The sequence below is a fragment of the Globicephala melas genome, chromosome 6 (assembly GCF_963455315.2).
Source record: "Globicephala melas chromosome 6, mGloMel1.2, whole genome shotgun sequence".
In the NCBI taxonomy this organism is placed as follows: Eukaryota; Metazoa; Chordata; class Mammalia; order Artiodactyla; family Delphinidae; genus Globicephala; species Globicephala melas.
The window spans coordinates 107396097-107511752 of record NC_083319.1 but is presented as its reverse complement, the minus strand read 5'-3'; the positions used below and the strand labels follow the sequence as shown (position 1 = coordinate 107511752).

Sequence of the window (115656 nt, the reverse complement as noted above, 5' to 3'; positions counted from 1 at the left end):
GTTATAAATTACATTAATTAATTTTCAAGTGTTCAGCCAACCTTGCATACCCAGTAGATAAGTTTTTTAATATTTTTCTTTAAAATTTTAGGATTAAAAAAGTTCTTTGTTCTGCTGTTACCTGCCATTTATTAGAAAATTTAATCTACTTATATTTAATGTAATTACTGATAAGACAGGACTTCTGCCATTTTGCAGTTTGTTTTCTGTATGTCTTACAGCTTTTTTTATCCTCATTTCCTCCATTACTACTTTCTCTAGGTTTAGCTCTTTATTTGGAGTGACAACTTTTGATTTCCTTCTTATTTACTCATTTCCATTTCTATAGCTCTTTTCTTTATGGTTACTATGACCATTACATATAGCAACCCAAGGTTATAACATTATAATTTGAATTGATAGTAACTGAAATAGTGTACAAAAACTCTATTCCTATGCAGCTCTCTCCCCTACCCTTTATGTTATTGATGTCACAAATTATCTTTATACACTGTATGCCCAATAATATAGATTTATAATTTTTTATGCCTTTGTTTTTAAAACCCTTTAGAAAATAAAAAGTTGGAGATATAAACCAAACACAATAATATTGATTTTTGTATCTACTCATTTTTTACACTTAACAAAGACATTTATTTCTGCATATGAGTTTAAGTTATTTTCCAGTGTTGTTTCATTTCACCATAAATGAATTCTTTCACTATTTCTTGTAGACCAGTCCTAGTGGTAACAAGCTCCCTGAGTTTATTATTTTTTTAATCTGATTATATCTTAATTTCTCCCTGATTCTTGGAGGACAGTTTTTCTGAATATAGAAGTCTTAGTTGATGACTTTTTTGTTTCAACATTACAAATATATCATCCCACTGCCTTCTGGCCTCCCTCAATTCTGATGAGAGATCAGTTGATAATCTTATTGAGGATGATCCCTTGTATGTGTTAATTCTTTCACTGCTTTTAAGATTCTCTCATTGTGACTTTCAGTAGTTTGATTATGGTGTGTTTCAGTGTAGATCTCTTTGACTTTAAAGTACTTGGATGTTTTTGGATTTGAAGATTCATGTCTTTCTTCAAATTTGGGAAGTTTTCAGCCCTTAGTTCTTCTAATAATCTTCCTGCTCCTTTCTCTCTTTTCTCTTTTTGTTTGATTCCTATAATCCATATGTTGGTTCACTTGATGGTGTCTTATAGGTCTCTTAGGCCTGTTCCTTTTCTTCATGCTTTTTTTTTTTTTTTCTGTTCCCCATACTGGATTTTGAGGGCATTGTACACCACATTTGACTATACTGCTTAGACCCATTTACTGTATGGTATCCCATCAATCTGCTAGTTCTGAGTGGATAGAAGAGTAAGAGAAGGCTCTGCAACAAGTCCAGGACGCAGTGCAGGCTGCATTGCCATTTACAGATATAGTGATATTTGAGGTGCATATAGCAAATAGGAATGCTACATGGAGCCTCTGTCAAGTTCCAATAGGAGAGCACAATCCAGAACCCTAGTATTTTGGAGCAAAGCAAGGCTCTCTTCTCCAGACTACCATTCTCCCTTTGAGAAACAGCTTCGGGCTTGCTATTAAACCCTGGTTGAGATGGACCATAGATATCAAGAATTCATGCAAGCTGAGGCACCCGTAATGAACTGGGAGTTATCTGACTTACCAAGCTGTCAGGTTGGGCGTGTCCAGCACAATTCATCTTCAAGTGGAATGGTGTTGAGATGGGGCTTGAGCACTAGAAAGGTTCAAAAGGCTCTACAAAGATGCAGGAGCAGGTGTTTCAGATCCCTTTGACACCCATTTCTGCTGCATTGCCTTAGCTGTCCTTTAGCCTACTAAGGAATTCCTTATGACAGGTTAACAGAGGAGGAAAAATATTGGCCTATGAGGAGAAATATTCCCAAGTATCAAGAGATATTTGCCCACTTTTCTGATATAGAGGTGGCAAGAAGTACTGATGTACATGGATTCATGGTCAGTGTCTAATGGTTTTGCTGGTTGGCCAGGGGGATTGTAGAGAACAAGATTGAAAAAGCAGTGTCAAGGAAATCTGGGGAAGAAATATTTAACTAGACCTCTGAGAACAGGCACAGAATAGGAGGATATTATTGTCCCATGTGAATGTTCACCAAAGGGAATCCACTGCAGAGGATGTTTCAGTAATCAGGTGGACAAATTGACACATTCTATGGATCATAGAACTAATGGATTGGTTGGCCTTTTTCTTCAGGCATCCTTGTTCTCACTTAATGGAAATAGATATAAAGTGGCCATGGTGTTGGAGGGAGGCTCTGCATAGACTCAGCAACATGGACTCCCTCTGATCAATTGGGCACCACCAGTCTGACTTTCTAACATATCAAGGACAAAATCTTATGCAGACCTCTTGATTTGACACCCTTCTCTGGGCAGCCCAGCCTGCCAGCTAGTAACAGGTTGATTACATTGTACATCTTTTATAAGGAAGGGGAAGCAATTTGTCATCACTCAAATAGACATATATTCTGTATATAGATTTGCCTTCCTTGCCTGTAAATATTTCTGGCTATCTCTGGATAGAATGTGTTATTTACTCTCATGGTATTGGTTATGTGTTGAACTGTGTTCCCCTCAAAATTCTCTTGAAGTCCTAACCCCCAAAATGAGATCTTATTTGGTAATAGGGTTATTGCAGATGTAATTAGGTAGGTTAAGATGAGGTCATTAGGGTGGGACCTGACCCAATATGACTGGTGTCCTTATAAAAGGGGAAATTTGGACTCAGACGTGCATACACATGCTCCTCATCCCCCAAACTTTGAGATCTGCTCGTTAGCAATCTTATTTACCAAAGGAGGAGTATGCTCCCAAAGGACATAGCAATAGTTTCACTGATTTGGAAATTAAGGCTTCCACCTGCCCATTCTGGGCTTCTCATGCCACTAAATAGGCAGAGTGTTTCACTCTTTGGTTGAAATGACTGATCTTGATTACCAAGGTAAAATTGAATTGTTATTATACAATGAGAGCAGAAAGGATTATGCCTGCAGACTAGTGAATTCTCTGGGCTATCTCTTATTCTGACAACATCCACTATTAAAACTTATTGAAATTTTGGGACTTCCCTGGCGCCCCAGTGGTTAAGATTCTGTGCTTCCAATGCAGGGGGCGCAGGTTCTACCCCTGGTCGGGGAATGAAGATCCCACATTCCGCACATGGCCAAAAAAAAAATTAAAAATTAACAAAAATAACAGAAAGACAACAGATCTAATAATCAGATATTCAGCTAAAGAGCCCAATAGGTTGATGTTTGGATTGAAGGTTGGGGTAACATGAAATTGGTTGTGGAAGAAGGAATTATAAATACCAACTGCAAACTCATGATCAGTTACAAAAGTGACAACTATAGCAAGTATGCATATTTTCTGCATTGATGTCTGTGTGTTCTTTTCTTTCTCTCTTCTCCTTTCACCTTACTAGTCTAAACTGTTTATAGTAGTTAAAGTTTCAATTTCAGGTTTCAGGTCAGACTGTACTTAATTTTAAGGATAATTAATATTTCCTAGTAATGAATACCATGAGTGTTGCCCAGAGAGTGATACAATGAATATACAGTGATTTTCTGTCTCACCATTTTAGGTAGAAGCTAACAGCATCTTTTCTTGTTTGAAGAATAGCTATATATTGGTAGATGAAAGGATAAATTTGTTACTGCTGAATGGAAGGTCGACTACGTCTAGAAGGATGGACACAGATGCAGAATAGCCAAGGGCGGACTGTGCTAGTTTATAAGATATTTCAGCTTCTAACCCCCTTGTGTTAGTCAGGTTTATCTGGAGAAACAAAAACAATATTTGTAAAGTGATCTATCATAAGAACTTGGTTCACATGATTATAGAAGCTGAGAAGTCCTATGCTCTGTTGTCTGTAAGCTGGAGGCCCAAGAAGGCTGGGGGTAGTTCCAGTCTCAGTCTGACTGCCTGAGAATGAAGAGAGCTGATGGTGTAAGTCTCAGCCTGAGGCCAGGAGAAGACACATGTCTAAGCTCAAGAGGTCAGGCAGAGAGAGTGAATTCTCCCTTTCTTCACCTTTTTGTTCCAGTTAGGCCCTCAACAGATTGGATGATGTCCACTCATATTAGGGAGGGCCATCTGCTTTACTCAGTCTGTCGACTCAAATACAGTCTCATCTGGAAACACCTTCACAGGCACACCCAGAAATAATGTTTAACCAAGCATCTGAGCACCCCGTGGCCTTGTCAAGGTGACTTTTGAAAGTAACTGTCAGTCACACACACCCTTATATATTCTGCTTTGTAATGTTGGAGATGAAACTCTTCAAGCCATGTTTCTGTCGATGGACAGTTGAGTTGTTTCCATCTTTTGGCTATTGTGAATGATACTGCAGTGAACATTGGTGTGGAAGTATGAGTCCTGGCTTTCAGTTCTCTTGGATATATACCTAGGAGTTATCAGCCAGGTCATGTGATACTCTTTATTAAACTTTTGAGCAATCCCCAAACCATTTTCCACAGCACCATCTTACGTTCCAACTACAAGTGCACTGGGGTTTCAGTTTCTCCACACCTGTGCTAACACTTATCTTCCTTTTCTGTTTGTTTGTTTCTGTTTTTTACTATAGCCATCCTAACTGGATGTGAAGTGGTATGTCGTTGTGGTAATAATTTGCATTTCTCTAATGACTTTGGAAATCTTTTCATGTACTTATTGACCATCTGTATATCTTCTTTGCAAAATTGTCTATTCAAGCCCTTTGTCCATATTTGAATTGGGTTGTTTGTTTTCTGTTGTTGAGTTGTAGGACTTCTGTATATATTCTGAATATTGAACTCTTATCAGATATATGATTTCAAACATTTTTCCCATTCTGTGGATTGTCTTTTCATTCTCTTTATAGTGTCTTTTGATACACAAAGGTTTTTAATTTTGATGGTCAGCTTTATCGATTTTTTCTTTTGTTGCCTGGTCTTTTGGTGTGATATCCAAGAAATTATTGCCAAGTTAAATGTCATTAAGATTTTGTACAGTTATCTTCTATGAGTTTTAAAGTTTTAGCTCTTAACTCCGGATTTGATTTATCAAAGATTGAACTTTTGTGTGTTGTGTAAGAGACGGGTCAGATTTATTCTTTTGCATGTGGATATTCAGTTTTTGTTCCACCACTTTTTGAAAAGAATATCCTTTCCTCCCACTGTCTTGGTATCATTGTAAAAAATCATTTGCCCATACATACAAGAATTTATTTCTGGGCTCTGTATTTGATTCAGTTTGTCTGTATTTTTTTCTTTAAGCCACAAAAATACTCTGGCGATTACTATAGCTTTGGGATAATTTTTAAAATGTGGAAATGTGCATCCTCCAGCTTTGTTCTTCTTTTTCAAGATTGTTTTGACTATTTCGGGTCCCTTGACATTCCATATGATTTTTAGGATGGATTTTTCTATTTCTGCAAAGAGTTGCCATTTGGATTTTGATAGGATTATCTTGAATCTGTTGATAGATTTTCATCTTAACAGTATTAAGTCTTCCAGCAAATGGGATATCTTTCTATTTATTTATATCTTCTTTAATTTATTTCATCAGTGTTGTATAGTTATCCGTGTAAAAATCTTTAGCCTCCTTGGTTAAATTTATTTCTAAGTATTTTTTCATTTTTATGCCATTGTAAATGGAATTGTTTTATTAAATTCATTTCAGATTGTTCATTGCCAATGTATAGAAATGCAACTAATTTTTGTGTGTTGAATTTGTATCCTGTAACTTTGCTGAATTCTTTTATTAGCTCTAACAGTCTTTTTGTTTAATCTTTAGAATTTCTACATATAAATTCATGTCATCTTCAAACACAGATCATTTTACTTCTTCCTTTCCAATCTGGATGCCTCTTATTTATTTGCTTACCTAATTGCAATGCTAGAACTTCCAGTAAAATGTTGAATAGCAGTGGTTAAAGTGAGCATCCTTGTCTTGTTCCTGATATTAGAGAGAAATCTTTCAGTCTTTCAACCTTAAGTATGATATTAGGTATAGATTTTTCATTAAAAGGGCATTGAGGAACTGCTGTCTCTTCCTAATTTGTTGAATGTTTTTATCATGAAACTGTGTTGGATTTTGTCAGATGTCTTTGCTGTGTCAATTGAGATGATCGTGTGGTGTTTTCCCTTTTTCCTATTGATGTGATGTATTACACTGATTTTTTTATCCTGAGACACCCTTGCATTCCTGGGATAAATCCCACTTAGTAATGATGTATAATCCTTTTACTATGCCGTTGGATTCAGTTTTTTAGTATTTTTGCATCTATATACATAGGGAATCTGTAACTTTACTTTCTCATTGTAACTTTATCTGGCTTGGTTTTCAGTAATGCTGACTTCATAAAATGTGTTAGGAAGTATCCCTTTCTCTTCTATTTTTTGGAAGAGTTTGGAAGGGATTGGTATTAATTCTTTAAATGTTTGGAAGAATCCAACAGTGAAGCCATCTGCTTTAATGTGCAAATCCCTATTGACATATGATTTTGTGCATCTTTTCATATTCTTATTTTGCATCCGTATATTATCTTTAGTGTGGTGTCTGTACATATGTTTTCCTCATTTTTATTTGAGTTATTTTCTCATTTCTGAGTTTTAAGGGTTCTTTGTATATTTTGGATAAATTCCTTTATCAGATATATCTTTTAAAATTTTTTTATTGGATTATAGTTGATTTACAATGTTGTGTTTCAGGTGTACAGCAAAGTGAATCAGTTGTACATATATCCACCTTTTTTTTAGATTCTTTTCCTGTATAGGCCATAATAGACTACTGAGTAGAGTTCCCTGGGCTATACAGCAGGTTCTTATTAGTTATCTATTTTATATATAGTAGTGTGTATATGTCGATCCCAATATCCCAATTTTATCCCTCTCTTCCTTTATCCCCTGGTAACCATAAGTTTGTTTTCTACATCTATGACTCTGCCTCTATTTTGTAAATAAGTTCATTTGTACTATCAGATATATCTTTTGAAAATAATTCCTCCCCATCTGTAGCTTGTATTCTCATTTTCCTGACAATGTATTTTGCACAGCAGAAGTTTTTGATTTTAATGAGTTCCAGCTTATCAATCGTTTCTCTCATAGATCATGCCTTTGGTGTTGTAACTAAATTGTCACCCCCATATTCAAGTTTATCTAGGGTTTCTCCAGTGTATAGGTCTTTTACATCCTTGGTTAAGTTTATTCCTTGTATTTTATTTCTTTTTTTCTGATGTGATTCTACTTTATTTAAAAAAATTTTTAAATAAATCTTTATTGGAGTATAAGTTCCTCATAGTACTGTGTTAGTTTCTGTTGTACAACAAAGTGAATCAGCCATATGCATACATATATCCCCATATCCCCTCCCTCTTGTGGGATTGGTTTTTACTTTCTCTTTCTGATGTGTTATTGTTAGTGTAAGGAAATGCAACAGATTACTGTATATTAATCTTGTATCTTGCTACGTTTCTGAATTCATTTACTGGTTCTAACATTTTTTGTGAGGAGATGTTAGGGTTCTCCATATAGAGTATCATGTCATCTGCAGATAGTTACAGTTTTACCTCTTCCCTTCGAATTTGGATATGTTTTATTTCTTTTTCTTGACTGATTTCTGTGATTAGTACTTCCAGTACTATGTTGAATAAACATGGTGAGAGTGGGCATCCTTGTCCTGTTCCTGATTTAGTGGGAAGGCTTTCAGATTTTCACCACTGAGTATTCGTTTGGCTGGAGGTTTGCAGTAAATGACTTGTATTATGTTGAGGTAGTAAATGACTTGTATTATGTTGAGATATTTCCTCCCTATACCCACTTTGGTGAGAGTTTTTTATCATGAATGGATGTTAAATTTTGTCAAATGCTTTTTGTGCATTTGTTGAGAGCATCATGTGTTTTTTATCTTTCATTTTGTTAATGTGGTGTATCACATTGATTGATTTGCATATGTTTAATCATCCTTGTGCCCCTGGAATGAATCCACCTTGATCATGTTGTATGATCCTTTTTATGTATTGTTAGATTAGGTTTGCTAATAGTTTGTTGAGGATTTTGCATCTATATTCATCAGAGATATTGGCCTGTAATTTTCTTTTTTGGTAGTGTCTTTGTCTGATTTTGGTATCAGGGTGATGGTGGCTTCACAGAATGAATTTGGGAGTGTTCCCTCCTCTTCAATTTTTGTAATAATTTGAGAAGAATAGGTTTAAGTTCTGCTTTCTATGTTTGGTAGAATTCCCTAGTGAAACCTTCCAGTCCTGGACTTTGGTTTGGAGAGAGTTTTTTAAAATTACAGATTGTATTTCACTTCTAGTGATCAGTCTATTCATTTTATATATTTCATCTTGACTCAGTTTTGGCAGGCTGTATATTTCTAGAAACTTCTCCATTTCTTCCAAGTTGTCCAATTTGTTGGCATGTAACTGTTCATAGTATTCTCTTTTGATTTTATGTATTTCTGTGGTATTCATTGTTGTTTCTCCTCTTTCATTTCTTATTTTATTTGAGTCCTCCCTCTTTTCTTCTGGGTGAGCCTGGCTAGAGATTTGTCAATTTTGTTGGCCTTTTCAAAAAGCCAGCTCTTTGTTTTACTGATCTTTTCTATTGTTTTTCTGGAACTGTATTTAATTTAATTCCTCTCTGATCTTTATTATTTCCTCCCTTCTGCTGACTTTGGGTTTTGTTTTTCTTTTTCTATTCTTTCAGGTGGTAAATTAGGTTGCTTATTTTGGGTTTTTCTTGTTTAGTGAGGAAGGCTGATATTGCTGTGAACTTCCCTCATTGAACTTCTTCTGCTGCATCCCATAGATTTTGTAAGGTTATATTTCCATTTTTTTTGTCTTGAGGTATTTTCTGATTTATTCTTTGATTTCATCATTGACCCATAGGTTTTTTAGTAGCATGTTTTTTGCTCTCCATGTTCCTTCTTTTCTCATTTTTCTTTCTGTGATCTATTTCTAGTTTCATACTGTTGTAGTCAAAAAAGATAATAATCTTGAAATAATCTTGAAATAATTTCTATCCTCTTAAATTTGTTGAGGTTTGTTTTGTGGCCTAGTATGTCGTCTATGTTAAAGAACATTCCATGCAGACTTGAAAAATGCATATTCTGTTTTTTCTTTTTGTTTTTTTTTAAATTGGATGTAATGTCCTATAGATATCAATTAAGTCCAATTGTATTGTATCATTTAGGACCTCTGTTGCCTTTTGGATTTTCTATCTAGATGATCTATACATTGATGTCAGTGGAGTGCTAATGTCTCCTAATATTATTATATTCCTGACAATATCTCCCTTTCTCTGATAATATTTGTTTTATATATTTAAGTCCTCCCATGTTGGGTGCATGTATGTTAACAAGTATAATATCCTCTTCTTGTATTTATCCCATATCATTACATAATATGCTTCTTTTTTCTTGTTTTTTAATTGATTTTTATTGGAGTGTAGTTCTTTTTTTTTATGACCTTTTCTTAAAGTCTATCTTGTCTAATATGAGTATTGCTACCACTGCTTTCTTGTTGTTTCCATTTGCATGAAATATGTTTTTCCATTCCTCTCTTTCCATCTATGTGTGTCTTTTGCCCTGAAGTTAGTTTCTTGTAGGCAGCCTATTGTAGGCTCTTGTTTTGTTATCCAACCTGCCACTTTAAGTCTTTTGATCAGAGCATTTAATCTTTTGACATTTAAAGTAATTATTGGTAGGTATGTATTTATTGTCATTTTAATCTTTGTTTTCCGGTTGTTTCTGTAGTTCTTTTTTGTTCATTCCTTCTTCTTTTTGTTTTTCCTTTTGTGGTTTAATGATTTTCTTTTGTACTATGCTTGAGTTCTTTTCTTTTTGGTTTTATGAATCTTTTGTATCTTTTTGATTTGAGGTTACGATGGAGTTCAAGTATGTTGACCCATAGTTATATCTACTTGCTTTAAACTGATAGTCATATATGTTCAAACACATTCTAAAAGATCTACATTATTATACTTCCCTCCCCCATATTTTGTGATTTTGATGTCCTATTTTATATCTTCACACTTATCCTTTTGCGTTAATTGTGGTTATAATCACATTTACAAAAATTTTTTGATCTTCAGTCCTTTTATATATTTACGTTTCCTTTTGTGTTTTTCCCTTTCTTCTTTTCTTTTTTCCCTTTTCTTCTTTTCAATTTAGAGAAGACCCTTCAATACTTCTTTTAGGGTAGATATAATATTGCTGAATTATTTTAGTTTTTGCTTGTCTGAGAAATTCTTTATCTCTCCTTCTGTTCTAAATGATAAATCTTGCTGGATAGAGTATCCTAGGCTTCAGATTTTTTCCCTTTCAGGACTTTGAATATATCATGCCACTCCCTTCTGGCCTGCAGACTTTCTGCAGAGAAACAGGTGATAGACATATGAAGGTTCCCTTGTAATTGACTCTTTATCTCTTGCTGACTTAGAATTCTCTCTTTATCTTAAACTTTTGCCATTTTAATTATGACATGTCTTGATGTGCGTGTGTTTAGGTTCATCTTTTGGGACCCTCTCTGCTTCCTGTATTTGGACATGTTTCCTTCTTTTGGTTTGGGAAGTTTTAAGCCATAATTTCTTCAAATATATTTTCAATCCCCTTCTCTCTCTCCTACTTCTGGAACTCCTATTATGCTTTGTATTATTCCATAGACCTTACACGTTGCTTTCTTTTTTTTTAATTGGTCTTTCTGTCTGCTCTTCTGATGGGGTGTTTTCCATTATTCTATCTTCCAGGTTACTTATATGCTCTTCTGTGTCATTTAGTTTGCTTTTTATTGCTTCTAGATTGGTTTTTATCTCAGAAATTGAACTAATTTTGCTTGGTTCATCTTTGTAGTTTTTAGTTTCTTGTTACTGTGATCTGCATTTCTATCAATAATCTTTCTTAAATCCTTTAGCATTTTTATTACCTCCTTTTAAATTTGGGATCTAGTAGACTGATGAGGTCTTTTTCATTATTCTTTCAGGGGATTTCTCTTGTTCTTTCAATTGCAAGTAGTTCCTCTGCTTTTTCATTTAACTTTAATTTCCCTTTCTCTATGAATTTAGGAGAAATAGTTATGTCCTGTGGACTCAAAGGGATGTTTTTATGTTGGAGCATTCACGTGTAGAATGTGTGTGTCCAGTATTATTGGTGCGAGGGCTGGTTTTGATTTGGATGCGAGCTGCGTCTTTCCTCAGGGTGTGCTAACCATTATACTCTTGATGGGGGTGTGATTGGTGTCGTGGTGTGTAGAGCCTGTGTTGCATGAGATACAGGGATTCCTCTTTGCTCTTTCATTGTCACTGCTCTGCCCTGGTTCCGCCTGGATCACACCTCAGGTGCCCCAGACTGCCTCTGCATAGCTAGATCGAATCTTTGCACTGATCTCGTTTGAAGCTGTGGTGTGGATTGAATGGAGATGGGGTGTTCACCCCTTCAGATTGGGAAGTGTGGTGAGGCAGCAGCTGCCAAAGCAGGGCTCTCTCTGCCCTGATTGTTAGCAAACCAGTATGTGTGCACTCCTTGTGAGTAGAGCCTAGGCTTCTCCCAACCCTTCTATCTGTCTTAGCAGATTTCCCAGAAGGCTAGGGGGCTTTTCTCTTCTGTGCGGGACTCTAGGTCTGGGATGCCCAGGTTTTGAGTCCAACTGCTCCCTCCCCATGGCAAGTGTCCACCATGTGGACCTTCTCTTCCTTACAGATTTCTCCCAGGGGCACCAGTCCCAAACTGATGCCCGTTTTTTTCCCCTTCCAACTAGGTTATGTGGAGATCTTTCTTGTAGCTTTAGTTGTATAGGAGACCTTCTGCCAGTTTCCAGTTACTTTTTTGTGAGAATTGTTCCACATGTAGGTGTTTTTTTGATGTGTTTGTGGGGGGAGGTGAGCTTCATGTTCTCTTTCTCTGCCATTGTGATCCCCCTCGTAATGGTATTATGATATTCTTTTCTTATAGGAAATGTATTTAGTAGAGGTTTTGTTTCTGTATAATATAAAAAGATTTTGATTAACTTAAATAATATTAGAATGCATTTTGAAATTTTTATCTCTGAAAGGCCATAACAGATACAACTTTATGGAATTCATGTATAATTTTTAATATTGATGATAACACTGTATATTCTGGTTGCAACTAGTAGCACTATTCCTTCCTTTTTTTTTCCACACACACACACTGTATTTTATTTTTACAAGAGGTAAACTGACACCAAGCATTGTAAATGGGTGACCACAACAAAAGCAACAATGATTGCAATTACCAAACATGAAACACACTCATACTATATCATAATATTGACATTCAGTCCAGTAATCCTCCACTGTAACATCTCCTTTACTTTGCAGTGAAAATTGATTTGTATATTTTTTGCCTCTGAGTCCTTCTGGGATTTTTTTTTATTCAAGCAGAAAGTCACAAAAATTATAATCAGCCTCATCAGTTCACTCAGCCCCATGTAATTAATTTTTTTCATATTGATCTTCGTTAGCACTTTTATGAATTCATCAGTTTTTCATTAGAGTTCTGAAAATGCTTATTCATTCAGTTCAGCAGTATAGTCAGTTACCAGAAACCTGTACTTGCCAGAGTCTTTTCCATGAATTCCTTGAAGATGAAACCCTTTTATAGGAACATTTTTGCAAAAGCATCAGAGTACACCCAGAACTGTCTGTAAATGACAAAAGACTTAAAAATGACCACGGTTAAAGATTTGATGAAAGTTCATAATAATGCAATGGACAAGGAAATTAAGTTATTTCTGAGATATACGTTTTAAAGTAATAACTAGAATTATGACTTATAACATTATATCAGAACATATAAGATTTTTAGAAATTTCATGTAATGTCTGAAACATTTATATTAACATATTTCCATACAAATAACCCAAACAAACTTTAGTATTAGTTGTCTTTTTGTTTGTTTGTTTGTTTGTTTTATTATACTGCAGGTTCTTATTAGTCATCAATTTTATACACATCAGTGTATACATGTAAATCCAAATCTCCCAATTCAGCACACCACCATCCCCACCCCACCGCGGTTTTGCCCCCTTGGTGTCCATATGTTTGTTCTCTACATCTGTGTCTCAACTTCTGCCCTGCAAACTGGTTCATCTGTACCATTTTTCTAGGTTCCACATACATGCATTAATATACGATATTTGTTTTTCTCTTACTTCACTCTGTATGACAGTCTCTAGATCCATCCACGTCTCAACAAATGACTCAATTTCATTCCTTTTTATGGCTGAGTAATATTCCATTGTATATATGTACCACAACTTCTTTATCCATTCGTCTGTCAATGGGCATTTAGGTTGCTTCCATGACCTGGCTATTGTAAATAGTGCTGCAATGAATATTGGGGTGCATGTGTCTTTTTGAATTATGGTTTTCTCTGTGTATATGCCCAGTAGTGGGATTGCTGGATCATATGGTAATTCTATTTTTAGTTTTTAAAGGAACCTCCATACTGTTCTCCATAGTGGCTGTATCAATTTACATTCCCACCAACAGTGCAAGAGGGTTCCCTTTTCTCCACACCCTTTCCAGCATTTGTTGTTTGTAGATTTTCTGATGATGCCCATTCTAACTGGTGTGAGGGGATACCTCACTGTAGTTTTGATTTGCATTTCTCTAATAATTAGTGACGTTGAGCAGCTTTTCATGTGCTTCTTGGCCATCTGTATGTCTTCTTTGGAGAAATGTCTATTTAGGTCGCCTGCCCAGTTTTGGATTGAGTTGTTTGTTTCTTTAATATTGAGCTGCATGAGCTATTTATATATTTTGGAGATTAATCCTTTGTCCCTTAATTCGTTTGCGAATATTTTCTCCCATTCTGAGGGTTGTCTTTTCGTCTTGTTTATGCTTTCCTTTGCTGTGCAAAAGATTTGAAGTTTCATTAGGTCCCATTTGTTTACTTTTGTTTTTATTTCCATTTCTCTAGGAGGTGGGTCAAAAAGGATCTTGCTGTGATTTATGTCAAAGAGTGTTCTTCCTGTGTTTCCACTAAGAGTTTTATAGTGTCCGGTCTGACATTTAGGGCTCGAATCCATTTTGAGTTTATTTTTGTGTATGGTGTTAGGGAGTGCTCTAATTTCATTCTTTTACATGTAGCTGTCCAGTTTTCCCAGCACCACTTATTGAAGAGACTGTCTTTTCTCCATTGTATATCTTTGCCTCCTTTGTCATAGATTAGTTGACCATAGGTGCGTGGGTTTATCTCTGGGATTTCTATCTTGTTCCATTGATCTATGTTTCTGTTTTTGTGCCAGTATCATATTTTCTTGATTACTGTAGCTTTGTAGTATAGTCTGAAGTCAGGGAGTCTGATTCCTCCAGCTCTGTATTTTTCCCTTAAGACTGCTTTGGCTATTCGGGGTCTTTTGTGTCTCCATAGAAATTTTAAGATGGTTTGTTCTAGTTTCGTAAAAAATGCCGTTGGTAATTTGATAGAGATTGCATTGAATCTGTAGATTGCTTTGGGTAGTATAGTCATTTTCACAATATTGATTCTTCCAATCCAAGAAAATGGTATATCTCTCCATCTGTTGGTATCATCATTAATTTCTTTCATCAGTGTCTTATAGTTTTCTGCATACAGGTCTTTCATCTCCTCAGGTAGGTTTATTCCTAAATATTTTATTCTTTGTGTTGCAATGGTAAATGGGAGTATTTCCATAATTTCTCTTTCAGATTTTTCATCATTAGTGTATAGGAGTGCCAGAGATTTCTGTGCGTTAATTTTGTATCCTGCAACTTTACCAAATTCATTGATTAGCTCTAGTAGTTTTCTGGTGGCCTTTTTACGATTCTCTATGTATAGTATCATGTCATCTGCAAACAGTGACAGTTTTATTTCTTTTCCGATTTGTATTTCTTTTTCTTCTCTGATTGCTGTGGCTAGGACTTCCAAAACTATGTTGAATTATAATGGTGACAGTGGACATCCTTGTCTCGATCCTGATCTTAGAGGAAATGCTTTCAGTTTTTCACCCTTGAGAATGATGTTTGCTCTGGGTTTGTCGTATATGGCCTTTATTGTTGAGGTAGGTTCCCTCTATGCCCACTTTCTGGAGAGTTTTTATCATAAATGGGTGTTGAATTTTGTCAAAAGCTTTCTCTGCATCTATTGAGATGATCATAGGGTTTTTCTCCTTCAGTTTGTTAATATGGTGTATCACTTTGATTGATTTGCATATATTGAAGAATCCTGGCATCCCTGGGATAAATCCTACTTGATCATGGTGTGTGATCCTTTTAATGTGTTGCTGGATTCTGTTTGCCAGTATTTTTTTGAGGATTTTTGCATCTATTTTCATCAGTGATATTGGTCTGTAATTTTCTTTTTTTGTAGTATCTTTGTCTGGTTTTGGTATCAGGGTGATGGTGGCCTCATAGAATGAGTTTGGGAGTGTTCCTTCCTCTGCAATTTTTTGGAAGAGTTTGAGAGGGATGGGTGTTAGCTCTTCTCTAAATGTTTTATAGAATTCACCTGTGAAGCCATCTGGTCCTGGACTTTTGTTTGTTGGAAGATTTTTTGTGTGTGTGTGGTACGCGGGCCTCTCACCGCTGCGGCCCCTCCGCCATGCAGCACAGGCCCCAGATGTGCAGGCCCAGCAGCCACAGCCCACGGGCCCAGCCACTCCGTGGCACGTGGTACCCTCCCAGACCAGGGCTTGAACCCGCGTCCCCTGCATCGGCAGGCGGACCCCCAACCACTGCGCCACCAGGGAAGCCCTGTTGGAAGATTTTTAATCACAGTTCATTACTTGTGATTGGTTTGTTCATGTTTTCTGTTTCTTCCTGGTTCAGTCTTGGAAGGTTATACCTTTCTAAGAATTTGTCCATTTCTTCCAGGTTGTCCATTTTATTGGCATAGTGTTCCTTATAGTAGTCTCTTAGGATGCTTTGTATTTCTGTGATGTCTGTTGTAACTTTTCCTTTTTCATTTCTAATTTTATTGATTTGAGTCTGCTCCCTCTTTTACTTGAGTCTGGCTAATGGTTTATCAATTTTGTTTATCTTGTAAAAGAACCAGCTTTTAGTTTTATTGATCTTTGCTATTGTTTTCTTTGTTTCTATTTCATTTATTTCTGTTCTGATCTTTATGATTTCTTTCTTTCTGCTAACTTTGGGTTTTGTTTGTTCTTCTTTCTCTAGTTCCTTTAGGTGTAAGGTTAGATTGTTTACTTGAGATTTTTCTTGTTTTTGAGTAGCCTTGTATAGCTATAAACTTCCCTCTTAGAACTGCTTTGCTGCATCCCATAGGTTTTGTATCATCGTCTTTTCATTGTCATTTGTCTCTAGGTATTTTTTGATTTCCTCTTTGATTTCTTCAGTGATCTCTTGGTTATTTAGTAATGTATTGTTTAGCCTCCATGTGTTTGTGTTTTTTACAGTTTTTTCCCTGTAATTCATTTCTAATCTCATAGCGTTGCGGTCAGAAAAGATGCTTGATATGATTTCAATTTCCTTAAATTTACTGAGGCTTGATTTGTGACCCAAGATGTGATCTATCCTGGAGAACGTTCCATGCACACTTGAGAAGAAAGTGTAATCTGCTGTTTTGGATGGAATGTCCTATAAATATAAATTAAGTCTATCTGGTTTATTGTGTCATTTAAAGCTTCTGTTTCCTTATATATTTTCATTTTGTATGATCTGTCCATTGGTGTAAGTGAGAAGTCCCCCACTATTATTATGTTACTGTCGATTTCCTCTTTTATAGCTGTTAGCAGTTGCCTTATGTATTGAGGTGATCCTATGTTGGGTGCATATTGATTTATAATTGTTATATCTTCTTGGATTGATCCCTTGATCATTATGTCGTGTCCTTCCTTTTGTCTTGTAACATTCTTTACTTTACAGTCTATTTTATCTGATATGAGTATAGCTACTCCAGCTTTCTTTTGATTTCCATTTGCATGGAATATCTTTTTCCATCCCCTCACTTTCAGTCTGTATGTGTCCCTAGGTCTGAAGTGGGTCTCTTGTAGACAGCATATATATGGGTCTTGTTTTTGTATCCATTCAGCAAGCCTGTGCCTTTTGGTTGGAGCATTTAATCCATTCACGTTTAAGGTAATTATCAATATGTATGTTCCTATGACCATTTTCTTAATTGTTTTGGGTTCCTTTTTCGTAGATCCTTTTCTTCTCTTGTGTTTCCCACTTAGAGAAGTTCCTTTAGCATTTGTTGTAGAGGTGGTTTGGTGGTGCTGAATTCTCTTAGCTTTTGCTTGTCTGTAAAGCTTTTGATTTCTCCATTGAATCTGAATGAGATCCTTGCTGGGTAATCTTGGTTGTAGTTTCTTCCCTTTCATCACTTGAAGTATGTCATGCCACTCCCTTCTGGCTTGTAGAGTTTGTGCTGAGAAATCAGCTGTTAATCTTATGGGAGTTCCTTTGTATGTTATTTGTCAGTTTTCCCTTGCTGCTTTTAATAATTTGTCTTTAATTTTTGCAATTTGATTACTATGTGTCTCAGCGTGTTTCTCCTTGGGTTTATCCCGTATGGGACTCGCCGCACTTCCTGGACTTGGGTGGCTATTTCTTTTCCCATGTTAGGGAAGTTTTCAACTATAATCTCTTCAGATATTTTCTCGGGTCCTTTCTCTCTCTCTTCTCCTTCTGGGTCCCCTATAATGAGAATGTTGTTGCATTTAATGTTGTCCCAGAGGTCTCTTAGGCTGTCTTCATTTCTTTTCAGTCTTTTTCCTTTATTCTGTTCCGCAGCAGTGAATTTCACCATTCTGTCTTTTGGGTCACTTATCTGTTCTTCTGCCTCAGTTATTCTGCTATTGATTCCTTCTAGTGTAGTTTTTATTTTAGTTATTGTATTGTTCATCTCTTTGTTTGTTCTTTAATTCTTCTAGGTTTTTGTTAAACATTTCTTGCATCTTCTCGATCTTTGCCTCCATTGTTTTTCTGAGATCCTGGATCATCTTCACTATCATTATTCTGAATTCTTTTTCTGGAAGGCTGCCTATCTCCACTTCATTTAGTTGATTTTCTGGGGTTTTATCTTGTTCCTTCATCTGGTACCTAGCCCTCTGCCTTTTCATCTTGTCTGTCTTTCTGTGAATGTGGTTTTTGTTCCACAGGCTGCAGGATTTTAGTTCTTCTTGCTTCTGCTCTCTGCCCTCTGAAGCACTATTCCTTCTTTAACAATGTTTCTTAAACTATGTTGACGTATATATTTATTTATTTGTGTGTGTGCACACATATTTCAAAGGCTCTGAAATATCATAATTGAGCTCTCCAGGATGAGCAGAGCTGTCTCGAGCAAGTCCAAAATGGCATGAGAGAACTGGTTTTATGATTTTTAATTTCAAATTCCACTTGTACATTGGTGGTATGTAGGAAAATGATTGACTTTTGTATATCAACCTTGTCTCTTGCAACCTTCCTATAATAATCACTTATAAGTTCCAGATTTTTTGTTGCTGTCAGTTCTTATGTTCTGCATGGATTATCATGTCAGCTGCAAACTAAGACAGTTTCATATCTTTCTTCTTAGTCTGTATGCCTCTTATTTCATTTTCTTACCTTACTGCATTAGCTAGGACTCCTAATATGATGTTGAAAAATAGTGGTTTGTGGGGACATCCTTGTCTTGTTCCTGATCTTAGTGGGAAACCTTCCAGTGTTTCACCAACAAGTGTGATGTTAGCTGCAGGGTTTTAGTAGACGTTTGTTCTTCTCTAAGTTTGTTGAGAGTTTTTATCATGAATCAGAGTTCATTTCTGTCAAATACTTTGTCTGAATCTACTGATATAATTATGTGATTTTTCTTCTTCAGCCTGTTGATGTGATGAATTACATTAACTTTCAAATGTTGAACCAACCTTGTGTACCCAAGGCATCATGGGTTTTTTAATTTCTTTTCTTTAAAATTTTAGAATTAAAAATGTTTCTTTGTTCTGCCATTACCTGCCTTTCATTGGAAATTTTAATATTTTTGTATATAAAGTAATTACTGATAGGACTTCTGCCATTTTCCAATTTGTTTTCTGTATGTCTTGTAGCTTTTTGTCCCTCATTTCCTCCATTACTGCTTTCTATTGTGTTTAGTTCATAATTTGGAGTGACAACTTTTGATTTCCTTTTCATTTCCTCATTTCCTTTTCTACAGATATTTTCTTTGTGGTTACTATGTGCATTACATAGGGCAACCCAAAGTTATAACATTCTAATTTGAATTGATATTAACTTAAATAGCATACAAAAATTCTACTCCTATGCAGTTCTATCCCCCATCCTTTATTGATGTCACAAATTATATCTTTATACACTGTATTCCCAATAATATAGCTGTATAATTATTTTTATACCTTTGTTTTTTAAATCCTGTAGAAAATAAAAAGTGGAGATACAAACCAAAATTACAATAATATTGACTTTTGTATTTGCCCATTTTTTACACTTAACAAAGATATTTATTTCTTCCTATGGGTTTAAGTTATTGTCCAACTTTCTTTCATTTCACCATGAATGTCTTCCTTCACTATTTCTTGTAGACCAGGTCTAGTGGTAACAAACTCCCTGAGTTTTTTTTTTTTAATCTGGGTATATCATAATTTTTGGAGCACAGTTTTTCTGAATATACAAATCTCAGTTGACAAGTTTTTTTATTTCAGCATTACAAGCGTATCATCCCACTGCCTTCTGGCCTGCCTGGATTCTGATGAGAGATCAGTTGATAATCTCATTGAGGGTCCCTTGCATGTGTTGATTTTCTCACTGCTTTTAAGATTCACTCATTGTGAATTTCAGTAGTTTGATTATAGTGTCTTTCAGTGATGATCTCTCTGAATTTAAAGTACTTGGATATTTTTGAGTTTTTTGGATTTGTAGATATATTGTCTTTCTTCAAATTTGGGAAGTTTTCAGCCCTTAATTTTTCCAATAATCTTTCTTCTCCTTTCTGTTTGACTCCCATAATCTATATGTTGGTCCACTTGATGGTGTCTCAGGTCTCTTGGGCCTATTCAGTTTTCTTCATTTTTTTTCTTTCTGTACCTCAGACTGGATAATTTAAAATTTCCTGTCTTCATCTTTGCGGATTCTTTCCTCTGCCTGATCAGATAATTTGTTGAACCCTTCTAGTTAATTTTTTGTTTCAGTTGTTGTACTTTTCAGCTCCAAAATTTCTGTTTGGTTCCTTTCTATAATTTCTTTTTGTTGGTATTTGCATTTTGATCATACATTTTCCTGTTTTCCATTATTTCTTTGTCCATGTTTGTCTTCAGCTCTTTAAGCCTATTAAAAACAGTTATTTTAGTCTTTTTCTAGTATATCCAATGTCTTTAATTTCTCAGGGATAGTTAGTTTCAATTAATTTTGTTCCTTTCAATGCACCATACTTCCTGTTTCTTTGTATGCCCTGTGATTTTTTTGTGGTTGTTATCAAAAACTTGATGTTTGAATATTATAGTGTGGTATCACTGGAGATTAGATTCTTGCCTTTCTCCAGGGTTTGCTAGGGGCTTTATGTTTATTATAATTATTGAAGGCTGTAGTAGCCCATTTGTTTAGTTTCTTTTCCAATCTGTTTTTGAGAAGATGCATTCCTTGTCATGTGTTGTCACTGAGGTCTATGTTCCTTTAGCTCACGTTCACCTAATGTTTTCTGTTTGTTTTGTTTTTATTTTTTTTGTTTGTTTGATTTTTGCGGTATGCCGGCCTCTCACTGTTGTGGCCCCTCCTGTTGCGGAGCACAGGCTCCGGACACGCAGGCTCAGCAGCCATGGTTCACGGGCCTAGCCGCTCCACAGCATGTGGGCTCTTCCTGGACCGGGGCACGAACCCGTGTCCCCTGCATTGGCAGGCGGACTCTCAACCACTGCGCCACCAGGGAAGCCCCTCACCTAATGTTTTGATAGAGATTTCTTTGAATGCCAGAAGCTTAAAAAAATAACTAAAAACAAGCAAACCAAAAAGAAAAAAAAGTCTTCCAATCTTTGCAGATTGAGTTCTGTGTTGGGCCCTCCTTCAATACCATGCTTGCGCTGAACTTAGGGATAACTGCGAAGTGAATATTTGGGGTCTCCTCAACACTTTTCTAAATATTTGTCATAATCTAGGCATGCACATAGCCTAGATTACCTAAATTACCCCATATACATGTTTTTGTTTTGGCTACTTTGGGTCTTTGTTGCTGTGCATGGGCTTTCTTTAGTTGCAGCAAGCGGGGGCTACTCTTTGTTTGCAGTGTGAGTGCTTCTCATTGTGGTGGCTTCTCTTGTTGTGGAGCATGGTCTCTAGGCACATGGGCTTCAGTAGTTGTGGCTTGTGGGCTCTAGAGCACAGGCTCAGTAGTTGTGGCACGCGGGCTTAGTTGCTCCGTGGCATGTGGGACCTTCCCGGAACAGGGCTCAAACCTGTGTCCCCTGCATTGGCAAGTGGGTACTTAACCACTGCAGCACCAGGGAAGCCCTACGTGAGTTTTTTGAATGTCTTAATCTCCCAAAGAATGTCCCCCAGCTTTTCCTCCCATGCTTTAGGTATCTTGACTGTTATATATTTTGACTGTAACATTTCCCCCCAGGTGTTTGTGGATTGTTAGTTCTCCTTGCAGTATACTCAGTCAAAGCCAACTACTTATCTAGCCTGAGTTCTGAGTTAGGTAAAACAGAGATGAAATCCTTCTGTAAGTCCTTCAGGTATCCTATAGACAGGTTACAACATATATAAGCAATAATTTGTGGCTAGAGTCTGCTCTCCTCCCTCAGAACCAGACAGTAGGTACCCATAACACAGGCTAGCACTGTTTCAAGACTGCCCTATGCTGGAAAGGGGGTGGGACAACAGCAAGTAAAAATGCCACAAATATTTCCTAAAGTTTTCAACTTGCCTTTTTTTTTTTTTTAAATTCAGCATGTTCTTGGTTGCTGTAAATCTTTGACTATTTTCCAGAGTTTTGACAAACTTCGTTTTGCAGTTTGTTTCTTGATGTTTCTGTGTGGGTATAAGAGGTTGGATCTGCCTACTCTGTCAATTTGCTGATGTCACCCTATATGCTTTTTCAATGGTTTACTTTTTCCTGACTATTACAGTAGTTTAAAAATATTTAAAAATCATAAATTGGTTTATTAAACTCACAATATTACTTTATTATAAAAATTTATTATCTTAATCATTTTTAACTGTACCATTTAGTATTGTTAAGTATATTCACAACAATATATTTCCCCCTCACCCAGCCTCTGGCAACCACCATTCTACTTTCTATTGCTACAAATTTGACTACTTTAGATACCTTATATAAGTGAAATCATACAGTATTTGTCTTTTTGTGACTGGTTTATTTCATTTAGCCTAACGTTCATCCATGTTGTAGCAAGTGACAGGATTTCCTTCTTTTTAAAGACTAAATAATATTCCATTATATGGCTAGACCACATTTTCTTTATTCATCTATCTACTGATGGATATTCATGTTGTTTCCCCCTCTTGGTTTTTATGAATATTGCTGCAATGAACATGGGTGTGCAAATATGTTTTAGTGATCTTGTTTTCAATTTGTGTATATACCCAGAAGTAGGATTGCTGAATCATAAGGTAATTTTATTTGTAATTTTTTAAAACAATTTAAAAATTTCTTGAGGAACTGTCATACTGTTTTCCATAGTGGCCCCACCATTTTACTTTCCCAGAAATAGGACATAAGGTTTCCAGTTTCTACATATCATCAATACTTGTTATTTTTTGTTTTTCCTACAATGGCTTTCATAATGTGTATGAGATGATAGCTCATTGTGGTTTTGATTTGTATTCTCTAATGACTAGTGATGTTGAGTATAATTTCACAGCCTTGTTAGCCATTTGTACATCTTCTTTGGAGAAATATCTACTCAGGTCCCTTGCCCATATTTTAATTTCATGATTGGTTTTTCTGTTTGTTTTTGAATTGTAGGAGTTCTTTATATATTCTATTAACCCCTTTTTAGATATATGATTTGCAAATATTTTCTCCCATGTATATTGTCATTTAACTCTTTTGATTATTTCCTTTGATGTGTAGAAGTTTCTAGTCCAATTTGTGTATTTTTGCTTTTGTTGCCTGTGCTTTTGGTATCATATTCAAGAAATCATTGCCAAATCTAATGTCATCAAGCTTTTCCCATGTTTTCTTCTAGGAAGAAAGGTCTTATTTATTGTTTTAGGTCTTATGTTAAAATCTTTAATCCTTTCTGAATTAATTTTTTTGTATATGATATAAGGTAATTGTCCAACTTCATTCTTTGTCATGTGGGTATCTTGTTTCCCAGGACCACTTTTTGAAGAGACTGTCATTTCCCCATTATGTGTTCTTGGCACCCTTCTTGAAGATCATTTGAAAACATAAACAAGGGTTTATTTTTGGACTCTCTCTTCTGTTCCAGTGGTCTTTATGTCTGTGTTTATGCAAGCACTACACTGTTTTGATTACTGTAGCTTTGTAATATATTGAACCCTAATTGGTACACCACTCCTGTTTCTTAACATTTCTGAGTCACTTTGTTTTAAATCTGTCTGTTGTATGTAGCCAAGTTGGATTTTGCTTTATAAGTCAACTTGAATATCTTTTCTTTAAATATTTATAGATGAATCAAGCCCACTCATTTATTGATATGTCTAATGTTTGATTGTAATTGTCATATTGTTTTCTTATATTTACTGTGTGCATTGTTATATTTACTGTATTTATTTATGTTGTTCCTTTGGTGTTCTTATTTCCTTGGGTATGAAAAGATTGAAATTTTTTCCAAGAGATGGCACCATAATACTGTTTATAGAGGTGGTCATAGATACCTTTATCCTAACTTTTTACAATTTGTTTTGTTAGGTTTAAATATCTTTGACTACTATTATTTAAATGACAATCAATGAGCTTATTCTACTTTCTCCATTTTTTTCTCTTATTTAAAAAAATTGCAGTTTCTACATTGCCAAAGTACATAAACTCTACATATTCTGCCACCACTGTCTCTACCTTTGTCATAGTCTTGGATCTACAGTTACAATATATTTACAGCTGTAGTCTATAGTCTTTCATCATCTCTTAATTGGATAAAACTCATTCTTCCATGGATTTATCAGGAATCACTCTTAACTACCATATTCCCTGAGTTTTCACAGGCTTAAAAACTTTTTCAATAGCTTTGATTCTAAAAGTACAGGTTAGCTGAATATAAAATCCTTGGGTTATGCTTTTTTTTGCATTTCTTGAAAATGCTGTTCTCTATGTCTTACTTTGTATGTTGTTGTTGAGAATTCTAATGGCAACCCAATGTGTTTTTTTTAACATCTTTGAGTATAATTGCTTTACAGTATTGTATTAGTTTCTGCTGTATAACAAAGTGAATCAGCTATGTGTACACATATATCCCCATATGCCCTCCCTCTGGCGTCTCCTTTGCACCCTCACTATCCCACCCCTCTAGGTGGTCACTAAGCACTGAGCTGATCTCCCCGTGTGATGCAGCTGCTTCGCACTAGCTATTTTACATTTGGTAGTGTATATATGTCACTGCTACTCTCACTTCATCCTAGCTTACCCTTCCCCTTCCCCTTCCCCATGTCCACAAGGCCATTCTCTACATCTGCATCTTTATTCCTGTCCTGCCCCTAGGTTCATCAGAACCTTTTTTTTTTTTTTAGATTCCATATATATGCATTAGCATTTGGTGTTTTTCTCTTTCTGACTTACTTCACTCTGTATGACAGACTCTAGATCCATCCACCTCACTACAAATAACTCAATTTCGTTTCTTTTTATGGCTGAGTAATATTCCATTGTATATACGTGCCACATCTTCTTTATCCATTCACCTGTCGATGGACACTTAGGTTGCTTCCGTGTCCTGGCTATTGTAAAGAGTGCAGCAATGAACTTTGTGGTACATGACTCTTTCTGAATTATGGTTTTCTCAGGGTATATGCCCAGTAGTGGGATTGATGGGTCATATGGTAGTTCTATTTTTAGTATTTTAAGAAACCTCCATAGTGACTATATCAATTTACATTTCCACCAACAGTGCAAGAGGGTTCCCTTTTGTCCACACCCTCTCCAGCATTTATTGTTTGTAGAGTTTTTGATGATGGCCATTCTGACCGCTGTGAGGTGAAACCTCATTGTAGTTTTGGTTTGCGTTTCCCTAATGATGAGTGATGTTGAGCATCCTTTCATGTGTTTGTTGGCAATCTGTATATCTTCCTTGGAGAAATGTCTATTTAGATCTTCTGCCCATTTTTGGATTGGTTTGTTTGTTTATTGATATTGAGCTGCATGAGCTACTTGTATATTTTGGAGATTAATTCTTTGTCAGTTGCTTCATTTGCAAATATTTTCTCCCATCCTGAGAGTTGTCTTTTCATCTTGTTTATCGTTTCCTTTGCTGTGCAAAAGCTTTTAAGTTTCATTAGGTCCCATTTGTTTATTTTTGTTTTTATTTCCATTTCTCTAAGAGGTGGGTCAAAAAGGATCTTGCTGTGATTTATGTCAGTGTTCTTCCTATGTTTCCGCTAAGAGTTTTATAGTGTCTGGCCTTACATTTAGGTCTTTAATCCAATTCGAGTTTATTTTTGTGTATGGTGTTAGTGAGTGTTCTAATTTCATTCTTTTACATGTAGCTGTCCAATTTTCCCAGCATGACTTACTGAAGAGGCTGTCTTTTCTCCACTGTATATTTTTGCCACCTTTATCAAAGATAAGGTGACCATATGTACATGGGTTTATCTCTGGGCTTTCTATCCTGTTCCATTGATCTATATTTCTGTTTTTGTGCCAGTACCATACTGTCTTGATTACTGTAGCTTTGTAGTATAGTCTGAAGTCAGGGAGCCTGATTCCTCCAGCTCTGTTTTTCTTTCTCAGGATTGCTTTTGCTATTCGGGGTTATTTGTGTTTCCATATAAATTGTGAAATTTTTTGCTCTAGTCTGTGAAAAACGCCACTGGTAGTTTCATAAGGATTGCACTGAATACGTAGATAGCTTTGGGTAGTATAGTCCTTTTCACAATGTCGATTCTTCCAATCCAAGAACATGGTATATCTATCTGTTTGGATCATCTTTAATTTCATCAGTGTCTTATAATTTTCTGCATATATGTCTTTTGTCTCAAGTAGGTTTATTCCTAGGTATTTTATTATTTTTGTTGCAATGGTAAATGGGAGTGTTTCCTTAATTTCTCTTTCAGATTTTTCATCATTAGTGTGTAGGAATGCAAGAGATTTCTGTGCATTAATTTTGTATCCTGCAACTTTACAAAATTCATTGATTAGCTCTAGTAGTTTTCTGGTGGCATTTTTATGATTCTCTGTGTATAGTATCATGTCATCTGCAAACAGTGACAGCTTTACTTCTTTTCTGATTTGGATTCCTTTTATTTCTTTTTCTTCTCTGATTGCTGTGGCTAAAACTTCCCAAACTGTGTTGAATAATTGTGGTGAGAGTATGCATCCTTGTCTTGTTCCTGATTTTAGAGGAAATAGTTTCAGTTTTTCACCATTAAGAACAATGTTGGCTGTGGGTTTGTCATATATGGCCTTTATTATGTTGATGTAGGTTCCCTCTATGCCTACTTTCTGGAGAGTTTTTATCATAAATGGGTGTTCAATCTTGTCAAAAGCTTTTTCTGCATCTATTGAGATTATGTTTCTTTCCCTTCACTTTGTTAATATGGCGTATCTCATTAATTGAGTTGCATATATTGAGGAATCCTTGCAATCCTGGGATAAAGCCTACTTGATCATATTGTATGATCCTTTTAATGTGCTGTTGGATTCTGTTTGCTAATATTTTTTAGAGGATTTTTGCATCTGTGTTCGTCAGTGATATTGGCCTGTAGTTTTCTTTTTTTGTGACATCTTTATCTGGTTTTGGTATCAGGGTGATGGTCACCTTGTAGAATGAATTTGGGAGTGTTCCTCCCTCTGCTATATTTTGGAAGAGTTTGAGAAGGTTAGGTGTTAGCTCTTCTCTAAATGTTTGATAGAATTCGCCTGTGAAGCCATCTGGTCCTGAGCTTTTGTTTGTTAGAAGACTTTTAATCACAGTTTCAATTTCAGTGCTTGTGATTGGTCAGTTTATATTTTATATTTCTTCCTGGTTCAGTCTCGGAAGGTTGTGCTTTTCTAAGAATTTGTCCATTCCTTCCTGGTTGTCCATTTTATAGGCATATAGTTGCTCATAGTAATCTCTCACAATTCTTTGTATTTCTGCATTGTCAGTTGTTACTTCTCCTTTTTCATTTCTAATTCTGTTGATTTGAGTCTTCTCCCTTTTTTTCTTGATAAGTCTGGCTAGTGGTTTATCAATTTTGTTTATCTTCTCAAGGAAACAGCTTTTAGTTTTATTGAGCTTTGCTATTGTTTCATTCTTCATTTATTTCTGATCTGATCTTTATGATTTCTTTTCTTTGCTAATTTTGGGTTTTATTGTTGTTTCTCTAATTGCTTTAGGTGTAAGGTTAGGTTGGTTTGAGATTTTTCTTGTTTCTTGAGGTAGGATTGTATTGCTATAAACTTCCCTCTTAGAACTGCTTTTGCTGCATCCCATACGTTTTGGTTATCGTGTTTTCATTGTCATTTCCTTCTATGTGTTTTTTGATTTCCTCGTTGATTTCTTCAGTGATCTCTTGCTTATTTAGTAGTGTATTGTTTCACCTCCATGTGTTTGTATTTTTTAGTGTTTTTTTTTTCCTGTAATTGATATTTAGTTTCAGAGCATTGTTGTCAGAAAAGATACATGATACGATTTCAATTTTCTTAAATTTACCAAGGCTTGATTTGTAACTCAAGATACAGTCTGTCCTGGAGAATGTTCCATGAGCACTTGAGAAGAAAGTGCGTTCTGTTGTTTTTGGATGGCATGTCCTATAAATATCAACTAAGTCCATCTTGTTTAATGTGTCATTTATAGCTTGTGTTTCCTTATTTATTTTCATTTTCGATGATCTGTCCATTGATGAAATTGGGGTGTTAAAGTTCCCTACTGATTGTGTTAATGTTGATTTCCTCTTTCATGGTTGTTAGCATTTGCCTTATGTATTGAGGTGCTCCTATGTTGGGTTCATAAATATTTATAATTGTTATATCTTGTTCTTGGATTGACCCCTTGATCCTTATGTAGTGTCCTTCTTTGTCTCTTGTAATAGTCTATTTTAAAGTCTATTTTGTCTGATATGAGAATTGCTACTCCAGCTTTCTTTTGATTTCCATTTGCATGGAATCTTTTTCCATCCCCTCACTTTCAGTCTGTATGTGTCCCTAAGTCTATAGTGGGTCTTTGTAGACAGCATATATACAGGTCTTATTTTTGTATCCATTCTGGCAGTCTATGTCTTTTGGTTGGAGTATTTAACCCATTTACCTTTAACGTAATTATCGATATCTATGTTCCTATTAGCGTTTTCTTAATTGTTTTGGGTTTTTGTAGATCTTTTCCTTCTCTTGTGTTTCCTACCTAGAGAAGTTCCTTTAGCGTTTGTTGTAAAGCTAGCTTGGTGTTGCTGAATTCTCGTAACTTTTGCTTGTCTGTCAAGGTTATTATTTCTCTGTCAAGTCTGAATGAGATCCTTGCTGTGTAGTCTTGGTTGTAGGTTTTCCCCTTTCATCACTTTAAATTACATCCCGCCATTCCCTTCTGGCTTGCAGAGTTTCTGCTGAAAGATCAGCTGTTAAGCTTATGGGGATTCCCTTGTATGTTACTTGTTGCTTTTCCCTTGCTGCTTTTAGTATTCTTTATATTTAATTTTTGATACTTTGATTAATATGTGTCTTGTTTTGTTTCTCCTTGGATTTATCCTGTATGGGACTCTCTATACTTCCTGGACTTGATTATTTCCTTTCCCATATTAGGGAAGTTTTCAACTATAATATCTTCAAATATTTTCTCAGACTCTTTCTTCTTCTTCTGGGATCCCTATAATTGGAATGATGGTGCGTTTAATGTTGTCCCAGTGGCCTCTGAGACTGTCCTCAATTCTTTTCATTCTTTTTTCTTTATTCTGCTCTGTGGTAGTTATTTCCACCATTTTATCTTCCAGGTCACTTTTCCATTCTTCTCCCTCAGTTATTCTGCTATTGATTCCTTATAGAGAATTTTTAATTTCATCTATTGTGTTGTCATCATTGTTTGTTTGCTCTTTAGTTCTTCTGGGTCCTTGTTAAACATTTCTTGTATTTTCTCCATTCTATTTCCAAGATTTTGGATCATCTTTATTATCATTACTCTGAATTCTTTTTAAGGTAGACTGCCTATTTCCTCTTCATTAGGTGTGGTGGGTTTTTTCTTGCTCCTTCATCTGCTGCAACCCGATTTTAAATATTCTCTTTGCCTAGAGGCCCTGGGGATTTTTACCCCCTCTTCATATGTAAAGTCTAACGGTTTTACTAGGGTATGTCTTGAAACTGACCAATCTGGATCCAAGCCTACTCAGACTTTTATTTCTGGAAACATTTCTGGGATTATAGGTTTAGATATTTGTCCTGTTCCATTATTTTGTTTTTATTCTTCAGGGACTCCGATTATTCATATATTGGCTCTTCTCTGAGTGTCCTCTATGTCCATCACTTTCTCTCTCATCCTTTTTGCTTACTATTTTTATTTTCACTCTTAGCCTTTCATACTTTTTGTCAACGTTTTTAAATAAATCTTCAGTTGAACCTATTCTCCCTTGAGTGATTTCACCTTCAAGATGACTTTGTCTTTATTCCTCAAATTTGTTCCTGAGTTCACTTAACCGTTTTCTACCTTCCTGTTTCATTTTTGGTTATTTCTGTTGTGGTTTTTCTGATTTCTCATTTGAGGTTTTTTTCCATATCATATACAGAAATTTTGTTTAAGGGTATTTATTCCTTTTGGAATGTGTGTTAGAGTTTTATTTTGCTTAACGTTTCATTTATTGGGGGATAATTTTCATCAGCTGAAATATTTTCTCATTTTAATTTTATAGCTTTGCATAGATACTATTTTCTGTTCACTTTGTGCTTTTAAAAAATAATTTTAAACTTACAAATAAGTTTTCAGTCTTTCCTTTTCCTCTATAAGCTCCGTAATTTACAAGAATACAGACTTATTTGGTAGAATGTCCCTCAATTTAAAGTTTGCGTGATGTTTCCTCATAATTAGATTCAGGTTGTGCTTTTTGTTTTTTGCAAAAAATGCCGTAAAAGTGATGCTATGTTCTCAGTGGATCCTATCAGAAGGCACATGATATTGATTTGTTCCATTACTAGTGATGTTAATTATGTTTGGATTAGGTTGGTATCTACCAGTTTCCTTCACTGTAAAGTTAACTGTTTTCCTCTTTGTAACTGGTATTTTATGGAAAGATACTTTGAGACTATATGGTTTTGCTCACAAACTTTCACCTGCTAGTTTTAGCATCCACTGACAGTGATTCCCTAAATCAGTTATTACTAATGACTAAACAGTGATTTTCTAATGTCATCATTCTTTCTATATTTCATAGCTGGCATTCTCCCCTAAGGAGGAGCTTTGCCTTTTCCCTCATTGATTTATTCATATCAATACATATTGAATAAATAGCACATGTAATATATACTAATTCTTGGGAGATATAGGTGGAAAGTATTTAGGTGGAAAGGTCATGACGTCTGCAGCTTACCCTCAAATGTTTCAGCAAAATAATAGTAATCATACATACACACACTCAAGGTGTTAAAGCAAATGTGAAAAATGTTATACTGTTCACCTAGATTGAATATTTAAGGAATATCACTGTACTATTTTGCAACTTTTTCACAGATCTGAATTTTTTCAAAATATAAGGTCCAAATATATATATAGCAATTTTAATCAAGACACTGCCAAAACCTTCACAAATATTTGAAAATAAGTCAGCCTATAGATTTAATTTACTGCATTTGAATGTATTCAAAGTTTATTACCATTGTCTATAGATATTTAACACTAGCGTCTGTGCAACAGTCCTCCGAGGCAGAGGGAGAACATGACACATAAATCTTATACACTAAGATAACAGTACCATGTTTGACACGTTTGTTTGATTCAGTAAACCAAGCTTGACAAAGCAGCCAACTCAAGATAAATGATTCCAGTCTTAGGACATAAGTGAACTTACCACTTAAGGGAACATTACAAATAATACTAAAATGTTACACAGACTTAACGGAAGTTCAGGATTTCCCCTATATGCTGACAGGTTCATCATGTAGAAACCTGTACATTACAGCACTCTGAGGTTTTAGCAAAGCATACATTACAGACACATTTGCCATACAGTGCAGTTTTATTGTGTAAGACATGAATAATAGTGCACTTAAATCCAAGAGTCACATTCAAATATATCAAGAGTACAATTCAAATGCATGGCTACTGAAGAAATACATACTCTTTTTTATTTTTTAAAATAACTAAGTTGTGCAAGTACAACACTTTCAGTGTAGATGATAATAGATCTATAAGGATTCTAAAAAGCAGAACTCAGGGTGTGTTTGTGTAGAATAATCCACCTCTCCAAAAATACATGCATTTGAAAAAGTGAAGCAAATGTCTTGGGCAGAGAGACACAGGCAGTGTTGCACAACTTGTTTTTATTATAAATCACAAATATATTTAATCTGTATACTCACAGATAAACAGAATGGCCCTAGAAGACAGTAAGCTCTCATCATGAAGTATTTTCCACGACAATGTAGTGTCTGCAGTGAGCCCCGTTATTTTTCATTAATTAAGCAGAAACTACAGTTCTGCACTGCAGTTCAAAAATAGGACATTAGTTTATTTTAAAGGGAATTTAGATTACAAGTTCAGACTTTCTAAAACCTAGCCCTAGAGTTTCAGAAGGTCTCTTCTGGGCTTTTGGTTTAAAGGAAGAAAATGCTGTGGACACTAGATTATAAGGACTGAGTGAAGGCAGAAGTTGTTTTATTCAAGAAAACAAAAATTAGCATTTCATACCATCTGAGAATAGATATTAATGTAGAAACCAGTCTTTTACTGTTTTTTGTTAAGATGGTGAATTACACAAAAATACTACCTATAATAACATATTGTACCAGCTCTGGAGGGGAAAGATCTGAGCCATGTTAAAGAATAAGAAATAATTAATCTCTGTTGTCCTGAGGTATAGGATAAACCTGTATCAGAGGTACTGAATGAATGACTTCATTCATAAATTTCAAAGCTTCCAGAACCAGGGGACTAACTGTTCTAAATATTGCCCATTTTTTGTCCAGGAAATACCTCTCTGATAAAGAGTGCTCCTAATAGATTCATGTTGTTTTAATTCATTAAATCTGGATATGGGTAAATACCAAAACTGTGTCTCAGGTTAAGGTCTGATAGTAAGTGAACCTGATGACTTAGTTAAGACTAACAATTAAAACAGCTAATCTTGGGGCTTCCCTGGTGGCGCAGTGGTTGAGGGTCCGCCTGCCAATGCAGGGGACGCGGGTTCGTGCCCCGGTCCGGGAGGATCCCACGTGCCGCGGGGTAGCTGGGCCCGTGGGCCGCTGGGCCTGCGTGTCCAGAGCCTGTGCTCCACAGCGGGAGAGACCACAGCAGTGAGAGGCCCGCGTACCACAAAAACAACAACAACAACAAAAAAAACAAAACTAATCTTGAAACCAGATAACTTTAAGAGTTATATCTTTAAGCAGATTATTTTTAAATGCAGCAAAATGTTCCCCGTTTTTCACTTCAAGAGAGAATTACTGGTCAAATCTTTTCCATATATTGACTTTTTTATTTAACATAAATACTGACTGAATCAAAGACTAAAATCTCACTAAATTTTCATCCTGTAAAATGAAAAGCAGTGACATATCACCTCTACAAATCAGGCTTTAGAATTCAAAGAAAAGTTTTAAAATTCTCCATACGGATCTTAAATGACTATCTATCGTCTTCCAAAGTTTTCCCAAAAATCACTTTAAAAACTTGCTTCAAAGGCCTAAGTTTTCTTACAAATATAACAAATTTATAGGTGTCTTAAATCTGTAAGATTTTGTAATTTCTGCTTGTTTTCTTCCCATTTAATAAAATCAAAATGAAAAATGTCAAACTACTGAAAAATCTTAGACCACCCAAAAAGTTTCAGCATTTTTATATAACAAACTATGTTCTTCTAATTTTTAAAAAATTATTAATTTAAATCTAAGGATCCTTGTACTGTAGCAATATTTTAAAAATATTCTTTGTGGGGCTTACTTTTTGCATTCCAAAAATGTAAACCAGCCTTCACAATAATGTACATGAACTTGATTATATCTCACTTTATTATTGGCTTGTAATGGGGTAATCTGCATGCTCACTAATTTGGCCATCATTCTCTTCATTAAAGTTTTTAAAGCCATATTTATCAAAGACAATTCTCCAAACTTAACCTTTAATAAGTAGCTTCTCATAAGTATATCCACTGTAATTATTCTTTTCATCCAAGGGATAAGTAACTTAATAGTATTACTAAAAACCCTCTTCAAATTATATTGATAAAGCACTTGTCTTTGACAGAGTTCTCAGGTTTGTGGAAACCTTAGTATTTGTCTTATTAGATGACCCCTTTGAAATTGTATTGATACCAAAGTTTGTTTTTACACCCTGTAAACAGAACTGAGGTTTGGACAATCCCTAATTATAAATTAACACTAAAACACAAACTTGTCCAAACAGCTTATGATTGCTGTCTCAATAAGAGAAAGAAAAAGAAATTGAAACACTATGCTATTACTGTACTCTGGCTCACATATAAAATGTTCATCAGGAAGACAGTTATAAGTTGATGGCATACAATTTCTCCATGACCAAAGCTAATAAAAAATCCCTCCAAAGTTTCCACCCACAGAAGCCTTATGGCCAATTAATATTACCAGTGAGAGTCACTTCTAAAGAATCACTAAAAGAAAATCTCTATATGGTTTTCCTTATGGGGCCGTTAACTGAGAAGAAAAAAGCGCCTTCTTCAATTTTAAGGATCCATAAAATGCTGGGGTGTTTCCTCTTTTAAAAAATTAATACAGACATTTCACACAACACACAGATGTCTACAGCAAGAAAGTACACCTTCTTTGCTCCTTGCCTTATTAGCCTTTAGGTGAGGGCTTTAATGCCCCAAGATTCATAACTATAGCCAACAAAACAGGTCACGAATAAAACTGGGCTTAGAGGAGAAAGCAGACTAATTTACCAAAAGAGAGCTCTGTGGATTGCTGTCTAGCCTTTTGCTAAAAGTCTGAGGAAACAGAAAAAAAAAAAAGTTTGGGCAGCTGGAGATAGAGAAAGTATTTGCCACTTTTTAAGGCTTCTGAATGTGGCCATAGATTTTCCTACAGTTGATTTTGAAGAATTAAAATTTTAACTCAATACATAGCCCTAAAGCAGGGTTCAGTTTTGGTGTGTTTTACAATGAAATGGTTATATATAGATGGGATAGAAATGGTATTAAAGATTGCCCTTCAACTATCCTTTTAAAGGAAAACTAGAATTGACAGTATCTGTTAAAACGACCTGTGCCACAAAACAAAAATGTATAAGGAAAGCACCAAACCACAAATTTTAGAATTGCAGGCATAAACCAGCATAGCACATAAATATAGTCGTCACTGTTTCTGTAACGTTGAAACATTTCAAATTGGCTTCTGAAGTTTAAAACATAGCTGCATCACGTTCATAAACTTTCACCTCCACTTAAATTATTATTTGCCTAGCATATAATGGACAAATCAGCAGTCAAGATAAATGTTCAAAAGGCTCAAGACAATAAGAAAATTTTAACCTTAGTATTAGTGAACTCTTAGAATATTTAAAAATAAAACAAAACATAATAAAACACACATATCCATACATAAACCAGTGCAATAAGAACTTCAGACAAGGGCGGTGCATCTCTGGTTTAAGGACACCGTATTTGTAGCTTAATCATAACAAATTAACATCTATTCTAAATGACGGTTTAACATTACATCCAGCATTTGACACATGTGTGTCAAAACCCTGAAAAACCAATTCAACACTAAAGATACCTTATCAGTAACAAATTCCTACTTTATTTCTATATTGCACATATTTTAGTATCTGTTACAATAAATTTACTTCTTCTTAATGTAAATATCAGAGGACTATAGCTGTTGCCCTTTACGTAAAAATAATTTACCTTGAATAAATATTCAGCTTTTGTTTTCTTGACAAATCAGAATGAGGATGAATTCAGCTCTGTCAGTCCAAAACTGTTTTAAAGAGAATGGCTTTTTTATGTGGCAAAGGTATTGGAAATGGTATGTTAAACACAAAATTCTTCGTTTATCAACCATTTCAGGTTTGAAAAATATTTCTATATTTGGAGTGCTTCAAAGTCTGATCCTTTTTTTAAACTAACATATATTCCCTAAGAGTTTAATCATATTCTTGACTGGTCTGGAGCACTGTTTGGAAAGTGGATGCAGAGAAAAGCTTAGGGTGAAATGGCATATAACACAAATGGCATTAAATAGGTCACTTGTTTCATGTAAAATAAAATGACTAGCACCTCCTTCCTGCTCCCAAAGTGAAGAGGCCTAACAGGCCACATGAAACATGAATAATTATAGTAAGTTCCATTCATAAAGTTTTGAGGAGTCCATTATATTAGAAAGTTCTCACATCTAAAGCCTTAAGTTTAAGGCTACTGTGTGAAAGTGAACTGAAGGGCAAGGGAGAGAGAGATGGGATACCAGTCCTGATGGTCCTCCGAGGGCTGCAGGGGATCTGGAATTCAGGGACTCTCCTGCATCCCATCTTCAGTCTCCAGTTCTGCCAACTGCCGCCTAAGGATATTTACTTTTGCTTGTAATTCCTTGTTATATTCAATGATGTTAACCATTTCTTCATATGCTTCATCCAAATACTTGGAAGATCTGTTCCAACGCAGAAAAATACCTATTGAATCCACAAAAGGAAAACAGAAAGGAAAAAGATACACACAACGGATTAGCATTATAATTGTGGTTAATATATAATCCCATGCATTATAATCCTTCTCATTTTTTCACAATTCACATCTGTATTTTATTATACTCTAAAATATACAACAATCTTGAGGTATTGAAAGAGTAAAATTGAGTACAGTATTCAAGAAGTTACTATTAGGGAACCCCCATAAGGTTAACAGCTGATTTCTCAGCACAAACTCTACAAGCCAGAAGGGAGTGGCATGATATATTTAAAGTGATGAAAGGGAAGAACCTACAACCAAGATTACTCTACCCAGCAAGGATCTCATTCAGATTCAATAGAGAAATCAAAAGCTTCACAGACAAACAAAAGCTAAGAGAATTCAGCACCACCAAACCACCTCTACAACAAATGCTAAAGGAACTTCTCTAAGAGGGAAACACAAGAGAAGAAAAGGACCTACAAAAACAAACCCACAACAATTAAGAAAATGGTAATAGTAACATATATATTGATAATTACCTTAAATGTAAATGGATTAAATGCTCCAACCAAAAGACACAGGCTTGCTGAATGGATACAAGAACAAGACCCATATATATGCTGTCTACAAGAGACCCACTTCAGACCTAGGGACACACAAAGACTGAAAGTGAGGGGATGGAAAAAGATATTCCATGCAAATGGAAATCAAAAGAAAGCTGGAGTAGCAATACTCATATCAGACAAAATAGACTTTAAAATAATGTTACAAGAGACAAGGACACTACATAACGATCAAGGGATCTATCCAAGAAGAAGATATAATAATTATACATCTATATGCACCCAACATAGGAGCACCTCAATACATGAGGCATCTGCTAACAGCTATAAAAGAGGAAACTGACAGTAACACAATAATAGTGGGGGACTTTAACACCTCACTTACACCAATAGACAGATAATCCAAACAGAAAATTAAAAAGGAAACACAAGCTTTAAATGACACAATAGACCAGATAGATTTAACTGATATTTATACGACATTCCATCCAAAAACAGCAGATTACATTTTCTTCTCATGTGCACATGGAACATGCTCCAGGACAGATCACATCTTGGGTCACAAATCAAGCCTCGGTAAATTTAAGAAAACTGAAATCATATTAAGCATCTTTTCTGACCACAATGGTATGAGATCAGAAATGAATTACAGGGGAAAAAAACGTAAAACGATGAACACATGAAAGCTAAACAATACGTTATAAATAGCCAAGAGATCACTGAATAAATCAAAACATACCTAGAGACAAATTACGAGAACATGACCATCCAAAACCTCTGTGAGGCAGCAAAAGCAGTTCTAGGAGGGAAGTTTATAGCAATACAAGCCTACCTAAAGAAACAAGGAAAATCTCAAGTAAACAATCTAACCTAAAGGAACTAGAGAAAGAAGAACAAAAAAAACCCCAAAGTTGGCAGAAGGAAAGAAATCCTAAAGATCAGAGCAGAAATAAATGAAATAGAAACAAAGAAAACAATAGCAAAGATCAATAAAACCAGAAGCTGGTTCTTTTACAAGATAAACAAAATTGATAAACCATTAGCCAGACTCATCAAGAAAAAGAGGGAGAGGACTCAAATCAATAAAATTAGAAATAAAAAAGAAGTTACAACAGACACCGCAGAAATACAAAGCATCCTAAGAGACTACTACAAGGAACACTATGCCAATAAAATGGACAACCTGGAAGAAGTGGACAAATTCTTAGAAAGGTATAACTTTCCAAGACTGAACCAGGAAGAAATAGAAAACATGAACAGACCAATCACGAGTAATGAAATTGCAACTGTGATTAAAATTCTTCCAACAGGGGCTTCCCTTGTAGCGCAGTGGTTGAGGGTCCGCCTGCTGATGCAGGGGACACGGGTTTGTGCCCCGATCCAGGAAGACACCACATGCTGCGGAGCGGCTAGGCCCGTGAGCCATGGCCACTAAGCCTGCACATCCGGAGCCTGTGCTCCGCAATGGGAGAGGCCACAGCAGTGAGAGGCCCGCGTACCGCAAAAAAAACCAAACACAAGTCCAGGACCAGATGGCTTCACAAGTAAATTCTATCAAACATACAGAAAACAGCTAACACCCATCCTTCTCAAACTCTTCCAAAAAATTGCAGAGGAAGGAACACACCCAAACTAATTCTATGAGGCCACCATCACCCTGATACCAAAACCAGAGAAAGATACTACAAAAAAGAAAATTACAGACCAATATCACTGATGAATATAGATGCAAAAATCCTCAACAAAATACTAGCAAACAGAATCCAGCAACAGATTAAAAGGATCATACACCATGATCAAGTGGGATTTATCCCAGGGATGCAAGGATTCTTCAATACACGCAAATCAATCCATGTGATACACCATATTAACAAACTGAAGAAGCAAAACCATATGATCATCTCAATAGATGCAGGAAAAACTTTTGACAAAATTCAACACCAATTTATGATAAAAACTCTCCAGAAAGTGGGCACAGAGGGAACCTACCTCAACATAATAAAGGCCATATATGACAAGCCCTCAGCCAACATTGTCCTTAATGGTGAAAAACTGAAAGCATTTCCACTAAGATCAGGAACAAGACAAGGTTGCCCGATCGCACCACTCTTATTCAACAGTTTTGGAAGTTTTAGCCACAGCAATCATAGAAGAAAAGGAAATAAAAGGAATCCAAATCAGAAAAGAAGAATTAAAGCTGTCACTATTTGCAGATGACATGATACTATACATAGAGAATCCTAAAGATGCTACCAGAAAACTACTAGAGCTAATCAATGAATATGGTAAAGTTACAGGATACAAAATTAATGCACAGAATTCTCTTGCATTCCTATACACTAATGATGAAAAATCTGAAAGAGAAATTAAGGAATCACTCCCACTTACCACTGCAACAAAAAGAATAAAATACCTAGGAGTAAACCTACCAAGGGAGACAAAAGACCTGTATGCAGAAAACTATAAGATACTGATGAAAGAAATTAAATATGATATAAACAGATGGAGAGATATACCATGTTCTTGGAATGGAAGAATCAACATTGTGAAAATGACTCTACCACCCAAAGCAATCTACAGATTCAATGGAATCCCTATCAAATTACCAATGGCATTTTTTACAGAACCAGAACAAAAAAATCTTAAAATTTATATGGAGACACAAAAGACCCCAAATAGCCAAAGCAGTCTTGAGGGAAAAAAATGGAGCTGGAGGAATCAGACTCCCTGACTTCAGACTATACTACAAAGCTACAGTAATCAAGACAGTATTGTACTGGCACAAAAACAGAAATATAGATCAATGGAACAGGATAGAAAGCCCAGAGATAAACCCACGTACATATGGTCACCTTATCTTTGATAAAGGAGGCCAAAATATACAGCGGAGAAAAGACAGCCTCTTCAGTAAGTCATGCTGGGAAAATTGGACAGCTACATGTAAAAGAATGAAATTAGAACACTCACTAACACCATACACAAAAATAAACTCAAATTGGATTACAGACCTAAATGTAAGGCCAGAAACTATCAAACTCTTAGAGAAACTCTCTGACATAAATCACAGCAAGACCTTTTTTGAACCACCTCCTAGAGTAATGGAAATAAAAACAAAAATAAACAAATGGAACCTAATGAAACTTAAAAGCTTTTGCACAGCAAAGGAAACTACAATGAAGATGAAAAGACAACCCTCAGAATGGGAGAAAATAGTTGCAAATGAATCAACAGACAAAGGATTAATCTCCAAAATATATAAACAGCTCATGCAGCTCAATATTAAAGAAACAAACAACCCACTCAAAAAATGGGCAGAAGACCTAAATAGACATTTCTCCAAAGATGTACAGATGGCCAAGAAGCACATGAAAAGCTGCTCAACATCACTAATTATTAGAGAAATGCAATTCAATACTACAATTAGGTATCACTTCACAGCAGTCTCAGAATGGGTATCATCAGAAAATCTTCGAGCAACAAATGCTGGAGAGGGTGTGGAGAAAAGGGAACCCTCTTGCACTGTTGGTGGGAATGTAAATTGATACAGCCACTATGGAGAACAGTATGGAGGTTCCCTAAAAAACTAAAAATAGAATTACCATATGACCCAGAAATCCCACTACTGGGCATATACCCAGAGAAAACCATAATTCAGAAAGACACATGCACCCCAATGTTCACTGCAGCACTGTTTACAATAGCCAGGTCAGGGAAGCAACTTAAATGCCCATCAGCAGATGAACACATAAAGAAGATGTGGTACATATATACAATGGAATATTACTCAGCCATAAAAAGGAACGAAATTGGGTCATTTGTTGAGACGTGGATGGATCTAGAGACTGTCATACAGAGTGAAGTAAGTCAGAAAGAGAAAAACAAATATTGTATATTAACGCATATATGTGGAACCTAGAAAAATGGTACAGATGAACCGGTTTTCAGGGCAGAAATTGGGACACAGATGTAGAGAAGAAACGTATGGACACCAAGGGGTGAAAGAAGTGGGAGTGGGGGTGGTGGTGGGATGAACTGGGAGATTGTGATTGACATGTCTACACTGATGTGTGTAAAATGGATGACTAATAAGAACCTGCTGTATGAAACGATAGAATTCAAAAATTAAAAAAGTCACTATGTACATGCTCATTAATTCTTCAAAACCCCACAAAATTATGAAATAGATCAAAATCCTGTTCTCTGATATATTCAGGAATACAAACTGTACATTTACAATGGGATAAACTTTATAGTTTCACAATACAAATCTTTCTTTAAACAATTACAGAACTTTATCCAGACCTGTAAGACCTACATGTGTGAAATCACTTTCACTGGAAAAGTGGCAGTTACAGCAAAACAGAACTACACAAACTGTTATTTAAGAGCCTAAACTTCAGCACTCCCTCTCTCTCTCTCTCTGTTACTTACGAGGCAGCTTTCCAATTCTGTAGGCAACTGCTTCTTTCCCCAAATAATAATTATCCTTTTATTATGGAGTAAAGACATTTTCTCCTCTACACAGATGTACGTTAATGATATCAGCCCAAAGTAACCGCTTAAAGATACTCAGGCCAGGAGGCACAAACACCTTCCAGGCTGCAAGAAGTCAGCAGCTGGCAAGTTCACAAAAGTTTTATGATTAGAATACTTTATATTAGAATACTTTCCATAAACCAAACTGCCATGCACCCTAGACAGTCCTTCTGTAATGTGTCCAAATGCTAGATAGAAGAAGATAGAAACACAGACTAAAGACTGACCTGTGTTGATTTTTCTATTAAATGAGCTTATTTTTAAAATCCTGTTCTTCAATACAGGAATTACTTAATATTAATGGTTGACTACAATGACTACAATGTAATTATAAACAGCAGAGAGACATTTGAAGACCAGAGTAGTGTCATTATACAATCCATATACTTTCCATGAGAATATTTTACCTAACAGGATTTCTTCCAGTTCTAAGTTGAGGAGGTAGTAAACATACAGAGAAACCCCTTTCTTAATGGTGTAGGAGGAACTCATTCATATAACAAAAAAATTTTCTTCTATCACATAATCCCTAAACTGTCAATGAGGTTTGGTAAAAACAAGTTAAATAGTCCTTTAGGCCATTGGACTCCCAATTTTGGCTTTCCTCCCAACTAACTAGATTCTTGTTTCAGTTATTAAACATGACAGTGGCTTTTAGGTAAATTGTCTCAGAAGTCTTAAACAAGTAGTACAGCTGTAAACTCTCATTTAAGAGATCACCTGTCCTGCATCTGTGACTATCTAAACACTCAATAAGCAAGGAGAAGTTCTGAGCAGCCCCAAATCCCCAAAGCACTAACACTCAGACTCAGAGACCCTGGAGACTGAGGCCACTTTCCCACAATTCTAACTAGGGGACACCTCAACTGATAAGATTAGAAGCATAAACTGAGGGGGAGGAAGCAGCTAATGACAGATATGCCAAGCGGAACAAGCCGTGAAACTGATGGCCGGGGAAGTGACAGAAACAGGCTCGGTCTCAAAACAAGGAAGCAAAGCAACCTGAGACCCTTTTACACACAACGGGCAGTTTCCACACGAGAATTACCCTTGAGACAATAATGTATTAGAACACAGTATACTAACTGACATTTATAGTACTTCAATTTACCAAACAGCTATCATTCCTGTGTGTATGCCTTATATTGTTTAATATAAAGATGAATAAAAATGTACCTACAAATGTACACTACCTACAAATTGGTTAAAAAGAAATTAAATGGTTTTTTATAGTCTTTGCTTAATGAATGGATAATATGTTTTAGATAGGTTTTGGTTATTTTTTAAAAAAACAAGCTTTAGTATTTAAGGAGATAAACTTCAAGAATCTGAAAAATTAATGTAGGTAAAACACGTTCTTTAGGGGGCTTCCCTGGTGGTGCAGCGGTTGAAAGTCCGCCTGCTGATGCAGGGGACACAGGTTCGTGCCCCGGTCCAGGAAGATCCCACATGCCGCAGAGCGCCTAGGCCCGTGAGCCACGGCCGCTGAGCGGGCGTGTCCGGAACCTGTGCTCTGCAACGGGAGAGGCCACAACAGTGAGAGGCCCGTGTACCACAAAAAAACCAAAAAACACATTCTTTAGAATAGACATGAAAATTAAGCCTGGATTACTGTTCCACACAAACAGGATATCTGTATTACTGCACTGATGGATGGCATTTATGTACGTTTTGTGGAATCTTACTAGAATGACTAGTTCATTACCCCTTCAACAGCCTTCAACAGAAGAATCTACCTAATGACTACTTAATAAAGCAAACAGAAACCATCTCCTAGGAGCTTACAGTTTATACCTGTCCCAACCACCTATCACTTTTTCTACACAAAAAGTAATGTACTTTTCCTCACACCCATTAGGATGGCCTATCAAAGGGGAAAAGCAGAAAATAACAAGCATTGATGAAGATGTGGAGAAACCGGAACCCTTGTTCATTGCTGGTGGGGTCGTAACATGATGCAGTCATTACGGAAAACAGAATTACTGTTCCTCAAAATACTGAACGTAGCATTACCATATGACCCAGCAATTCCACTTCTGGGTACATACCCCAAAGAATGGAAAGCAGGGCCTCAAAGAGATGTTTGCATGCCTATGTGCCAAAATGTGGAGGCAACCCAAGTGCCCACTGACATAAGGATAAACAAAACGTCATGCACACACACAACAGAAAATTACTCAGCCTTAAAGAGGAAAGAGAGGGCTTCCCTGGTGGTGCAGTGGTTGAGAGTCCGCTTGCCGATGAAGGGGACACGGGTTCGTGCCCCGGTCCGGGAGGATCCCACATGCTGTGGAGCGGCTGGGCCTGTGAGCCATGGCCGCTGAGCCTGTGCTCCGCAACAGGAGAGGCCACAACACTGAGAGGCCCGCGTACCACAAAAAAAAAAAAGGAGGAAGGAGATCCTGTCCCATGCTACCACATGGATGAGACTTGAGCACATTAATTATGCTAATGAAATAAGCCAGTCACAAAAGGACAAATACTGTATGGTTCCACTTATATGAGGTACCTGGAGCAGTCAAATCCAGAGACAGAAAGCAGAAGGGTGGTTGCCTGGGGCTGGAGAGGGGCACTGAGAAGTTGTTTATGGGTACAGAGTTAGATTTACAAGATGAAAAGTTGTGGAGACCTGTTTCACAGCAACATGATATACTTAACCATACTGAACTGCACACTCAAAGATGGTTAAGTTGGTAAATTTTGTGTTTTTGTCACAATAAAAAAAATGTACCTTCTTATCTTGAGAAAATATCCGATATAAACAGCAGTATCCATGTACTCATGTACCCACAGGCAGTCAAGAGAACATCCTAGACTATATTAATAAAATGTTTGCGAAGGATGCGTGGCTTACCCTCCCACAGCTGAAGACTCTGTGGAGCAACTGAAGGCCAGATGACAAGATTGTTGGCTTCAAAGAGAGGGTTGGTGAACTTACTCAGTTCACTGGGCCGGTTGACCCAAGACCATAGAGACATCGTTTTCTGCTGTAGCTTCAACTTGCATCTGATCAAGAAAGAAAACTGCCATTAAAGCAATTAATTTATGACCATAGAGACATCGTTTTCTGCTGTAGCTTCAACTTACATCTGATCAAGAAAGAAAATTGCCATTAAAACAATTAATTTATGACAACCACTATTAAATGCTCCTTCTAACAGGACAATTTCTTTTCTGTTGTATGTTAGAAAGCAGAACACAAGACTTTTAGCAGAGGAACAAAATGTTGTAAAATTAAAATATTTGTCAGCATTTTTAACTGTCAACAACATCAAAACAAAGACTGTTTTGCAGGCTTCCAAAGCTGGCAATAAAGTTAATCCACCAAGAAGATATAATAATTATAAATATATATGTATGTTGCACCCGAGCCACAAAACATATGAAGCAAAAACTGACGTAATGGAACAGAGAAACAGACAATTCTCTAATATAGTTGAGGATTTCACTATCCCAATAACTAGACAGAAGATAAATAAGGAAATACAGGACTTGAACGAAATGTAAGACAAATATAGAAAACTCTACCCAACAGCAGAACACACATTCTTCTCAAGTGGACATGAAGCATTCTGCAGGCCAGACCACGTGGTAGGCCACAAAACAAAGCTCAATACATTTTAAAAGACTGAGATCATACAAAGCATCTTCAACCACAAGGGAATGAAGTTAGAAATTGATAACAGAAGAAAAACTGGAAAATACATAAGTATGTGGAATTATATAACACACTTTCAAACAACCAACGGTTTAAAGAAGACATCACAAAAGAAGTCAGAAAATACTTACAAATGAATGAAAACAAAAACACAACATGCTAACACAACTCCAGTGAAAGTAATGCTCAGAGGGAAATTTATAGCAAGAACCTATGTTAAAAAGGAAAGATCTCAAATCAGTAATCTAACTTTACACCTTAAGGAACTAGACAAAGGAGAGCAAACTAAGCCAATGCTTGCAGAAGGAAGGAAAAACTAAGATTACAGAGGAGACAGACAAAAAAACTTTTTAAAATAACATCAATGAGACCAAAAGTCAGTTCTCTGAAAAGATCAACAAAATTGTTCCTCTGGCTAGAATGACAAAGAAAAAGGAAGATGCAAATAACTAAAATCAAAAATGAAAATGGGACATTACTACTGACCTTACAGAAATAAAAAAGATTTTAAGAAAATACTATTAACTGCACACCAACAAATTAGATAATCTGGATGAAATGGACAAATTCCTATAAACACAAAAATTACCTAAACTGACTGAAGAAATAAAAAATCTCAACAGACCTATAACAAATAAGGAAACTGACTCAGTAACAAATAATCTCTCCACAAAGAAAAGTCTAGGACCAGATGGTTTCACTGGTAAATTCTATCAAATATAAAAGAAAAATGAACACCAATCCTTCTCAAACTCCCCAACAAATAGAAAAGGAATATTTCCTAACTCATTTTATGAAGCTATTATCACCCTGATGCCAAAGCCAGACAATGATACAAGAAAACTGTAACAGGCCAATGTCCCTTACAAATATAGATGCAAAAATTCTCAACAAACTACTAGCAAACCAAATACAACAGCACATTGAAAGGATTATATACCATGACCAAGAGAGATTTATCCTAAGTATACAAGAGTGGTTCAACATAAGAAAATCAATCAATGTAATACACCACATTAATAGAACAAAGGGAAAAAAACCACATGATCATTGCAATTAATGCAGAAAAAGCAGATAACAAAACATCTTTTCATGACAAAAACACTCAATAAATTAGGAATAGAAGGGAACTTCCTCAACATGGTAAAGGGTACTTATGAAAAAAAACACAGCTAACATCATACTCAACATTACACTCGTGAAAGACTGAAAGCTTTCTCCCTAAGATCAGGAATAAAACAAGAGTGCCTGCTTTCACCACTGCCATTCAATGCTGTACTGGAAATTCATTAGACATGAAAAAGAAAGAAAACACATCCAAAGTAGAAAGGAAGACATAAAATGATTTCTACTTGCAAATAACATGATCCTATGCATAGAAAATCCCAAAGAATCCACACACACACACACGAACTACTAGAGCTAATAAATAAATTTGGCAAAACTGCAGGGTACAAGATAGACACAGAAAAACAGTCATGTTTCTATATGCCAGCAGTGAATACTCCAAAAAAATTAAGAAAACAATTCCATTTACAACAGCATTCAAAATATTAAAATACCAAGAATAAATTTAACTGAAGACGTAAAATATTTGTATACTGAAAACTATAAAATATTGCTGAAAGGAATTAAAGACCTAAATAAATGGAAAGACATCCCGTGTTCATAGACTGGAAGACAACACTGTTAAGGCAGTAATAACTACCCAAATTGATCCACAGATTCCAATGCAATCTCTATCAAAATTTTCTTACAACTCAACAATAAAAAGACAAATAACCCAATGAAAAAATTGGCAAAGTATCCAAATAGATATTTGGATATCAAAGAAGTGATAACACAAATGCCCAACAAACACATGCAAAGCTAATCAACACCATTGGTCCATTAAGGAAATGCAAATCACTGTAATGAGATTTACACCACTTTACACCCACTAGGATGACTAAATCAAAAGGGCAGACAATAAAAAATGGTGGAGATATGGAGAAACTGGAGCCCTCATACATTGCTGGTGGGAATGTAAAATGGTGCTGCCACTTTCTTTCACAGCTCCTCAAAATGTCAGTTACCATACGACCCATAATTCCACTCCTAGGTTTATATCTAAGATAAATGGATATATGTCCACACAAAAACTTGTATACAAATGTTTAACACAGCATTATTTATGGTAGCCAAATGATGGAAACAACCCATTCTACAACATGGATGAACCTTGGAAATATGCTCAGTGAAAGAAGCCAATCATAAAAGACCACATATTGTATGATTCCATTTATATGCAATAGTCAAACAGGCAAATTTATAGACTAAGAGCAGATTTGTGGTTATCAGGGGCTAGGGGATGGAGGGAGGGAAAATGGATAGTGACTGGTAATGGATATGGGGTTTGTTTTGGAGGTGATGAAAATGTTCTAAAATTAGGTGCAGTGCTGGTTGCACAACTCTGAATATACCATTTTTAAAAATCACAATAAATACACTTTAAATGGCTGAATATTATGGTAAATGCATTATATCTCAATAAAGCTGTTTTTTAAAAATGTTACATTTTCCCTTTTAACTGAAGTCATCTTTTACCAAGAAGTTTCAGTGGTTTTTAAAGATTTTTTTTAAATCTTTAAAGATTTTTTAAAAAATCTTATTAGGCTAGCTAATACTCCAATCTCCCAAATTCACAGGGTTCAAGTAATTTCAGACTTTGTATTCATAACAAATCTTAAAAGTTCTTATTCTTTCGTATGTAATATTTAAAAGGGAAAAAAAAGGATGGTCATTGCTTTCTCTTAGGTCATCTCTTCTAATTAAACTCTATTCTGACTAGCAGAATTCTAAAACAGAGATGAATAGAACCCTAAAGTCAGGAAGCATTAAACTTTTCATCTATTGTTAATAAGGAAAAAATAGGAAAAAATTAATAATTTATGTTCTATTTGGATTAACTACGTGTTACAGAATAGTTTCTGGGGTGGGAAGGGAAATATTAATGGCATCTCCATCACAAATCAATCCAAATCCTACTTTTTGGAAGTAGGCCTGTTCTTTTGGCATAAGTAATGAATTCAAGTGTAATAATATAAGTATAATCATTTCTAGAAAGTCAACTTAAAATGATACTAAAATACCCAAAGTAAATTTCATCAATTGAAAAAACTGAGGTACGATGTTCAAAGATTCATTTAAGCCTAAACTATGAATGAACAGCTCAGGGACAATCCCAACCACCAACCCATCTGAAGGTTTTCACAAAGGTTCGATTTTGTAATGCCAACATAATGTAATAGGGAAGAACAAATCTGGCTCCATACTGGATCTGTTTCTTTTACTCTAAACTTTGTATTCTACTGCTTTTGCTACAAGTTAATCACTAAAGGAATGTTGCTTATAGCTTAAAGAATACATAATGGCCCATCTGGGGAACCCTGTCCCCCATCCTGAGCAGTAAGCTAAAACACCTTTGTTTAGCTCCCAGGAAACATCCTGTCCAGGCCCACCTGTGACGGACTGCAAGGAGGAAGAAATGAATGCATCCCCTCCAGAGTCTGGCAGGAACCAGGAAACATTTACAACAACTTATCACCTTGTGTTTTTTTCTTTTTCTTTTTGAACTTTACCTCCTTACCTCCCCCTCTTTGTTTTATAAAAGAAACTAGCATCCAAACCCAGGCAAGATGGGTTCTTTGGGACACTAGTCCACCATCTTCCCGGTCTGCTGGCTTTCTGAATAAAGTTGCTATTCCTTGCCCCAACACCTCGTCTCTCGATTCATTGGCTTGTCGTGCAGAAGCAGTACAAGCTTGGACTCGGTACCAATAAGACATTTTATCTTGAGCAAGTTAGTCCTCTCCCAACTCCATATATTATCAGAGAAAACACTTAGAGCAAATACCCTTGGGATACAGAAGAAACAGTGCAAATTATAAACAAATCCATTAAATCAAACTGACCATATGAATCACATGTGGCTGCAGTAACTATAGCCAAAGCACAGTGAGAAAACTGTGGTGACACAGAACTTTCTAGAGCAAATAGTTCTAAATTTTTCCCTACTTTTGAAGACAAGAATCTGTAAGAAACTCTAAAGTTGAAATATCTGCCAATTCAGCTTTAAGTAAAAAAACGTGTATTGCTCTATGTTCTTGAATTTCAAACAGGTAAAGATGCAATAATTCTATTCTTTTATGAAAACTTAATTGTTTAAATTTATTATTCAACTAACTGATGCCAGGTACCAGCCAAGGGACAAACCCTGCCTCCCACCCAGAGGAAGCCTTTAGACTGTACCCAAATGAGATTACCAGTTAAGCATCTTTAATGATCATTCTGATGTGAATCTTCTAATTAAACCTATAAACTTGATGGTGTCTGGGTTATGAAGTAAGATCCTAACTCTGGGCCTGAGGACAGTTTCTCGGTATAAGAGAGAAAACTAGAGCAGGAGTAGGAAGACCTGTACTACAGCCATATTTTTGGTGACCAACAGGCTGTGTGCTTCCTGGACAAGTCATTCACTTCTCTGGATAATAACCTTCCTAATCTATCAAACTGCATGGAGGGTAGAATTGAATTATATGTTAAAGCTTCTTCCAGATGTAAGATACTATGCTCCTATATAAGAAGAGTAACATTTTAATGGTTGCTCAATTATTCAAAGCTTTTTAATCAGTGTATGAACTAATTTTAATCAAATAGAACAAAATCCAGGATATGCTCTCACCTAGCATGTGACAGGCTCACAATAAATTACGTAATTTAATTTATACTAACTGTAACCTCTTCCATCTTATAAATAACATTAATGTAGAACCAAATCCTGGTCTCTTTTAGGAAATGACCAAAACAGCTAAAAATAAAATGGCCCCCACGTGAGCAGGTACCTACCTTTCACTTTCATTGTTGCCCAGAAATGTTCCAAACTGTGAGGCATATGCATGCTCAAAGAGCATGATGAGGAGATTCTCATTAAATTCAAATGAACAAGGGAACTGACGAAGTATCTGCCACACACTGTCCAAGAAGAGAAGAAATACAGGCGACTCCCACTTCTGCTTACTATTACAATAGGCCGACTGTGCACAGCGCTGCTGGAATGGGTGACCAGCCTAAGAGAAAAGATGGAAATGCAGCAATCATATCCAGTGAGATCACACTGTAGCACATTAGTAACAAATTTCACACAGTTGCAACAAAACTATTAAATGGAACATCATATAATTTGGGTGGCTGCTCTTTAATGATTTCTTGGTGTAAGACAATCTTCACCAACTAAAGAAAAAGACAAGATTTCCAAATACTTAACAAGGGTATATATACAGTTAGCCATAACGTCTGCAGTTGGTCTTGGAATATCAAATAGAAGAATAATGAACTTCAGTAATAATAAGCATAAAATAAATCTTTCTACGTCTGTAAAATCTGGAGCAAAGTCAAAGAACATAAGCTCTTCAGGTATAAAACACGACAGCTATCCCCTTCTATCCATCCAAAGCACTGTAGACTACTGTAAGATAAGGAAGCCTCAACGCTAAATGCAGATAGATATGGGGTTCTCATAGACAAATTTTTATCAGGTTACTCCTGATAGTAAGTCTTTAATTACATAAGAAAGTTACTGTCATGATTACATCTGTATGAATGCTTTTATATTAGAGACAAAGCTGTCTTTAGTTTCCTCCTCCCCCCAAAAAGAACTAGAAGAGTCTGTCATCTACTGACCAAAGGAAATTTAAGAATCATTTGGCTCTCTGGCCCACCCAGAACCTGAGTACCGACCTTATCCCCCCAAATCACACCCTTCTAGGTATTTCATATACATGCTTTATCTTTGGGTCCTCGTGCTACTTTATCTGACAAAGATAATGCCAGGAACATGAATGGGATTTTGATGCCCATGAAAATGGTAATATATAAACAAATCAATCATACTCATTTGTTTGTTTGCTATGCATCACAAGGAATGTAGCTGAATAAGATCTGTACCAAATATTTAGGATGGTCTGACTTAAACAGAGATAAAGGTCAGCTGTCAGGGTGGGTAGACATGGTAAACATAACAGCATTAACACATAATAAAGCTGAATTGTAACTAGAAGGGCCAGAAGTGATTTTCTCCAGAGATACTTCCTTTCAAGATATATCTAAACATTTGTTTTCAATCACAATTACACACTAAGTTACATGGTGTATATATATTTAAATTAACCTCTGGCCTGAAGGATTTCCATCTATTTTATGAGACCTTTATTTTAGCTGTCCTTCAGCATTATATAGGACAGCACTGTGTTGTGTCCTAGAGGTAAACAGCTGAATTGGGTGGGCAAGGTTCCCTGAACTCAAAGAAGTCACTATATCTGAGTCTAGTTCAGGAAACAAGGTGTGAGGAAAATGGATCAATTTTTTCTGTGAAGGAAGTTAAGGTCCCAGAGTCTTCACGAAAGTAGAGACATTTAGCTGGATCTTACAGGATGAGAAGGATTTCACCTGGCTGAGGAAGACGACAGGACAGAGATGAGCAGAAGGTAGAAAGCACTAAAGCACATGCCTTGTACTTACAAGTCCCCACTCCTCCTTCCCCCCTTGTTTATGTCTTTTATCTCTAGCAAGACTAAGTTCTGTGAGACAAGACCATGTTTTACACGTTCTTTGTGTTTCCCCTATAGGTAACAAGGTACAACTAATAACGTTTGTTAGGGGAATGAAGTGCCAAATGAGCAATATAAGCAAACAGGGAGACAGAAATTGAGAGGCAGTAAAGATTACAGGCATTTATTAAGAGGAAGAGAGATTTATTGTCCCCCAGAAAATTAAACATCTGAATCAATCAGAATTTCATATATTATATCCATTCCCACAAACCAGGATCAAACATCAATTATGAGCAGTTCCTCTGTGGACAAAATAGCTTTTCTCACCTGAAGCCACTCTCTCTCTATCAAGGCCTCAAAGCCCCGGATGGTCCTGCTTCTTGGTTCCAAGATAATCTGGGCCAGGGAGGTAACCTGGAGTGTGGAATCAGTTCCTTCTGTTCCATGAATCAGTATGGATGCTCCTTCCCTGGTAGGAAAATTCAGAGGACAAATGGGACACTCCTGACATGGTCAACCAACTCTGTTAATAATAAACATTTCTTGAGTATAACAATAAACATTTCTTGAGTATAACAGTTGAAAGTCTTTTGCATTCTGCTCTGTCCAGTAGGTTTAGAGTCTAAATGAGGTACATGAAGACAGCTTCCTTTGGGGAAAATATAAAACTCTAAGTCCCAAATTTCATAGTACAAGAACCCATTTACATTATAACAAATTTCATAAAACCATTTCCTGAATGTTTTCTTCCTTTACAAAACCAGAAAGCAGACCTCATCACATTCACTAGATGCTGACCTTTTCTGCTTTAATATAGTTAACTAAAGCCTTTTCTCATCAAGCCTAGAAACACACAAAGTTATTTTTCTGTATCTCTCTGACCTTGATTCTACCTTTCCACCATCAGTTTACTGTAAGGATGCCTTCATAAACCATAATGAATCTGGGAAACAAGTCCTAAACCACACTTTGAGAAACATGAAAACAGGAAGAAAAATTTTAAAATATTATATATAAAAGTGTCAGGGGGTTTCCCTGGTGGCGCAGTGGTTGGGAGTCCGCCTGCTGATGCAGGGGACACGGGTTCGTGACCTGGTCTGGGAGGATCCCACATGCCGTGGAGCGGCTGGGCCCGTGAGCCATGGCTGCTGAGCCTGCGCATCCGGAGCCTGTGCTCCGCAACGGGAGAGGCCACAACAGTGAGAGGCCCGCGTACCGCAAAAAAACAACAAAAAAAAAGTGTCGATCTAGGGACCACCCTGGTGGCACAGTGGTAAAGACTCCATGCTCCCAATGCAGGGGGCCCAGGTTCGATCCCTGGTCAGGGAACTAGATCCCACACGCATGCCACAACTAAGAGTTTGCATGCCACAACTAAGGAGCCCACATGCTGCAACTAAGAAGCCAGCGACCCGCAACTAAGGAACCCATGAGCCACAATTAAGGAGTCCACGTGTTGCAACTAAGGAGCCGGCAAGCCACAACTAAGGAGTCCGCCTGCTGCAAATAAGACCCAGCGCAACCAAATAGACCCAGTGCAACCAAATAAATAAATTCCTTAGGGGGAAAAAAAAGTATCAATCTAGAAAGTCAGTGGCAATGATACCACTATACACTCTGTAGGTGGTTCCCAGGACCCCATTATTCTAAAGAGTGGGAGGAAACACCAGAAACTAAACTACATTTTCTCCCCTCCCCTTCTTCTACCTCTTTTTATTGAAATGACAGTGAAGGAAATTGTGGAAAAAAGGAAAATAAGCTCACCACTTTCCCATAAAAGTTTTATGTTTGGCTACTGTTAATTCTTTCCTCATGTACAGATATACTTTACATAGCTGTAGCGAAAGGTAACTTATTATTTCCACTTTTATTATAAACATTTTCCCATGTTTCTATGTCATCTATAAAAGTATTGTATTAATGGTTACATAATATTCTATTAAGTGATGAACTACAATTTACTTAATCCTATACTTGGACATTCAGGTCACTGCCAATTTTTGTTACACTTTAGATGGTGTACTTAGCTTTTTGTCTTTTGCTGAATTATTCTAGAGTTCTTAATTTGAAAATAAGACTCCCTGATGTTCACCTATGTTTAACTTAACAACCCCATTCTCAGGATGAAATCTAATGACTAGACTGAAGGGTATGAGCAAATGTTTTCAGGCTTTTGATATATATTAGATGTATATCCTAGTTATCTGTGGTATACTCTAAATTTAATTCAATTAATTTAAGGTCTATTTTTACATTTTGAGTGTTGTAAGGGCAGATTTTTATGAAGGTATAACTAATGAGCTAATATACATCCCAAAAGGGAACTCAAACATGGCAAAATAAACCAAAACCTTCAATTCTCCTAGGAGTGTGTAAGTCCCTGTTTGTTTAAGGTAGCCCAAACCAAACAAAGGTGGAGATAGAAAACACTGTTCTGCCCCTGGGATTACATCCACCTGCATCACCTCTAATTATGGCTGAAGACTCAGACAACATGGTTATAAGGGTTTATGACAATTCATGTCTCATAAGCAAACAAAGCCTCTGTACTCATCATGTAAGGGGAAATATTTTTAACTTAGGTTAAAAAATCCCAAACCCTTGAGCTTCCCTGGTTGAGAGTCCGCCTGCTGATGCAGGGGACACGGATTCATGCCCCGGTCCAGGAAGATCCCATATGCCGTGGAGCGGCTGGGCCCGTGAGCCACAGCTGCTGAGCCTGCGCATCCGGAGTCTGTGCTCCGCAACGTGAGAGGCCACGGCAGTGAGAGGCCCTCATACCGCAAAAAGAAAAAAAAAAAACCCAATCCCTTAATATATACATCTCATCATTCTGTATTATTTATTTCTCTGCCACAGAACCTTGGTCTTTAACTCCCATTATTTTATAAGATAATTGGGCTTCCCTTTTTTTTCTTTATTTTTTTGGCTGCATCAGGCCTTAGTTGCGGCATGCAGGATCTTTTCGTTGTGGTGCGGTCTTCTCTCTAGTTGTGGCGTGTTGGTTTTCTCTCTCTAGTTGTAGCGCGCAGGCTCCAGAGTGAGTGGGCTCTGTAGTTCGCGGCACGTGGGCTCTCTCATTGAGGCGCGTAAGTTCAGTAGCTGTGGCGTGTGGGCTTAGTTGCCCAGCGGCAAGTGGGATCTTCATTCCTTGACCAGGGATCAAACCCGTGTCCCCTGCATAGGAAGGTGGATTCTTTACCACTGGACCACCAGAGAGGTCCCTACACCAGGAATCCCAGGGAATCCTGATTCATGGCACTTGGTGGCCCTGTGGTAAGTTGCTAACTCACCACATGATCTTAAGCAACCTGTTCTATTATCAATTTCTCATTTATTTTTAAAATTACATATATATTTCCCTAATTTGGAGCATCAATAAAACAAATTAAAATCTCAAAGAAAAGTGCCATCCAACTATGTGGTGACAACACTTCTACCTACCTACTGTTTCAGTGGGAATCCCCTTCTTAAAAAGGGCATTCTAACACAAGGCAGACAGCAGAAGCAAGAAGAACTACAATCCTGCAGCCTGTGGAACAAAAAACACATTCACAGAAAGACAGACAAGATGAAAAGGCAGAGGGCTAGGTACCAGATGAAGGAACAAGATAAAGCCCCAGAAAAACAACTAAATGAAGTGGAGATAGGCAGCCTTCCAGAAAAAGAATTCAGAATAATGATAGTGAAGATGATCCAGGACCTCGGAAAAAGAATGGAGGCAAAGATCAAGAACGTGCAAGAAATCTTTAACAAAGACCTACAAGAATTAAAGAACAAACAGAGACGAACAATACAATAACTGAAATGAAAACTACACTAGAAGGAATCAATAGCAGAATAACTGAGGCAGAAGAACGGATACGTGACCTGGAAGACAGAATGGTGGAATTCGCTGCTGTGGAACAGAATAAAGGAAAAAGAATGAAAAGAAATGAAGACAGCCTAAGAAACCTCTGGGACAACATTAAACACAACAACATGTGCATTATAGGGGTCCCAGAAGGAGAAGAGAGAGAGAAAGGACCCAAGAAAATATTTGAAGAGATTATAGTTGAAAACGTCCCTAACATGGGCAAAGAAATAGCAACCCAAGTCCAGGAAGCGCAGCGAGTCCCATACAGGATAAACCCAAGGAGAAACATGCCGAGACACATAGTAATCAAATTGGCAAAAACTAAAGACAAAGAAAAATTATTAAAAGCAGCAAGGGAAAACTGACAAATAACATACAAGGGAACTGCCATAAGGTTAACAGCTGATTTCTCAGCAGAAACTCTACAAGCCAGAAGGGAGTGGCATGACATACTTCAAGTGATGAAAGGGAAGAACCTAAAACCAAGATTACTCTACCCAGCAAGGATCTCATTCAGATTCCATGGAGAAATCAAAAGCTTTACAGACAAGCAAAAGCTAAGAGAATTCAGCACCACCAAACCACCTCTACAACAAATGCTAAAGGAACTTCTCTAAGTGGAAAATACAAGAAAAGGACCTACAAAAACAAACCCAAAACAATGAAGAAAATGGTCACAGGAACATACATATTGATAATTACCTTAAATGTGAATGGATTAAACGCTCCAACCAAAAGAGACAGGCTTGCTGAATGGATACAAAAACAAGACCCATACATATGAAAGTGAGGGGATGGAAAAAGATATTCCATGCAAATGGAAATCAAAAGAAAGCTGGAGTAGCTATACTCATATCAGATAAAATATACTTTAAAATAAAGAATGTTACGAGAGACAAGGAAGGACACTACATAATGATCAAGGGATCAATCCAAGAAGAAGATATAACAATTATAAATCTATATGCACCCAACATAGGAGCACCTCAATACATAAGGCAACTGCTAACAGCTATAAAAGAAGAAATTGACAGTACCACAGTAATAGTGGGAGACTTTAACACCTCACTTACACCAATGGAGAGATCACCCAAAATGAAAATAAATAAGGAAAGAGAAGCTTTAAATGACACAATAGATCGGATAGATTTCATTGATATTTATAGGACATTCCATCCAAAAACAGCAGATTACACTTTCTTCTCAAGTGCGCACAGAACATTCTCCAGGATAGCTCACCTCTAGGGTCACAAATCAAGCCTAAGTCAATTTAAGAAAATTGAAATCATATCAAGCATCTTTTCTGACCACAACGCTATGAGATTAGAAATGAATTACAGGGAAAAAAATGTAAAAAACACAAACACATGGAGGCTAAAAAATACATTACTGGGAGGAAGATGGTGGAAGAGTAAGACGCAGAGATCACCTTCCTCCCCAAAGATACACCAGAAATACATCTACATGTGGAACAACTCCTACAGAACACCTACTGAACACTGGCAGAAGAACTGAGACCTCCCAAACGGCAAGAAAATCCCCACATAGGTTGTTTCCATCTCCGGGCTATTGTAAATAGAGCTGCAATGAACATTTTGGAAACAACCTAAGTGCCCGTCATCGGATGAATGGATAAAGAAGATGTGGCACATATATACAATGGAATATTACTCAGCCATAAAAAGAAACGAAATTGAGCTATTTGTAATGAGGTGGATAGACCTAGAGTCTGTCATACAGAGTGAAGTAAGTCAGAAAGAAAAAGACAAATACCGTATGCTAACACATATATATGGAATTTAAGAAAAAAATGTCATGAAGAACCTAGGGGTAAAGCAGGAATAAAGACGCAGACCTCTTAGAGAACGGACTTGAGGTTATGGGGAGGGGGAAGGGTGAGCTGTGACAGGGCGAGAGAGAGTCATGGGCATATACACACTAACAAACGCAGTAAGGTAGATAGCTAGTGGGAAGCAGCCGCATGGCACAGGGATATTGGCTCGGTGCTTTGTGACAGCCTGGAGGGGTGGGATGGGGAGGGTGGGAGGGAGGGAGACGCAACAGGGAAGACATATGGGAACATATGTTTATGTATGACTGATTCACTTTGTTATAAAGCAGAAACTAACACACCATTGTAAAGCAATTATACCCCAATAAAGATGTTAAAAAAAAAAAAAGAAAAGAAAATCCCCACATACCTGGGTAAGGCAAAAGAAAAAAGAATAAACAGAGACAAAAGAATAGGGACGGGACCCGCACCAGTGGGAGGGAGCTGTGAAGGAGGAAAGGTTTCCACACACTAGGAAGCCCCTTTGTGGGCAGACACTGCGGGTGGCAACGGGGGGAAGCTTTGGAGCCACAGAGGAGAGCACAGCAACAGGGGTGCGGAAGGCAAAGCAGAGAGATTCCGGCACAGAGGATCGGTGCCGACCAGCACTCACCAGCCTGAGAGGCTTGTCTGCTCACCCACTGGGGCGGAGCGCAGGGAGAGGACTGGGGTTGGCGGAGTGAACACAGCCTGCAGGGGGTTAGTGCGCCACGTCTGGCCGGGAAGGAGTCCGCGAAAAGTCTGCAACTGCCGAAGAGGCAGGAGACTTTTTCTTCCCTCTTTGTTTCCTGGTGCGCGAGGAGAGGGGATTAAGAGCGCTGCTTAAAGGCGCTCCAGAGACGGGTGCGAGCCGCGGCTAACAGCGCGGACCCCAGAGATGGGCATGAGATGCTAAGGCTGCTGCTGCCGCCACCAAGAAGCCTGTGTGCGAGCACAGGTCACTATCTACACCTCCCTTCCAGGGAGCCTGTGCAGCCCGCCACTGCCAGGGTCCCGGGATCCAGGGACAACTTCCCCAGGAGAACGCACGGCACGCCTCAGGCTGGTACAATGTCCCACCAGCCTTTGCCATCGCAGTCTCGCCTGGCATCCACACCCCTCCCTGCCACCAGCCTGAGTGAGCCAGAGCCCCCGAGTCAGCTGCTCATTTCACCCCGGCCTGTCTGAGCGAAGAACAGACACCCTCCAGCGACCTACACACAGAGGCAGGGCCAAATCCAAAGCTGAGCCCCAGGAGCTGTGCAAAAAAAGAAGAGAAAGGGAAATCTCTCCCAGCACCCTCAGGAGCAATAGATTAAAACTCCACAATCAACTTGATGTACCCTGCATCTGTGGAATACCTGAATAGACAATAAATCATCCCAAATTGAAAAGGTGGACTTTGAGAAGAAGATTTCTTATTGTTTCCTCTTTTCCTCTTTTTCTGAGTGTGTATGTGTATGATTCTGTGTGAGATTTTGTCTGTATACCTTTGATTTCACCATTTGTCTTAGGGTTCTATACATCCGTTTTTTTTTTTAATTTTTAAAAATCTTTTTTCTTAATAATTATTTTTAATTTTAATAACTTTATTTTATCTTAATTTATTTTGCTTTCTTTCTTTTTTCTTTCTTCTTTCCTTTTTTTTCTTTCCTTCCTCCCTCCCTCCCTCCCACCCTTCCTTTCTTTCTTTCTACTTTTTCTCACTTTCATTCTGAGCCGAGTTGATGAAAGGCTCTTGGTGCTGCAGCCAGGAGTCAGTGCTGTGCCTCTGAGGTGGGAGAGCCAACTTCAGGACACTGGTCCACAAGGAACCTCCCAGCTCCACATAATATCAAACAGCGAAAATCTCCCAGAGATCTCCATCTCAACACCAGCAGCCAGCTTCACTCAACGACCAGCAAGCCACAGTGCTGGACAACCTATGCCAAACAACTAGCGAGACAGGAACACAACCCCACCCATTAGCAGAGAGGCTGCCTAAAATAATAGTAAGTCCACAGACACCCCAAAACACCACCAGACATGGACCTTCCCACCAGAAACACAAAATCCAGCCTCATCCTCCAGAACACAGGCAAAAGTCCCCTCCACCAGGAAGCCTACACAACCCACTGAACCAACCTTAGCCACTGGGAACAGACACCAAAAACAATGGGAACAGCAAACCTGCAGCCTGCAAAAAGGAAACCCGAAACACAGTAAAATGAGCAAAATGAGAAGACAAAAAAACACACAGCAGATGGAGGAGCAAGATAAAAACCAACCTGACCTAACACATGAGGAGGAAACAGGCAGTCTACCTGAAAAAGAATTCAGAATAATGATAGTCAAGATGATCCAAAATCTTGGAAATAGAATAGACAAAATGCAAGAAACATTTAACAAGGACCTAGAAAAACTAAAGATGAAACAAGCAACAATGAACAACACAATAAATGAAAAGAAAAATACTCTAGATGGGATCAATAGCAGAATAACTGAGGCAGAAGAACAGATAAGTGACCTGGAAAATAAAATACTGCAAATGACTACTGCAAAGCAGAATAAAAAGAAAACAATGAAGAGAATTGAGGAAGGTCTCAGAGATCTCTGGGACAACATTAAACACACCAACATTACAATTATATGGGTTCCAGAAGAAGAAGAGAAAAAAGGGACTCAGAAAATATTTGAAGAGGTTATAGTTGAAAACTTCCCTAATATGGGAAAGGAAATAGTTAATCAAGTCCAGGAAGCACAGAGAATCCCATACAAGAACAATCCAAGGAGAAACGCCCCAAGACACATATTAATCAAACTAACAAAAATTAAATACAAAGAAAACATATTAAAAACAGCAAGGAAAAAACAACAAATAACACACAAGGGAATTGGCATAAGGTTAACAGCTGTACTTTCAGCAGAAACTCTGAAAGCCAGAAGGGACTGGCAGGACATATTTAAAGTGATAAAGGAGAAAAACCTAAAACCAAGATTACTCTACCCAGCAAGGGTCTCACTCAGATTTGATGGAGATATTAAAAACCTTTAGAGACAAGCAAAGCTAAGCGACTTCAGCACCACAAAACAAGCTTTACAACAAATGCTAAAGGAACTTCTCTAGGCAAGAAACACAAGAGAAGGAAAAGACCTACAATAACAAACCCCAAACAATTCAGAAAATGGGAATAGGAACATACATATCGATAATTACCTTAAATGTAAATGGATTAAACGCACCCACCAAGAGACACAGACTGGCTGAATGGATACAAAAACAAGACCCATATTAATGTTGTCTACAAGAGACCCATGTCCGACCTAGAGACACATACAGACTGAAAGTGAGGGGATGGAAAAAGATATTCCATGCAAATGGAAACCAAAAGAAAGCTGGAGTAGCAATTCTCATATCAGACAAAATAGACTTTAAAATAAAGACTATTACAAGAGACAAAGAACACTACATAATGATCAAGGGATCGATCCAAGAAGAAGATATAACAATTGTAAATATCTAGGCACCCAACATAGAAGCACCTCAATACATAAAGAAAATACTAACAGCTATAAAAGGAGAAATCAACACTAACATATTCATAGTAGGAAACTTTGACACACCACCTTCAGCAATGGACCGATCATGCAAAATGAAAATAAATAAGGAAACACAAGCTTTAAATGATACATTAAACAAGACAGACGTTACTGACATTTATAGGACATTCTAACAAAAACAACAAAATACACATTTTTCTCAAGTGCTCATGCAACATTCTACAGAATAGATCATATCTTGGGTCACAAGTCAAGCCCTGGTAAATTTAAGAAAATTGAACTTGTTTCAAGTATCTTTCCGACCACAAGGCTATGATTCTGGATATCAAATACAGGAAAAGATCTGTAAAAAATGCAAACACTTGGATGCTAAACACTACACTACTTAATAACGCAGTGATCACTGAAGAAATCAAAGAGGAAATCAAAAAACACCTAGAGACGAATGACAATCGAGACACAACGACCCCAAACCTATGGGATGCAGCAACAGCAGTTCTAAGAGGCAAGTTTATAGCAATACAATCCTACCTTAAGAAAGAGAAAGCATCTCGAATAAACAACCTAACCTCGCACCTAAAGCAATTTTAAAGGAAAGAAGAACAAAAAAACCCCAAAGTTAGCAGAAGGAAAGAAATCATAAAGATCAGATCAGAAATCAATGAAAAAGAAATGAAGGAAACGATAGCAAAGATCAATAAAGCTAAAAGCTGGTTCTTTGGGAAGATAGACAAAATTGATAAACCATTAGTCAGACTCATCAAGAAAAAAAGGGAGAAGACTCAAATTAATACAATTAGCAATGAAAAAGGAGAAGTAACAACTGACAGTGCAGAAATACAAAAGATCATGAGAGATTACCACAAGCAACTCTATGCCAATAAAATGGACAACCTGGAAGAAACGGACAAATTCTTAGGGATGCACAACCTGCCAAGACTGAATCGGGAAAAACAGAAAATACGAACAGACCAATCACAAGCACTGAAATGGAAACTGTGATTAAAAATCTTCCAACAAACAAAAGCCCAGGACCAGATGGCTTCACAGGCGACTTCTATCAAACATTTAGAGAAGAGCTAACACCTATCCTTCTCAAACTCTTCCAAAATATAGCAGAGGGAGGAACACTCCCAAATTCATTCTACGAGGCCACCGTCACCTTGATACCAGAACCAGACAAGGATGTCACAAAGAAAACTACAGGCCAATATCCCTGATGAACACAGACGCAAAAATCCTCAACAAAATACCAGCAAACAGAATCCAACAGCACATTAAAAGGATCATACACCATGATCAAATGGGGTTTACTCCAGGAATGCAAGGATTCCTCAGTATACGCAGAACAATCAATGTGATGAACCGTATTAACAAACTGAAGAAGAAAAACCATATGATCATCTCAATAGATGCACAGAAAGCTTTTGACAAAATTCAAAACCCATTTATGATAAAAACGCTGCAGAAAGTAGGCATAGAGGGAACTTTCCTCAACATGATAAAGGCCATATATCACAAACCCACAACCAACGTCATCCACAATGGTGAAAACATGAAAGCATTTCCACTAAGATCAGGAACAAGACAAGGCTGCCCACTCTCACCACTCTTATTCAACATAGTTTTGGAAGTTTTAGCCACAGCAATCAGAGAAGAAAAGGAAATAAAAGGAATCCAAATCGGAAAAGAAGAAGTAAAGCTGTCACTGTTTGCAGATGACATGGCACTACACACAGCGAATCCTAAAGATGCTACCGGAAAACTACTAGAGCTAATCAATGAATTTGGTAAAGTAGCAGGGCACAGAAATCTCTGGCATTCCTATACACCAATGATGAAAAATCTGAAAGTGAAATCAAGAAAACACTCCCATTTACCACTGCAGCACAAAGAATAAAATACCTAGGAATAAACCTACCTAAGGAGACAAAAGACCTGTATGCAGAAAATTATAAGACACTGATGAAAGAAATTAAAGATGATACAAATAGATGGAGAGATATACCATGTTCTTGGATGGGAAGAATCAACATTGTGAAAAGGACTCTACTACCCAAAGCAATCTACAGATTCAATACAATCCCTAGCAAACTACCACTGGCATTTTTCACAAAACTAGAACGAAAACTTTCACAATTTGTATGGAAACACAAAAGACCCCGAATAGCCAAAGCAATCTTGAGAACGAAAAACGGAGCTGGAGGAATCAGGCTCCGTGACTTCAGACTATACTACAAAGCTACAGTAATCAAGACAGTATGGTACTGGCACAGAAACAGAAAGATAGATCAATGGAACAGGACAGAAAGCCCAGAGATAAACCCACGCACATATGGTCACCTTATCTTTGATAAAGGAGGCAGGAATGTACAGTGGAGAAAGGACAGCCTCTTCAATAAGTGGTGCTGGGAAAACTGGACAGATACATGTAAAAGTATGAGATTAGATCACTCCCTAACACCATACACAAATATAAGCTCAAAATGGATTGAAGACCTAAATGTAAGGCCAGAAACTATCAAACTCCTAGAGGAAAACATAGGCAGAACACTCTAAGACATAAATCACAGCAAGATCCTTTTTGACCCACCTCCTAGAGAAATGGAAATAAAAACAAAAATAAACAAATGGGACCTAATGGAACTTCAAAGCTTTTGCACAGCAAAGGAAACCACAAACAAGACCAAAAGACAAACCTCACAAGGGGAGAAAATATTTGCAAATGAAGCAACTGACAAAGGATTAATCTCCAAAATTTATAAGCAGCTCAGGCAGCTCAAGAACAAAAAATCAAACAACCCAATCCAAAAATGGGCAGAAGACCGAAATAGACATTTCTCCAAAGAAGATATACAGACTGCCAACAAACACAGGAAACAATGCTCAACTTCATTAATCATTAGAGAAATGCAAATCAGAACTACAATGAGATATCATCTCACACCAGTCAGAATGGCCATCATCAAAAAATCTAGAAACAGTAAATGCTGGAGTGGGTGTGGAGAAAAGGGAAGCCACTTGCACTGCTGGTGGTAATGTGAATTGGTACAGCCACTGTGGAGAACAGTATGGAGGTTCCTTAAAAAACTACAAATAGAACTACCACGTGACCCAGCAATCCCACTACTGGGCATATACCCTCAGAACACCATAATTCAAAAAGAGTCATGTACCAAAATGTTCATTGCAGCTCTATTTACAATAGCCCGGACTGGAAACAACCTACGTGTCCATCATCGGAAGAATGGATAAAGAAGATGTGGCACATGTATGCAATGGATTATTACTCAGGCATAAGAAGACACGAAATTGAGCTATTTGTAATGAGGTGGAGAGACCTGGAGTCTGTCACACAGAGTGAAGTATGTCAGAAAGAGAAAGACAAATACCGTATGCTAACACATATATATGGAATTTAAGAAGGAAAAAAAATGTCACGAAGAAGCTAGGGGTGAGACAGGAATAAAGACACAGACCTACTAGAGAATGGACTTGAGGATATGGGGAGGGGGAAGGGTGAGCTGTGACAAAGCGAGAGAGAGGCACGGACATATATACACTACCAAACGTAAGGTAGATAGCTAGTGGGAAGCAGCCGCATAGCACAGGGAGATCAGCTCGGTTCTTTCTGACCGCCTGGAGGGGTGGGATAGGGAGGATGGGAGGGAGGGAGACGCAAGAGGGAAGAGATATGGGAACACAGGTATATGTATAACTGATTCACTTTGTTATAAAGCAGAAAGTAACACACCACTCTAAAGCAATTATGCTCCAATAAAGATTAAAAAAAAAACCAGTACGTTACTAAATGACCAAGAGATCACTGAAGAAATCACAGAGGGAATCATACATACCTAGAGCCAAAAGACAATGAAAACATGAATATCCAAAACGTATGGGGTGCAGAAAAAGCAGTTCTAAGAGGGAAGTTTACAGCTATATAAGCCTACCTTAAGAAACAAGAAAAACCTCAAACAATCTAACCTTACACCTGAAGGAACTAGAGAAAGAACAAACAAAACCCAAAGGTAGCAGAAGGAAAGAAATCATAAATATCAGAGCAGAAATAAATGAAGTAGACACAAAGAAAACAACAGCAGAGATCAATAAAACTAAAAGCTGGTTCCTTTAGAAGATAAACACAGTTGATAAACCATTAGCCAGACTCATCAAGAAAAAGAGGGTCCAGGACCAGATGGCTTCCCAGGTGAATTGTCAAACATTTAGGGAAGAGCTAACAGCCATCCTCCTCAAACTCTTCCAAAAAACTGCAGAGGAAGGAACACCCCGAAACTCATTCTAGGAGGCCACCATCACCCTGATTCCAAAACCAAAGATACTACAAAGGTAGAAAATTACAGACCACTATCACTGATGAATATAGATGCAAAAATCCTCAACAAAATACCAGCAAACAGAATCCAACAGCACATTAAAAGGATCATACACCATGATCAAGTGGGATTTATCCCAGGGATGCAAGGATTCTTCAATATATGCAAGTCAATCAATGTGATACACCATATTAACAAACTGAAGGAGAAAAGCCATATGATCATCTCAATAGATGCAGAAAAAGCTTTTTACAAAATTCAACACCCATTTATGATAAAAACTCTCCAGAAAGTGGGCATAGAGGGAACGTACCTCAACATAATAAAGGCCATATACAACAAACCCACAGCAAACCACATTCTCAATGGTGAAAAACTGAAAGAATTTCCTCTAAGATCAGGAACAAGACAAGGATGTCCACTCTTGCCACTCTTATTCAACATAGTTTTGGAAGTCCTAGCCACGGCAATCAGAGAAGAAAGGGAAATAAAAGGACTAAAAATTGGAAAAGAAGAAGTGAAACTGTCATTGTTTGCAGATGACATGACAGTATACATAGAGAATCCTAAAGATGCTACCAGAAAACTACTAGAGCTAATCAATGAATATGGTAAAGTTACAGGATACAAAATTAATGCACAGAAATCTCTTTTATTCCTATGCACTAATGATGAAAACCCTGAAAGAGAAATTAAGGAAACACTCCCATTTACCACTGCAACGAAAAAAATAAAATACCTAGGAATAAACCTACCTAGGGAGACAAAAGACCTGTATGCAGAAACCTATAAGACGCTGATGAAAGAAATTTAAGATGATACAAACAGATGGAGAGATATACCATGTTCTTGGATTGGAAGAATCAATATTGTGAAAATGACTCTACTACCCAAAGCAACCTACAGATTCAATGCAATCCCTATCAAATTACCAATGGCATTTTTTACGGAACTAGAACAAATAATTTTAAAATTTGTATGGTAACACAAAAGCCCCGAATAGCCAAAGCAGTTGAGGGAAAAAAACGGAGCTGGAGGAATCAGACTCCCTGACTTCAGACTGTAGTACAAAGCTACAGTAATCAAGACAATATGGTACTGGCACAAAAACAGAAACATAGATCAATGGAACAAGATAGAAATCCCAGAGATAAACCCACGCACCTATGGTCAACTAATCTATGACAACGGAGGCAAAGATATGCAATGGAGAAAAGACAGTCTCTTCAATGAGTGGTGCTGGGAAAACTGGACAGCTACGTGTAAAAGAATGAAATTAGAACACTCCCTAACACCATACACAAAAATAAACTCAAAATGGCTTAGAGACTTAATGTAAGACCAGACACTATAAAACTCTTAGCGGAAAACATAGGAAGAACACTCTTTGACATAAATCACAGCAAGATCTTTTTTGATCCACCTCCTAGAATAATGGAAATAAAAACAAAAATAAACAAATGGGACCGAGTGAAACTTAAAAGCTTTTGCACAGCAAAGGAAACCATAAACCAGACGAAAAGACAACCCTCAGAATACGAGAAAATATTTGCAAACGAATTAACAAAGGATTAATATCCAAAATATATAAGCAGCTCATGCAGCTCAATATTAAAGAAACAAACAACCGACTCAAAAAATGGGCAGAAGACCTAAATAGACATTTCTCCAAAGAAGATGTACAGATGGCCAAGAAGCACATGAAAAGCTGCTCAACATCACTAATTATTAGAGAAATGCAAATGAAAACTACAATGAGGTATCACCTCACAGCAGTCAAAATAGGTATCATCAGAAAATCTACAAACAACAAATGCTGGAGAGGGTATGGAGAATAGGGAACCCTCTTGCACTGTTGGTGGGAATGTAAATTGATACAGCCACTACAGAGAACAGTATGGAGGTTCCTTAAAAAACTAAAAATAGAACTACCATATGACCCAGCAATCCCACTACTGGGTATATACCCAGAGAAAACCATAATTCAAAAAGACACATGCACCCCAATGTTCATTGCAGCACTATTTACAACAGCCAGGTCATGGAAGCAACCTAAATGCCCATCGACAGACGAATGGATAAAGAAGATGTGGTACATATACACAATGGAATATTACTGAGCCATAAAAAGGAATGAAATTGAGTCATTTGTTGAGACGTGGATGGATCTAGAGACTGTCATACGGAGTGAAGTAAGTCAGAGAAAAACAAATATCGTATATTAATGCATGTATGTGGAACCTAGAAAAATGGTACAGATGAGCCGGTTTGCAGGGCAGAAGTTGAGACACAGATGTAGAGAACAAACGTATGGACACCAAGGGGGGAAAACCGCGGGGGGTTGGGAATGGTGGTGTGCTGAATTGGGCGATTGGGATTGACATGTATACACTGATGTGTATAAAATTGATGACTAATAAGAACCTGCTGTATAAAAAAAACAAAACAATACAAAAAACTAATACTAAAGTTTGGGTTATTTGTATGGAAATATGTTAATATAAATGTTTCAGACATTACAAGAAATTTCTAAAAATCTTGTATGTTCTGGTGTAATGTTTTATGTCATAATTGTAGTTATTACTTTAAAATGTACATCTCAGAAATAACTAAATTTCCTTGTCAATTGCATTATTATGAACTTTCATCAAATCTTTAACCGTGGTCATTTTTAAGTCTTTTGTCATTTACAGACATTTCTGGGTGTACTCTGATGCTTTTTCAAAAATGTTCCTTTAAAAGAATTTCATCTTCAAGGAATTCATGGAAAAGACTCTGACAAGTACAGGTTTCTAGTAACTGACTATAATACTTCTGAACTGAATGAATAAGCATTTTCAGAACTCTAATGGAAAACTGATGAATTCATAAAAGTGTTAACAAAAGATCAAGATGAAAAAAAATTAATTACATGGGACTGAGTGAACTGATGAGGATGATTATAATTTTTGTGACTTTGTGTTTGAATAAAAAAGAAAAAATGTTAATAAAAAAAGGTAAATGATCTGTAATGTGCTTGGAAACGTCAAAAAGTAGACGAATTAATGGACAGATCAGATGAATAAATGGAAAGAGACGTCATAAAAAAAAAAGAACAATGCATGTATGGAAACAGGATCCCAACATCATCATTAATTAAATTGTTCCATCATATCTAAGAATGCATGCTACTGTCTATGTAAATTTTTTGCAGTCAATATCCTTTTTTCAAAGCTGAGAACAATTGAATCTTCTTGATGACTTAAGGAAATAACAAAAGTAGGCATTTTCTTCTCGGGTTTGATAATTTAGCCAGTTTTCTCACCAGTATCTGTAAATGTGTGGTCAACACATTAACAATTGCTGTCCTGATTAGAGTCTGATTATACTGTCTAATTAATGTTGAATCTAAAATTTTTACTTACAGAGCTTCATATAGTACTAAAACGTCTACCTCAAGCCCAAGTCACAGCTTCTGGCTTGTCACTTATGACATGTCTTTGTGGAAATATTACAATTAACCCCTCAGTGTGCTGGAAAAACTGGACAGATACATGTAAAAGAATGAAATTAGAACATTCTCTAACACCATATACAAAAATAAACTCAAAATGGATTGAAGAACTAAATATAAGACCAGATACTATAAAACTCTTGGAGGAAAACATAGGCAGAACACTCTTTGACGTAAATCACAGCAATATCTTTTTCAATCCACCTCCTACATTAATGAAGATAAAAACAAACTGACACAGCAGTGTAAAGCAACTATACTCCAATAAAAAAAAAAAGAAAAATAAACAAATGGGACCGAATAAACTTAAAAGTGGGACTTCCCTGGTGTCACAGTTGTTAGGGATCTGCCTGCCAATGCAGGGGACACGGATTCAAGCCCTGGTCCGAGAAGATCCCACATGCCGTGGAGCAACTAAGCCCATGTGCAACTACTGAACCTGCGCTCTAGAGCCTGTGAGCCACAACTACTGAAGCCCGCGTGCCTAGAGCCCATGCTCCACAACAAGAGAAGCTACCACAATGAGAAGCCTGCACACTGCAATGAAGAGTAGCCCCCGCTTGCCGCAACTGGAGAAAGTCTATGTGCAGCAACGAAGACCCAACGCAGCCAGAAAAAAAAAACTTAAAAGCTTTTGCACAGCAAAGGAAACCATAAACAAAATGAAAAGAAAACCCACAGAATGGGAGAAAACATTTGCAAACGAAGCAACTGACAAGGGATTAATCTCCAAAATATACAAACAGATGATGCAGAAAACAAATAATCCAATCAAAAAATGGGCAGAAGATATAAACAGACATTTCTCCAAAGACATGCAGATGGCCAAAAAGCACATGAAAAGTTGCTCAACATCGCTAATAGAGAAATGCAAATCAAAACTACTGAGGTATCCCATCACACCATTCAGAATGGCCATCATCAAAAAGTCTACAAACAATAAATGCTGGAGAGGGTGTGGGGAAAAGGGAACCTTCCTACACTATTGGTGGGAATGTAAACTGACATAGCCACTATGGAAAACAGTATGGAGGTTCCTCAAAAAACTAAAAATAGATCTACCATATGATCCAGCAATCCCACTCCTGGGCATATATCTGGAGAAAACCATACTTTGAAAAGATACATGCACCTCAGTGTTCATTGCAGCACTGTTTACAATAGCCAAGACATGGAAGCAACCTAAAGGTCCACTGATAGATGAATGGATAAAGAAGATGTGGCACATGTGCACAATGGAATACTATTTAGCCATGAAAAGGAACAAAATCGGGTCCTTTGTAGAGATGTGGATGGATCTAAAGACTGTCATACAGAGTGAAGGCAAAAAGAGAAAAACAAATATAGTATATTAACGCATATATGTGGATCCTAGAAAAATGGTACAGATGAACTGGTTTGCAGGGCAGAAATTGAGACACAGATGTAGAGAACAAACGTACGGACACCAAGGGGGGAAGTGGCGGTGGTGGTGGTGGTGGTGGTGTGATGAGTTGGGAGATTGGGATTGACATGTATACACTGATGGGGATAAAATGAATGAAAAAAGAATGAAATAATGCCTTTTGCAGCAACATGGATGGACCTAGAGATGATCATACTAAGTGAAGTCAGACAGAGAAAGACAAATATCAAATCATATCACTTATATGTGGAATCTAAAAAAATGATACAAATGAACTTATTTACAAAACAGAAACTGACTCACAGACTTAGAAAACAGACTTATGGGTTACCAAAGGGAAAGGAGGGGAAGGGATAAATTAGGAGGTTGGGATTAACCTATACACACTACTATATATAAAATAGATAATCAGCAAGGACCTACTATAGAGCACAGGGAACTCTACTCAATACTCTGTAATCATCTATATGGGAAATGAATCTGAAAAAGAATAGATATATGTATATGTATAACTGAATCATTTTGCTGTACACCTGAAACTAATACAACACTGTAAATCAAATATACTTCAATTAATTTAAAAAAGGAATTAACCACTTAGGAGTATAAAATAATTTTATGACTCTAGAAAGTTTTATTTTGTAATTATTTCCATATTTCTTTTTTAAATTGTTTAGAAATGAATAACAAAATATGTTTTCCCCTCCAAAAGTTTAGCTTTAATATGATATCAATATGTTTTTTCTGGCAGACAAATAGATTATTATTTTAAATAACTCAGTTGATAGGAAGATATCTTTGGAAGCTTTCCTTATGTACATATACTAGCCCCTGGGAATTAAATACTGGTGTCAGGGCTAGGTTTAGAATTTGACCCAAAATAAGCATGCAAAATGCTTGCACAAAAAGAAAAATCCCTCTGATAAACTGAAAAACATAAAATCAGTAACTACCAGTGAAATTATCTGTTGTTCTTCTTGGTTATAAGTATTTCTCATTTTATTCAGAGATGTATGTTTTTGCTGATGAAATTGTTGGTGTGCAAACATTTAAAAATTAACCCCCCAAAATGCAACTGGGGTCACATCTATCCTATTTTAAAACAGCAGCCTAGTTTTTTTTTAATATAGAAGGATAATGTATTAAAATATTTCGTGTTCCATCTTGCACAAGAGTGGGGCAAGTTTTCACGTTTTCCTATAGAAAAAGTTGTTAGCATATATTAATGTGCTCCCAGAGTCTTCCTTCAGCTTTCTGAAGCAAATAAGGAGACCCTTCTGAAACAACCAAGGGATGGGCATTTTTCTCTCTGAAATAGATTTGCTCTCCCAGCTAAAAGTTTTTATGTTAACCATCCCTGATGTTACTTAAACCAAAAACAACAACAAACAAACAAACAAAATAGCACAGAAAATACCAGAGCAGAATAACAGCCATTTAAAGATCCAGGAAATGATCCAGAGACATACACTCAGGGGTCTATCTGTGTTATTCCTTAATTATTTCTTACAAAAAGGTTGGAATCTCAGCACTGCCACTTGGGCTGTAATCAGTACAACTCAGGCAACTTACTCTGATTTTATTTTTCCTTATCTATAGAGGTAGGGTAATAATACATAACAATTGTTGTTTGGAAGCTTAAATGAAATTATATATGTAGGGCTTCCCTAGTGGCGCAGTGGTTGAGAGTCTGCCTGCCAATGCAGGGGACACGGTTTTGTGCCCCGGTCTGGGAAGATCCCACGTGCCGCGGAGCGGCTGGGCCTGTGAGCCATGGCCGCTGAGCCTGCACGTCCGGAGCCTGTGCTCCGCAACAGGAGAGGCCACAACAGTGAGAGGCCTGCATACCGCAAAAAAAAAAAAAAAAAAATCTGGTTTTCAGAAAACCTCCTTTCAGTCTTTGTCCCATCTGCTTTCAAGTAGAGTAACTGATGCCTTATCGAGGAGACATCTATTCTCTGTGGAAGCTAATGAAGACATTAGAGTAGAGATGGACCAAGACAAGGACTTAGCCAGCTCTTCTAGGGCCTGTTGCAGCATCCTGTGTGAATGCAGATCGGGGTTCTAATTGAAATTCATGTTTATGTGGGTTCATTTTTAAGCAAAGTGTTCTCTGCCTTTGAATTGGCTGCTAGGAAGTTCAGCACTGCCCTCCACCCCATCTTTGCAAGCATATAACATTTTAAAACGACTTCCCCTGGTGGTGCAGTGGTTAAGAATCCACCTGCCAATGCAGGGGACACGGGTTTGAGCCCTGGTCCCGGAAGATCCCACATGCTGCGGAGCAACTAATCCTGTGCGCCACAACTACTGAAGCCCACACGCCTAGAGCCTGTACTCTGCAACAAGAGAAGCCACCACAATGAGAAGCCCACGCACTGCAAGGAAGAGAAGGCCCCACTTGCGGCAATTAGAGAAAGCCCGCATGCAGCAACGAAGACCCGACGCGGCCCTAAATAGATAAATTTATTTTTTTAAAAAAAACAGGTTTAAAATGAAAAAATAAATGAAAAGGGCATTCTAAGCTTCTGCAACAACTTATACCAATCCTTCTGCCCCTGTTCAAGTCTTCTGCCTCAAGTCTCGAGGATTAGCAACTTTCAACTGAGTGAATAAACTAAAATCACTTCATATACTTCACATCACTACCATCCGGTTTTCTCAACTTGAGATCCAGATATAACTGCACATATCAAGTAGTTTGTAACAAGATAGCTGAGAAATTAGAAAGGATCATTTACTGTGTAACAAAATTACATGTTTCCTTTCATTGCTATTTCAAAAGTTCCTTGAAGGCCAAGTTTGGCCCTCTGAGGAGAAATAAGAAAACTTCTTTTCATTCTTTTTCAGTCTAAGAAAAGGAAAATTGGTAGATTCACATTTTAAGGATTTTTATAGAAAAAAATAGGTCCTTTAATACTTAAAAAAATTTTGTCATGGAAGACATGTATATGTACATGGTTCACATTCATTCAACAAACATTATCAATTAAATGCCAGACTCTACACACATACTTCACTGACACTGAATGGCATTGACTATCTTCTACAGTTATTTGTAAAATGATCTTATGTAAACATAAGATACAGACAGGCATGAACAGTAACATGATACACAACCACAGCTCTGGATGGAAGCGAAGTCTTGTTGGTGTGAGTGGCCCGCTCTATAACCTGGAGATGCACTTTACCTGTCGAGACACTGAGCTACCAGACAGGCAGTTGTCAGAATCTCCTTGATGTGAGTCAGCCAGTTGGAGGCCTCCAATCTACTGAGCCATCGGTCCATGTTATGTGTTTGGTCATTACAAGCTTCCACGAGTTTGATTAAGCTCTCCTGAAGAATGTGATACCTTTCAAAAACAAGAAAAAGTTAAAAAGAAGAAAGAAAGAAAACAGAACATAGAACAATGAAGGAAGAAACCAAATCAAAAACTCAGCCTCCAATATATATGCAAGGGCAAAAGCAGCTCCAAATACTATAAAAATATTTACCTTGCTATATAATAACTTATAGGGTTAAAGACTGAAAAACTAATATTTAAACATGAGTGTGAAATGCTTAAAATGCCTGCGATGGTAAACTCTTCCTCAACTGAACAGATTAAACCCAGTTTGCATAACTGAATTATCTGACTGAGAAGAGGGCCACAGCACTGCTTTTTGTCACAGGTCACAAAACAGCATCACTAACATCTGTGTCCCGTTCCCACAGAATCAACTCTGGACACCTGTACTGTCACAGCAGGGATGCCCAAGGCCAGCTCAGATCCCATTGTTTTATTAACTCTAACTCCTACCCACTCACCCACCCAGAAGCAATTATAAACCACTAATTGCAAGCATAAAGGAGATGATATAGGTAGAGGAAACAAGGTGTGAAAATAAGTGTGTATCAGGGAAATTAAATGTCTAAGTCTTTTTGACTTAGGAAAACATAATTATGTGTAGCATATCTTTTCAGTAAGTTTGGTGACTGCTGATCTACAAGTAGAGGAGCAGACCTCATGGTGATGAAATTTCAGAGCTAACAGAGAAAAAATGCTATCTGATCAAAACTCACTTCTGAGCATCCACCATAAGTTTTCTGCTTATCTTATAAAACACAAGGACAGGGCTTCCCTGGTGGTGCAGCGGTTGAGAGTCTGCCTGCCGATGCAGGGGACACGGCTTCATGCCCCGGTCCGGGAAGATCCCACATGCCGCGGAGCGGCTGGGCCCGTGAGCCATGGCTACTGAGCCTGTGCGTCCAGAGCCTGTGCTCCGCAGCGGGAGAGGCCACAACAGTGAGAGGACCGCGTATCACAGAAAAAACCAAAAAACACAAGGACAGGATATCCAGCCAATTTTTGACTCAAGTTAATATGAAGGTTCATTTGAAAACTTGTGATTTTTGAACAGCTAAGGGCTCACCCACTCTAAATATCTTCAAATAAGAGTCCAGTACTGTCTCCCAAATCTTTTACCTCTCAATGGACTTATGAATCCGCCTCCACTGGGGATAATGAGCTTCTTGTTCAAAGCCGCCTCCTTTGGCTCTAGCTTGCTGAGCTACGTTTAGAGGTCGGGTGTCAATGATGTAGCCACGCTTTCCTGCCCTGAGGGTAGCATTTATCAGCTTCTCATCTTCTTTGCACCGTCTCCCATTTGTGCCAGTGAGTGGCTGACCACTTCGCATAATAACCTACAAGGACAAAAGAGTCTAAAATTTAACAGTAGCTGCTTTTTAAAGTTTCTGAAAGCAGAAATGAATTAGCTACATTAAGAGTATCTCAAAAAACAATTCTATAAAGAGTAATGTACCACAGTGTTCATTGCAGCTCTATTTACAATAGCCAGGACATGGAAGCAACCTAAGTGTCCACTGACAGATGAATGGATAAAGAAGATGTGGCACATATATACAATGCAATATTACTCAGCCATAAAAAGAAACGAAATTGAGTTATTTGTAGTGAGGTGGATGGACCTAGAGTCTGTCATACAGAGTGAAGTAAGTCAGAAAGAGAAAAACAAATACCGTATACTAACACATATATATGGAATCTAAAGAAAATGGTCATGATGAACCTAGGTGGGGGCTTCCCTGGTGGGGCAGTGGTTGAGAATCTGCCTGCTAATGCAGGGGACACGGGTTCGAGCCCTGGTCTGGGAAGATCCCACATGCCGCGGAGCAACTAGGCCCGTGAGCCACAACTACTGAGCCTGCGCGTCTGGAGCCTGTGCTCCGCAACAAGAGAGGCTGCGATAGTGAGAGGCCCGTGCACCACGATGAAGAGTGGCCCTCACTTGCCACAACTAGAGAAAGCCCTCACACAGAAACGAAGACCCAACACAGCCCAAAATAAATAAATAAATTTATAAATAAATAAATAAATAAAGACCCCTGTTCTCTGTTTAAAAAAAAAAAGAACCTAGGGGCATGAAGGGAATAAAGACGCAGACCTACTAGAGAATGGACTTGAGGATGCAGGGAGGGGGAAGGGTAAGCTGGGACGAAGTGAGAGAGTGGCATGGACATATATACACTACTAAATGTAAAACCAATAGCTAGTGGGAAGCAGCCGCATAGCACAGGGAGATCAGCTCGGTGCTCTGTGACCACCTAGAGGGGTGGGATAAGGAGGGTGGGAGGGAGACGCAAGAGGGAGGGGATATGGGGATATAAGTTATATGTATAGCTGATTCACTTTGTTATACAGCAGAAACTAACACACCATTGTAAAGCAATTATACTCCAATAAAGATGTTTTAAAAGAATAAAAAAATTGTGTGTCACTTCGGAGATGAATTTGATCCTAAAACAAAGAAATGTTTCTATGTATTGACAACAGTTAATCATTGTAAAACAAAAACAAGACTTGCACTTTTACATGATTTTTCTTCCTACTATCTCAAAATACTTTCACATAATAAATTATAGTTCCTCTTTAAGATCAAATATTACAATTCATTTAGTCAGTGAATTAATTATCCAGCAGATCTGGGCCTGTAATTTAGATAATGATAACAGCCTACACACCAGGAAACTTTGGCTTCAACTACATAAACTTAGGGTTGGCAGGTTTTATCAAGAATTATAAAGAGAAAAGGCACCGATGGTAAAATAAAAAAAATTTATGTACTATTATTCTTGTTTCGGGAATCACTTTCAATATCTTGAAAACTACTTATTTATTCTTTATTCTCCAGTGGTCTTCTTCCAGTATTCCAGGACTTAACCACTTGACTCCAAAGACCAAAAACTACATACTTCGAAGTCTGCTTTTGAAACTTTTCTCAAGAATTCAATATCTGTTATACTGATCTATTCCCTGGCGAATGGTTTAGAATTATTTCAAGCTCGTCCCATAATACAGGGGTTCCCAACCCCCAGGCCGCAGACCGGTACCAGCCCACAGCCTGTTAGGAACCCAGGCCTCAGAGTAGGAGGTGAGTGGTAGGTGGGCGAGCGAAGCTTCATCTGCCGCTACCCATCACCTGCATTACCGCCTGAGCCACCCCCCACCCTTTCAGTGGAAAAACTGTCTTCCATGAAGAGTCCCTGGTGCCAAAAAGGTTGGGGACCAGTGCCATAATACATACTGTTATCTTAACTACCCTGAAATTTAACAAAAGGAAGGTCATCCAGAGGATGACAATGGCTAACTCTCAGACTGCACTTACCATGTAACTGGACGCAATAATATACTTTATGAGTTGTTAAAATGCTTTATGGTGAACCTAGTGAAGAGAAATACTGCTGAGCAGGCAAGATAGGTGACCTGATTTCTAGAAATCCCTTTATCCTAAATATCTACACTTGACTTACTACCAGGGGAAAAAGGAAAATGGAAGATAGCTATAACTTACCCACTCATTTACTACTGGATTCAAAATGAGAAGCAGAGTTTACTGACAAAGAGAAAATAAGAGGAGAGAAATAAACTTCGAAAATATTTAGGAAACGAACACACAGTGAGCACTTGCCTATTCAATTCCTGACTCCTGTGTTTACTTAAGTTGTGACTAATGACGTGTCACTCTTTTCCCTTCTGAAAATAAAAACGTCTGTTCAATTTACCTTTCACAGGAAAATCTGGTGAGAATCATTAAAATAAAGTATCATACCATTATTCCGGTCAGAGAAATTTATTTTTCTACCTAAGAGTGTTCATTTTAAGTATAAACTAAACATTAGCTCCCTTTGTACTGAGTCCTAAAGATACACTTCTTTGGGCTTTTCTAAGGTTAAGCAGCATCATGGAAAGAATTCAAAGTCATGTCCTGATCACAGAAAACACTCTACTCCTGATTCCCTAAAGCTTAAATAACAGAAGTCCCAGCGGGAGAGACTAATCACTTCAATGAACAGGTACACAGAAAAGGGGAACATTTCTAAGAACCTCAAACCAAGTCTTCCAGTCGATTAAGCAGTAGTATTTATTGTTCACTTACCATTCCATTTTTTTTATGATAATAGCTGAGTACTGGGAAGCGTCCTCCATGTCGAAACGTAGCTACCTTCCGAAGAGCTTCATCATCAATGGCTTTGGGTACTATGACAATTGGTGGGTAAGAGGGGCAAACAGCAAATTCCTTATTGACATAGCTTAACCTCCATTCACTGGTCTGAAAAACACAAAATACTTCAAAGCTAAGCAAGTATCTCAATGTCACAAAATAATCTGAAAACTTTTAAAGCTTAGAGATCAATTTTCATACAGTGAAGAAGCCATCTCACAGGAATTTAATAGAAGGATACCTAGCCCATACTTAAATACTTCCACAGAAAAGGAGCTCCACTCTTCAGAGCCAGCTTCCTACAGTGCTAGGTATCCCTAGTTCCTAGAAAGTTCTTCCTCCTATTGAGCAAAACTTATTGCTCTGTAACTTCCTCTATTGTTGTTTACTGTGATTTCAGTACAAGTTCCCCATTTCACATGACATCTTATGGAATATATGAAAGAGTTGTTTCTCCCTTAGTCTTCTATTCTCCAAGTTAAATATATTAAGTATATTTATGAATATCAGGGCCAACATCATCTCATTCCTTCTTGTCTTGGTACCATTTACTTTGTTAATGGTACTCTTAAAGTACAGCAACAGGAAGACTAAAACTCCAGATGATGCTTAACCAGAACAGAACACTGCTAATACTTACATCAAACCCCTTGCTCATTTCTGTTATTTAAAAAAGGAGAAAAATGAGGAAAGACTGTTAACATCTCTCTTAAAGCAATAACAACTTAATACTAAGAAAGATTATGCTTAGAAGTCAATGAAATAATTTCAAACTCAGTATGCTAAGAACCAAAAGTACACAACATAAAACTATCAAATGACAACTTATTTCTAATATCAAAAATGAAAATCACTTAAAGACTGTAAAAAGCTTTGCACTGCAAAAAACAAACAAAATTATGTGTATGTAAATTTCAATATGTTCCTATAAATCAGAGTTGCCCTAACATGCTGGCCATGGCTCGTAGTATCATGAGGATAAACCAAAGCATGTCTGATAAATGTATTTTAAAAAAAAAATCCTTTTACAAGATACAATATTTTTTAATTAAATTTTTTCACTGTTCAGTTATTCACATTACTAATTTAAAAGACAGTTTCTAAAAAATTATTTTTTAAAAAGGAAGTTACCTGTTTCCTGCTCACACATCATCTAATTCCCTTTCCCCAGAAGTAACCATTTTCAACTCTTTCAGCTGTTTTTTGTTTTTTTTTAATTTTTGGCTATTTTTCACAATTAGGTATTACTTACTGATTTCCTACTCCAGAGAATGCTATGATTCTTCATTGACCTGCAATGCCACTTCTGTCAAATATTAACTTTCCACACGTTGGTCTCTCTATTCTGTCGCACTTGTCTAGCTGCAGCAAGTCCATCCACGGCTTTTAGAATAAACTTTGTATTTAGTAGGCTAAGTCTCCTAGAATCCTCTTCCCTCCTTCTTGCTCTTCAAGAGAACCTTGGTTCCCCTTGATCCTTTGCTCTTTCATGTAACTTTTATCAAATTCCACTTAAAAACCCACTGGTGTTTTAATAAGATAGCACTGACTTTATAGATTGATTTGGAGACATCTTTATAATATTTAATATCCTTGTCTATGAGCATAGTGTCCCTCTACTTTTCAAAGCTTTCTTAATTTTTCAATAAAGTTTTAAAATTCTCTCAATAAACATCTTTCATATCTTTTCTTAGATATACTCCTAGGAACATTATATTTTTACAGCATTTTAGTTGTATGTCTTCAAAATTATGTTTGGTGTAGAGAAATGCCTACAATTTCAAGATTCTTTCAGTTTCCTATGTAGAGAAGCATATAATCAACAACTAAGAGCAGGGACTTCCCTGGTGGTCCAATGGTTAAGATTTTGCGCTCCCAATGCAGGGGGGCAGGTTTAACCCCTGATCAGGGAATTAAGATCCCACGTACTGCATGGCCAAAAAAACCCAACTAATAGCAATTTTGCTTCTTTCATTTCAATCCTAATACCTTTTATTTTTCCTTCTTGTCTTCCTGAGTCAGCTATGAGTAGCAATGGCAGGCATCTTTGTCAAATGAAAGATTTGCTTTTTGTATATTTTTGTTTTTGTAGCTACCCTGTATCAGATTAAATAAATTCCTTTCAAATCCAACTCTGCTAAGAGCTTTTATCATAAGTAGATGTTTAATTTTACCAAATTGTTTTTTTCTCTTCTAATTTTGTTTCACCATGTATGTAATTTGTCTTTTCTCTTTGGTTAATTTTGTGATATTCTCTTTGCCTTACTGTTCAATAGCTGAACTCAATACATCTAAGTAAAAATTTCCTTTTGGTTATCCTACATGGTGTTTGCTGGGATACCCTTGTGCATCTTTGCAGTCCATACTTTCCCCTCCACAACCAATACTAGGAAATCACTAATCTGCTTTCGGTCACTTTTAGTGTCTTGTCTAAGAAATCTTTGCCTAATCTATGGTCATAAATATTTTCTCCTGTGTTTTCTTCAAGAAATTGTATACCTTTAGCTCTTATGTTTTGGTCTATAATATATTTTGAGTTAATTTTTGTGGATGGAAGTAAAGGTCTAGATCTATCTTTTATCAGTCCAGTTGTTCCAATGCCATTAGTTGAAAAAAACTCTCCTTTACCTATAAAATTGTCTAGGCACCTTTGGCAAAAACTGACCACAAATGGGAGAGTTTATCTCTAGACCCTCTATCTTGTTCCATGGATTTATATATCTATCCTTAAGCCAATATACCACATTCTCTTGATTACTGTAACCTGATAGTAAAATTTCAAATCAAGTAATGTAAATAATTTAGCTATTTTTTTTCAAAGTTGTTTTGGCTATTCTAGTAACTCTGCAGTTCCATATAAATTTCAGGATAATCTTGGCAATTTCTACAAAGACATCTATTGGAATTTTGATAGGAGTTGCACTGAATCAATAAATCAATTTGGAGAGAATTAGCATCTTAATGAGAGGTCAGCAAACTATAGTCCACAAGCCAAATCCAGGCCCCTGCTTGTTTTTGTAAATGCAGGCATACCTCAGAGACATTGCAGGTTTGGTTCCAGACCACTGCAATTAAGTGAATATTGCAACAAAGCGAGTCACAAATTTTTTGCTTTCCCAATGCATGTAAGTTATGTTTACACTATACTGTAGTCTATTAAGTGCGCAACATCAATATGTCTTAAAAAAATAAAATGTACATACCTTAGTTTTAAAATATTTTGTTGCTAAAAAATGCTAACCATCATCTGAGCCTTTAGCAAGTCATAATCTTTCTGCTGGTGGAGGATTTGAAATATTTTCAGAATTACCAAAATGCAACAGAGACATGAAGTAAGCAAATGCTGTTGGAAAAGTGGCACTGAAAGACTTGCTTGACATAGGATTGCCACAAACCTTCAATTTGTAAAGAACACAATATCTGAAAAGCACAATAAGATGAAAATGCAATAAAATGAGGTATGCCTGTAAGATACTACTGGAACACAGCACCACCCATTCATTGATATATTATTTATTGCTGTTTTCATGCTGTAACAGCAGAGTGGAGCAGCTGCAACAAAGATTTCATGACCCTCAAAGCCTAAAGTATTTACTATTGGGTCCTTTACATAACTCAGCCCATTACTGACTGATCTTAACCATACTGTCTTCCAATCCATGAACATGTGTTTCTCCTTTTATTTAGATGTCCTTTAACTTCTCTCAGCAATGTTTTGTGTTTTCTTTTGTGTTTTGTATAGATCCTGCCCTTTTGTTAAATGTATTACTAAGTACTTTATTCATTTTAAGATTGCTTATTGCCAGTTAGATTTTGTACACTTGTACCGAGCAACCTTGCTAAACTTATTAGTTCTAGTTATTTTGTTCATTTCTGCTCTTATTTTTATCATTTCATTCTTTCAAGTTACTTTGCTCATTTTTTTCCCAGTTTCTTAAGTTGGAGCTTAAGTCGGTGATTTTAGACCTTTCTTCTTGTTTTATATTAGCACTTTAACATTATAAGTTTCTCTCTAAACATTGCTTTAGCTATATTCTACAAATTTTGATATTATCATTCAGTTCAAAATATTTCCTAATTTCCTTTCTGATTTCATCTTTGAGTTACAGATTATTTACAAGCATGTTGTTTAATTTAGAAATACTCTGGGTATTCCTCGATACCTTAGTGTTAACTGATTTCTAATATAATTACTTTGTGATCAGGGATTATATACTGTATGGTTTCAATCCTTTTAGATTTATTGATATTTATTTAATAGCCCAGCGTATATTCTCTCTTAGAAAACATACCATGTGCTCTTGCATGTTGTTTATTGTGCAGAAGTTGGGAAGTAGTATTCAATGAACATCAGAGAGTGTTGTTCAGATTCTGTCTCTACTTGTTTTGTTGTTGTTTTTAGTTTAGTTGTTCTATTACTTGCTGAGAGGGCAGTTTAAACAATCTACAATCATCACAGAATTGCTTATTTCTTCATTTCCATCAATTTTGGCTATCAGGCATAAATATTTATTTTTATATATAAATCATTATGTTGTCCTGATGAATTTTATTATTATGGAATGACCCTCTTTATTTGATAATATTCTGTGTCTTGAAGTTTTTTTTTTTTAATCTGGAATTAATAAAGCTACTTCTTTTTTATACTTATTATTTTCATGGCACATTTTGCCCACCCATTTATTTTCAATCTGTCTCTTTATATTCAAAATGCATCTCTTGTACACAGCAATATTTGCATCTTGCTTTTTTCTTCTTTTTTTTGGCCACACCACGCAGCTTGAGGGATCTCAGTTCCCCAACCAGGGACCAAACCCGAGCCCTCAGCAGTGAAAGCCTTGGAATCCTAACCACTAGGCCACCAGGGAACTCCCTTGCTTTTTTCTTTAATTCATTCTGACAGTCTCTGCCTTTTAATTGGAGCATTTAGCTCACCAATATTAAATATCGATACAGCTGGATTTTAGTCTAGCATTTATTTTCTGTTTGCCCCTTCAGTTTTTATTGCTGTTTCTTCTTTCCCACTTTCTTTTGTATTATTTAAATACTTTTTAGAATTGCACTTTAATGTATTAATCTTTTAATTATACCTCTTAACATTTTTAAGAAGTGACTGCTTAAGACAATGGTTCGCAGCTAGGGGTGATTTTGCCCCAAGAGAACATCTGTCAATGACTGAAGACTACTGGGGTTGGAGGAGAAGAATGCTACTGGCATCTAGTGGCAGGCCAGGGATACTGCCAAACAATCTACAATGCACAGGACAGTTTCTCACAACAAAGAATTATCTAGCCCAAATGTCAACAGCGCCAAGTTCGAGAAATTCTGCTCTAGGGATTATAGTATATATTGTTAATTTAAATATTAGCCCACATTACGTAATATGTAAAAACCTTGAAGCTGTACTGATCTATGTCCATTCAGCCACACCACACCCAGTCATTTTTAATGACATAGTTTCCATACGTAATATGTCTACATATACTATAAACACCACAAAGGCAATGCCATAGTTTGTTTTTGTTTTTTTAATAAATTTATTTATATATTTATTTATTTTTGGCTGCATTGGGTCTTCGTTGCTGTGTGCGGGCTCCTCACTGTGGTGGCTTCTCGTTGTGGAGCACAGGCTTCTGTAGTTGTGGCACGCGGGCTCAGTAGTTGTGGCTCACAGGCTCTAGAGTGCAGGTTCAGTAGTTGTGGTGCACGGGCTTAGCTGCTCCGCGGCATGTGGGATCTTGCCGGACCAGGGCTCGAACCCGTGTCCCCTGCACTGGCAGGCAGATTCTTAAACACTGCGCCACCAGGGAAGCCCCCAATGCCATTGTTTTTGCTTTAAGTAGTCATACATATTTTAAAGACACTAAAAAGAAAAAAAATAGCTTGTTATATTTACCTAGAATTTACCATTTTCAATATTCTTCAATCATTTTGAGTATTCAGGTTTCCCTCTGGTATTATTTCCCTTCAGTCTGAAGAACTTCCTTTAACATTTCTTATAGTGAACGTCTCTTGGTGACAAATTCTTAGCTTCTTTTTATCCGAAAATGTTGTCTCACCTTCCTCCTTGAAAGATACTTTCACCAGATACAGAATTCAGGGTTGATAGGTTTTACTCCTTTCAACACTTTAAAAGTTTTGTCTTCTAGTCACCATGATTTCTGATGAATAGTCCACGGTCATTTGAATTGTCTCTGTGTATGTAATGTGTTGTTTTTATCTGGCAGCTTTCAAGATCTTCATGTTATCATGGTTCATTGACAGTCTGACTATGATGTGCCTAGCATGATTTTCTTCATACTTATCCTGTTTGGGGCTTGCTGAGTTTTTTGAATTCAGAATATTCACCAAATTTTTAGTTTCTGAACATTATTTCTTTAAATATTTTTTCTACCTATTCTGTCTATTCTCTCCTGGATCTGTAATTATATATATACTAGATATATTGATATTGTTCCACATATTCTTGAGGCTCTGTTTATTTTTCCATAATTTCTCTTCTCTCTTTATTTCTCCAAATAATTTCTATTGCTCTAATTTCAATTTTACTGTTTCTGTCCTCTGTCATTTAGCCTAGTGAATATTTTATTTCAGGTACAAATTTTTCAAAAAATGCTGAGTTCCATTTGACTCTTCTTAATGTTTTCTATTTCTCTGCTGAGGTTTCCTGTCTTTTGTCTCATTTTAAGCATAGTTTCCTTTATGGAAAGTTGGGCAGTTTAAACAGCTGCTCGAAAGATCTTGTACGATCCCGTGAACATCTGAGTCATCTTGGGGTTGGCAATTGCTGATTGTCTTTTGTTTTTTGCAAAGAGCCCAGCTTTTTGTGTTACTAAAGAAGTTTAGTTTAGTCAAAAAAATCAAAGCCCATGTCATCATCAGACTCTTCAGATTCTTCTTTCTTTGCTTCCACTTTCTTCTCCTCAGCTGGGACAGCACTGGGGGAGGGGGCAGGACCTCCTGCTGGGGCAGCACCAGCTGCTGGGGCAGGTCCACACTGGCTGGCCAAAGCATTTGCAAACAAGCCTGGCCAGAAAGGTTCAACATTTACACCTGCTGCTTTAATGAAGGCATTGATCTTATCCTCCATGACCGTCACCTCAGTAGTGCAGGATGAGGGCCAAGTAGATGCAGGCGAGCTCCGAGACGGAGGCCACGGTGTGGGTGAGTGCTAGCCAGGTGCTGCCAGGAGCGATGCTAGTCACCGGATGAAGTGAGGGCTGCACCCCAACGCGGCCTTAGCTTCCTCAGAAGGACCAAGCACCTTAGCGGCAGCTGAGGAAAGGGAGCTGATTGTCTTTTTTCTTGAGAACGGGTCATAACATCCTGGCTCAACTTTGGACTGTATCCTGGACATTGTGAATGTCCAGAAACTGAATTCTATTACACATCTTTGAAGAGTGTTATGGTTCTGTTTTACAAGGAAACAGCTTGTTCAGACTTAAACTGCAAACTCTGTAACATCTGAGGTGCACGGCAGCTCAGACCTTAGCTCTGACTGCTCCCAGTTTCTCCCATGCAATCATGGGTCAAGAGTCAGCCAGAGATTCAGGATTATATACAGAATCAAGGTTCCCCTCCTCTGGCTCTCTGGTTCCCCAAGCCCTTCCTCCCACCAGAGACAAAGTGGGCTTTTCACCAGAATGTTAGCTGTCCTATACCATCAATGCCATAATTTCACCGGCCTCAGGACAAGGCCCGCAAAATAGGAAATTCACTCTGCCATTCACTTCCTCTAAGTTTTCACTCCCCTCTAAAATATGCTGATTTCTGTTCACTTACCAGAGCCTCCAAGTAGTAGTTTTCTGTATTTTATTCATAGTTTGTCATTGTATATCTGCAGGAGGTCTTGTCAGATAGAAGCTACTCAACCATTACCTTATCATCATCGTTGTTGTATATAATTTCTGAAGTAGTAGATTGGGAGACTACTGATATACTATATATGTGTATTTCAGCAAAGTATCTGAAATAATATTTCATGATATCCTAGAATAAAAGCATGTTAAAAGGGGAGGAACTCTTAAAGATCATTTGTCCAATACTTTCATCGTGTAGACTTGGAAACTGAGTCCCAGAAAGTCAAGCAGCCAACATATCTGGGATGCAACATAAGATATCTTGATAGCTAGTTTTAGTACTCTGTCTTCTCAATACCATACATCTCTTTTGGATATAATAGAGAAGAAGGGACTGGCTAATACTATTTAGAAAGTTTTTGAGATGGTCAAAAAACCTTACTCAACGAATACTGACTGATTAAGTGATATATGTCTACGTGGCAGAGGATTCCAAAGATATATAGAAGGCCTTATTGTCCTTTTGTCCTATCCTGCATAAATGCACACATTCCTATATTCATTTGCTCAACAAATATCAACTGCTTGCCAATCATGTGCTAAGAATACAGTAGATACCCTGCGAAAATCATAATTCAAAAAGAGTCATGTACGACAATGTTCATTGTAGCTCTACTTACAATAGCCAGGACATGGAAACAACCTAAGTGTCCATCAACAGATGAATGGATAAAGAAGATGTGGCACATATATACAATGGAATATTACTCAACCATAAAAAGAAACGAAATTGAGTTATTTGTAGTGAGGTGCATGGACCTAGAGTCTGTCATACAGAGTGAAGTAAGTCAGAAACAGAAAAACAAATACTGTATGCTAACACATATATATGGAATCTAAAAAAAAAAAAATGGTTCTGAGGAACCTAGGGGCAGGAAAGGAATAAAGATGCAGACGTAGAGAATGGACTTGAGGACACAGGGAGGGGGAAGGGTAAGCTGGGACGAAGTGAGAGAGTGGCATGGACTTATATATACTACCAAATGTAAAATAGATAGCTAGTGGGAAGCAGCTGCATAGCACAGGGAGATCAGCTCAGTGCTTTGTGACCACCTAGAGGGGTGGGATAGGGAGGGTGGGAGGGAGATGCAAGAGGGAGGAGGTATGGAGATATACGTATATGTACAGTTGATTCACTTTGTTATAAAGCAGAAACTAACACACCATTGTAAAGCAATTATACTCCAATAAAGATGTTAAAAAAAAAGAATACAGTAGAGAATAAGAATGACATGTATGTTTCCCACCATCTTAAAGTTTATATTCTAGCAGCTTGTATCCTAGACCAGAAGAGAGACAATAAACAAACAACGAATAAGAAGCTTTCACATTAGTGACCCCCTCCTTGAAGCTCGCTCTTCCCTTGGCTTTTTCCTCCACTCATCCCTTACATGGTTCATCCTTGGCCCCCTACTTACTTTAGATGCTTTCCCTCAGCAATATCAACTTCTCCCCATGGTTCCCACAAGGTATACATTGATTATGCTCAATATTTCATTTTTAACACAGATCTCTCAAATAAGCTCTAAACTATCTCTTGTACATATTCAATGACATGTACCACACAGGCCCTTTGAATTTGCCATCCCCACAACTGAACTCAGCTCATTCCCTGTCAAACATATTTCTCTTTCTGTCTTTCCCATTTCAATGGTAAAACCTAGATGCCACTGCCTGTTTTACCTCTCACATCCAGGGAGTGACTCACCAACTCCTTTTAATTCCACTTCCTGAATCCTTCTGCACTGTAATCACTCTGCTACTGATCCAACCATCTACTTTATGTTATTACAGTATCCGATTAAGCAGTTTCTCAGCATTTTGCAACAGAACTGACTTTCTATAACACAGATCTAATAATTTCATTTCCCCTGTGTCTTGTGGAAATTTTGTCAGCACTTATTTTATTGTATTCAATTACTTAGATAATTATTAGACTTTGAACAATTAAAAGGAAGGGACCATGCTTTGCTTATCTAAAATTTCCATAATCTAGCAATAGTAAGCAAATACCTCAAATCAAGGCATTAAAAATGTTCTCATTAAATTTGTGGATTACAAAATTTGCAGGAATTTAAAACAGAAATTCAAATATACAAATTGCTTAACTAAGTAGCTAACCCCAAAAGGAAATGCCTATGAGAAAAAAATGTTGAATATAAGAATGAATGAATGGACAAACAAACAAAAAGGCAAGGAGGATCCCTTAACAACACATGTATAAGGATGAAGGAATTTTAGTTTATTTCATTAGTAATTTAATTCTGAAAAAGGCCAATGCAACTTTAGGGTACAGTAAAGTATCAGTAATAGTTCCAATCTACGCTAAATGTTACGGGTACCATGTTTTAAGAGAATCAATGACAAACTGAAGGCCTTGCTGAGGAAAGCAGCCAGGACAGGGTGGGGCCCTGAGTTCAGCACTATGAGAAAAGGCTGAAATAAATACTGATATTTAATCTGTAGAAGAGGAAACTTAATGGGGACATAAAAGTTCTTAATTTGAAGAACAATTCATAGTAGAGGAATAAGACAACCTGAAAAACACAACACAACATCAGAAACATGGGGTCTAAGTACAGGGGAACTTCAGCTTGGTATTAGGACTGTTCCCATCTGGGACATTACCGTATGATTTTGCAAATTCTCTTGCACTAGAGATTTCAAGCAGAAGCTGGACAACCACATCGTGGATGTGTTAGCACAGAGGATTTCTGCACAGAATAGGAGACTGATTTGAACGTTGGCTTGTTGAATGTAGACTTAGACTGGTTCACTTATGGCACCTAACTACAAGATAAATCATGAGCAAGTCATTTATACAGACGTTTCTGGATAATCAAGAAAATCATCCAGACATCTCCCTTCCAGATCAAATTCTGACTGCCATTTTCCACCTAGGAAGTAACTAAGGATTCCTCTAAGGTAGCTGTTAGCTAGTAGTTAATGGATACAAAAGAAAAGCATCATGCATTTGAGAATGCTTACTATGCAGTTTTTAATGTTATAAAGACCTTGAATATAAATGTAAATACAGGTAGATATCCACAAACTATATAAAAATGCTCCAAAGAGGCGGGGCAGCGTGAATTGGCAAATGAATCAAGGGAACTGCAAGGAATTCAGTATAGCTGGGGTAGGAAGCTAGAGAGCCGTGTGGATGAAAGGCTCTTGGTGCTGCAGCCAGGAGTCAGTGCTGTGCCTCTGAGGTGGGAGAGCCAACTTCAGGACACTGGTCCACAAGAGACCTCCCAGCTCCACATAATATCCAACAGTGAAAATCTCCCAGAGATCTCCATCTCAACACCAACACCCAGCTTCACTCAACCTTAACAAACTACAGTGCTGGACACCCTATGCCAAACAACTAGCAAGACAGGAACACAACCCCACCCATTAGCAGAGAGGCTGCCTAAAATAATAATAAGTCCACAGACACCCCAAAACACACCACCAGATGTGGACCTGCCCACCAGAAAGACAAGATCCAGCCTCATCCACCAGAACACAGGCACTAGTCCCCTCCACCAGGAAGCCTACACAATCCACTGAACCAACCTCAGCCACTGGGGACAGACACCAAAAACAACGGGAACCACGAACCTGCAGGCTGCAAAAAGGAGACCGCAAACACAGTAAGATAAACAAAATGAGAAGACAGAAAACACACCGCAGATGAAGGAGCAAGGAAAAAACCCACCACACCTAACAAATGAAGAGGAAATAGGCAGTCTACCTGAAAAAGAATTCAGAATAATGATAGTAAAGAGGATCTAAAATCTTGGAAACAGAATAGAGAAAATGCAAGAAACATTTAACAAGGACCTAGAAGAACTAAAGATGAAACAAGCAACGATGAACAACACAATAAAATAAATTAAAAATACTCTAGACGGGATCAATAGCAGAATAACTGAGGCAGAAGAACGGAGAAGTGACCTGGAAGATAAAATACTGCAAATAACTACTGCAGAGCAGAATAAAGAGAAAAGAATGAAAAGAACTGAGGACAGTCTCAGAGACCTCTGAGACAACATTAAACGCACCAACATTCCAATTATAGGGGTTCCAGAAGAAGAAGAGAAAAAGAAAGGGACTGAGAAAATATTTAAAGAGGTTATAGTTGAAAACTTTCCTAATATGGGAAAGGAAATAGTTAATCAAGTCCAGGAAGCACAGAGAGTCCCATACAGGATAAATCCAAGGAGAAACACGCCAAGACACATACTAATCAAACTATCAAAAATTAAACACAAACAAAACATATTAAAAGCAGCAAGGGAAAAACAACAAATAACACACAAGGGAATCCCCATAAGGTTAACAGCTGATCTTTCAGCAGAAACTCTGCAAGCCAGAAGGGACTGGCAGGACATATTTAAAGTGATGAAGGAGAAAAACCTACAACAAAGATTACTCTACCCAGCAAGGATCTCATTCAGATTTAATGGAGAAATTAAAACCTTTACAGACAAGCAAAAGCTGAGAGAGTTCAGCACCACCAAACCACCTTTACAACAAATGCTAAAGGATCTTCTCTAGGCAAGAAACACAAGAGAAGGAAAAGACCTATAATAACAAGCCCAAAACAATTAAGAAAATGGGAATAGGAACATACATATCGATAAATACCTTAAATGTATATGGATTAAATGCTCCCACCAAAAGACACAGACTGGCTGAATGGATACAAAAACAAGACCCATATATATGCTGTCTACAAGAGACCCACTTCAGAGCTAGAGACACATACAGACTGAAAATGAGGGGATGGAAAAAGATATTCCATGCAAATGGAAACCAAAAGAAAGCTGGAGTAGCAATTCTCATATCAGAGAAAATAGACTTTAAAATAAACACTATTACAAGAGACAAAGAAGGACACTACATAATGATCAAGGGATCGATCCAAGAAGAAGATACAACAACTGTAAATATTTATGCACCCAACATAGGAGAACCTCAATACATAAGGCAAATACTAACAGCCATAAAAGGGGAAATCGACAGTAACACATTCATAGTAGGGGGCTTTAACACCCCACTTGCACAAATGGACAGATCATCCAAAATGAAAATAAATAAGGGAACACAAGCTTTAAATGATACATTAAACAAGATGGACTTTATTGATATTTATAGGACATTCCATCCAAAAACAACAGAATACACATTTTTCTCAAGTGCTCATGGAACATTCTCCAGGATAGATCATATCTTGGGTCACCAATCAAGCCTTGGTAAATTTAAGAAAATTGAAATTGTATCAAGTATCTTTTCCGACCATAACACTATGAGACTAGATATCAATTACAGGAAAAGATCTGTTAAAAATACAAACACATGGAGGCTAAACAATACACAACTTAATAACAAAGTGATCACTGAGGAAATCAAAGAGGAAATCAAAAAATACCTAGAAACAAATGACAATGGAGACACAACGACCCAAAACCTATGGGATGCAGCAAAAGCAGTTCTAAGAGGGAAGTTTATAGCAATACAATCCTACCTTAAGAAACAGGAAACATCTTGAATAAACAAGCTAACCTTGCACCTAAAGCAATTAGAGAAAGAAGAACCAAACAACTCCAAAGTTAGCAAAAGGAAAGAAATCATAAAGATCGGATCAGAAATCAATGAAAAAGAAATGAAGGAAACGATAGCAAAGATCAATAAAACTAAAAGCTGGTTCTTTGAGAAGATAAACAAAATTGATAATCCATTAGCCAGACTCATCAAGATAAAAAGGGAGGGGCTTCCCTGGTGGCGCAGTCATTGAGAGTCTGCTTGCCGATGCGGGGGAAGCGGGTTCGTGCCCTGGTCCGGGAGGATCCCACATGCCGCGGAGCGGCTGGGCCCGTGAGCCATGGCCGCTGGGCCTGCGCATCCAGAGCCGTTGCTCTGCAATGGGAGAGGCCACAATGGTGAGAGGCCCGCATACCGCAAAAAAAAAAGGAAAAAGGGAGAAGACTCAAATCAATAGAATTAGAAATGAAAAAGGAGAAGTAACAACTGACACTGCAGAAATACAAAAGATCATGAGAGATTACAAGCAATTCTATGCCAATAAAATGGACAACCTGGAAGAAATGGACAAATTCTTAGAAATGCACAACCTGCCAAGAATGAATTGGGAAAAAATAGAAAATATGAAGAGACCAATCACAAGCACTGAAATGGAAACTGTGATTAAAAATCTTCCAACAAGCAAAAGCCTAGGACCAGATGGCTTCACAGGCGAATTCTATCAAACATTTAGAGAAGAGCTAACACCTATCCTTCTCAAACTCTTCCAAAATATAGCAGAGGGAGGAACACTTCCTAACTCATTCCACAAGGCAACCATCACCCTGATACCAAACCCAGACAAGGATGTCACAAAAAAAAGAAAACTACAGGCTAATATCACTGATGAACATAGATGCAAAAATCCTCAACAAAATACTAGCAAACAGAATCCAACAGCACATTAAAAGGATCATACACCATGATCAAGTGGGATTTATTCCAGGAATGCAAGGATTCTTCAATATGTGCAAATCGATCAACGTGATACACCATATTAACAAATTGAAGGAGAAAAACCATATGATCATCTCAATAGATGCAGAGAAAGCTTTCGACAAATTTAAAAACCCATTTATGATAAAAACCTTGCAGAAAGTAGGCATAGAGGGAACTGTCCTCAACATAATGAAGGTTATATATGACAAACCCACAGCCAGCATCATCCTCAATGGAGAAAAACTGAAAGCATTTCCACTAAGATCAGGAACAAGACAAGGTTGCCCACTCTAACCACTCTTTTTTTTTTTAAAGAAGATGTTGGGGGTAGGAGTTTATTAATTAATTTATTTTTGCTGTGTTGGGTCTTCGTTTCTGTGCGAGGGCTTTCTCTAGTTGTGGCAAGCGGGGGCCACTCTTCATCATGGTGCACGGGCCTCTCACTATCGCGGCCACTCTTGTTGCGGAGCACAGGCTCCAGATGCACAGGCTCAGTAGTTGCAGCTCACGAGCCTAGTTGCTCTGCGGCATGTGGGATCCTGCAAGACCAGGGCTCGAACCTGTGTCTCCTGCATTAGCAGGCAGATTCTCAACCACTGCACCACCAGGGAAGCTCTTCACCACTCTTATTCAACATAGTTTTGGAAGTTTTAGCCACAGCAATCAGAGAAGAAAAGGAAATAAAAGGAATCCAAATCGGAAAAGAAGAAGTAAAGCTGTCACTGTTTGCAGATGACATGATACTATACATAGAGAATCCTAAAGATGCGACCAGAAAACTACTAGAGCTAATCAATGAATCTGGTAAAGTAGCAGGATACAAAATTAATGCACAGAAATCTCTGGCATTCCTATACACTAATGATGAAAAATCTGAAAGTGAAATCAAGAAAACACTCCCATTTACCATTGCAACAAAAAGAATAAAATATCTACGAATAAACCTGCCTAAGGAGACAAAAGACCTGTATGCAGATTATAAGACACTGATGAAAGAAATTAAAGATGATACAAATAGATGGAGAGATATACCATGTTCTTGGATTGGAAGAATCAACATTGTGAAAAGGACTCTACTACCCAAAGCAATCTACAGATTCAATGCAATCCCTAGCAAACTACCACTGGCATTTTTCACAGAACTAGAACAAAAACTTTCACAATTTGTATGGAAACACAAAAGACCCCGAATAGCCAAAGCAATCTTGAGAACGAAAAATGGAGCTAGAGGAATCAGGCTCCTTGACTTCAGGCTATACTACAAAGCTACAGTAATCAAGACAGTATGGTACTGGCACAAAAACAGAAAGATAGATCAATGGAACAGGATAGAAAGCCCAGAGATAAACCCATGCACATATGGTCACCTTACCTTTGATAAAGGAGGCAGGAATGTACAGTGGAGAAAGGACAGCCTCTTCAATAAGTGGTGCTGGGGAAACTGAACAGGTACATGTAAAAGTATGAGATTAGATCACTCCCTAACACCATACACAAAAATAAGCTCAAAATGGATTAAAGACCTAAATGTAAGGCCAGAAACTATCAAACTCTTAGAGGAAAACATAGGCAGAACACTCCAAGACATAAATCACAGCAAGATCCTTTTTGACCCACCTCCTAGAGAAATGGAAATAAAAACAAAAATAAACAAATGGGACCTAATGAAACTTCAAAGCTTTTGCACAACAAAGGAAACCATAAACAAGAACAAAGACAACCCTCAGAATTGGAGAAAATATTTGCAAATGAAGCAACTGACAAAGGATTAATCTCCAAAATTTATAAGCATCTCATGCAGCTCAATAACAAAAAAACAAACAACCCAATCCAATAATGCGCAGAAGACCGAAACAGACATTTCTCCAAAGAAGATATACAGACTGCCAACAAACACATGAAACAATGCTCAACTTCATTAATCATTAGAGAAATGCAAATCAAAAGTACAATGAGATATCATCTCACACCAGTCATAATGGCCATCATCAAAAAATCTAGAAATAATAAATGCTGGAGAGGGTGTGGAGAAAAGGGAAGCCTCTTGCACTGCTGGTGGTAATGTGAATTGGTACAGCCACTATGGAGAACAGTATGGAGGTTTCTTAAAAAACTACAAGTAGAACTACCATATGACCCAGCAATCCCACTACTGGGCATATACCCTGAGAGAACCATAATTGAAAAAGAGTCATGTACCAAAATGTTCACTGCAGCTCTATTTACAATAGCCCGGAGTGGAAACAACCTAAGTGTCCATCATCAGATGAATGGATAAAGAAGATGTGGCACATATATACAATGGAATATTACTCAGCCATAAATAGAAACGACTTTGAGCTATTTGTAAAGAGGTGGAGGGACCTAGAGTCTGTCATACAGAGTGAAGTAAGTCAGAAAGAGAAAGACAAATACGATATGCTAATACATATATATGGAATTTAAGGAAAAAAATGTCATGAAGAACCTAGGGGTAAGACAGCAATAAAGACACAGACCTACTAGAGAGTGGACTTGAGGATATGGGGAGGGGGAAGGGTAAGATGGGACTAAGTGAGAGAGTGGCATGGACATATATACACTACCAAACGTAAAATAGATAGCTAGTGTGAAGCAGCCGCAGAGCACAGGGAGATCAGCTCGGTGCTTTGTGACCACCTGGATGGGTAGGATAGGGAGGGTGGGAGGAAGGGAGACGCAAGAGGGAAGAGATATGGGAACATATGTATATGTATAACTGATTCACTTTGTTATAAAGCAGAAACTAACACACCATTGTAAAGCAATTATACTCCAATAAAGATGTGAAAAAAAAAATGGTCCATACACAAGAATGTAAAATTCCCCTTCCTTTCTCACTTTGCTGCTATGGACATCTTTGTTCTTTAAACTACATGGCACCCTGGTCCCTACTTCTTGATCCTCCTAGGACCCATTTACAGAGGTATGCTGGAAAAAGAAAAGTAGTAAAAAAAAAAAAACAAAAAAAAAAAACACTTTTTTTTTTAAGACCAACAGCCTCTATTTATTGGTCAATTGCAGCTTCTTTCCTAATGAGATACAGCCCATTCCTTTTTTTGGGTATTTGTACATTTCAGCCAGTTAAGGGAGAAGGGGAAGGAACACTCAATGACAGACACAGATGTGTCTTTTTTGGTGAAAGCAAAAAACCTTTATAAACAACATCCCACTCCTAAGTAAAAGTGGGATAGAAAAACCTTGATTGTTTTTAATCTGGCATTTATGTATATCTTCTCATTCCATATGTACAGGTTATTTGGGTACTATTACCGTCCACTGGCAGAATACTTAACAGTAAAAACAAGTATCAGGATGGAAAAAGTATTAACAAAAGCTAAGAAAAAAATGGCTTCAGGAGGGTGGGCAGCAGTAGAAGCAGAAAGTGTGCAGGAAGGTCCTGCCAATCTTCCAATCTTCCAGAAAGAGCAGTGGATCTAGTACACTGGATCCACTGCTGGATCCAAATTATAAAATCACAAAAATCATCCCACAAAAACAAATTGATACATGGTTCTCTAGTGCTCTCCTAGATACACAGTGGGTTCAACAGACTTTTGGGAGATGGCTCAGAACCTAATTACTGTATATAAAGCTGTTTTCAGGACTATCTTTATGAAGATCTTAATGTTTTATCAGTAAATCCACTAGAAGAAAAATTACTTAAGCTGCAGCACTGGGAACAAATTATGCAAATCTCTGAACGGCAAAGGCTGCAGCACTAATAGCTAATAGATACTTCTTTTAGGCATGGATAAGTCAACTGCACCTTATTACTCGTCAAAAGGAAGTGATCATTTTCACAAGTAAAGTGCTGGGTTATTTCTCATTACCCATAGTTCTCTCAAAAGTTACTCACAGCTGAAGAGTAGAGTTCAAACTCTTGCTCAGGAAGGAAAGAATGCCAGCCATCTTCTATCACTTCAAACATGGGCCGGTAAAAGAAAGGGTACATCAGAGTGATGGAGTCCAGAGTAGACAATGCCTAGGGGAAAAAAGAAATAAAAAAGAAAATTGGAACATATCACAATTTTAAACACTTTCTAATTGCCAAATTGGTATTAAATACGGCCTAATAATGATGGACACCCAATATATTTCTCTAACATGGTATTTATCACTAGATACAATTATACCTTACTGAGGCTAATTACCATGCTTTCAGCCTCTAAGTTTCTGGCACATAACATACACTCAATTAGCATTTGCTGAATGAACAAAAGAACAAAACAACGTGCACACCTACTCAGGAGAAAAATGAAAAAACTGCTTCTTGAGACCATTTAATAAGCCCTAATAAAAAGGTCCAAATACTTCTGGGGATCAGAGAATAGGTTTTGGTTAGTCAGTAAGGCCTTGGCTCAAAATCCAGTTATTAACTATACAGAAACATATGTAAATTATTTAAAATCAGTGTGTGTAAGCAATTGTAAAAAAGCTTAGTAGCCAAAGAGTCAGAAGGGAGTCAGACTGCTGGACTCAAATTCCAGATGCCGATGCAAGAGTGTTTAAGTAATGTAACCACTCTATGCCTCACTTTCCTTAGCTGTAAAGTAGAGGAAGTAACCTCATAGGACTACCTCTTAGGGCTGTTGGGAGCATTAAGAGAGAAAATGTATGTAACAGGGCTAGAACAGTACCTGGCACATAATAAACTCTAAAATAATTTTAGCTGTTACATGTTCCACATCGCCTCCATCGATGTGAAATTTCCTCCCTTCCTAGAGTGATATGGTCAGGTATTCTCATACCTTTATGCTACACTGACCCAAAACCGGGGCAATAACTCTGTGGTCCCAAAATAAGCCTATTGCCATCTGAAGCACTTGAATTCTGGTGACAACACCAGGGAAACCTGACTAGATGGAGGAACTGAGAAACAGAACATCACCTGGCAGTTTCATCCTTCTGACAGGGGAGTTTTAGAAAGCATTTCTGTGAGCGGGGGAAAAAAAGCAGCAAAATCAATTAGCATAATTCAAACTGCAGTAATTTTGGAGACACTCAGCTGGAGGCGGAGAAGAGGGCCCAACATCACGCTAACATCCCCAAGCTCTCAGAATAAAGCTACCTCCTTTTAGGTCAGTAGAACCTTTATTTTATTTTATTTTTAAATTTTATTATTTTATTATTTAAAAGATATTCTTCGCAATATTAAAAAATTTTTTTCAGCTTTACTGTGGTATCAATTGACAGCTTTATTAAACTGTAAGATATTTCAAATGTACAAAGTGATGATTTGATACACATGCACATCGCAAAAGGGTTTTTCCCCCATCGAGTTAATTAACACATCCATAACCTCACATATTTACCTTCTGTTGTTGTTTATGAAAACATTTAAGTTCTACTCTCTTAGCAAACTTCAATTACATAATACAGTGTTATCAACTATAGTCCATGTTACACACTAGATTCTCAAACCTTATCTCATAAACATCTGTAACTTTTACCAACCTCTCCCTATTTCACCCACCTCCAGCCCCTGGAAGCCACTTTTCTACTCCCTGTTTCTATGTTTGCTTTTTTTTATTTTTTAGATTCCACATACAAGTGATACCATGAATTACTTGTCTTTCTCTGTCTGGCTTATTTCACTTAACACAACGCCCTTCAGTTTCATCCATGTTCTTGCAAATGGCAGGACTGCTTTCTTTTTTTTTTTGCGGTACGCGGGCCTCTCTGTTGTGGCCTCTCCCATTGCGGAGCACAGGCTCCGGACGCGCAGGCTCAGCGGCCATGGCTCACGGGCCCAGCCGCTCCACGGCATGTGGGATCTCCCTGGACCGGGGCACGAACCCGCGTCCCCTGCATCAGTAGGCGGACTCTCAACCACTGCACCACCAGGGAAGCCCAGGACTGCTTTCTTTTTTAAGGCTGAATAATATTCCTGTGTGTGTGTGTGTGTGTGTGTGTGTGTGTGTGATTTTCCCTATTCATTCATCCATCAACACACTTAGGTTGTTTCTATACCTTGGCTATTATGAATAATGCTGCAGTGAACATGGGAGTACAGATATTTCTTTAAGACAATGATTTTGTGTTTCCTTCGGATATATACCGAGAGTGGGATTGCTGGATCATATGGTAGTTCTATTTTTAATTCCTTGAGGAACCTCCATACTGTATTCCATAGTGATCGGTACAACCATTATTTTATTTTATTTTATTTTGCTGTACGCGGGCCTCTCACCACTGAGGCCTCTCCCGCCGCGGAGCACAGGCTCCGGACACGCAGACCCAGTGGCCATGGTTCACGGGCCCAGCCGCTCCGCGGCACGTGGGCTCCTCCCGGACCGGGGCGCGAACCCATATCCCCTGCATCGGCAGGTGGACTCTCAACCACTGCGCCACCAGGGAAGCCCACAACCATTATTTTAAATGCATGTCAGCAACCATTCTGGCAGGCAATAAGCACTCAGGCTCAGACTTGTCGTGACTACATTTCATTTCACTAGAGACAGAACTTTTCCTTTAAACACATTAATGCTCAAAGAACTGAAGTCATTTCAACCCTAAAAGGCCACTGAAACTATATAGAAAATAAGATTCATCTGACTTCCTGCTATAATTTAGAAAACCAAGCACTTGCCAGTTATTCTTCCAATGGGATTCTATTTATGGCAACATAATATATTTGGGTATATGGATTTTGGTAACAAAGAATAGTTCAACCGTGCTTTATAGGAAATGCACTGGTCTTCCCTGGTGGCGCAGTGGTTGAGAATCTGCCTGCTAATGCAGGGGACACAAGTTCGAGCCCTGATCTGGGAGGATCCCACGTGCCGCGGAGCAACTAGGCCCGTGAGCCACAACTACTGAGCCTGCGCGTCCGCAGCCTGCGCGTCCGCAGCCTGCGCTCCACAACAAGAGAGGCCGCGATAGTGAGAGGCCCGCGCACCGCGATGAAGAGTGGCCCTCGCTTGCCACAACTAGAGAAAGCCCTGGCACAGAAACGAAGACCCAACACAGCAAAAATAAATTAATTAATAAACTCCTACCCCCAACATCTTCTTTAAAAAAAAAGAAAAGAAATGCACTTATTACTACCAAATTATGTCAAGATGTATGGAAGAAGGGAGGGAAATTGGATGCCAGGAAAAGGCGAGAGGCCAAGTACACCATGTGTATTTACTATGTTGTTAAAACAAGGTCAAATTACTTACTGCTGCTTTTCAGCCATAAGGCTTCTACATAATCAGTCAGTTTCTACAGAGCTTTAGGTAATATGTGTAGCTAAATAAACAACTGATTAGTGTCAGATGCCAAGAAGTTAAGTAAATGCAATCAGCAAGTGGGGTAATAGGCTTTGCCTTGTTTCTTTACCACAGGCAACTTCACTAACACCCACCATCTATCTTACAAGTTATAAACGGGATAAGAAAAAAAAAATGTGGACAGCTCAGTGAAAATCCAACCCCACAACTGCAAAAAAACACAGGCTCAACTGAAGTGGGTGAGTGGCATTCCCTGGCCCAAACAGCAGGACAGCATTTCCCTTTAACAGCCTAGAAGCCACAGTGCGTTTCTCACTCATGTCAGCAAATTCAGCCAAATCAACATGACTGTGTTATTTCCAAATGATGAATATGTAAGACAAACAGTTCAGCTCATCTTCTCATTTCCTTAAGTAAAATTTAGCAAAAGCAGAAAGAAAAATGCTACATGCCATTTTCTCAGTACCACAACAGTGGTTCCTCTGTTTCTCTATTTTTGTTTAAAAGCCAAATGAGATCCTACAGATTTAAGCCTTTCTGCCGCCTTTAACAGTTAAGCCAATAGCATTTATTTTGCATACAAAGCCCAGATCAGTCACTCAAAGACAGAAGGAAAAAAAAAATCAGTGTGTCTCTATAATTACCTAGAAAATACTGTAAACATGAAGTTAATTGCTATAATTTAGTGGCAATGATTTAAAATAAAGCAACTTAAAATCTGAGGGTATACCAAAATCGTTTAAAATGGGAAAGAAAACAGTGTGAGCTCTTCAATTTAAATATTAAATTATCCAAGTAAAATTTCTATTATTTGTAATCTGAACAGATATTCAATATCATTTCTGTAAATATAAAATACATCCTGTCTTAAGCAAACATAATTATGGAAATTCAGATTTACTAAAAACAAACAAGACTACAATCATTGTTGATAATTACTTGCTTTACAAAAGAAATAACGTTTTTAAAAAGTCTCAGCATTTATATACACACAATGGAATATTATTCAGCCTTAAAAGGGAAGGAATTCCTGTCACATGCTACAACATCCATAAACCCAGAAGAATAACCAGCATTAAAAACTGCTGTAAGTCAATAAAATCTTTTTACATTCCTATAACAATGACTCAGGGTGAGGCTCTTCCATTCAGTCTTCAATATTTGAGTCACAAACATGACTAAATATCTAAAAGAAACATATAGGGGCAGGACAGGAATAAAGACTCAGACGTAGAGAATGGACTTGAGGACACAGGGAGGGGGAAGGGTAAGCCGGGACGAAGTGAGAGAGTGGCATGGACTTATATATACTACCAAATGTAAAATAGATAGCTACTGGGAAGCAGCCGCATAGCACAGGGAGATCAGCGCATAGCACAGGGAGATCAGCTCGGGGCTTTGTGACCACCTAGAGGGGTGGGATAGGGAGGGTGGGAGGGAGACGCAAGAGGGAGGAGATATGGGATATATTTATATGTATAGCTGATTCACTTTGTTATAAAGCAGAAACTAACACACCATTGTAAAGCAATTATACTCCAATAAATAAAGATGTTAAAAAAAAAACATAAGAGCTACAGTGAAGCAGAAAATAAGGTTCCTTTTAATGATTATTTATTTTCATCACATTTTGCTTCCAAAATACTTACCTCAATGGAACTGGATATATTCAAACATTCCTCCATTCCAGGAATATCCAACTGAATAATTCGAAAATCCTTACATTTTATGATGATGGTACCCAGTGGTCCCACAAACCTATAAAAAATTATAAATTATGCTTAGGGACCTATATACTCCCAACTCAAAGTATATGATTATTTCTTTAAAAAGAGGAGGTTATAATCACCATCTACACAGGCAGACCTTCTTTTATTGCACTTCACTTTATTGAGCATTGCAGATATTGAGTTTTTTAAAGATTGAATGTTTGTGGCAACCCTGTGTCCAGCAAGTCTATCGGCACCATTTTTCCAACAGCATTTGCTCACTTCATCTCTCTGCATCACATTTTGGTAATTCTTACAATATTTCAAACTTTATTATTATTGTTGTTGTTGTTATTATATTTGTTATGGTGATCTGTGATCAATGATCTTTGATGTTACTATTTTAATTGTTTTGGGGCACCAGTAACCATGCCCATATACTACAGTGAACTTAATTGATAAATGTGTGTCCTCTGACTGCCCCACCAACTGCTGTTTCCCCATCTCTCTCTCTCTCCTCAGGCCTCCCTATTCCCTTAGACACAAAAATATTGAAATTAAGCCAATTAATTACTCTATAATGCCCTCTAAGAGCTCAAGTAAAAGGAAGAGTCACACATCTCACTTTAACATCAAAAGCTAAAAAGGATTAAGCTTAGTGAGGAAGTCGAGACAGGCCAAAAGTTACACCTCTTATGACAAATAGGTAGCAAGGTGTGAATGCAAAGGAAAAGTCCTTGAAGGAAATTAAAAGTGTTACTCCAGGGCTTCCCTGGTGGCGCAGTGGTTGAGAGCCTGCCTGCCGATGCAGGGGACACGGGTTCGTGCCCCGGTCTGGGAAGATCCCACATGCCGCGGAGCGGCTGGGCCCGTGAGCCATGGCCGCTGAGCCTGCGCGTCCAGAGCCTGTGCTCTGCAACGGGAGAGGCCACAACAGTGAGAGGCCCGCGAACCGCACGCCCCCCCCCCAAAAAAAAAAAAAGTGTTACTCCAGTGAACACATGAATGATAAGAAAGCAAAACAGCCTAATTGCCGATATGAAGAAAGTTTTAGTGGTCTGGATAGAAGATCAACCAGCCACAACATTCCCGTAAATCAAAGCCTAATCCAGAGCAAGGCCCTAACTCTAATTCTCTGAAGGCAGAGAGAGGCAAGAAACCTATGAAAGAAAAGTCTGAAGCTAGCACAAGTTGGTTCATGAGATTTAAGGAAAGAAGCCATCTCCATAACATAAAAGTAAAAGCAAAGCAGCAAGTGCTGCTGTAGAAGAAGCAGCAAGTTATCCAGGAGATCTAGCTAAGATAATTCATGAAGGCAGCTGCACTAAACAACAGATTTTCAAGGTAGACAAAGCCTTATATTGGAAGGAGATGCCATCTGAGGACTTCCGTAGCTAGAGAGGAGAAGTCAGTGCCTGGCTTCAAAGATTCTAAGGACAGATGGACCCTCTTGTTAGGGGATAATGTGGCTAGTGACTTTAAGCTGAAACCAATGCTCATATACCATTCCCAAAGTCCTAGCTAGGGCCCTTAAGAATTATGTTAAATCTACTCTGCCTGTGCTCTATAAATGGAACAACAAAGCCTGGATGACAACACATCTGTTTACAACATGGTTTACTAAGTATTTTAAGCTCACTGTTGAGACCTATTGTTCAGAAAGATTCCTTTCAAAATATTACTGCTCAATGACAATGCACGTGATCACCCATTATCTGATGGAGACATTCAATGACATTAATGTTGTTTTCATGCCTGTTAACACAATGCCCATTCTGCAGACCATGGATCAAGGAGTAATTTTGACTTTCAAATCTTATTATTTAAGAAATATATTTCAGGGACTTCCCTGGTGGCACGGTGGTTAAGAATCCACCTGCCAATGCAGGGGACACAGGTTCGAGCCCTGGTCTGGGAAGATCCCACATGCTGCGGAGCAACTAAGCCCATGAGCCACAACTACTGAGCCTGCGTGCCACAACTACTGAAGCCCATATGCCTAGAGCCCGTGCTCCACAACAAGAGAAGCCACCGCAATGAGAAGCCCACACAGCGCAAAGAAGAGTAGCCCCCATTCGCCGCAACTAGAGAAAGCCCACACACAGCAACAAAGACCCGACGCAGCCAAATATTAATTAATTAATTAGTTAATTTTTTAAAAAAAGAAACAGATTTCAAAAGGCTATAGCTGCAATACATAGTGATTCTTCTGATAGAACGGGGCAAAGTAAATTGAAACTTTCTGGAAAGGATTCACCATTCTAGATGCCATTAAGAATATCTGTGATTCATAGGAAGTGGTCAAAATATTAACATTAACAGGAGTTTGGAAGAAGTTGATTCCAACCCTCAAGGATAATGTTGAGGGGTTCAAGACTTCAGTGAAGGAAGTCACTGCAGATGTGGTGGAAATAGCAAGAGAACTAGAATTAGAAGTGAAGTCTGAAGGTGTGAATGAACTGCTGTAGTCTCATGATAAAACTTTAATGGATAAGGAGTTGAACAAAGTGTTTTCTTGAAATGGAATCTACACCTGATGAAGATTGTTGAAATGACAACAAAGGATTTAGAATACTACATAAACTTAGTTGATAAAGCAGCAAGAGGGTTTGAAAGGATTCACTCTGATTTTGAAAAAAGTTCTACTGTGGGAAAAATGCTATCAAACAGCATTGCATGCTACAAAGAGATTGTTCTTGAAAGGAAAGAATCAATGTGGCAAACTTCACTGCTGTCTTATTTTAAGAAATTTTCACAGCCACCTCAACCTTCAGCACCCATCACCCTGATCAGTCAGCATTCATCAGCACTGAGGCAAGACCCTCCACCAGCAAAAAGATTACAACTCACTGAAGGCTCAGATGATGATTAGCGTTTTTTAGCAATAAAGTATTTTTTAATTAAGGTATGTACACTGTTGTTTTAGATATAATGCTACTGCACACTTAATAAACTACAGTATAGTGTATAATAACTTTTACATGCATTGGGAAACCAAAAAATTCATGTGACTTTCTTTATTGTCATATCGGCTTTACTGAGGTGGTCTGGAACTAAACCTGCAATACCTCCACCGTGTGCCTGTATTCAACTTTCTTCTCCCCTAGTAATCTAATTAAGGAAGAATCAAGCCTGCATCATTAAAATGTGAGCCACAAATAATTTTAAATATATTTAATTTTTTTTTCAAATATATAAAGTAATTCATGCTAGGCCAATTCATTTAATGGAGATTATTAGGGGCCTTACTGCAAATTATAGGAAAAACAGATCTGTAATTAATGTATTAAGTGTTTGTGTAGAGATATTTCCAAAGCATAGAAAAACAGTTCATTTCAGATTTTACTTACTTCTAAACTTACAACAGTTGATTTGAAAAATAAGTATCTTTTGTTCAGTCTTTAAAACCTATTAACTTGCAATATCTATTCTAAGTCAAGGAAAACTTCAGAGTAAATGCCACGTGTAATCAAAAATTTTGTATCAGTAAGTTTTGAACAAATTTAATTTTACCTTAGTTGGGATTTTTGTCTTCCTTTTTTTTTTTTTTTTTTTTGTCTGCACTTGCTGATAGCTCTGATTTTTCTTTTGCTTTGCCACTGACTGCCCCAATTCTTTCCCATTAATACTTCTGAGTATTCCCTAAACTAAGAATTCTTAGATTGATCTAAAGCAGATAATTTTATTTATACTGTGCCTAGCTTAGGAAAATGACTCCTACAGCTACTCTTCCCAAATTCTACTTCAACTGTAAATACCCCCATGCCCAACATCACTGCACTGTGAATTTGGATAAGCAAAAATTATCAACATGGGTCAAATCCTAGCAAAGAAAATTCCACCAGATATCCACAACTAAACAACACAGTGGAATGCCTCTTATGAAATGTATTTTGAAAACTCATACTCTTGGCACTTCCACTTCTGGCAAAAGTGGAATAACAGAGACCAGATTTACCCTCCTACCTGAAACAACCAAAATAACTGGGCAAAATATAAGGAAAGACTGTTTTCAAGACACTGAACATCAGACAACAAAGAACAGAGCTCTCTGGGAGATGGGTGAGTTCAGTGACTGCCCCAATTTACTGTTTTGAGATTTTCCAAGTTATAGTGAAGGGAGAGGAAAACTGGGTGGGGTTGAGAGTCTGAGGAGACCACCTATATTAGGAAAGAAGGAAATTAATGAAGAAAATTTGGGTCTCAAATTAGTGACCTCAGATTCCACTATACTAGAAATAGAACAGCAAAATAAATCCAAAGCAGAGAAAATTAAATAAAGATAAAAAGAAAAAAAATTAATGAAATAAGAGAAGATTCTAGGGAAAAACAATAAAAGCAAAAATGACTCTTTCAAAAGATCAATAAAAGTGATAAAATTCTAGCCAGACTGATCAGGAATAAAGAAAGTCACAATTTACCAATGTCAGAAATGAGAGAGGTTACAATCACTACAGACTCCACAGACATTAAAAAATAATAAGGGAATATTAGGAACAATTTTATGCCAATAAATTCAACAAGGTAAATGATATGGACAAATTCCTCAGAAGATACAAACTACTAAAGCTCATTCAAGAATAAATAACCTGGTTAGAGCTACATCTACTAAATAAACTGAAATTTTCAATAAAATCTTCCCCACAAAGAAAACTCCAGTCCTGGGTGGCTTCACTGATGAATTCTATAAAACATTTAAGGAAAAAATACTATTAAGTCAAGACACACTCTTCCAGAAAACTGAGAAGAGGCAATTACTTCTCAATTCACACCTAAAGTCCAGCATTTCCCAAATACAAAACCCAAAAACATTACAAGAAAACTACAGACAAATATCCCTCATAGACATAGATGTAAAATTTCTAAACAAAACATTAGCAAATTAAATCCCACAATATATAAAAAGGATAATGTATCACGAGCAAATGGGGTTTATCCCCAAAATGCAAGGGTGGTTTAACAAAGTAATTTACCATATTAACAAACTGAAAAAGAAAAACAATATGCTTATCTCGATAGATATAGAAAAAGCATTGACAAAATCTAACAGCTATTCATGATTTTAAAATGAAACAAAACCACCCAACTCTCAGCAAACTAGGAACAGAAGTGAACTTCTTCCACCTGATAAGAGCATTTACAAAAACTAAAAAACTAAAAAACTCTACCACTAATAGCATACTTAATGAGAAAGACTGAATGCTTTCTCACTAAGATCAGGAATAATACAAGGATGTTCCCTCTCACCACTTCTACTCAACATTGTACTGGACTTCCCTGGTGGCGCAGTGGTTAAGAATCTGCCTGCCAATGCAGGGGACATGGGTTTGAGCCCTGGTCCAGGAAGATCCCACATGATGCAGGGCAACTAAGCCCAGGCGCCACAACTACTGAGCCTGCGCTCTAGAGTCCGTGAGCCAGCTACTGAGGCCGTGCCGCACAACGAAGAGTAGTCCCCACTTGCCGTAACTAGAGAAAGCCCATGCACAGCAACGAAGATGGAATGCAGCCAAAAATAAAATAAATTAAAATTTTTATAAATGATTAATACAAACAAGTAACTGGAAACTGAAATTTGAAAAATATCACTTGAAATAGCATAAAAAATATGAAATACATAGAGGAAATTCTGACAAAAGATGTGAAAGACCTGTGAGTGAAAACTATAAAACATGGCTGAAAGAAATTTGAGACCTAAATAAGATAATGGAGAGATTTGTTCGTAAGTCAGAAGACTCTATATTATGATATCCTAGGTTAATTCTCATCAAGTTCACTTATCAACAGGTTCACCACAATTCTCACAACAGGCCTTTCTTAAAAAGAAATTGACAAGCTGATTCTAAAATTCATATGGAGGAATTCCCTGGCGGTACAGTGGTTAGGATGCCATGCTTTCACGGACAAGGGTGTGGGTTCAATCCCTGGTCGGGGAAGATCCTGCAAGCTGCACAGCACAGCCAAAAATAAATAAATAAATAAATATTTTAAAAATTCATATGGAAATGCAAATGACCTCAAATAACCAAAACAACTTGGAATAAGAACAAAATCAGACAGCTAACACTATATAATTTAAGACTTAATATAAAAATAAAGACTGTGGCAGCAATGGCATCAAATAGATCAATGGAATAGAACAGAAAGCCTAGAAATATATTCACTTATATATGGACAAAGGTGTGCAAAGACAATTCATTGAAGAAAAGGCAGACTTTTCAAGAAATGGTGCTACAACAATCAGATATCTATATGAAAAAAAGAATTTGGATCTATACATGAACCATATACAAAACTAACTAAAAATGGATCATATATCTAAACCTAAAACTATAAAACTTCTAGAAGAAAACACGGGAGAAAATCTTTGTGACCTCTGGTTAGGCAAAGGTTTCTTAGCTATCACAACCCCAGTCTATAAAAGAGCTAATAAACTATATGTCTTCAAAATTTTAAATGCTTGCTCTCTGAAAGACACAGTTAAGGAGAATAAAAAGACAAGCCACAGACTGAGAGAAAACATTTGCAAATCTTATATTTGATAAAAGACTTGTATCAGAATATACTTAGAAAAAAAAAACCCTCAAAACTTAACAAGGGAAAGGATTCTGGAAGACAGTGGAATCAGAAGCATTAGGAATCTGTCTTCCCACCTAGATAACAATTGCACTGGCAGAATCTCTTTGCTGTACCTATTTTGGAACTCTGATGTCTATTAAAGGCTTGCAACTTCCAGGGAAAGACTTGGATAATAAATTGCAGTTAATTTTGGATATATTCAGCTCTTAGCAAAATAGCAGCTACCCATTCCCCACCCCCACCCAAGTGACAAGCAGCTGTGTGTATGTTCCTGGAGCAGCTTGCACACAGCTTACAGGAGCCAGGGTGGGCAGAAAGCACCCTGTCCTCCAAATATCAGGGGTCTGTGCTGTGATTGTAGATTGCTGTTTCTGATCACAGAGGTGCAAAGAGGCAGGCAGCCATTGTTGCAATTCCTCCCACTGTTGCAAGCTGCCTCCAGCCCCCAATCAGTGACTTTCAGTGGATTTACAGGGTCAGCTCTCTTCCCACTCCTCTTCATTTTTCACTTTCCCCCTTTCAGGAACCAGACATTAAAGATCAGGACATTTGAAAACAACTGTATATATAGGAAAATTAGGAAGTGACTGTGACTACACATACCCAGGCTCAGAAAAGACGAGAAAGCCTTAAGTTTACACCTCAGGCTGATCCTTGGTATATAGACATCCTACAGCAGTCAAAAAAGCAAAAATAATAAGCAAAAGAAACCCCCCAAAACAGCAAACCCTGGGGACGAGGGAGAATTTGTTTTCCAGAGTTACCACATTATTAGATCTAAATGTCCAGTGTTGAGCAAGAAAAAAAAAAATCACAAGGCAGAGAAATTATCAGGAAAGCATGGCCCATTCAAAAGGTAAAAAATAAACAGAAACTGTCCCTGAAAAAGACTTGATGGAAGATGATATCTTAGACAAAGACTTTAACAGTCTTAAAGATGCTCAAAGAACTAAAGGAAGGTATGGAGAAAGTCAAGAATATAATGTGTGAACAAAACAGAAATATCAATAAAGAGATAGAAAACGTAAAAAAAGAAAAGAAAAAACAAATTCTGGAGCTGAAAAGTATAAGAACTGAAATCAAAAATTCACAAGAGGGATTCAAAAGCAGATTCTCAGAAAGCAGAAGAAAGAATCAGCAAACTTAAAGACAGGACAATGGAAGTTATCAAGTCTGAGAAACAGAAAGAAAAAAAGATTAAAGAAAAGTGACCTGTGAGGTACCAACAAGCAGACCAACACACACACAGTGGGAGTTCCAGAAAGAGAAGAGAGAAAGAAAAGGGCAGAGAGGATATTTGAGAAAATAATGGCTGAAAATTTCCCAAATTTGATGAAAGACATGACTATAAACATCCAAAAACCTCAATGAACTCAAAGTAAGATTAACTCAAAGAGACCCACACCAGGAACTCAAAAACTCTGCAGCTAGAAGACAGTGGGCTGATATATTCAAAGTGCTGAAAGGAAAAACTGTCAACTAAAATCTGATATCCAGCAAAACTGTCCTTCAAAAGTGAGGGAGAAATTAAGACATTCCCAGATAAACAAAAGCTGTGGGAGCTTGTGAGCACCAGACCTGCTCTGCAAGAAATACTCATGGGAATCCTGCAAGCTGAAATGAGAGGACACTAGATAGTAACTTGAAGCTGAATGAAGAAATAAATATCTCAAAAAGGTAAAATAAAAGGCAATTATAAAAGCTAGTATTGGGACTTGCCTGGTAGCGCAGTGGTAAGAATCCGCCTGCCAATACAGGGGACATGGGTTCGAGCCCTGGTCTGGGAAGATCCCACATGCTGCAGAGCAGCTAAGCCCGTGTGCCACAACTACTGAGCCTGTGTTCTAGAGCCTGCGAGCCACAACTACTGAGTCCACATACCACAACTACTGAAGCCCACACACCTAGAGCCCGTGCAACAAAGAGAAGCCACCACAATGAAAAGCCCACACACCGCAATGAAGAGTAGCCCCCACTCGCCACAACTAGAGAAAGCCCACGTGCAGCAACGAATACCCAACACAGCCAAAAATAAATAAAGTTACTTTTTTTTAAAATCTAGTATTATTGTAACAATGGTTTGTAAACGCCCATTTTATTTTCTACATCATTTAAGAGACTAATACATTTAAAAGAATTATTAGATTATGTTTTCAGGCCCAAATACATAAAAATGTAATTTTATGACATCAATGGAAAGCAGTGGGGACAGAGCTATAAAGGAGTAGAGTTTTTGTATGTTTTTGAAGTTAAGCTGGTATAAACTCAAATTAGAGTATTATAACTTTAGGATGTTAAATTTAATCCCCATGGTAACCACAAAGAAAACAGCTACAGAATATACACAACAGTAAATGAGAAAAAATTTTAAACATTTCATTACAATAAAATCAACTATGTGCAAAAGAAGACAATAATGAAGGAAATGAGGGACAGAAAAGCTTTAAGGCATATAGAGAACAAACAGCACAATGACAGAAGTAAGTCCCTCCTTACCAATAATTACTTTAAATGTAAACGGATTAAACTGTCAAAGGATAGACATTGGCAGAATGGATAAAAACATGATCCGGGCTTCCCTGGTGGCGCAGTGGTTGAGAGTCCGCCTGCCGATGCAGGGGACATGGGTTCATGCCCCGGTCCAGGAAGATCCCACGTGCTGCGGAGCGGCTAGGCCCGTGAGCCATGGCCGCTGAGCCTGCGCGTCCGGAGCCTGTGCTCCGCAACGGGAGAGGCCACAACGGTGAGAGGCCCGCGTACCACAAACAAACAAACAAAAAAACCATATGATCCAACTATAGTCTGTCTCACGAGAGACTCACTTGAGATCCAAAGACACAAACAAGTTGAAATTGAAGGAATGGAGGAAAAAGATATTCCAAGCAAACAGTAACCAAAAGACAGCAAAGAAGGCTTTACTAGTATTAGACAAAATAGTCTATAAATCAAAACTGGTTATGAGAGACAAAGGACATTATCCATTAATAAAAGGTTCAACACAGCAAGAAGGTGTAACAATTATAAACATTTACACATCTTATGACAATCAAAATATTTGAAGCAAAATCAGACAGAAGTGAAAGGAGAAATAGACAGTTCTACAATAATAGTTGGAGACCAAACAGATATACATATGGAAACAGAGGACTTAATACAATAAACTAACTAGACCTAACAGACATAAACATGCTACCCAACAACAATAGGATACACATTCTTCTCAAGTGCACATGGAACAATTTTCAGGATAGACTGTATGTTAGGCCACAAATCAAGTCTCAACAGATTTAAAAAGACAGATATAGAGACCTCCCTGGCAGTCCAGTGGTTAAGACGCTGAGCTTCCACTGCAGGGGGTATGGGTTAGATCCCTGGTATGGGAACTAAGATCCCACATACCGCTAGGTGCACCCAAAAAAAAAAAAAAGAGATATCATACAAAGTATCTTCTCTGACCACATGGGATGAAGTTAGAAATCAGTAACAAAATTGAGAAATTCACCAAATTATGGAAATTAATACACTTTTAAACAACCAATGGATCAAAGAAGAAATCACAAGGGAAATTATAAAACACAGACAAAAAAAATGAAAACAAAAACGTGACATTACAAAACTTATGGGGCACAGCGAAAGCTGTATATATTATATATACATATATATAAAACCACCTGATAATATGATAAATCAGTCAAGGATGGGTTGTTAGATGATGGTTTTAGGAAAACTAGCTTGCTACATGAAGAAAAACAAAGTTGGATTCTTATCACACTTGAAACAAAGGTAGAATACAAATGAATTAAAGACCTAAAAATGAAGGGTAAAACTATAAAGCTAATAGGGAAGAAAAGTAGGAGAATATCCTAGTAATTTTGGGATAAGGAAGGACTTCTTAAGACTTAAAAAGCACAAACCATAAAGTATCAATGAATTTTGTATTAAAATTAGAACTTCTGTTCCACAAAGGGCACCACACAAAAGTTAACAAATGGGTGAGAGATATGCAGAAGATATCTGCAATGTCTAAGCGAAGAATTAATACCTAGAGAGTATATAAGGAACTGGTGCCAAAAAAAAAAAAAAATCACCAGATAAACACCAAGGCGGGCTTCCCTGGTGGCGCAGTGGTTGAGAGTCCGCCTGCCGATGCAGGGGACACGGGTTCGTGCGGCGGTCCGGGAAGATCCCACGTGCCGCGGAGCGGCTGGGCCCGTGAGCCATGGCCGCTGAGCCTGCGCGTCCGGAGCCTGTGCTCCGCAACGGGAGAGGGTCCGGAGCCTGTGCTCCGCAACGGGAGAGGCCCCAACAGTGAGAGGCCCGCGTACCACCAAAAAAAAAAAAAAGAAAGAAAGAAAGAAAGAAACACCAAGGAAATTCACAGGCAATCCACAGAAAGGGAAAAATATTTTTAATGATTTGCTAACAAATCACTGCCCTTCTACAATCCATTTTCTGCCAGCTACCAGAATCATCTTCTAGAAGTCTAGCGATTGCTACTTCCACGCTTTCAACTCTCCAAGGCTTCCCATGAAAACCATCCCAATGGCGTAACAGGCCCTACACCATCTGGCCCCTGCTTATCCCTCCAACCACGTTTCTGCCGTCTCCCTAGTCCCCCTAGCTTCTACCCCGTGCTCACTGCCCTCCTGCCACACCTGCCTCTTTGTTCTTCCTCCTACAAGCCAGGCATGGTCCTGTCTCAAGTCTCTGCCTTTGCATTCCCTTTGGCTGGAACGCTCCTTCCTCCAATATTCACACTGCAGGCTTCCTCCCTTCATTAATTCAAATGTCACTTGTCTTCTTGAACGGACTCCAGGCATTCTCTATCCTAACATCTTCCTTTATTTTCCTTCCTGGCATTTATTACCTGACGTCATATATTTATTTGTTGACTTATGTGAATGTCCATCTCCTCCACTAGTACATAAGCTCCTCATCTGTCTTAGTCACCACTGCATCTGCACAGCCCAGACAGAACTCAGCATATAGGAGACACATGGAAGTAACTCTTTTGAAAGCAACAACTCAACAAACTCTGATCTGACCATTAGCTAGCTAGCTCTTTCCATTACATCATGCTGCTTCCCAGGAAAAAGATAAATGTGTACAGTTTGTCATTTCTCCCCTAACAGATTAAAAAGTGCTTATCTTAAATACTTGGTTTAGCCCAACCAGGCCCAGCGTGTAGTGAATGCTAGGTAAATACGATGAAATGAGAGAGTGAAAAGCAACCACAGAAAGAGGTAAGGAAGAAAGAAAAGAGTTGGTGGCATGAAGAAACTCTAATTTGTATTCTATGGCACCACTGACCATTCAGTGGTTAATCCTTTTATTTCCTATGTGCCTATCTGCCCATGCCACAGTTTTGAAGGAGATAAAAATTAACCAAATTTGTGTCCTGGCTCCAAGGAGCTAACATATATGAAACTATCAAAATACAGATTGTAAAATATACTTATGAAAGAGGTATAATTAAAGAGCTATAGGATTTCAAGGTGAGGGGAATTACTTCTCATTGTGGGATTAACAGAAGAACCTGTGAAAGGGGTGGCAGATTGAAATGGTTAAACTGAATATTGATAGATGAGTAACAGCTGAAAACTTTTACACAGGAGAAGGTGATCTCAGGAATCTATCTAATAGGAGCCCTCTGCTTGAAAAAATAAATTTACCACCACTTCACCCGTTTTGTTTACCTTCTACTATTACAAAGTATTTTCTTTTAAGGCATAACCTCTCTAGGAATCTTCTTAATACTGTACCCAAATTCTCTTGAGAGGTAATAGAAAAAGCTGTTGTCATTCATTTATACTTTAGTGTTCACTGGATCACCAATTTACCTTCTTCTGGCTAGAGTAAGTACAAAGCCATTGGGGAAATGATAATTCTGACTGCAAAGGAAGTATAACTTTTTGTCTCTGAGGCACTACCCTGGAAAGACAGAGTCTGGGGTGTAAAATAAGAGGTTAATTAATTAATACCTTTGTTGAAGAGCCTACTCTGTCCTTTCCAAAAGCCAAACAGAGTAAAAATAAATAAAAGACATTATAATCTCCCATAATGGGAAGTCTTAAATCGATGACCCAGAAGGTAAGAAATAAGGAGAAATATGATAAACTGAACATTTTTGAGAGGAGGGGAAAAGGTTTTATGGAATTTAGACACTACATACTAAAGTCTACATACTCGAAAGTGGCAAGTAAAGACTCTACCTAAATCACACTCAATCACAATTTCATGAACCTTGATGGACAATTAACATTCAGGGAATATGACGGTGCAAGCAAAAGAAATTTTAAAAGAAAACGTTGCATATCCCCCCACATGGTGTTATGTACCAAAAATGATAATCACGATAACAACCACGTGATAACCCAGCCAAACTGAATGGAAACCAGGGATCTCATTTGGATGGTTTTCTGCTTTCTAAAACTCAAATCCTCAATCTAGGCCAGAGGGGGCTCGATCTGCTGGCTGGTTGGGCGATGGGACGCGTTTCCGCAGACCTGCACCTGAGGACCCCAGGCTCCCCGCGGAATAGGGGGTGGGACAGGCACTCACCGCTTGTCGATGGCGTCGATGTTTGAATGGAGGAGCCACAGCTCCTCCGTGTTGTCCTGCCGGGAGGACAGGATCAGGTGGTGGCCAGTAAGACACAAGGTCCCCTCGACGGCCGGGTAGAAAGGCCGGTGCAGCACCACATTGTCCACCCGTGGGGTCTTAATCAGCTCCGCAAACTCCATGTTCCCCAGCGGCCGGAGCCAGGGGACTGCCGAGTCCCGGAGGGGCGAGACGGTTACGCCGCCGCTGGGCTGAAGGGAATGCCCAGGCGCTGGGCAGGCAGAAGGGGCGGGGACGCGGGCGGGGAGGTCGTGCCCCGCCCCAGGCTGGGGTGGGCGCGGCGAGGCCTGTGGCCACCGTCACAGGCCCCGGGAAAGCCGGGGCTGGACCGGGGCTGGGCCAGGCCGGGCGTCGCTCCCTCACCGCTCTGTTCCCCCAGGCCCAGGACTCGGGCAGAGAGAACGCTCCGCGACAGGCCCAGCCGCCACCGCCGCCAGCTGAGGCCCCGGCCTCGGGGCGGGCAGGCTGAGGGCACAAGAAGGAGGCCGACCCAGGGCCACTTTCCACGTCCGAGACGCTACGGACTCCTGGCTGAAGTAGCTACTCGCAGCCGGAGCTTAAAGCAACTCCGGGCGGAAGCGGCGGGCTCGAAACTCGGAAGACAGGGGAGTCCGATCCGGAAGTCGGTCCCCGCCTAGGTCCGATGAGAATGCTTCCTGAAACACAGCAGGAATCGAAGATTTGTGTTCCTAGCAGGAAAAAGCTCTACCTGCAAGCCAACCGCCGCACCCGCCACCCCTACAAACATTCCGTTTGAGAAAAGGCTAGGGAAAAAGGGACGACGAGAAGACGTCCCTGACCTGCCTCCCTCCACTTGAGCAGTAATCCCTCTTCAGAGCGTGGGGCTGCCGTAAATTTTGGCGATTTTCATCCATTGGCCGTGAAGAGATGACTCATGGGATTGAGGCGGTGATTGTGACCACACAGAAGCGCCAGGTGTAAGGGAGGGGCACGGCCGGACGCCGCAGACGCCCAGAGGGCGAGCGCCAAGGTGCCGTGACCTGGAACAAGAAAGAGGAAAAGCATACAAACATCTATGAAAGGGACCTAGGTAGAAATACGTACAGTGCACCGAAGAGGAAGTGACCAATCCTATTCTTTGCGGAAACTCAAGTGACGCGCTAAAACACAGTTTATGTAGCAGAACGGGCTTCAGTCTAGGTCTATGAAATTCAAGGAATTGGGCCTTGGTCACCACCGCACAGCCTTCCCATTAAATACAATCCAACTGAAATACTTCCAGACACCTTAACTATGCCAGAAATTTACCTGGTGTCTCCCTCCCCTTTTAAACTAACATTTTCATACTAAAATAGGGCATTAGAGGGGAAATATGCAAGGGTTTAAGACCCGGTCTACTGTTACTTCATTAACCTTTGAAATCTTCACCATCTAGAACCTAAGAACAGCGAGTTGGCTTAAGTCTCAGAATAAAGACAAAATAAATTGCCTGAATTCTCATCAGATCACCCAACACGTGTCCCTGCTTCTGTCCTTGTCCTTCCTAAAACGTTCTCTTTCTTAAAACAAACCCCTTTATGAGATTGTTACAGCTGAGAGCCCAGTTTTATGTTGATTGTCTACAATAGAAAAACAAGAACCATCAGAGAAGAAAGAATGAGCGGAAACGATTTATAAAGTTTTGTTTTTAATTTTGGAATTTTTTTTTTTTTTTTAGCGGTACGCGGGCCTCTCACTGCAGTGGCTTCTCCCGTTGCGGAGTACAGGCTCCGGACGCGCAGGCTCAGCGGCCATGGCTCACGGGCCCAGCCGCTCCGCCCTGACCGGGGCACGAACCCACGTCCCCTGCATCGGCAGGCAGACTCTCAACCACTGCGCCACCAGGAAAGCCCTAATTTTGGAATTTTTGTTGTCCTTCCACCATGTGGTTCATTATAACAATTACCAATTGTGTAGGGGAGAATTGACTTCTAGAATGAAGAATTAGGGAATGTTTTAT

The 115656-nt window shown here is 37.9% G+C and overlaps 1 protein-coding gene and 1 pseudogene across 1 annotated transcript; both read right to left on the bottom strand.

Annotated features, from left to right (window-relative positions):
- Window positions 1-34227: 34227 nt before the first annotated feature.
- Window positions 34228-114512, bottom strand: MTMR9 (myotubularin related protein 9). Its single transcript, XM_030879181.2, has 10 exons — window positions 113637-114512; window positions 100437-100545; window positions 95430-95555; window positions 77121-77294; window positions 74150-74367; window positions 72875-73036; window positions 51570-51711; window positions 49540-49760; window positions 43849-44000; window positions 34228-35897 (listed from the first exon to the last, which is right to left on the bottom strand). The coding sequence occupies exons 1-10, from the start codon at window positions 113816-113818 to the stop codon at window positions 35734-35736; spliced, it is 1650 nt and encodes a 549-aa protein (XP_030735041.1). The 5' UTR covers window positions 113819-114512; the 3' UTR covers window positions 34228-35733.
- LOC132597460 (large ribosomal subunit protein P1 pseudogene) lies at window positions 84034-85075 on the bottom strand (annotated as a pseudogene).
- Window positions 114513-115656: the final 1144 nt, after the last annotated feature.

What these genes read in the sequence shown, in the direction of transcription:
- MTMR9 (XM_030879181.2), bottom strand. Translation starts at nt 113,818, where the DNA reads ATGGAGTTTGCGGAGCTGATTAAGACCCCACGGGTGGACAATGTGGTG. An exon ending in ATCGACGCCATCGACAAGCG is followed by an intron (nt 100,546 to 113,636) that starts GTGAGTGCCTGT and finishes AATTTTTTATAG; the next exon opens with GTTTGTGGGACCACTGGGTA. An exon ending in ATTCATAAGTCCATTGAGAG is followed by an intron (nt 73,037 to 74,149) that starts GTAAAAGATTTG and finishes TGTTTTTGAAAG; the next exon opens with GTATCACATTCTTCAGGAGA.